The sequence below is a fragment of the Erythrolamprus reginae genome, chromosome 2 (assembly GCF_031021105.1).
Source record: "Erythrolamprus reginae isolate rEryReg1 chromosome 2, rEryReg1.hap1, whole genome shotgun sequence".
NCBI classification, from domain to species: Eukaryota; Metazoa; Chordata; class Lepidosauria; order Squamata; family Dipsadidae; genus Erythrolamprus; species Erythrolamprus reginae.
In genome coordinates this window covers 293,207,479-293,351,657 of record NC_091951.1, presented here as the reverse complement: position 1 = coordinate 293,351,657, position 144,179 = coordinate 293,207,479, and the positions used below count along the sequence as shown (strand labels likewise).

General features: G+C 39.1%; 1 protein-coding gene across 2 annotated transcripts; it reads right to left on the bottom strand.

The window, feature by feature from the left end:
- Positions 1–38,539: 38,539 nt before the first annotated feature.
- Positions 38,540–141,050, bottom strand: DTWD2 (DTW domain containing 2). Of its 2 annotated transcripts, XR_011558333.1 has the most exons (7): positions 140,618–141,050; positions 91,914–92,004; positions 85,245–85,339; positions 76,949–77,138; positions 46,142–46,270; positions 44,820–44,909; positions 39,345–39,420 (listed from the first exon to the last, which is right to left on the bottom strand). XR_011558333.1 is itself a non-coding variant. In XM_070742868.1 (6 exons), the coding sequence occupies exons 1-6, from the start codon at positions 140,782–140,784 to the stop codon at positions 39,250–39,252; spliced, it is 843 nt and encodes a 280-aa protein (XP_070598969.1). In that variant the 5' UTR covers positions 140,785–141,048; the 3' UTR covers positions 38,540–39,249. The 2 variants fall into 2 exon arrangements, 1 of the variants encoding a protein (XP_070598969.1); XM_070742868.1 differs by lacking the exon at positions 44,820–44,909 and having other exon boundaries at positions 38,540–39,420; positions 140,618–141,048.
- Positions 141,051–144,179: the final 3,129 nt, after the last annotated feature.

Genomic DNA, 144,179 nt, shown 5'->3' with positions numbered 1-144,179 from the left:
TTTATCCAAAAGGCATTTGAGGTTTCTTGCAGGTTTTTTTTTTCTTTTTGAATCCCTGGGGGTTTATTGGAACAACCAGGTGAAACATTTTAAGAAAGGCCAGAAAAACACAGAAACATAGAAGACTGACGGCAGAAAATGATGTCATGATCCATCTAGTCTGCCCTTATACTATTTTCTGTATTTTATCTTACAATAGATATATGTTTATCCCAGGCATGTTTAAATTCAGTTACTGTGGATTTACCAACCACGTCTGCTGGAAGTTTGTTCCAAGGATCTACTACTCTTTCAGTGAAATAATATTTTCTCATGTTGCTTTTGATCTTCCCCCCAACTAACTTCAGATTGTGTCCCCTTGTTCTTGTGTTCACTTTCCTATTAAAAACACTTCCCTCCTGAACGTTATTTAACCCTTTAACATATTTAAATGTTTCGATCATGTCCCCCTTTTTCCTTTTGTCCTCCAGACTATACAGATTGAGTTCATTAAGTCTTTCCAGATGCGTTTTATGCTTAAGACCTTCCACCATTCTTGTAGCCCGTCTTTGGACCCGTTCAATTTTGTCAATATCTTTTTGTAGGTGAGGTCTCCAGAACTGAACACAGTATTCCAAATGTGGTCTCACCAGCGCTCTATATAAGGGGATCACAATCTCCCTCTTCCTGCTTGTTATACCTCTTGCTATGCAACCAAGCATCCTACTTGCACTGCTCACCCAAAAGAAGTGTCAAGAAGACCTTTTGACATTACAAAGAGCCCACCAAATTTATGAAAATGCAATGTTTCTTAAATGTTAAACAAAGGGATTCTTTAGCCCCTTCAGATATTTTTAAAATACAACTTCACCTTCAGCTTTGACTTGTCAATTTTAAAAATTGATTAGCATATAAAAATTGACTGGAGGAAAAAACTGGTCCACAAAGTTGACATTTCTTTGGAACAGATTTTCCTTCATTTGCTAATTTTTATTCATAATCTTTGTTCTCTAGATGGCATCATCAGAATATCCATTTCTGGAACATGAATAGGATATTAGTGGGAGGATGTAAATAAGAGCCAAGCCAGAGGTAACTTCCAATGGGAAAGTTTTCAGACGCCATTGAAATTTTACATATACAGTAGTACCTCTAGAGCTGCTCCACATGCGAGTATTCCAAGTTACGAGCCACGACGGGAGCGAAATTTCTGTTCGACACCCGAGGTCAAATTCAGGATACGAGCCGAGCTTGGTTATCTCGGCGGGGAAAAACAAAGTCGTTCGAGATGCGAGTTGATCGACATACGAGCTCGGTTCTAGAACGAATTAAACTCGTATCTAGAGGTACTACTGTATTGATTTTCCATGGATTCTCTTTCTCAAGATGGCATTCCACCTCTCCAGAAAGAGGAAAAATAACTACAGGTAATCCTTGACTTACAGTTTGTAGTTATAACAGCACTGAAAAAGAGTGGCTTGTGATCATTTTTCCACACCGCACGTGGTGACATGATTTAAGTTTGGATGCTTGACAACTGTTTGTATTTATTATGATTGCGGTGTACTGGGGTCATGTGATCACCTTTTATGACCTTTTATCAAGTAGTCAATGGGAAAGCCAGATTTGGGCCACCACAGGAGCCTCTGACAAGAGTGTGGGCATGGCCACACACACCCTGGCCATGCCCACCTAAACAACCATGTTGCTAAAACAACTGCAGTGGCAAGAAAAAGTCATAAAATGGGGTAAAATGCACTTAATAAATGTCTCAGGTAGCAATCAAAAATTTGGGGCTCAATTACGGTCGTAAATTCAAGTATACTTGAATTTATTGTTGTTTGCAGGGGTGGGTTCCTACTGGTTCAGACCAGATTGCCCAAACCATTAGCAACCTGCTGGTGATGTTACGATGGTGTTACAGATTTGGTTCAGTCAGTGCTGGTCCATGGGCACTGCCATATTTTTTCAGTAATTTATGGTGACTTTTCTCATTTTTTAATGGCTTGTCTTCCTTAGCTGCTTGAAAAAGAACCCGCCCACCTGCTCCCGTGTTAATATTGACTTTTATTACTTCACCCGAAGTACAGTTGATCATCTCCATAGGTGTTTTGCAGGCTGATTGTAGCTACTGAGCATGCGCAGAAGCATAAAAGCGCATGTGTGTAGAACATCACGATGTGAACTGGTGGTGAGGGTAAGTGGAATCCACCCGTGATTGCTTGCCTCTATTCTCTAGTTCAGTGTTTCCCAACCTTGGCAACTTGAAGATATCTGGACTTCAACTCCCAGAATTCCCCAGCCAGCGAATGCTTCAAGTTGCCAAGGTTGGGAAACACTGCTCTAGTTAACCTTTTTCTTTATTGCCTGCCCATCTCCACAATATTGAAAGACAGATGCATTCCCTCTTTAACCTGGCTTAGCCAAGGGTTTTTTTCAGCAAATTTAGAAAATGGGCCTGTCTGCCCTTCTCTCTCCTGCTGTCTTTCATATGAAATATATAAATTACAGAAAAAACAAAATCTAGGGCAGGCACAGCTGCGCTTGCTTGCAGCAAGGATATACATTTCTTTCTGAAGGATAAGTGTAATCTTTCAAGATCTCCTCACAACAGCATATGTGTCATCCCCATACTTTCTTGTATGTAAGTGGAAAGGATCAGAGGGAGATTTGTAGGAGCCTACAAGCTAGCAGCGACTTCTCTCTTTTAGTTTTCATGAGAATAATAATCAAAGAAAAAGTTTAACAAGCTTTAGAGACAAAAAGAGACAAAAAAAGAAAAAAATATATCAGTCTTCAGTTAAAAAAGAAAGAACCTTGAAACTTGGCAAGAAGAAATATCCAGAGTGTTAAGGCATAGATACACTGTGTAGGAGTACTGAAGAAGGCAGGGTTAGGGAAAGATAGATATACAGAAAGAGGGGAAGGGAGAAAGAAGAGAACTGTCGGAAGTCTTATACACAGTGAAGGGCTACCCAATTTTTTACTGCCACACTGTGGGTGTGGCTTATACAGGACGCCCTGCATTTTTTTTCAACATCTTTCAATGCAAATTGGGTATTCTGGGGTGAAGCTTCATTTTTGCTACCCCACTGCGTTCTTCCCTCCCCGCCCAATCCGGGCAGCTGCCTACCCCTGCTTATACAGTGTGTGTAACTTCGTATGGAAATATTAACTAATTTTATAAAAATGTAAGCCTGTATGATGTCATAGGACCCATGGAAGGGAAGAAGTCTTTGCAAGTTTCTATTTAGTCGAACTTTCAGAGGCAGTGATTGCATGTGAATAAATGTTCACACATAGCCAGTGGCGGTTGCTACCTTTATAGACCACATCATAGGTCCAGTAATGAAAATGGAGCTGTGCATGCAGCTTGGGATGACCAGTGTGGGCGCGTGTGCATCCAAGCAAGATTTTGCTTCTGTGCATACGCACGAATCAAAATCTCATGAGGGGACATGCACAAGAGATTAGATTAGATTTATTGGATTTATATGCTGCTCCTCTCCGCAGACTCAGGACAGCTCACAACAATGGTGAAGAACAGTACATAGTAACAAATCTAATATTTAAAAATCTAGATTAAAGTTTTAAATTAAAAAGTCCAAAAAAGAAACCCCAATATGTAAAAAACAACACACAATCGAATCATACACAAAAACTACATCGGCAAGGGGGAGATGTTTCAATTCCCCCATGCCTGACAGCAGAGATGGGTTTTAAGAAGTTTACGAAAGGCAGGGAGGGTGGGGGCAATCCTGATCTCTGGGGGGAGCTGGTTCCAGAGGGTCAGAGCCACCACAGAGAAGGCTCTTCTCCTGGGTCCCGCCAGATGGCATTGTTTAGTTGACGGGACCCGGAAAGGCCAACTCTGGGGACCTAACCGGTCACTGGGATTCATGTGGCAGAAGGCAGTCTCGCAGATATCCTGGTCCAATGCCATGAAGGGCTTTATAGGTCATAACCAACACTTTGAATTGTGACTGGAAACTGATCGGCAGCCAATGCAGACTGTGGAGTGTTGGAGTAACATGGGCATACTTAGGGAATCCCATGATTCCTCTCGCAGTTGCATTCTGCACAATCTGAAGTTTCCGAACATTCTTCAAAGGTAGCCCCATGTAGAGAGCATTACAGTAGTTGAGCCTTGAGGTGATGAGGGCATGAGTGACTGTGAGCAGAGAAATTGCTGTGATTTTTTTTTGTTTCTGTGCATGCATAGAAGCAAAAAATTGCCAAAGTCTCACACGCGCATGTGTCCCCTCATGACATTTAGCTTCCTGCGCCTGCACAGAAGCAAAATCTCACTGGGATGCATGCGTGCATTGGTCACCCGGAGCTGTGCATGGAGTGCACCAGTAGCGATGGTAAGTAGGAACCCCCACCTGCACATAGCCATAAATCCATAAGCGATAAGAATGCATGCTGCATACTGCATTCCATCTTTCCATTTTATTCCAAATAATTTTGTTTATTAAAAGCAAAACTGTTACTTTGATCAAGTAGATGTGTTGCTTATAGAGTTACAAAAATTCATTGTTCTGATAAAGTCTGTGTTGCATCGCTACATACAGTATATACAGCATTTCATTCATGTAGCCCACATTCATAAGGAAACAAAAGGAAAAGAAAGGAATCATCTAGTACAAAGGAATTGATTAATTAATTGTAGTCACTAATATTTCTGAATATTGCTTTGATTTTGAATCCATTCTAAGTAGCAATAGCACTGAGACTTATATACCGCTTTCATAGTGCTTTGCAGCCCAAGTGTTTTACAGAGTCAGCGTATTTCCCTTAACAATCTGGGTCCTCATTTTACCGATCTCAGAAGGATGGAAGGCTGAATCAATGTTGAGCCAGTGAGGATCATGTCGCGGTTTGTGAGTAATTAAAGTCTGTTAGAACCTTAATCCCGTGGAGGCGATAGATGAAAGCCTTTAGTCATTTGTTCAAAACAAGATATCTTTTATTATAAAAATAGAAAATATAACATGTCTTGAGGGACAACATAACAAATACTTCTTACATGGTGGTGGATAGAAAAGAGAATGGAGAATGTTGAGGAATGTTGAGGAAGAAGAAGGAAGTGATGTTAGATTTGGCAGGATATTACATCATAATAGGAGGATCTTAGTAAGGCACACATACAGTTAACTCTTTAATTACTAAATGTCTCTGGGGCTGGCAATATTCAGCGTGACAGATCAAACTGCTGGCAGTCATCAGAATTAGCCTGCAATTCTGCAGTCTAACCCCTGTGACAGACGCAATGTCTTTCTTCCAAAAAATGTAGTTTATTAAATTTTATTATTTAATTTATTATTAATAATAAATCTTATTTAATTTAAACATTATTAATTGTATTTTAATTATTATTTACTTTATTTTGTTAATAACTGGTTAGAGGCAAAGCCTAAGTCAGTTAAGTAAGAATCTTAAAGTATTTAACTATCAAATGTTACTAACAGTGTGAAAGAGATTACAAATTGAACTAGATGCACTTTACCAAATTAGCTACCCACATTTTTATGAGTGTGTGTGTGTGTGTGTGTGTGTGTGTGTGTAAAGGGAGAAATAATACATGACATAAAATAATGTATATTTGAATAGATGCTTAGACTATTCTAAAATGGTAATTATTCCATTGATTTTGTTGAATTCCTTTTTTACTACAAATACTACAATTTTTTTTTTGCAATAAAAATGCTCTTGAACATATTTCAGAGATCAGCATATCTCTTCTTGGGCAAAGTGGTTTCAGATGTTAGATGGAGCAAAGTTAAGAAGTTTTTTTTAAGATAACAGCTGGAACACATTATATTTCACCAATAATTTATACAACACTTTTATATATGTAACAATGATAACATATTTCTTAAAACCATAAAATGAAATGCTTTAGCTTCAGTACATATTTGGATGCAATTCTAATGATCTGATATATACAGTATCATGGGAAATATTTCTTCAACCGGATTCATGGATGCCAAGTGTACCGGTGGTTATTGTTACGGATGTCAATGTGCCGCCTCTATGTTGGTTGAGGCAGACAGGATTCCCTTGAGTACCATTTGTTGGGGGTCAATGGAAAGGGAGGGTTTTGCCTTCTCTTTCTGCTCAAAATCCCCATGTACAATTGGTGGGGCACTACGTGATACAGAATGCTGGACTCGATGGGCTTTGGCCTGATTCAGCATGGCTCTTCTTATGTTCTTATATTCTTATAGCTATTTTTTCCTGAACATCAGAAAAAGTATTTGGACAGACTTAGCTATAGTTCCAACTGTGGCCATGCTAGATCAAACAAAGTCCAAAAATGCTTGAAAATTTCTAGAAGCCTGGAATTCTAGCAAATTAGCCATCAATAGACATATAGACATAAACGATATCTATAGACTTTGCAAAAGAGACAACAATCAACAAGCCAGAGGGGGACAAAAAAGTCAAGCACATCTCACCCAGCAGTCAGAACCCAGCTGAGTACAGGTTAAGTCCAAGATTAACATCAGACCAACAATCAAGTAAACAATACCACAATAAAAAAAAATACTGCCAAACAAGCCAACAGTAAACAGCCTAACCAAATTATCTCTAAAACCACCACCATCAATATTGAAGTAAACCCATTCTTTACTAGCCCTGCTGATGTTAATTTAGGTAATGAAATGTCTATTTAAAAAAAATCTAGAAGCACCAAAGATCCATTCGAACATAAAGATATCTGTTCTGGGCAAGTGTATTCAGAAAGGTATTTCTGGACAGGATGATGCTATATTTAGAAAATTATTTCCCTGTATAGGATTCTGGGCCATCCTTGACACGTAAATCTGTTCTGGTGAGTTCTATGGAACACTTGTGATTTTCAGCTTCATTCTCCCAAGGCAAGAACAATGTGATTGAACTATTCCTGAAGGCTCAGAGAGAAATGATTGTATATATTTTCTGGGAAATGATGTTCTATGACTGTCTAGATCAACATTGGTGAAAAATGTCTAGCTGTTTTGATAACCTGTAAGCTTTAATGGTAGGTTTAAAAAAAACCTCAAGTAGAATAATAGAATCATGGCTTGTTCAGTGAACAAACTCAAATAAAAGCAACTTACTAGGTCTTGCCTAGCCTCTCTTTGAATACATTAAATGGAACATGATCCATCAGGATTACTGGTTTTATTCCTGAAATTCTGAAGGAAATTAGAAAAGATCCTTATGTTGTCTCAAAACTTTAAATGTGTTCACCTGCCCACTTATCCATTTCCTATGTCTCATGTCACTATAGTGATGAAATCTTCCAAATGGTGATTATTCCTTGTTTGATAATCCTAATGTACTGTACCTAACTTTAGACATTTTCACTAATAACTATGAAACTATTCTCAAGCTGGAGATGTCTTCACCCTGCCCAACCCAGAGATTTGAAGAGTTATAATGAGGGCATAATTGAATGAAGTATTCAGGCTCATCCAGTAATGGGTTTCTCTTACCTTTGCTACCAGTTCAGGAATGGAAGCATGCATGCATACGTGCTTTGTGCACATGCAATGCTTCTGCATATTTGCAACACTTCTGGCCATGCACAGAGGCTTCTGTGTATGCACAGAGCATTTTTGATGATGTCTGGGTGGGTGGGCGGAGCCTCCCACCATCACCATTACTGATTCATCTGAACCGGTGCGAACCGGGAGCAATCCACCAACTGGGCTCATTCCATTACTGTAATTAATACAGGTTTTTCTAATACCTCGAAATGAGAAATATAGGATTCTGCTCTTAAGTAGAAAAAGAATCAGATGTATTGATAAGTGGAACTTGGCTCAACAATAGTACTTGTGAGAAGGATCAAGGTTTCCTGGCAGGTTGTGTGTTAAGCCTATCCCAATATCATGAGTTTTAGATTCATACATTCAGGGCATAAATGGACAGGTTTTCTGGCAAACAGGGTAGTTGTTCCTTACAAAGTATTGCTTACTTGTGACTCTAAAATAAAGCCCCCTTTGTGTTGCAAATACAGAAAAACAGGAATGCCTTTGTTCTGCCCTTCACTCAGCACTTTCCCTGAAGTCTTCTGATGTGGCCTCTTTCTCAGACCCCTTGTTGGAATTAGAGCTGATCCTGATACAAAGAAGATGAAGGGCTTGAAAGCTAAATGCCATGAAGAAGAGGGAATTTCTGACTTAAAGACATTCCAATACTTAAAAGGCTGTCACAGGAAAAGTGAATTTAATTTAATTTAATTTAATTTAATTTAATTTAATTTAATTTAATTTAATTTAATTTAATTTAATTTAATTTAATTTAATTTAATTTAATTTAATTTAATTTAATTTAATTTAATTTAATTTAATTTAATTTAATTTAATTTAATTTAATTTAATTTAATTTAATTTAATTTAATTTAATTTAATTTAATTTAATTTAATTTAATTTAATTTAATTTAATTTAATTTAATTTAATTTAATTTAATTTAATTTAATTTAATTTAATTTAATTTAATTTAATTTAATTTAATTTAATTTAATTTAATTTAATTTAATTTAATTTAATTTAATTTAATTTAATTTAATTTAATTTAATTTAATTTAATTTAATTTAATTTAATTTAATTTAATTTAATTTAATTTAATTTAATTTAATTTAATTTAATTTAATTTAATTTAATTTAATTTAATTTTATTTTAAATTTTATTTAATTTTAAATTTTTAATTTAATTTAATTTAATTTTTAATTTAATTTAATTTTTATAAATTTATTCCCTTTAATAAATGTATTCCCTTTAATAAATATTTAGACTGGATTTGGCTTTTTTATCCAACTATCATCCTCCCAGAGATTTGGCAGAGGCAGACATTATTTAATGGTTTTTAAAAGTACGGTATCTTTGCAGGATGTAAACTGATCCAAGTAAAGCTGCCTTTTCTAATGTAGCGATGATGATGATAATGGCTTTTTGTACAATAAACCAGATGTTTGGACTGGATTTCCCATTTTTTGTCTCCTATCCAGTCCTTCCCAAGATCTGGGTTGATAGGCTATTGATGTTGCTTTATGGTGTTAAAGAAACTGTTCCTGCAACATATAAGCTGTTGCAAGTAAAGCTGGCGTTTTTTTGCAATCGCTAATGATTTTTGTCAAGTGGATTGTATTCAAGTAGTGCTTTATTTGTTGTTGTTGTGTTGTTGTTGTTATTCATCTGGATCCTTGGTTAATAGTTGGATGTACAGAACACTTCAGTCTACAGCCTTAGAAAATTTATTTGGACATAATGGTGTAGGAAGGTAGCACCCACCCCTCTCCTTTAAAAATGAAATATCCTAGTAAATATTTTAAAAGGCAGAACATTATATAGAATATCTCCAGAAACATATTTTTAGGTAAGGAAAAAGACTCACACTTAGTAGCTCCCACCTTTGTCAATATGCCATCAAGAAATGCCCAAGTTCACTCATTCCCCCACACCTTTGTTAATAGCCTGAACTAGTCTTCTACATAACAATTAACAGCCATATTAGGAATTATCCAAAGTGCTTTCATTACACCACTATCCAGCAAAGGGTCAGCCAAACTTGAACTCAAAAACACAGCCTACAAAGTTGCTTCAGCATGGCACCATGGAAATCTGACAACCAATCATAGTGCATTTCTTATATAGCAGTGTTTTTCAACCAGTGTGCTGCGGCACACTAGTGTGCCGTGAAACATGGTCAAGGTGTGCCGTGGGGAAATTAAACAGGGGTCCCCAAACTACCATTCCTACCAGAATATCCCTTTTGTGTTTATCGAAACAGGCCCAGGTTTCACACTGAGTATAAATACTCTGCTGAGAGGGGCAGCATACAAATCTAAATAATAAATTTAGAAACTATATTATTATGTATAATATGTACTATGTTAGAATATCATTTTGTGTCATTTTGGTTGGTGGTGTGCCCCAGGATTTTGTAAATGTAAAAAAATGTGCCGCGGCTCAAAAAAGGTTGAAAATCACTGTTATATAGGATATCCTGAGGTGGAGCCCAACAGAAGTTCTTTAAAAAGTCAGGAACACTCAGCAATGACCCTTTTTTTCTATGGCCCCAACATCATTCTGGAAGCATGTGATCCACCTTTTTTGTATAGGAGCCCATGCCATATGTTCCTGTCCACCATTAAACCTTCTTTCCAAGTAACCTCCATGAATCCAGTGTCTTTTTCCCCACTAGGAACTGAACCCAGAAGAATATTACTTCCAACAGTGGGAAGAACTAAAGCTGGTAGGTCTGCCTAATCTTACAAGATGCCATGTTCTTTATTCTATTATAACCAGTATTTTATGTATCTGCAGCTTGTTTCTGGAAGCAATCTCCACCATAGTATTAGATTTGTCAATTGTGGAATTGATCCAAAATGACTTTATGTTGGTGAAAGGGAAAAGAGTTCAATCAATGGGGGGGGAAACCCATGTATCTGGCAAATTCCATTTAAACCCATGTTAGTAGTAAATTCATCTTGAAAAAGAAAATGATGGGATTTTATCTCACTTTGAGGGATAAAAGAAGTGGAATATTTTCTTTGGCAGCAATTGGGAATGTAAGAGTGGTGGGGAAACTGCAACCAGAATTTTAAAAGAATTGGCTCACGGATCAAAAGATGCTTACTTTAAACAGGAAGCAACCCAGGAAGCAAAGCTTGCTTTATTAACTTCCTTTTGTGGCCTTCCCACTCAGTCACACAGATCATTAAAGGATAAGCAGAATCAGAGCAGTATAGGAAAGTCATGATAAACTGCCTTGGTAGGGCAGGGGGCAAAGCCGCTACTTCCACAGAAATAGAATCTCCAGTGATAAATCTCCAAAAACAAATAGAATTAATCCTGTGTAAATGGCTACAACACAGTGTCCAAATGATGGAAGAGCATCGCTCATGGGAGGAAGAAACTCCTCTATCACAGCCTGGAGGAGTTTGGCAGCAAAGGAGATTAACCTGGTACACAGGGAAGTTTTGTTTTATGTGAGTTAGTCTGACACTGAATTACATTTGGATGATAAATCGGTCTGAAATTATGCAAATCAGCACAACTGGCCAACCTAAAACTGGCACACAAGAGCATATCAGTTACATCAGGAGGAACCATTTTCAGAATTTTATAATGAAGGTCATAGGTGTATTTAAAGAAAGATAAAACAAACAACTGCACGATAGGCAGGAGAAAAATAGCTCTAAGGCCTTGTCAGCTACCAGATAGTGGTGTAATCTAATGCCAAGCCTGGACCTAAGACTTAGCTATAAGCTAAAATGTGTCTATTTCTGTGTTTCTGTGTGTGGAAAGAGAGATTTCTTTTTATCCGCTGCAGGAATTTTAGAAGTGGAAAGCTACAGTCTAAGACAGGGGTCTCTAACCTTGGCAACTTTAGGACTTGTGGACTTTAATTCCCAGAATTCTGGGAGTTAAAGTCCACAAATTGTAAAGCTGCCAAGGTTGGAGATCCATGGTCTAAGATGTATACTGTTCTGTCGGGCTCTCTGGTAGAATCCTCCCAAAAATGCACAGGTACAAATTTCAGACACACACACATTTGAAAATTCAAAACAATGTTCTTTATAATGAAAATTCACTTAAACTAAGACCTCTTTTGTTGTAGCAAAGAGCACTCCTCTCCAAACAAACTGGTAATTTATACAAGTCCCTTATCAGTCCTGTGATACTTAGCTTGCAGCTGTGAGGCAATTCAAAGTCCTTCGTTCACAAAGTGAGACACACTTTGCTCTGGTTTAGTTTCAAAGCAGGGAAAAATCAGCACACAAAAAGTCAGTCAGTAACGCAGTCATGAAACACAATGATCAGATAATCTTCCACAATGGCCAAACCCATAGGCTGCTATTTATAGCAGCCTCACTAATTACCACAGCTCCACCCAACCACGGGTGGCCTCATTTTCGTTGATAATAATCTCTCAGTTGTTGTTGCCTATGCATCACTCTCCGCATGCGTGGCTGTATCATTAACTCTTGTTCTGAATCCAAGGAGGAGCTAGATAATTGATCTTCTTCTGAGCTGTCTGCCACACTCTCCTCCTCCCTGTCACCCATGTCCTCTTGGTCAGAGGAGCCCTCATTATCAGATTCCACCGGGGGCAAAACAGGCCTGCAGCATGTGGATGTCTCCCCCACATCCACAGTTCTCGGGGCAGGAGCTGGGCCAGAGCTAACCACAACATATACTATTTGTATCCAGGGTTGGGTTACAACCTACCTTGCTGCCGGTTCACTTCCTCCCATTCTGCATGGATGTGCCTCTTGGGTGCGCACATGCACAGTGCTGGAAAAAACTGCTTCTGCACATGCTCAGAAGAAATATAAAGTAAAAAATTAAATTCAAAAAATGTAATTCAATTTTTTTTATATAAAAAAAAGAAAGCCAAAAACAAGATGGCGACCACAGTGCCGGAAATTTAGCTTCTGTGCATGCTCAGAAGAAAAAAAATAGAAAATTAAAATATTTTTTTTAAAAAAATAAAATAAAAAGGATGGTGGCATCCACAGATTGTCACCAACCGAAACGGGTCGGTGACGTCATTGTGACGTGACCAGTGGGTTGCTATCGGTCTGGGCAAATCAGTCTGAACCAGGAGAAAACCACCCCTGCTTGTATCACCTCTCCCCTCCCTCTCTTCTCTCTCTCTTTCTCTCCCCCCAGCCTAGAAACTGCACACAAGAATCCATAAATCACATTTAAACATTGGTTGGAAAGTGAATTGCTAGTGTTTCTATTACCTTAAGGGATGCTTCATGGAAAAACTAGTGAACCATTTTAACTAATTAAAAAGAGAGACAGGACAACCTTGAAGAATGAAAACAAAACAGAACCTAACTGTAGGTAGTGCAATTTCTCTACATTTTTTAAAATAAATACATGCTGTGTTTTGAATGACAGTAAGTCTAGGAGCTTATGCGGACTGCCCTGTCACCAGAACACTAGAACTTGATGATTTGTCCTCTATTAATCCCTTCTAGCAAACTTTTCTCCTGCTGCTTTCTCTGTTGTGCCATGTCCAGTGTCTCAGTCCATTTTGGAAAGAGCACTTTAGCTGGTTTCAGACTGACCTCAGCAATTTACTGGCTGCTTCAACTGAGCCAGTGCTTGCTGTGCACCAGTAAACTGCTTATCTTTTCTCCCTGAAGTGACTGGAAAAATTGAGAAATGGTGCACTCCTAGGACATTTCTTTCACAATAAATCACAAAAAGAAAACTAGTTCCTTGGAGAAAAATGTAATAATAGTTTCAAAGAGCACACGTTTGCAGGTTATAAGCTGAGAAGCATTGAGCTGTGCTAAAAGTCCAATATGGTTTGCACATGTTTTGTGACATTAAATCAACAATGTAGCTCAATGAATACATGGATGTTCCTTTCCAGACTAGATGTTGTCTCAGTTGTTGTCAGCTCTAATAATGTATGACTCTGGGAATATTTCGAATGTTCTTACCATAAAGCATTTTCAGACAACATATCTGTGTATTTCATTATAGGGCAAACCATGCTACACTTATGCAGATGGATTTGTGTAGTCAAATAGGAAACTGAGGGGTTTCCCCCCCCCCCTGTTCTTTTCATCTACTGTATATCTCTTTCCTGGGCTATGAAAATCCAATCAGGAATGTTTCCCAATGAAAATGGATGAAACAGAAGATTAAAACATGTCAAACAATGGCATGTTGTATTTTCAACGTACAGAATTTTCCTTAATAAAAAGGAATACAGTGTTCCCTCGATTTTTGCGGGGGATGCGTTCCGAGACCGCCCGCGAAAGTCGAATTTCCGCGAAGTAGAGATGCGGAAGTAAATACACCATTTTTGGCTATGGACAGTATCACAAGCCTTCCCTTAACACTTTAAACCCCTAAATTACCATTTCCCATTCCCTTAACAACCATTTACTCACCATTATTACTGGTACTCACCATTGAATAAGACATTTAGTGATCCTGATATTTATAAACATAATTATTTTTTAACAATAATTATTTTTTTTGTTATTTATTTGCAAAAATTATTAGTTTGGCGATGACATATATGATGTCATTGGGTGGGAAAAACCATGGTATAGGAAAAAAACTGCAAAGTATTTTTTAATTAATATTTTTTTGAAAAACCATGGTATAGGCTATTTGCGAAGTTCGAACCCGCGAAAATCGAGGGAACACTGTATTTGGGGAATACATTCTGGATAGATTTTCCTTTTGATCCATTATAGCAGTGTTTTTCAACCAGTGTGCCGTGGCACACTAGTGTGCCGCGAGACATGGTCAGGTGTGCCGCGAAGCTCAGAGAGAAAGAAAGCAAGAGAGAGAGAAAGCAAGAGAGAAAGAAAGCGAGAGAGAAAGAAAGCAAGAGAGAGAGAAAGAAAGCAAAAGAAAGAAAGAGAGAGAGAGAGAACAAGAGAGAGAGAAAGAAAGCAAGAGAGAAAGAAAGCAAGATAGAGAGAGAAAGAAAGCAAAAGAGAGCAAGAGAGAGAGAGCAAGAGAGAGAAAGAAAGCAAGAGAGAGGGGGAGGGAGGGAAGGAGAGAGAGATAAAGACATAGAGGGAGGGAGGGAGGGAGAGAGAGCAAAAAAGAGAGGAAGGAAGGAAGCGAAAGAAAGAGGGATGGAGAGAGAGAGAAAGAAAGAGGAAGGGAGGGAGAAAGAAATAGAGTGAAGGGGAGGAAGAGAGAGAGAGAGAATTTTTTTGTCCAACCTTTTTTTAGCCGTCCCCCCCGCTCAATGTGCCCCAGGGTTTCGTAAATGTAAAAAATGTGCCGCGGCTCAAAAAAGGTTGAAAATCACTGCATTATAGTGTACCAAAATTATGAGTCCCATAGGAAAAAAGCTCTGCATTTAAGTGTCTATGCCAGTTCTCAATCATCCAGATCATGGTTGTCCAAAGGTGCTTTTTCAAGATGCAACTGGATTTTCTGGATTTTCCTTTGAAGACATTTTTCTTCTAATCTAAGAAGCTTCTTCAGAAGAAGCTGAAGAAACTTCTTGGATGAGAACCAAAACATCTTCAAGCGAAAAAAACCCAGAAAGTCCAATTGTCTCTTGAAAAAGCACCTTTGGACTCTGCATTTAAGATGAATCTTTTCTCTACAAAGAAAGATTAGACATGCCAAACACACACACACACACACACACACACACTATTTAAAGGTATATTATTTAGAAAACATTTGGTTCTCCTTTCAGGAAGATACACTGAGTTCTTATTTTGTTTCAGCAAGAATAAATGGAAACTGCATTGGCATCATTTTTTTTTAAAAAAGCTCATAAATAAAAACTGTAGCCAGTAACCTCAACAGAAATAATATTGCTCTCAAAAGACAAACCTGAATGTTTGGGCTTAATAAATAAACTGACTGGTTAAAACAAAATGAAATAAAAAAGAATAAATGTGGCCGCAGGTATGCTCTTCCACAAGATATTACAAATGTTAATCTTCAAAGGCTTAAAAGAAAGCCACTATAAAGCAGGCATTTCAAACAAGGGAAACTAGCTTACCTTTAAATTAATTATGAATAGTATAACCGCATTATGGAGCCAGATGCTTCTGGTTGCTTGAGTAAAAGTATGAATCCATTAAGGCACATACATTCAAGCAACTAATGAGACATTACATTTTCACTTCTGTAACAAAAATCAGAAATGAAAAAAAAGATGTAGCAAAGGTAATAGCTTCAAGGTTTTATGAAGCTCTGGAATTTGTTTTACCCACATGTTTAATACACGTGTAGCTCTACCTAAATCTAATTTGCAATAATTTTCCAGGTTTCATGTATTATTCTACTCAGAATGATCAGTGTTGAGGTAAAAAAAGATGCAATTTGGATTAATTAAAGAATCAATGCCAAATAACACAGCAGGTGTCTAATTATTATAAAACGTTTGTATGCTTCAAATTAAAATATGTAGCAGGGCTACAACATTTTAAAAAATTAGACTGAAATGCAGGCTTATGAGATTGGATTGAGATGTATCTTTTCTTTGCTACTCTCTGCAATGAGCCCTTCCCCAAATCATATATTTCCTGAGGATAAATACTGATTATTAATTTCACACAATCTCCTAGTTCATCTGAAAACAACAGGATGATTGGTCTACTGAACATCCTTATTGTATAGTATTTACATAGTATCGAAATTGTACCCCGGAGTTTTGGTACATTAGTTACAGCTTTTCAAATAGAGTACTAAACTCAAGTTTGAATTGAAAGTTCTCCATATAGCTAGCTTCAGCCATTGTTTTAAATTCTTTTAGATACTTGTGCTGGGACTTCCCTATTATATCAGGCAACCATGAATTGCTTTATCATTTTAGACTTGCATTAAAGTTTACACATATGGGTTGTAGTCTTGATAAAGAAAGGTGGAAAGTTTAGGAATAAGAAATAACAACCCAGTGGGAAGGTTATATAACTATTTGCTTAAATATATTTCCTGATTCCATCTTTCAATTAACACTTTGGGGCATTTATCTTCCATCTCCTGGAAAAACTCAATTTCAAGCAGTATCAAGGTTCTGATGCTTGAAAGGATGTCTTCACAAATGCAGTTCCTGAACTTGAACATTTATCTTGCTAAAACTCACTATTCATCAAAATGCATAGAATTTTTTTTGAAACATAGAAACTTCCATTTTGTTATTTTTGTCTACTAAGATCAAGCAGAAGATGAATTAAATAATGTAATTCAATAGTACTCCACTGGTATTTATGTATAAAGGGCGAAACTGGTTTTGTTCATTAATTTCATTATAGCATCTCTTTTTCTATTGGATAGAACCAATAAAAAGTTGGAATTAGGAAGATTTTTTTGCCCTCTAAATTTATTTTAAGAATAATACTTTATTATTCTTTATGTTCTTTGTTTCTTCTTTTTCACTAGATGATACAAATTATAGCATTAAACCTTTATTTTCATTAAAATCTGTAAATCACCCAGAGTTACTAGGACAGTGAGGTAGGCAATGACTAAATTTGATAATAAACAAACAAACAAACAATAAACAAACAAACAAACATTTTGAATAAATAATTACATGAGGTGTTAATTAAATAAAATGATGATGTTGCATTAAAATATAAAAAATGTTTGCAAATGTTTCACTACTCAACTAGTTGCTACTGAGTGTGGGGTATGTGGGGTATACCTATGTAGAGTAGCTTGTCCTGCTTTTGTGGTTTTCGCTTTGGTAATCCCTTGATTATGGTACTGTTTTCTGTTTGATCTATTGTTAATCCCTGTTTATCAGGATGTAGGCTGCTTGAAAGCATGTATTGCAGTCTTCTTGTTGCCTTCTTAGCTTGGGGTTCCCTCGGTTCGGAATCGGTGCCGGTGGTATTGACAGAGGCTTTACCTTATCTCTTGTGGTTTCCTCGTCGCCAGATGTTAGATCCAGGGAAGAATCAACTGCAGACTCTTTGAACAAGTAATGGTTCTTTTATTGGAACAGAAGTAACGGTTACAGAATGGAACGAGACAACAACAACGTCACAGCCGTGCCTGGCAGCTATATATATACCCCGGGCTGCCAGGCTGAGCCAACCAATCATTATACAGTATTTTCCCGCCCAAGGAATATGGGGTGGATACAAAACCTAACTGTCCTCTGGACACAACAGTATATAAATGTGGTTTATCTCTATATGTTTACTGACGGCTGATTCCAGATGGCCAAGTGTCCAGAAATTCCCTAGCATTTTTGGATTTAGCTTGTTCTAAAATGGACTCAATTTTCCAGTTGAAATTATGGTTAAACTTCATTTCAAACCAAAAGAAAACAAAGTATATTAAATTCTATGTTATGTTGCCTGCACCTTAGTGCCAATATATTTAAAGATTCAGGAATAAAGACTCAAGCAGCAATGTATAAAATTGAATGTACTATACTCTTGGTTTAGAATATATCCCAGATTTCCTGGTTATAATTTAGAACAAGTCATGTCCTAACAAAGCTTGTTGTGGAAGAGAACTTCTAAGAAAGTTCTTCTAAAGGAGCAGAATGAGACAGGAAGTCATACAGGAAGAGAACTTCTAAGGAAGTTATCTTCCTGTCTGACTTCCTGTCTCGTTCTGCTCCTTTGGCTTCTTTGTCGCTGTCTTCTGCTATCACAAAATTTGTGAATTTTAGAATATACCAAATAACAGTGAAGAAGAATTACTATGCCCAAACTTACAATTATCAATGAAACAACCATATATCCAACCTAAAGCCAATACAAATGATACAGTAAGTGCTTGAGTGAAATTATATACTGGGCTCTACATTTAAGTGAATCTTACTGTTTTAAAATGGGAAACTTCAACAATAAAATGATATAGTCCTTGGAGAGGGGCGGAATACAAATCCAATAGATAGAATATTTTAGTAGTTTGCAGCACATCCCACTAGATGGCTTTCCCCTTGATCACCTAAAACCAACTATAAGAATTGATGAGAATACTATCCAGTATGGCTTATTCTATGCATTATAGTAGAAACAAGATCTGAGCAAAGTGAACTGTTAGTAACTCAAATAACTTTTCAGAACAAAGAGCATTCTCAGCTTCATTGCTTTAATAAAACAAGATTAATTACATGGTTTTCTATGGCCCATCAATGTTTTAAAAACTACTTGCAAGCCATGGTCCCCCCCCCCCCCTTTGAATGGTGTTCAGTTTCAACAAAGGAGTGAATTTTGTAAGTGGCATCTCCAAAGCCCTTGGGAGATTTTAAAATTTGTACAATGTTGTGAAACATATTTTAAGTGAACCAGTGGAAGGATTCCTGATATTCTCCAGATGTTGTATCCTCCCCAGTTCAGCCAATTTAGGAAATGATTTCTCATAAAGAGGCCAATAGGGGAAGAAATTATGTTAGAAGTGTAAGTGTGTCAATAACCCAGGCAATGTATCATTCATGGTACTTAGATGATAAGAAGAAGAAATGTGTTGAACCAGTTTCCAGTCTGCACAGGAAGAGCCTGTTACCAGTAATCCATCTTTGATTAAGATTGTCATGAGAACAGTGGGATGTAGCTGTCAGATGTGTGATAATGTCACTTTTAAAACTTTAAAATAGCATTTAAAATATTAAATTGCCAGTCTTCCCTATATTAATGCAGAAGCAGTAAACAAACATTGCTCAAGCTCACTTTATATTTGCTGAATAGAAAATTTAAACGGTATGTTTGCAATTAGGTAGCCAAGTTAAAAATATATATGGGAAAGTCATTTATTGTAACAGAACTCCACTATAAAGATATTGCCTGGGGAAGATCGTCTTTTCCTAGTATAGTGGTACCTCTATTTACGAACTTAATTCGTTCCATGATCAGGTTCGTAAGTACAAAAATTCGTAAGTAAAAGCAATTTTCCCCATAGGAATCAATGAAAAAGTAGGGGGTGAAGAAAAGTTGTAAAAAGAAAAAAAAGAATTTATTGCCCTCAACTTTTCAAAAAATGAAAGCAGAATTGCTATTGAATGATATATGGAGGGAAAGGCATCCCCACAGCAGGCAATATACTTTTTACTCAAACCCCCACAAAATTTGGACTAGAATAGATATGGTGTGGGCTCCCAAAACAACAGCAGAGTACATACAAGACGTAGAAATAGATGTTAATACTTGGGCAGACCATAATCCAGTTATAGTCTATATGAGAAATATTAAAAAACATCGTAATTGGCAAATGAATAGAAATATTTTGAAAGAGAAAGAATATAAAGAATGGATTGAAAAGGAATTAAAAATATTTTTTGAAATTAATAAAAATACAGACACCACCCCTCAGAACTTGTGGGATGCAACTAAAGCATACATAAGAGGATTAACAATATCCTATACTGCAAAATATAATAAAGAAAGAAAAAGAAAATATGAACAATTAATAAACGAATTAAAACAACTAGAGTTTCTATCACAACAAAACGTGAAAAATAAAGACTTGGGGAAAAAATAAATTTAATTAAACACAAAATTAGATTACAAGAACAAAATCAGATACTGGAAAAAATAAAGAAAGCTAAGCAACAATATTTTGAACATGCCAATAAATCAGGTAGATGGTTAGCATATAAACTGAGAAAACAGAGACAATCTAAATTAATTAGACAATTAGAAGATAAAGATGGAATAATAAAATATGATCCAGAGGGAAAAGCAAATATAGTTCAAAACTTTTTAAAAGAATTGTACAAAGATGATAATATTGAAGAAGAAGCCGTATTTAAATACTTAGAGAGTGCAGAGTTACCACAAATAACAGAAGAGCAACAAGAAAAGATGGAGAGTCCAATAACAATGGAAGAACTCCTTATAGTTATTAAAAAGCAGAAAAACAACAAAGCCACGGGACCGGACGCTATCCCGGCAGAGTGGTATAAAATAGAAAATGAAGTATTAAGAAATAATATGCTCCAAATTTTTAATGAATGTAGAGTGGATGGTAAAATTCCTAAATCATGGTCGGAATCTTTGATAACTTTAATTCACAAACCAGATACACCAAAAGAAAAAATTAAAAACTATAGACCAATATCTTTATTGAATGTAGACTATAAAATTTTTATAGCAATATATGCAGATAGATTGAAAAATGTGATAAATAGCAAAATTCACTCAGACCAAAATGGTTTCCTTCCAGGTAGACAAATTAAAAATAATCTTAGAACAATTATTAATGTATTAGAGTACTATGAGCAACATTCAGACAAAACATTATCCTTAATGTTCTTAGACACTCAAAAAGCTTTTGATAACGTGAATTGGACATTTACAAAGATGCAATTAAATAAAATGAGATTCGGCCCCAAATTTGTTAATTTAATAGACGCTATTTACTCAGAACAAACGACAAAAATTATATTAAACAATGAACAATTAGAAGCGTTTAAAATAAATAAAGGAGTGCGGCAAGGATGTCCCATATCACCTCTTCTTTTCATTATGACTTTAGAAGAACTCTTAATAAAAATAAGATCAGACCCAAAGATAAAAGGTTTAACAGTTAGAAAAGAGATTTACAAAGTCCAGGCCTTTGCAGATGACTTGACTTTTATAATGGAAGATCCGTTAGTCACAGCACCAAGATTAATCCAAACAATAGAACAATATGGTAAGGTGGCAGGTTTGAAAATAAATAAAAATAAAACAAAAATTATAACTAAAAACATGAGTAAAATACAAGAAAGCAATCTAGAATGTATTACTGGAATGCAGTAGTTAAAAAAGTAAAATATTTGGGAATATGGCTAACAGCCAAAACAATAACATTAAAAAATGATAATTATATAAAATTAATTAATGAAATTAAAAAGGATCTAGAAATATGGAACAATTTAAAAATATCATTTTTGGGAAGAATTGCTACGATCAAGATGAATATCTTACCTAAGGTATTATTTTTATTTCAAGTGATCCCAATTAATCCAGGGGCCAACTTTTTTAAAAACGTAACAAATGTGGTTAAAAAAATTTTATGGCAAGGGAAAAAGGCAAGAATTAAGATAAATATGTTAGAAGACATAAAAGAGGGGGGGGGTTTGCGCTCCCAAATTGGAAATTATATTATCAGGCAGCCGCTTTAACATGGATTAAAAATTGGATAACTTTAGAGGACATGAGAACATCAATATTAGAAGGACATGACCTCATGCTTGGCTGGCATGCATTTGTGTGGTACGATAAAGATAAAAACCATTCTTACTTTAAAAGACACACGCTGAGAAAATACTTATTTGATGTCTGGAAAGACATAAAGAAAAACCACTTTTTAACAATTCCAGATTGGGTTACCCCCTTGGACGCAATAATACATCCAAATTCCATTAATGATACAAGAAATATAAGATATAAAGACTTGTTAGACAATCAAATGAAATTAAAATCTAGAATTAAACTACAAGATGAAGGGATACAAATTGATTGGTGGCATTATGCACAGATTAGATCCAGATATCAGAAAGATAGTACACTCTACATATTTAACAAAAGTAAAAACCTGTTAAGTGAGTTAATCACTAAAAACCATAACAGAGTAATTGGAAAAATATATAAATATTTGATTACCCACAAGAATATTGAATTAACATTAAAAGATAGTATGATACATTGGTGTAGAAACATAGGTAAAGAAATTGATTTAGATACATGGGAGAAAGTTTGGATGTGTAACTGGAGAATGACAAAATCAGTTTCTTTGAAAGAGAACCAAATTAAAATGTTTTATAGATGGCATCTCCCACCAAGTAGATTAGCAAAAATGTTCCCAAAGATATCACCTCTGGGCTGGAAATGTAAGAAAGAAATAGGATCCTATTACCATCAATGGTGGACATGTAATAAAGCTAAAATGTATTGGAAAATGATAGAAAAAATGACAAAAGAAATTACAAAGCAGAAAATAGATTTCACCCCGGAGTTTTGTTTGCTAGGAATTACTAACCAAAATTATAAAAAAGAAATTTTGTACTTGATTATACATATTTTTACAGCGGCAAGGATTATATACGCGCAAAACTGGAAAGGGGAAGATATCCCCAAAGAAGAGGGAGTTATTGCAAAAATATTAGACTGCGCGGAAATGGACATGATGACAAGACGCTTGAATGAACAGGAAGAAACCAAATTTTACGCAACATGGAACAATGTTTATGAATGGATAGATAAGAATAAAAAAATAAAGAAGAGTAGCAAAAAGTATAGATATTTTAGATGATTTTTCCTTATTAAGATTTATATTAGATTTAGTTTACATAGATAGAATAGAAATTTGTTTTTTCTAAAGATTTTTCTTGACTTGAAATTAATTAGAAATTTTTATATGACATTAAATTTTTTACCAGATATTTTTTGTATTAGTAGCATTGAATTAGATATTCAATTGTGTATTCCTTTTTCTGTATCTGCAATTATACTTTTGAGAAGAGCAGGGATGATACATCCCTACATTGTATGTTAAATGTTTGTAAGTTTGTTTGTCATTTTAAAGAAAATTAATAAAAACATTTGGGAATCAATGAAAAAGTGAATAATGTGTGCAAACCCATTAGGAAAATCCAAAACTTTAAGGCTTAAAAAAAACAGTGGTGAGCCGAGGAAGCGGCGGTCGAGAGGGGATTTCCCCCACCTCACTGCCAAAATATGTCCCTAGGAGCCCCGGCCATCCACATTGCCTGCCACCCCCACCTGCCCGCACACCCTTGGCCAATGGTGCCTGCCCCGCCTGTTCCAAAAGCCATGCTGAGGCCACTCAGGAGCCCCCACTGCCAGGCTGGGTTGGCAGGAAAGGGCAGGGGCCCCGGCCTCCAGCTGTCTCCCTTGCACAGCTGGGTCTGCTGGTGAGAGCTTCATTTCAACTGTTTCTTCCAAAGGTGGCCCACTGTCTTCTTTCCTGGGTGCAGAGATGACATCCCCTCCCACCGCCTCCTCTCTGCCGGGCTCTCCCCACTTGCGTCCCATCCGTGCCCCCTCCTCTAAAGGAGGTGACGGGAGATTTGACGGAACACCTAGCCGCTTTATTTCAATTCTTCCGTCCGGAAGATCCCAGGTGTTTCTTTCAGGAGACTAAAAAGAAAACATCCTTTCCCATCCTGTCAAAGAGGAAGAGAAGGCCGGGTGGAGAAAAAAAAAACCCCTTTGGCATTGCAGACTCCAAAGGAGTTTTTTGAATAAAGATAGACAATCAAAAGAATTGGAACTTTTGGGAAGGGAAGGCACCGTGTGGAAGGATGGAGTTTATTGCTGTATTTGACTTATTGTGAAGAGTCATATTAAACCACCATCCTGTGAATTGGTGCCTCCTTCTCTGTGCAGGAAAGGCTTGAGCAGAGAGGGACACCGGCTTGCCGTCCTCCATGGAGGGGTGGGGTTCATGGCACCAAAGCCTCAGGATCCGCAGTGGGGAAGAGCCCATTGAAGTTTTTGCTGCTCCCCTTTCCTTTTTCTCTTTCATCTGCTCCCCTTTCCTCCTCCTTCTTCTCCCTCTCCCCCTTCCTTCTCCTCCTCCTTCCCTTTTTTATATCCTGCCTTTATACCCTCTTCCTCCTCCTCCTCCTCTTTTTCCTTCTCCTCTCCTTCCTCTTCCTCCTTTCCCTTCTTTCCCTCCCCATTCCCCCTCCTCTTCTCTCTCTCCCTCCCTGCCGAGGGCTGAGCCAGGGTTGCTGGGCGATGCCTGGACCACACTCTGCACTCCTCGCGACAAGAGGCTCAATGTGATTCCTGCCCAAAAGCTCTCTTCTATGAGAAAAAACTTTTTTCTCTCTCACCCGAGGTCTGAGGGTTTTTTTTGGGAAGAGCCCATTAAAGTTTTGGCTGCTCCAAGGAAGGAATGAGGGAGGGAGAGAGGGAAGGAAGGCAAAATAAATATGTGAGCAAATCCAGGATGGGGGGGAGGACTTTTACTTTGACAGCAGATTCTTTCCAGCTACAAACCAAATTTAAGGGTAAGGATAAAACACCAATGTGTCTCTCCTCCTCCTCCGGAGCCATCGCCTCTGGAACACACAGGGACCATCCCATTTGCACAAACTGGAGCCTCAATTCAAGCCCTTTGCCAACCTCCTCTCCAAACAAATTGCCCCCCCCAAAAAACTGTCAAAGTAAAAGTCCCCCCCGTCCTGGATTTGCTCATGTATTTATTTTGCCTTTCTTCCTTCCCTCCTTCCCTCCCTCCCTCCCTTCCTTGGAGCAGTTGAATCTTTAATGGGCTCTTCCCAAAAAACCCCCCTCAGACCTCGAGTTCGAGGGAGACGGGCAAGGCAGCCTGGTGGAAAGGCAGCAGCTCCGGGCTCTCCTTCCTGTCCAAGAGCCGAATGTTCTGCCCTTCCCCACACCCAGCTTTGGCCCACCAGTGCTTCTGGCAGGTAGGGGTGGTGGGCAATGGATGGCCAGGGCTCTCAGGGACACATTTTTGCAGCGAAATGGGGGAAATCTCCTCTCAACTGCCGCTTCCTCTGCTCACCTCCGAGTGGAGCAATCGGCATACAAGAGGGGAAACTGGCAGAGAAATGGGGCAGCTGCAGAGAGCTCCTTGGATGCAACCTTTGCCTTCATGACGGTAGCAGAAGGGATGGGGGGGGTGGAGACCCTGCATGGCAAAGCCTGGCTCTAGTTCCCTTGTAATCCCCAGAGCCTGCAAACTTAAAAGTGCTTGTTTTGGCCGCTGCTAGCTAAAATTTGTAAGTAGAAACTGGTTCGGAAGTAGAGGCAAAAAAATCTTAAAACACCAGGTCCGTATCTTGAAAAGTTCATCAGTAGAGGCGTTCATAAGTAGAGGTACCACTGTATCTCTATTTTGAAGTTCCCTTATTTGGTGAAAGCAAAACAGGAAAATGCAAAGTTTTTCCTCTTTCCTGAAATCAGCATAGCGGACAAAATAATTTCTGCTGGAACATTATCCCTTCAATCCACTTAATATCCACTTAAGAGACAGCAGCTTTGGATGATACAAGAAAAAGTCAGAGGTGCTTGCTCCTTCCATCGTTTAACGGCTTTACATCTTCAGTCTTTTAGCTCTTGGCTTTTCTCCCATAAGAGCCTTGCTTTCCAAGCGACAGAACAAATATCATTAACTACAAATCCTATGACTCTAGGGGTGAGTGAGCACAGTGTTCGTCCCTTGATGTCTTTGGTTAACACACTAACACCAAAGCCAGGAAAAATGTTTAAGATTACAGTATATAGCATTCTTTTCTACCTGGAGCTATTTACATAAGGGCAGCGCCGGACTTACCCGGCAGGCAGGCTTTGCTGGAGGGACCGGGAGACACGGTCCCTCATGGCGGCCGCCATTTTGGATCCCGGGCGAAGTCTCGCGATGCGAGACTTCGCTCGGGAGATCAGGGCCTGATTGGCCAAGGCCCTGATTGGTCCGGGCGGGGCCTGCTTGCCCTATATAAGGGCGAGCAGGCCCGGGGCTCTTCCTTTTCGCCCGGACCGAGCTACTGAGCAGACACCCGCCCGCCCTCCACTATTTTACAGTGTGCTTCGGGGTCGCCCTTAGGGGGCCGAATGGGAATTTTTTGCAGTTCTGCCTCTTAGCTGAACTGTTTTTTCGCCCATTCCACACTGGGGTGATGGATGTGCGGTTAGGGGGTGCTTGCATTAATTAGGTTAATTGGCTTACCTTTGGTCATTTGGGTAGGCAGGTTAGGGGCGGAAAATTGGGTGGTTTAGCAACCGCGCGTTCTCCCTTGGGCATCTTTGGGGATGATTGACAGGTTCTCCGCAAGCTCATGGAGGGAGTTTCTGCCTGAGCAGCTGGGGGGAACCTGTCTTTGGGTCCTACACCTTTAATTCCCCGATTCGGGTTAGCCGGTGGGACCCCCCTCATGCACTGCATGGCAGAAAAGGTCACAGGTGACGGCCTGGCCCTCACCTGGACCTTGCATCGAGATACGCCCATGAGTTGCCCAGGAATGTTTGCTGGCATACGTCATTTCCGCCCCGGAAGTATTTGTTTGACCCTGCAGGTCCAGTTCCGGGTCATAGTTGTTTATGCTAATTTATGCAAAAGTATTTGAATAAATTATGCAAATTTATGTTAATAAAAATGACCCAATTTTAAATCCAGCTCTGGTGTCCGTGTCGTTACTCCGTCTCTCCAGCAAAGGCATGTTCACTTACATAAACTCAATTAAAATAATTCAGGAGAAAAGCAAACATACATCTTCCTATCATCTCCTGTTATCCTGCCTCAACTTGTTTGTTCTTATTTGCAGGACATAAAGATAAGACTTTTTTGCTCCTCAGCGAGGTTTACCATTCCTGGTAGTGTTATATGGATGCATGAAGTCCTAGAAAATGATCTTGACCCAAACCGTTTATATTATGGATATGGAGCCAATGAATCCCAATAAGTTGGGCCCATACTAACTGTGCCCACTGATTGTTTTGCAAAAATACAGTTTCTCTATATCCAGTCTATGTAAACCAAATGATCAACTAGAATGCAGTAGTTTCATATGAGAAAAACACGTTCCTCTTACATCCTGTTGCATTTTCAAGCAGAATCTTAGTTTGCTTATTTTGTTCAAATCAGAATTATTCACCAAACTTTGTAAATAAAGCTTATTGTGGGTTTAAACTCCAAATGATGGTCTTTTTGGGTTCAGACAATATAATAAATTTAAAAGTCACACATGAAGAGGATATAAAAGGAAGATATGGCTCTTCGGGCACACATTTGGAGGTGCAACTGCAGTCCCAAAACAGTGATGAATCAGGTAGATTACATTTATAATTAGCAGTTTTATTTTTAAATCTTTCTTACTGATATTTCATAAGCTGCATGGAGTCTTTGAAAATGCAGCAGCGTGAAAGTTGAAAAGTTGAGTCGTCATCTTGTTAATAAAGCCCTTTTTTTGTCTTGGTCATCTTGAAAAAACGAGCCCATAATATTAATGCAACACAATGCTCCAAGACAGCATTTTCTTATTGTTCAGCACTTCTATATTATTTATATAGGGATTTTATTTTATTTTTTAATGTGATTGGTCTGGAGATTTTAGAAGCCAATAGAGGATTGGCAACCAAGACTATTAGAAATGTGTTCATTTGAACTACATTTCTAAACAGCCTGAAAACAAAAATGTATTAGTATATTATGAAAAGCAATTTTCTGGAACAAGGAAACCATTAAATCAACTGCAGCTAATTCGTTCTGTAGAGCACTTTTGCAGCTCAGCACTTTGGTCAGAATACTAGTATCTCTCATAGTTTTTTCTAAAATGATGATGTTCCTTGCTAGAAATTATGTTAGGTTATAGGAGTTTTGAAAAGAAGAACAAAGTCCTTGACCTTCTTCTGAATTTTGTAATTTGAGTTGACTCTTATTCTTAGTATTCAGGAAAAAAAGTTCATCAAGAATTGTTTCTGCATGAACTCAAATGTTAAACATGCCCATTTTCTTCACATTTTCCAGACATGCTAATGAAAATTACAGACAGTAAAAGCTATGACATGTTTCACACTAGCCTAATATGTGCTTTTCATCTTCATTCCCAGTTATAGACATTAAGTCCATGTACCTAAAATGGTAACGTGCAATTATGGCTTTAATAACTAATTCTAAGTTCACTATCTAATTTAGCAAATGATAGGCAGATACAGTTCTCTTCTGACCTGGGTAGCATGGACTTTTAACTAAAAACAAAAATCCTGTACAGTAGTCCAAGGTAAGAAATAACAGACAGTACAATGAATTAATGAGGGTCAATAGAACAGGTGGCAGCAGTTGATCAATTGCAAGAATTCAGCCAAACTTCTGCTAAAGTAACTAGTCCTGCTTTTTGTCAGTGTAATCAACTGAGCCTAGTAACCTGATAAAATTGATTGGATTTCCATGACCTTGAGGTGCCTCAGAATTTAAAACTTAATATCTTCTCACCAAAAGACAGGCATCTAATTAGTCTGTCTCAAACCTAATGGATATTCAGGAAAGTGAAATTCCATCCAGCCGTTACATACCTTTTTGCTTTGAAGAAGGCACACAGGCAGATTTTGCAGCAACTCTGCTGGGTGTGAGAAAGTCATGGAGGAGACGTTTTCCATTTGTGAGCAGGAAGCACTAAATTACAATATAATCCCAGAAGACTTTATTATTTATGACTCTCTTTCTTCTCCCCTCCCATAAAAAATAAACTCCTGTCAATTTTACTTTTTATCCTGTAGCAAGATAAAAGTCTTGGTTATTCTTTTTTTTTAAAAAAAATGGAACATAAAAATGCTGGCCACTAGTCTTTAACAGACAATATTAAGTAGGTAATTGGAGACCACAAGCGTTATTCTCATCAATGCTTTTCTCCAAGGCTATTTGATAGGATGAGAAGAATGTAGAAGGGAATGGTATGCTTTATAAAATTATGATAAACAGTTGAAAAGGAATAACTTTAAATGAGAAAGAGGCATTTAATATGCCATTCCTCTATCACAGTGTTTCTCAAATAGTGAGGTGGGCTTCCCTGGGGGAAGGGGCATGGAGCAATACCAGGGGGCATATGTGACCTCAGGGAATATGCATGGTCTCTCTCAATTGATTGTCCTAACTGAAAACAGGCTCCACTGAGTTCTGTGGGACTTACTCCCAGGTGGTGGATAGTGCAATCTTACCCAGCTAATAGTTTGCTTGTAGCTTATAATAAGTAAAATAATAAATATTAAAACTGAAATCCCAATGGGGCCCAGATTGGAGAGTTGGGGGGCATGCAAAATGTTTTCTTCTTCCGGGGATGCAGGGGGGTGTAACATAAAATAATTGAGAAGCACTGCTCTAACAGGTTATACAGTAACGCATGTTCTTGTTTGTGATTAAAGTTTAGAATCTACAGATATAATGATTAAATATAATAATTAAAGCTATCTAAGATTTTGTGAAACATTAAATTTAAAAGACATGACCAACTGCATGGAAACATTTTAATGATTCTTACATTTTAATTATCAGCTTGAAGTTAGAACATTATTTAATTCAGGTATGTAGCTTGCAAATTGATTATGTGCTATCAAGCTGGTGTTGACTCTTAGTGACCACCTAGATGGATTTTTTTCCATGGCTGCAAATTGATGGGGCTATAAATCATGGTAAAAGGCTGCGAAAGTTACTATTGTACACTTGGTCTCTTCAGACTCAGCCTGCATTCTTCTCATTTTTCTCCAGAGTTTTTCATAGTAAAACTTTGCTTGCTTCAAACACGAAAATAGTTATAATGTGCCTTGTTTCTGATCTTGCACAGCTTGTGAATCAAACCATTGTTCCATTAACAGTGATTCCATTATAGCTTGTAGTACAAATATGTAGGAAACAATTTGCAAAGAATTTAAATATTATAACAGATTTGCAAGGGAGATCTTCTAGTCCAATTTTTGTTATTTTGCTACAATATATTAGTGCATTTTAACTTCCCCAAACATTTTCTCAGGTGCTGCCATAACCTTGCAACTCTCAGAGGCCAAAATAAGAAAGTAGAATTCCTTGATAGCAAAAAGACAAACGGTCCCTGACTTATGGCTTACTGTATAATACCATGCTATGAATCCAGCACTGGGTTCTAGAAAATGTGGGGGGGGGGGGTTCCTTTAGCAGTTACTCTTTATCACAAAAGTTCACTTACTTCAATATCTCAGGTATTTAAATATGTGCCAAATCTTAAAGTAGGCAGGGAGTCTGTCTATATTTCATCTTCTGCTTCACTGAAATGAACAGCAGTTTTCCTAAATCTTTCAGAAGTAGTATTTCTCAGTAGCTGAAATATGGAGGGACAGTGAGTAGACTTTTGCTTATCAGCTATGCATTCAATTTTACAAACACTCTGGACTGCCGTGATGTATTTGCAACAGGGCCGCCAATAGACCGATATTACTGGGAGTGGCATCACGGGCCCGGCCAAATTGGAAAATGGGGGGGGGGGGGCGGCGCCCGCCAAAAACTCTCCAACCCCGATTGAGACAAACTCTGCCTCTGCGGAGCTTCTCCGACCGCGGCCCGCACCTTCTTCCCACCCCCGCGAGGAAAGAAGGCAGGGAGGCCCGATGGCAGCCGCGGAAGGAAGAATGACCACGGGGTTGGCTCGGCCCTCCGGAAGCCAAGCCGTGCTGCTGGGGAAGTGGAATTGGGGAAGCCGGAGAGGGCTGAGCCCGGCCGGCTTCTCCGCCGGCCTTGTGTCCCCCCGAGGATTGCAAGGGCAAGAGAGCCGCGCCTTTCGGCCTCTGGAAGTGCTGGGCCGGGGGTTGGGGGGCCATGAACACCGCCCGCCGCCCGGAGCCAATGGCTTCTTTTGGGCTTACTCGAATTCCTGCTGCTGGCGCTGGGAGCAGGTAAGCGCGCACGGGTGGCTGGGTGGGAAGGGCGAGGCGCGAGGATATCCCCTTTCTAAACCCATCGACCCCCGGCGGGGTCTGTTCACGAAACGGCCATAATAGTACGTTTAGTATAAGGAAGGACACAGCAAAGGATATGTAGGAGGTGAAGGGGGGGCAAAAAAGCTCCCTTCTCTTTTCTGCCCGTCGCAGCAGAAAGACACAAAGGTGATGTGGCACTGGGTGGGAAAAGGGGGGGAAGGAAGGAGATGGGGGGCGCTCTCTAGCAGCGGCAAGCCCACAAAGTACCCCAGATTCGCCCCCTTGTTCTTCTCCCAACATTGGCTCCCGAGCCTGCCAGTCACCTTGGGTCCCGCCCCGCTGTTACTCCTGATCTTAATTAGGATTTAAAAAAACAAATAACAGGGCTGAAAAATATCAAACCGCGGGAAGGAGGACGGGAAAGGCAAGCGCCAGAGATGGATGGAAAGGAGTCCATGTAGATCGAGAAGGCTGAGTAAGAATCACCATTGGGTTGAAAAAGCTGCTCCTCCTCCAAAGGTGCAACCGAGACACGTGTGTGTGTGTGTGTGTGTGTGGTGTGGTGCGAGGTCAGCCCTCGGAGGCGGCTGCTGGTGCCAGGCCGGATCTCCGTGGTTTGTTTGCCAGCTTTAACCAGGAGAGATCTCTGCCATCTTCGCAGGAAAGATGGGAGGGAGGGCGGGCTCGTTCCCTTCCAAAAGGTGGTTGTATGTCCGAAGTGCGGAGGCGGCGCTGAATAGAGAGCCTGCGTGGCGCCCCCCCAAAAAAAGTCCCGTCCTGCGGGGGGGGGGAATGTTGGGAGGCTACAGAATTGAGCTTCGTTCCTTTGATGTCATATTGGCACCGTGCATTCCGTGGGGCGCCTTTAAACGTCCCTTTTTAATACCACCACCAGTAAGGAAGATTTTTAAAAAATGATCTGAAACGTAATTTTGTATAAGCCGTATAAGAGAACAAATCTTTGAGGGGGAGGCAAGTGGAGAAGCGGAGAGAGAGAGAAGTGGCCAAAAGAAAGAAAAGGGAAAGAGAGGGAGGGAAAGAGAAATTGAGAGGAAGGAGGGAGGGGAGGGAGGGAGAGAAGGAAGGAAGAGAAAGGAGGGTAGAAAGAGAGTGAGAGAGAGAGAGGAGATAAAGGAAGAGGAGAGATAGAAAGGAAGAGAGAGAAAGAAAGAGGGATAGAGAGTGAGAGATGCTCAGTGAGCCTTTCTTTGAAGTTGCCTTTCTTTCTTTCTTTCTCTTGCTCTTTCATTCTTTTTTCTTTCTCTTCCTTTCTTTCTTTCTCTTGCTTTCTCTCCTTCCTTCCTTCCATTTCTTTCATTCCCCCTCTATTTTTATTTCTTTCACTCTTTCTTTCTCTTTCTTTCTTGCTCTTTTTCTTTCTCTTTTACCTTCCCTTCCTCTATTTCTTCTTTTCTTTCTCCTTCCTACCTTCTTCCCTCCCTCCCTTCCTTCAGTCCTTCCTCTCTTACTCTCCCCTTTCATAAGTTTCCTTGCTTCCTTCCTCTGTTCCTGTCCCTTCTCCCTCTTTCTTTCTTTCTTTCCTTCCTTTCCTCCATTTCTTGCTTTCCTTCTCCTTCCTCCCTTCTTTCCTCCCTCATTCCCTTCTTTCACTCCTTCCTCTCTTACTCTCCCCTTTCACACCTTTCCTTGCTTCCTTTGCACCCTTCCTCTGTTCCTGTCCCTTCCCTCTTCCCTTCCTTCCTTCCCACCCTCCGTCCATTCATTCACCCATTCCTCTCTTGATCGCCCCTTTTACCATTCCTTCCTTCCTCTCTCCCTCCCTCCCTCCTTCCTTCATAGCTTGCCCTCACCTTTCTTCCCTTCCTTCCAGATGGGAGTGCCCCCTCAAAACACCCGCCTGACTGCTGGTACCCTGCTTTTTCTCTCCCCTCGTCCTTTCCAGCTCCTCGCCGGTGGCTGCCGGGTGTGGGATCCCCCTCCCCTCTCCCCTCGCTAGAAAGCACATGGTTTTGTCAACAAGGCCTCTTCCAAGAAGGGAGAAGTGCCAAGGAGCCGTAAATAAGCCTCGCTCCGCCTGACCGATGCCAGGAGGATCTTTCTTTCCCTTGTCGCTCCTGCTTCTTTCTTTCTCCTGGACGAGTCCACACAATCGGCTTAACCCAGTTCCTGAAATAGCCTATGGCAGTGCTTCCCAACCTTGACAACTTGAAGATATCTGGACTTCAACTCCCAGAATTCCCCAGCCAGCGTTTGCTGGCTGGGGAATTCTGGGAGTTGAAGTCCAGATATCTTCAAGTTGCCAAGGTTGGGAAACACTGGCCTATGGGACCGCCTCGCTTGGCGTGAAGCGGGAAATGATCCCCGGGGGATGGAGTGGCTTGGCGACTTAAAATAGTTTTAAAATGGCGGGGGGGCCCCAGACACTTAGGCTGTATGGGGCCCCAAAATTCCTGATGGTGGCCCTGATTTGCAATGTTGGAAACATGATTGCTCCTTGATAAATATCAGCATTTCCTGCTAAGGTCAATAAATAAAGCCAGTATTGAATGGATTGATTTAATTTATTTATTAGATTGGTATGCCGCCCCTCCCCGAAACTCAGGGCTGGATGGAAAAAAAATATCTTAAGGAAGCAAAAACAAAATAATAATAATAATAATAATAAGAAGAAGAAGTAGAAGAAGAAGTAGAAGAAGAAGTAGAAGAAGTAGTAGTACTTGGTGGTACTTGGCACGTTGTGGTACTTGGCACGCTGGGCGCAGTGCCAAAGGATCTCAGCGGACATTTGAAAACCATCGGAATTGACAAACTCTCCATCTGTCAATTGCAAAAGGCTGCTTTACTGGGATCGGCAAACATAATTCGCCGCTACATCACGCAGTCCTAGGTGCTTGGGAAGCGCCCGACTGGTGATGAAATATGAAATCCAGCATAGTGATCTCATTTGCTGTGTTGTATTGAAATAATAATAATAATAATAATAATAATAATAATAATAATAATAATAATAATAATCTGATTTGAACTTTAATTCTTCATTCACAGATACCAACTCTCAACCCTACTTGCATATATCAGAAACTGGATTGGTAATCTTTCTTACACAAAATTTCTGTTCTGCTTGTCTCCCATAGCAGAACCATCCAATCCATGTCTTTAGAGAAGTAAAGAAGCAATTGGATAGTCCAAGTGTGAGGTAAAGAGGTTTTTATTAAACTACTGACTGCCAAATATGGAAATTACCCTATAAAGATTTGCTTTGTTGCTCTCTATTCATGTCAAGTTACCACTTGCTACCACTACATGTTAAGTAAGTGCACTCCCCTGAATTCCTTTTTAGAGCAAGTTACTTAAAATAGATGTAATAGGTAGCATGCCAAAGTGCTTTTTAAGAATGTACACTAACTGTGCCTCCACTTTTCTTTTGAGACCAAACCAATTAAAATTTAAAATTGAGCATTAGTTCTTATCATGCATTTTACATAGTTGTTTTGATTCCAACATGACTTCACATTGGAATTCCCGGGTCATTCAGCATTTGCTTTTGCCTTTCCTGCATAATGCATTAGATATTTTCAGGTAGAAATCAGCAATGCTAAGAATAACTATCCTGCAGGAAAAAATTGCAAACCTATTTTGTGTCCTAACTCTTTAATCGGTGACGATACTTTTCTTCTGTTTAAAACACATAGCCACACATACATGCAAGAGGCATTTATTTATTTTCCACAAATCAGAAGACACTCTCTGAATCTGTGTGAAGAATAGTCTCTTTTCAAATGTTCCTGACAAAACAGTTTTGCTAAAATAAGAGGCTATTATTATTACAGTATATGATTCTTATTAGATTCTTATTAGATGAACTTCAATTTGAACTTGATGTTTAATACTCCGAACTCTAATTCTTGTCTGCATAGGAACTGGGCAATGCTACAGCAGGGATTTAATAAGACAGACTGGCACACAAGACCAGTTTTATTACAGGAAAAGTGCAGAAGATTTTTTTATTTATATATATACATATATATATATATGATACATGATATATATAAATGGCCCTGGGTTGGGCCGAGAGGCAAAAAAGGAGCTGTGATGTTCCTTCAATATACCAGGGTGATTCGACACAAAATGTAACCCTTCCCTGGTACAGAGCTGAAGGGATTGGATACTGTAGCCTAGAGGATAATTCTCTGCCTTACAAGGCAAAGGTTGCAGGTTCAAGTCCCAGTGGGTATGGCTAGCTGATGAGGCTAAAATAAGGCCGATATAGATCTATCCGTCTCCCTTAATTTTCAAATTCAGCTTAAACATGTGACATATATATATATATATATACACATACAGAATATAGTTGTCAGCTATGAATAAATTAACTTCCTTGAAATGGCCCTGAGTTGGGCCTAGAGGCAAAAAGGAGCTGTTCCTTCAATATACCAGGGTGATCCGACATTTTTTAAAAAAAAAACATATAGCCCCTCCCTGGTACAGAGCTGAAGGGAGCAGGTCTGGTGGCTCAGCTGTTAAATCTCTGCCTTACAAAGCAGAAGCTGCCGGATCAAATCATATATATATATATATGTTGTGGTTAGCTCTGGCCCAGCTCCTGCCCCAAGGACTGTGGAGGTGGGGGAAACATCAAAATGTCACAGGCCTGTTTTGCTGCCGACAGAGTCGGCCAGTGAATTATCCTCTGAAGAAGGAAGTGTCAGAGAGAGATGGAAAAGGGGAAGTATAGACTGCTCAAAAAAATAAAGGCAACACTTAAACAACACAATATAACTCCAAGTAACTTTTGTGAAATCAAAACATTCACTTAGGAAGCAACACTGATTGACAATTTCACATGCTGTATACGTGCACAGGCTATATACGTGCACATTCAACTTTGTACAGAACAAAATATTCAATGGAAATATTTCATTCATTCTGATCTAGAATGTGTTATTTGATTGTTTCCTTTATTTTTTTGAGCAGTGTGTGTGTGTGTGTGTTCATTCTTATAGATTTTCATGGGTATAGGTATGTATGTTTTGGTGTATTTGAGTCTTTTCCCATGTAAGATCGAGAGTGTCTTTGCGACATTCCTCACACCCCACCACTATTTATAGAAAAACGGCAGCTCCAATCACACTTTATTAGCAGCAGCGCGAAGCTCAAAACACCAGCCTGAAGATGACAAATGTGATCTCATTGAATCTTACACAGGAAAAAACCAAACACACCCAAACTTATGTACATATGTATGTATGTATGTATGTATGTATGTATGTATGTATATTCTTGAATGTAATTTAGCGACATACATTAATGATTTATCAAGATGGAAATAATATTAGCAACTTTTCCACAATTTATTTTGCTCTTTAAAAGATTGAAAACAAAGTGTAATATGGAACCTTGAAAACACAAATCAATGCAACTTGCATTTTACCTCTACTAACCTAAATTCTGAATTTGCTTTTAGTGGCAGCTCAATATAGGAAGTATCACAGCTGTATTCCATGTATTAGTAATATGTTAAACACATTATTAAAAGTGTGTTAAAAAGATCCAATATCTTCAATAAGATCAGCTGGTCTAAGTATTTTTGTGCTTCATATTCGTCTACATGAACCAAAACCTTCAGACAAAATGCATGCAAATCTACCCACTGATTTTCAAAATATTAAAGTATGATCAATGTCATTGGTTAGTCCCTACAGTGTTAGGATTTCTAATATTTCGGGAACAGTAAATACATTTTAATTTCTGGAAACATTCCATGATTTTTCTTTAAGAAATGCAAATTGATTTGGCCATTCCATGCCATGCTTACTTTTTTCAAGAGATTATTTCCATTATTCAGCAGGTCTCCCCCCCCTCCTCCCCAGACAGATAGGCAAAGTTGCAAGTACTAGATTGCACCTACCATAATTTTTAATTTCTTGCAATGCTTACATATTGGAACCAGTAATATTCTTGTAAATAAATTTGAAATTGAAAATTTGTACTTTGAAGCAGCCCATATTTGCCTCTAAGTTTTAAAAAAGTATAAATCAAAATCAGTTGAAATTAGGACTTGACAATGCCAATGGAAGCATCTGTGAACATGGGGATTACACTGGTGACCTAGAGTTTCAACTGCAGAAATATTTAATATAACATAAATATTTGCTAACCTTGTGAATAGACTGCTTGGAAGTTGATTGGTGGTGCCAATCGTTCATCTATTGTAAAAGAGCTTTCGGTTACATCTCACAAGTCTGGAAAAAAATTGACTGGAACTTACAAAATTCTGAGGTTCCAAGATGCTTATTAGTTTGCTCATTTCTATAGTACCAAATGTCCTCCTCCTTTAAGAAATTTAAATATTCTTACGGAAAAAAAGCCTTAATGATAATGAAGAAAAATGTCAGGATAAAATAATGTATGCCGTATTCAGTCTGATACAGTATAAGGCAAAGTAAATGGTACCATTCTCATCAATACAAACAATGCCTAATTTTTATTTACTTATTTAATTACTGTATTGTTTGCCAAACATGTACAAAATAACAAGTATAGGTATGAACAGAAACATGAATAAAGGAAGTAAATACAGATAAATGGGGACAGTAAGACAGGGATGATAAGCACGTTGGTGCACTTATAAATGCCCCCCTTATGGACCTCTTAAAAATGGGGCGAGGTCCATGGTAGACAGTTTGAGATTAAAGCTGTGAGAGTTTGAGGTTGTAACAACGGAGTCGAGTAGAGCATTCAAGGCATTGACCACTCTGTTGCCATATTTGGATTTTCTACAATCAAGTTTGAAGTGGTTTGCCTTGCGTTTGTATCATTTGCCCATGTATTATTGTGGTTGAAGCTGAAGATGTTGTTGACAGGCAAGATTATTATTATTTATTAGATTTGTATGCTGCCCCTCTCCATAGACTTGTATTGTAGCAGACAATTTTGTATACTATGCTTTGATCGGAACACATGCGGCACAGTTCCAGATTGTCCAAGTCCAAAGTTTCAAGCCCAGTGGCATAGAGAATTCTACTGTGAGTAGAGAAGTAGAGTACTCTTCTTGTGAAATACCCCTGAACATGCTCAATCGTGTTATTGTGTTACAATATACAGTGTGAGTTCCAGGCAGATGAGCTGTATTCAAGAATTGGTCTGGCAAAGGTTTTGTATGCCCTAGTTAGCAATACAATGTTACCAGAGAAGCTGCTTCACTAAATTGGTTAACAACCCTTAATGCCTTTCTGGCAATGCTGTTACAGTGACCTCTGGGGCTTAGATCATTTGAAATGAGTACTCCTGGGTCCTTGACAAAGTGAGAGCAGTCTACAAGATCATTTCTGACCAACTTGTATTTGACGTTCTGATTTTTATTGTCAATGTGTTGGACAGAGCATTTATTAGTTGAAATTTGGAATTGCCAATTGTATGACCATTCTGATACATAGTCAAGGTTACTTTGTAGGGCAGAATTGTCAGTGGTGTTAAATAATTTTACATTATTGGCAAAGAGGGCGCAGCTGCTTTTAATATGATCACATAGGTCATTGATGTAAAATATGAAGAACATGGGCCCTAAAACACTGCTTTGGGGGAATTATCCTAGTAGCTTCCCAGTTATGTTTTGTGTAGGTCTCTATACAGTAGACATGTCCTCTGTACAAATTAGCAGTTTTTACTTGAAATTTATAATTTCAGAAATATTGATTTCATTTCTTTTTAGACAAACTACATGGATAGATACTATACTATATATTAATATATAATACTGACTCGAGGCATTATTTTTCATCTTCTTAATCTTTAATTTATGTTACAGTAGCTCTTAAATTGGATAAAAATAGATTAGTCATATAAAAATATAATCTTTTGACATAAACACAGTACTGTACTACCAAGAAAAAGTAGAATGTAACTCCCATAATAAAATATGTGCTTTCATGCCATGCCCTGTTTGCAATCTCACAGAAAGAGGAGTGTATCTCATACTCTTCATTTACTTGTTGTTTTAAGATTGGAATGTCTATTTTTTTTTTGCCAGGCTTTAACAAACAGGAAAACCTAGTTCCCAAAACACACTTATTTCAAAATAGATTTCTTAACTGTTGAAAAAACAGGAATTCTGGATTCTTATGTCTACTAGGATTTTCATGACGTAAGTACCAATATCCATCTACCATATCAATATTAATATTATATATCTCTACTTTAGTAAGAAATTAAAGGAAAAACATTCAAATTATGGTTTAAGTCAAAACAAAATACTTAATAAAATGTATGTTCCTTCTTGCTTCAGCTTCATCATTATTATGAAAAATTCAGGCAGAAATTCGAAAAGGCATTTTGCCTTTGTATCAGTCTTGAATTCTGGGCAGGGAGCCACGTGAATGTGTTTCATTTTAGAATATTTTTATTTGGATCAAATCCATAATTAACCCCACTTCATTAGTTAAAAAGGAATACAAATCTTTAATAATAAATCTATATGACATCCCTAAATTTTAACATTATTCACTAAAAGTTCCATTCTCCTGAGCTTGCGTTTATTTTTTGGCATTGGTTTATCATATAAACCATTTTTAAGAAGATGCTCCTTGCTGTGATGGACTTGGGCACCATGCTGGATTTGGAAAGCACAAAGAGCTTGAAGAGGACGAAGTACAGTCTGGTTAGAAAGAGAGAGAGAGAGAGAGAAAAAGAAAAGTTAGAGCTAGACATAAATTACCTAGGCCTTTAATTTCAATGAAGTAAAATAAATACCTTACTTCTAAGCATATTTACTTGGAAGTGATATTAATCTATAAATAAATTTGCTTGAGGCTGTAGAATATGTCCCTATTCTGTTTTTTTAAGCTAGTGAAGCAATTTCAAGCATAACTTTAAAAACAGTTACAATCTCAGTTTTACACTTCTCTATGTTGGTTTACATGCTGAACTGCTTAGTACTATGTCATTGAGTTTAGCTTCCAATACTATTTCTTGCTAAATAAACTAGAAATAGTAAATTAATATAAAACATTTATATAAGATGTTTTGGGGCAAACAATCTATTGTATACAAAATGTTTTACATTACTACGATTCCATAATGTTAATTATAGGAATGATATTTTTGATGACACAATCTTAAATCCTAAAAGTACAAAATTGTACAGAATTTAAATAGGACTAGACTTCCCTGAGCAAAATGCCTGATGACATATTATTACATCATGTAGTTTACTTGACAATAATGTTGAAGCTTTTTGTCACTGCATTCAGGGATTTTGTTTGATTAACCAAGATAATTTTGTGTTCCTTTTTGCAGTGTAATTTTCCAGTTGTGTGCTAGTTACCTTCAATTACCCACTTCTTTAGTAAAAGAAACAAACCAAAAAACCTGACCAATATCATTATTTAATAATGATTATATTTAGCATCATTTTAATTGAAAGTATGAAAAGTAATCTGCAGAACTTTACTCACGATGACCAATGTAGTTTCTTACCTAAAAGGCAGGTGACAGATATCAAAAATATAATTTGGAACACCATAATGAAAAACAAGATGTCTTGATCTTTATTGATGTGAGGAAAGCATTTGACAATTTGAATTTGACTTTTCTATTTAATTTAGGAAAACATGAAATTTAGAGAAAATGTTATTAAATGGGTGAAATCAATATATACTACACAAACAGAACAAATTACAGTCAATGGCAAACTGGTCCTCTAGCATTCAAAAATGGACAACTCAAGGCTCTCTATTTCTGTCACTGCTGTTCATTTTAGTTCTTGAAGTTCTTAACAGATAGCAATAGTACTCAGACTTAAATACTGCTTCACAGTGCTTTACAGCCAACTTGAAGCAGTTTGCGGAGTCAGCATATTGCGCCCGACAATCTGGGTCCTTATTTTCCCAACTACAGAAGAATAGAAGTTTGAGTCAACATTGAGCTGGTGAGGATTGAACTACTGGCAGTCAGCAGAATTAGCCTGCAATACCACATTCTTACCACTGCGCCACCACAGCTCAAACATATAACAATATGAAAAAGTTGATAAAGATTATAGAGTGGTTTGATAAGAGGAAAAAGTAAAATATTTGGGTATTACCACAATTAATATGAATTATATATTATTTCAAAATAATTACATAAATGTATGGAATGAAATTAGGAGAAGAAAACAGGATTAGGATTGCCTTTTTTAAAATTATATTTTGCAGCCTGCTGCTTGGTTTGGATGAAAAAACGAATGTTGCTGAGAAAAAAATAATGTAAGAATTAGAACAATATAATCCAATATTTGGTTTGCATTAGTTTTTATGTCTTTGCAAAGTTAAAATTAATGTAGATGTAAAAAAAACCATATTAATAATATGGAATAAATACAAATGGCTATGCCCGAAAATACCTCATTGCTTTCAATATAGGAAGCATTTTATAGAAAAGAAACAGTAGAAAAAAGAGTACTGCTTAAGATATCAAGATTTATCAGTACAGGAAAATGGAAAAATTAAATTAATGCCATGAGAACAATTGAATTAATTTTCAAAGGTTTTCATCTGCACATTTAAAAGAAAGATTTAATATAGATGAAATATTACTGGAAATGAGCAATATAAAATGAAATTTGAACTGAATTATATAGAAATGATGAACTTGTGACTGTAAAAATGTATAAAGCTTCATTAAAATTTGAATGGAAGAGAAGCAGGTTAAAGATTGCATGATAAAATGGGCAATTCATTTTCATTATAATATGCAGACAAGTAAATGAGAATGTGGATGAATGGGACAAAATTCATATTATGCTATAGTTTAAGAAATATTTTTTATGAAAGGATGTACCTTTTTATGTACATCATTTTATGTGCCTGCAGTCCCCATGGTATGATGGGAATAATGCAAGGAAGATGTACTTTTATATAAGACTCCAGAAAAAATATATAAAAGACATATAAAGATACTTCAGATCTATGTTGGAAATGTGAAGAACAGGAAGTGAACAAGCGGGACTTATGAAAAAGCCAAAAATATACAAATACATACATTTGGATGCAAATAATTTTAAAGATTACTATTGGGAAAAAATCAGAACCTTTTTTATTAGGATTTATGGATATGGAATCAGAAAAGATTTATGAAAGATTGATTTTATATATAGTGACTGCAACAAGTTTATCATCTGCACAAGGATGGAGAAATACCGACATACCCATCATAGAGGAATGGAGAGTGAAAATGGCAAAAATGGCAGAAATAATCCCTTTGGTTAGGAACAAACTAATAAATACTTCTATAAAAGACTAGAAAACCTTTATGAATTTTTTGCTGAAAATAGAGAAAAGTGAAATGAAAATTTCTGGATTTCATTATTGAAAAAGAATACATTGTTCCCTCAATTTCCGCGGGGGATGCGTTCCGAGACTGCCCGCGAAAGTTGAATTTCCGCGAAGTAGAGATGCGGAAGTAAATACACTATTTTTGGCTATGAACAGTTTCACAAGCCTTCCCTTAAGACTTTAAGTCCCTAAATTGCAATTTCCCATTCCCTTAGCAACCATTTAGATTATTACTCACCATGTTTATTTATTAAAGTTTATTAAAAAAAATATTTATTAAAGGCAGACGAAAGTTTGACAATGACATATGACATCACCAGGCGGGAAAAACCGTGGTATAGGGAAAAACCCCGCAAAGTATTTTTTAATTAATATATTTGAAAAACCGCGGTATAGACTTTTTGCAAAGTTCGAACCCGCGAAAATCGAGGGAACACTGTAGAGAGTTTGAAGGAATTTTTGAGAGAAGTAGATCAATTAGTTTATTTACAACTGTTGGAACGAGGCTCTTTTCTTTTTTTGAATCCTGTCTTTACATAATTTGTTTTTATTTCTCTGTTTTTCCTTGACACTATTTTTTTTCCTATTTTTCTTAATCCTTTTCTATTTATTGTAAATTTTAATTTATCTTTTATGCATAAAAATAATTTACCTTAAAAATTTCTCTAAAAGTCTATTACCCATTTTCATTTTTATTACTTTAAAAAAAAAAATAACAAATCCCTCCCCCAGATCTCATTATCAAAATTATTTTCTTATAAAATATTTGTTTTTAAGCAGCTGACGATTGCATTATTACTTCAGTAGACTTTAAGTACTAATTGAGAGACTTCACAGAGATAGAAATCAATCTAGTCCTTTACCACCACATAACAATTTTTTATTTTTAATTATTCATTAAATTGATATTCTGATTTTCATTGAAGTGGTCAAGGAGGTCATGGCGAATGTTGTATCCTGTTATCTTTGTCCTTGGCCCAAAGTCATCCAGTGAAATTCTGTGGATTTTCATATTCTGTGTCCAATATCTGTACACAGTGTGATACTCATTCTCTACACTTCTATAACTTTTCTAGTTTCATTATGACATAATAGATACATCTTCCAAAAAAACATGGCTACATGATAAGCCTATGTTTTTCAGTATATTGCCTATATTTTAATGTATTTTAAAAAGCTTTTTCAGCCTATTTAATCATTTGCAATAAGAAATAAGCTCTAAGTTAAAAATAATCTTTTGCAGAATTTCTTAAGAAGCTGACAGCCATTTCAAGTAACATGTCTAAAAGGCAAAGTGCATAGAAAGCATTTTAGTATTTTGACAGAGTCTTCCATCACAAAGCAGTGGGATCTCTCACAAACCAAAGGTTAATGACTTATTGTTCTTCTTTGATCTAGTAAAATAAGCTTAACCTCTAGGGATGCCATGTGTCAAATTCTTATAATGGGATTTGGCAGTTTTAAGCTGTTAAGTAGATAGAAAGAATTCCTATTGCAAAAGTTTTGAGATACTATACACTTTTTATCTCATAATATCTACATATGAGAATGGGGTTACAGATACATTTTAATCTTCATGATGATTACCAAGTTTTTTTTAGGTCATTTTGAAAAATAATTTGTGAAGCAATTATTTTGCATGTAGGACTATTAATCACTTGACTGAAATAAGATAATAAGCATTCTACAATGACAGCAAATGCAAATTTGGTTAACAGGGCAGACTGAAAAATAGATGCAGGGGTAGCAGGAGGCAAAAGTAGAACTGTCAATAATTCCAAATCATACACACAACCCAGTCCTCACATTTTATATCCTCTAAAGTATTCCATGTACTATTTTTCATGATTATGTGTGATATGGGGATTTTAATAACAATATTTTTAAAATCAATTTGAAGTCAAAACAAGATCACTCCATTGTCAGTTGCCTCACCAATTGCCTGAAAACCAATTTAATCTTTAAAGAGAGTATGGGGGTCATCAGGGAGACAAAATAATATGGGATTTGAGATGCATTTTTTAATTTAGGAAAGGTTAATCAGATGTTATTGGAAAGGTGGTGATAAGTGACAGAATTATTCAGCAGTTTTCCATCCTAGCCAATACCTATTCTTTCTACCTTCTTTCTCTTCTTGACAACAATATTATCTATTGTTTCTAAAAGGCTTACCATACTAAACATCTTTCTCATTATCAAGAATCCTCTACTATTCTTTGAAAAGACAACTATAGACTTTCAGGATAGTCAATGTTGCTTTTACTCAAAACTTAGTGTGGCTATGTGAAGGAACAAATATCCCAAGCTACATGTGGTAAGTAAATTGCAACTCCATCAAATATTCAAAAATATTCCAAAGCTCACATATTAATTCTCTTATATCATGGTAAAAGAAGACTACATTTTTATTTTCTTCCTTTTTAAAAATTGCTCCTCACAAATTCCCTTTGCAGATATTTGATGAGAGGACTAGTTTCTAAGACTTGTCATAATTGTTGATGAAGCAGCAGTTACATAAGTAACTGCAGTCACAGCTTTGAGTTAGGAGAGGGATTAATGACATTAAAATAACAGAGAGACAAAAAAATATGAAAGAAAGAGGTGGCTAAAAAGTAAAAGAAGCACAGAAGGACACTGTAATTTCAAATACAATTTTGGGAAGTCTCGATAAGTGAGAGGGACATATTTCTGAATAAAGAAACAAAATTAGGTTGTTGTCACATGGCTGCAAATCTTATACCTGCTTTCTTTCTCTCCTTCCTCTTATATCTGCTCGACTGGAGATTCATTCAGCTGCAGAAATCTGCCAACCTTAAACTAAAGCTGTAGGCTACATAGAGAAAAAAAATGCACTTCTGCTAAACTAAACTTGGTAATGTCCCACATATATATGATCAAATGATAGCTATGCAATGTCAATGGAGCAATAGCTTATTTTTAACATATATTTCTATATTTATTCAAACCTGCATAACCATATTATATGAATTAAAAGGTGAAAATTCAAGCTTCCTCAAGTTATAATGGCAACTGGGATGCAAATTTCCAGTGCTAAGCAATGCAGTTGTAAAGTTGGACATCACATGGTTGTATCGCTTATTGATGGCAATCTTACCCATCACGGTTACTATTATGTCAAGACACGTGGAGTCTTAAGGGGAAAGTGATGTTGGTTTCAAATATGGGAGTGCCATGGACTGGCGGTGGGAAGCAGTATGAGGAGCAGCACAGGCTGGAGGGGTCTGGGAAATCTCATGAGCAGAGGGGTGCTGCTGCTGGAAGTGACTTATTGGAGTGACCTGCAAACTTCCCCATTGATTTAGCTTGCGAGAAGCCAGCAGGGGAGGTTATAAAGGCAACCATGTGACTATATATCCCTATAATGTAGCTGTGAGTTGAGTTCCCAATTGCCCAGATCACAATCATGTGACTGTGGGAGTGTTGCAATGTTTGTTTATTCAGAAACCGGTTATCACTGGTTTCTGAATGAACTTGATAACTTGATCACTAGGATCAAGTTATCAGCATAACTTGATCCAGTGCCACCATAACTTTGAAAATTGCTGGAAAAGATGCAAACAAATTTATGCAACAAAAGCAACAAATCAAGTGACTTATTAATCTCATATGCTTGGTATAAAGACACATCATTGACTCTTTCTTTGAGTCAATTGTAACACACACAGCCTACAACCATTTAGCTAACAAAATGGCAGTGAAAATCAAGGAAATTGATTTTATGTACTTTGTGCCATAGTGGACAAACAGGAACCAATGTTGAAAAAAAGGTTTTCTAGAATGTCTATCAAAGAAGTGAGATGAAGCGTAAGAAAAAGAGTGGCAAATTTAATGTAAGAATACTGTAGGTGGGGTAGGAAAAATTAACCCAGGAGAATGACATTTATTCCTGCCAGCTTTTCTAAACTTAATGTATTACAGCTCTTAATTAGAAAAGTTTAAGAAAAGAGGGAGTGAAAAATTTGAACCGTGGCCAGTTTTTAATAAGCATAGCTTGCATTTGGTTATTTCATTAGTGGTATACATGACTTTAAAATTACCTACCTCTTTAATTGCCTCATTTTTTTCCACAATGGCTATGGCAATAGCTGCACATTCAAGGGTGGACAAACATGCATTTGTGGGTTGGGTACGAATTATGTACTGACTTGAAAAGCTGGTTTTCAGTTGTACCTGAAAATAGTAATTTCAGATTTAAAAAATACATCATTAAAATACATTGTGCTCTCTGTTTCTAATTTTTTCCCCTTTAATTCTATAAGATTTTAGTTTTTAGTAATAACTATTGGCATAGATTGTAATGATACATGTTGTATTGAATACAAGGATTTGTAATATATTAATAATATTTTTATATTTATTAAAAATAAGGAAAACAGCCTGTAATGCTTTTACCACCAACGCAAAAAATAAACCTAAAATAGGAATGCATTAGCATAATAATGTCTGCACTGATACACATAAAAAGAGACTATAGTTCAAACCGCTACACCAAGCAGTGGTGGAATGAAATTGAACAAATTGGAAGGTGGGGAAAGTAAAGTGATTTCTGCTTATTGCCTTCGTATCAAGAGACTCTTACAGCCATAAAAATATTTTGACTGTGCAGTGCTCCAGAATGCAGTACCAGCATTACAGGTGAAATATTTTTTTCGTAATCATCAATTTCAATTATAGCTGTTACATAGTATACTTTTACAAATGAGCCAGCAGAATGTTGAATGTTTAGCCTGCTCACACTACATTTTTACAGCTAGGTAGTAAGATATATAAAAGTAACAGCTTATTCTGAGAACAAAATACTTTACTTTAGCCAAATGGAACAGAATGTCAATCTTTATATTTATCTTACACAGGAGCTTCTTGCCTAATGAGTCATTAAACATTACACTTGCTATTATATTATGCTCAACAGTTCATTGTACAGTATCAAATATGTCTACCCAATGACAGCTATGCGTGAAAGACATTTTAACAGCTCATTACTTATCTAAAGAGAGATGTAGTCCCCTCCTTAATCATCTTTCATTGTAATTTGAAACAAAGTCATCAAGAGTTTAAATTTCACAATTGAATAGTCCTTCTTTACAAAGTTTTCACTAAGATCAAAGAAACATTACCCAACTAAAACACAATATTTATTTATTTATTTATTGGATTTGTATGCGGCCCCTCTCCGGAGACTCGGGGCGGCTAACAGCTACAATAAAACAGTGTACAATAGTAATCTGATATTAGAAATGATTAAAAATCCATTAATATAAAAACCAAACATACATACATACATACCATGCATAGAATTGTAAAGGCCTAGGGGGAAAGAGGATCTCAATTCTCCCATGCCTGGCGACAGAGGTGGGTTTTAAGTTGCTTACGAAAGGCAAGGAGGGTGGGGGCAGTTCTAATCTCTGGGGGGAGTTGGTTCCAGAAGGCCGGGGCCGCCACAGAGAAGGCTCTTCCCCTGGGTCCCGCCAGGCGACATTGCTTAGTTGACGGGACCCGGAGAAGATCCATTGTGTGGGACCTAACTGGTCGCTGGGATTCGTGCAGCAGAAGGCGGTCCCTGAGGTAATCTGGTCCGGTGCCATGAAGGGCTTTATAGGTCATAACCAACACTCTGAATTGTGACCGGAAACTGATCGGCAACCAATGCAGACTGCGGAGTGTTGGTGTAACATGGGCATATTTGGGCATACGTATACATGTGAATACAAATGACAGCATCAACCCCTTGACTATTATTAAATAAACATATTCATAACATAATATTTATATTTCGTAGTCTTCTATATTCCCAGCATGATCAACATACTGTCAGGCTCTTCTTTACAAATATGATGTGGAATTGCAAAAGGGGGCACTAGGGCCCTTCCTGTTCTGACCTGGGCTTCCTGATAAATAATAAAGCACAAACGGAATCCCCAAAACCTCTTTTTATTTTAACAGCTGTGAATTATGCTCATTCTCAGCGATAATAAATTCCAAACATTGTTAATGAGTCTGTCAGAAGTCTTTTGGAAGAAGGTTAATATCACCAACCATTATCTCTCTTGACATGCTGCCAAAGACTTAATTGGCATGGAGCTTTGGAAGGCCAAACAGAAACATGGGCTCAGAACTGAAATGCTGAGAGACAAATTGAACAAAGTTGCTTCTTGCAATGAGCACATCAATTTGCTCCACTTAATATAGCCTATGGGAGGGGGCAATTATCTCTTGAACCTTACTCCTGAGTAGTCTTTTTCCTCAATAACTGTTCTTGTGTTCTGACAGCTCTGTGCATGAGTACATTGGGGACAGGCTCTCCTGTTCCCCTGCCACACTCATGTCAGCCTCTGGAAGCTGTGGAGTCAGCACAGACATCCCAGATGGGTTGGGCTGGATCTCTACCTCTGGCACTGAGCCTTCTCCAGATTCCAGTCCTGGCCCATGTTCTTCCCCAGCCTCCTCACTGTCCAACTCTGCTGCCAGCTCCGCCTCTATGTATTCGGCAGCGGCAGCAGCAGCAGCAGCTGCCCCTCTCTTCCTGAGTTGACACAAAGGGGACCGTGACTGGCGGGAAGCTGCCCGCAAAGCATGCAGAATCACAAAAAGGGGCACTATGGCGATATCTCTCATGTGCCCCAGCATTCCTTTTTGCGGTTCCACATCATTTGTGGACAGCTCAGTATCAGCCACAGTGCCCTTCATGTTGGAGTGAAACACCACATTTCTGTTCAAGGTAGTAGTCGCCCCCTGCCCCTTCAGGCTGGAGCTCGCACCTGCCATGCTGAGGCAAAGAGCCATGGGGAACGGGTGTGTGTGATAGCTGGAGTGCAGGAGTAAAGAAAGAAGGGAGAGAGGAAAGAGAGAAACAAATCAGAGAGAGAGAGAAGGGGGAGGGACAGAGAAATGAGAACTGGAGGGAGAGAATAAGATAGAGGAAAGAGAGAAGCAAATAAAAGAGAGAAAAGGGGAAAGGGAAAGTAAGAGAGAAATGAGGGAGAGCTGGAGGGAGAGAATGAGAGAAGAAAAAGAAACAAATGAGAGAAAGAGAGAAGGGGGAGAGAAATGAGAGCGCTGGAGGGAGAGAATGAGAGAAAGAAATGAGAGAGAGAGAGAAGGGGAGAAGAAGAGGAACAGAGAAACGAGAAAGTTGGAGAAAGACAATGAGAGAGAGGGAAACAAATGAGAGAGAGATGAAAGAGAAAGAATGAAAAAGAGAGAGGGAAAGGAAAGCAAAAAACAAATGAGAGAGAGAGAAAGAGAGAAATGAGAGAGAGAAAAGGGGAGAAAAAGAGTGAGAGGGAGAGACCCATTTCCCACAGAATAAACTATGAGCTGCAAAACCTAGGTGTGGATTTGACTGGATGGGAGTGATGTTGAGTTCGCCATGTCCACCCAGGTTTTGTGGCTCCCGGTGTTTTCTTTTCTGTGGAAAATGGGTCCAAATGGCTCTTTTGAGTATTTAAATTTGCAGACCCAGCCCTAGTCCATCAACTCTTGTAAGTCTAAAAGCAAGATCCTCAAACTGATAACACAAAAGCAGAAAGCAAAACTTTAAAGTAATATATCACACTAAATTATTCATACATTATTTTAATGTTTTATCTATGCATGCGATTATAACTACACATCACAAGGAGAATATACGGGGGGGAAACCTAAACTGGCAAAATACAAGCAAATATTCTTTATCTAGTTTGGGAGTATATTTTGCTATTTTAATTACATGAACTACTACCTTTGGAGATATAAAAATCACATCTGTGTTTAGAAGAAACTATATGTAGCTCAGGATTGAGCTGTGGAGTCCTTGGTGTTCTCTGAGTTCAGCTGGTTGCTTACAGACCATTGTTATAAAATGGGTAACATCTACAACTCTAGCACTAAAGAGGCTACAGAGTCTGGTATCAGTACGTCTACAAATAAACAACCAAGCTCAGAGACCAATAAAGACTTTACATTTGTAATTATATTACTTTAAAAAGATGTCTCTTTACGTGAAAACAACCCATTAAGATATGTTTTTATACTGTATGTTTTTTGTTTTGTTTTAAATTGTTGTAAATTTCTCAGACATATATTTGAAATGGGACACTGTTTTGATTAAAATCATAAATTACTCCATAAAAAATTACACTCAGTAAATATATAAATAACAGCTGATGCATTAAGATTGTGCACCTCTAATTTTATTTTTCATCATAACAGAGTTGTACAATATATCCTGTTAAAATTTTAATAGATTTATTAAAACTAATAAAATAAATAAAATGGACAGTACATTAGTAGTATTGAAATGGAGTACAAAAATAGAGAAATGAAAGGAATCCCAGACTGTACAGAAAATATTTTTGCTTTTTCATTGAGCTGGTATGAAATAATAAATAGTATTCCTACCCTATATGTAGTCCAAATCATTAAAAAAAAGAGCTATGCACAGCAAAAATATCCACTTGCTGCTGAATAAAATCCCATCAGTTACTTCCTTGATGGAAAAAGAAATGCACAGCTAAACTGTCAGCTCACTTTTGAAAATTACATCAAGAATATAAATAAATTAGTCAATTGAAACATACTGGCTTTAATTTAAAGTGACATTTTAAGAGCTTCATGTTTTTATATTCTATAGGGAATATATGCCATGCAACTGTAAGAAACAGATAGTCAGAAAAAGTAAATTGATGTCATAAAACTTTTGTTTTTTATGTTCTTATGCATGCATATGCCTATGTAACCTTGCTACCACTGAATGATATATTTACAGAAATGTTAGAGTGCATTTCAATGACCACAAAGAAAGCTTTTATTAAATTACAATTTTAACTTTGCCATAAATACATTTCCCCATGGTTTATGATTGTTGTTCTCAAAGTAAAAAGGCTATTTTTTTCTTATCTTATTAAATGTATGGATAGACGCTGGCAGGTAGAGAAAGTGCTGGTTTAGTGTTTGGCACACTCCAAAGATCAAGTAAAATCATTCTGCTCCAAAATTATGTTGCTGGATGTCTTTGAAAAACAAAATGTTATGTTCCTATATACAGTATAGATATATATAGTGTGGTTATCCACAAATTATGCATGTGACACACCTGTAAAAATATGCATATTTTTACAAATTTGGGTTTTGTAATGATATCCAGACCAAGACAAAATAAGTGTTTAAGTGTACATGATGCACTTACTTTTAACTCATTTTAAATATAATTTTTATTTTTCTTATTTTGTCAAGAAATTTAATTACAATAGTAAAAACTAGCGCAAAAGTAGAGAAAGAAGAGAACAGAAATAAATAATAAATAATACAGGAAAAATAAGTAATATAAAAAAGTGACTTCCTACCTTCATCACAAAAATTATAAACAAATTTAATAATTCTTCACTACCTATAAGATTAAACAGAAACCTCTTCATCCCATATCCCATATCCCTATCTATCAGCAAAAACATCTTTTCGATCCTGGTTCTCCAAAATCTGTAGAATGGGTTGCCAGAACATTAGAAAAAAAGTCTTATTTTAGCTTTGATCAAATAAACCAACTTTATATTCTTTCCTTTTATAGTTTAGTCTTTAGTTCAATGAAATATTGTTGTTAGACTGATTTCTTTTCAAATCTTCTTTATCTTATTGCACTTTATAGCTCTAGTTATTAGCAGAAGCTATTTTTAAAAAATGACAAAAAGCCACATAAAATACATAAATACCCACACAAACAAGTAGAAATAATTAAAATTACTTATATCCTGTTAGTGGTTTACATCTACATATACCAGGTATTTTATAACCTTCTGTATTTTGTCATAAGCTCATTTATATGCCCAATTTAAATTCCCTGAGAATCATGAGTACTGGATTTGGGATGCATTCTATAAGTGCTCATTTGACATACTCAAATGGGCAATTATATAATGTCTTATAATCAGAGATGGGATTCAGCAGGTTCTGACCAGTTCTGGAGAACTGGTAGTGGAAATTTTGAGTAGTTCAGAGAACTGATAAATACCACCTTTGGCCCCAGTTCCATCTATTCTCTGCCTCCTGAGTCCCAGCTGATTGGAAGGAAATTGAGATTTTGCAGTAACCTTCCCCTGGGGTCGGGAGGGAATGGAGATTTTACAGTGTCCATTCCGTGGAGTGGGGTGGGAGTGGAGGTTTTACAGTATCATTCCCTTGCCACACCCACCAAGTCACGCCCAAGCCATACCCACAGAATCAGTAAAAAAACATTGACTCCCACCACTGTTTACTATACAGCATTTCACCTTTAAAGGTTATGGGAATTAGAGTTTTTAACAGCATAGAGATGTTATAGCATATGTGAATAGCGGCCCCTCTTTTTTAAAAAAATTTGATCTTACACTTTTTGCCAATGCTATAAGAAATTACAAATTTAATTTAATTTAATTTAATTTAATTTAATTTAATTTAATTTAATTTAATTTATTTGTATGCCACCTAAGTCCCGAAGGACTCTGGGTGGCTTATAACAGGATATAGAAAATACATTTTAAAACATCATAAAATATTTTTAAAAAACAGTTTAAAAATCATATACTGTACATACTTATCATTCAGGCCAGACCTCGCAAATTACAAGATCAATGGCCCCAAGCCTGCTGGAAAAGCCAGGTCTTCAATGCTTTCTGGAAGGTCAATAGAGTGGGGCAGTCCAGATCTTAGGGGATAGTTGGTTCCAGAGATTTGGGGAAGCCACAGAAAAGGCCCTTCCCCGCGGATCTGCCAGCCAACACGGTTTAGCTGAGGGACCTGGAAAAAAACAACTATGTGGGTTCAGACTATCTTTGGGACCACCTCTTCTGTACACCTTCCAGCGACCGATAAGAGTCCACAGGGTCGGCCTTTTCTGGCTCCTGTCAACTAAGCAATGCCGGTTGTGTGGGGTGGGCTCTCTGGAACCATCTACCTCCCAAGATCCATACTGCCCCTACCCTACTGGCCTTCTGGAAAGCCTTAAAGACCTGGCTCTGCTGACAGGCCTGGGGCCACAGATCAGATGGTTTGTCTTCTGGATCTGGCCACAGAAGGGATGTATGATTTTATTAAATGGGTTTTAAATTGTTTTAAAATTATTAAAATTTGCACCTTGAGAGTTGGGCGGCTTATACGTTTAATTAATAATAAACAAATAAATCTTACCGGTCACTGGGAACTATGAGATAGAAAGCAGTCTAAAAATAAAACCATTAATGTTGTTATAACAGTGAGAGATACATAAGATATTGCTTTATGTATCATATATTTTTAACTATAGCTGAGACAGGGAATTGGGGAAAAACAGAACAGAAAAGGATAACTTGGCAAACCACATCGATGTTGTTGCCAAGAAAACAAGCATATGAAGCCTCTGTAGCCACCAAGAACCAAGTTTGACTCTAAGGGTTTATTTTAAAGACCAGATTATTGTATTGTGTGACTTTCCCTCTAGGGCAGAGGTTCTCAACCTGTAGGTCGGGACCCCTTTGGGGGTCGAACGAATGTTTCACATGGGTTGCCTAAGACCATAGAAAAAGACAAAAGGAACTAAAGCTTCTATTCACCTTGGAACATATTTTTACAATCTAACCAATCAAGCGTTTACAGTGGAGGTGACTCTCTGACCTTCCTGCCAATCAGCTTAAAGCTCTGTTGGGAGAATTGGTGCTAGACTTATGGTTGGGGGTCACCACAACATGAGGAACTGTGTGAAGGGGTCGCGGAATTTGAAAGGTTGAGAACCACTGCTCTAGGGCATGCTGAATTTTCTAGAATAGGCTATTTAAGTCTTGCAATTTCAATAGTTATATAAAATAAGAGAAAAGAATAGCACTTTCACAATTTCCATGTGGAAAACTAGACTCTCACTATTCTGTCAATAATTTAGTCTGCATATTTCTGGGACACGAACTACCATTCAAACTGTCTCATTTTAAGACATTTGCAAATTTTAACTTGTAAAATGCTAATTTTAACATTGCTATTAGAAAAGAATGAAGAATAACTGTTGTACTTGAGAATGTTAAAATACCAAGATAGTAAAATAAACATTTAAGTCCCTGTACAAAAACAGAGGAGATAGATCTTGAAAAGACTTGTATTACCTTTTTATTCTGTATATAGTTCTGAAATGAATGTCAGGCAACCGATCAATATTTTATGCAGTGCTATTCTTTTAATAATTAATGGAAAAGTGCTGCAAGAAAATGTACGCACTGAGCAGAATAAGGATCTCAAAACTGTGCCACAAAGTGAAGAAAGAAATGTTATTATGTACATTGCAAATACCGTTTAAATTAAATTAACTGTAAATATCAAACACTCTGAGACAAAAGCAATTTGTCTCTTCACTGAAGTGTTTGGAAGGAATTCCCAACATTTTTATTTATTTTATTTATTTGCTAATGGCACTGGATATCACCTGAACTATGCAAGAAAAAAGATCATGCAAAAACACATATAAACACATATAAATACCCTGTAAGACCAATCAATAACAATTTGAAAGGGTCAGAGTACAAATTAAAGATATAATTACATATTTTAATTGAAATAAAACAATTGGAAAAGAAAAAAAAGTATTTAACGAAGATTGATTTAAAAATTTATAATAATATACAGTGATCCTTTGATTTTCGCGGGTTCAAACTTTGCGAAACGGCTATACCACGGTTTTTCAAAAAATATTAATTAAAAAATACTCCGTTTTTTCCCTATACCATGGTTTTTCCCACCCGATGACGTCATACGTCATCACCAAGAGTCACTTCTCTCTCTCTTTCTCTTTCTTTCCTGTCATTCTCTGCTTCAATCATTTTCTCATTTCTCTTTTTTCTCCCTTTTTCTATCATTTTTCTCTCTCTCTCTACCTTCCACTCTCCCCCCCTCTTGCTCTCTCTCTCTTTCTCCCTCTCTGTGAGAACGCCTGCCCCCACCTCTCCTGCAGCCCCCTCGCTGATAGCTGGGACGAAAGTGCTCTTGGCTAAGGGACTGTGAGAGGGGCGAGGCAGGCATTCTCAAAGTGCTCAGAGCGGCTACCGGCCGAATGAGGAGGATGAGAAGCCGTAGCCGCCAGCGCTGCTGCAGGAGGACCGTGTCCGAAGAAAGCCGGTGAGAGGGGTGGATCGGGCGGGCGGGCGGTAGCGGCGAGGGGGACGGAGGCGCTGGGGGGGCGGGGCAGCCGACATTCAAAGCAATCTTTGCCGGCCTCCGCACTTTCGTCGCTCCCTGCCCTAATTTCAAGCCCAGCTCCTTGCGCTGCCTTGAAAAAGGGTGCGTGGGGGTAGTTTTTGGCTGTCCATAGCCAAAAATGGTGTTTTTACTTCCGCACCGCTACTTCAGAAAATCGACTTTCGCGGGAGGTCTTGGAACATAACCCCCGCGAAAATCGAGGGAACACTGTATTGTAAGCCTGAAGAACAAACTTGATGACAGCAAAGGTGAAATCCAGGAGAGAACCTCAATTTACAGGCTAGAAATAGATAAAATGGTGAGGAGTGCTCCATAGTCTGTTGTCGTAAACCATATGAGTTGGCTGGCTGGAATTTAGGTTAGTTTAAGCCTAGCTATGCTGCAAAAAAGTCTCTTGCTTATTACTCTCAGAAACAGTTGCGGGACCTAGAATTTTAAAAAAAATTGTGAAATGAATAGTTCTGTTCAGAATTTCAATTTTTACCTAACCTTCTTTACAATTTCCTATTTTATATTTAAATGGGCATTTCACCAAATTCAGTTGTTACAAAATGTTTTCAATCTTTACAGAATTATTTTTCCCTCAGGGTAATTTCATTTAAATTTTATAAAATATAAAATATGAGATGGTATCAACTGTAACTTCACAGTTTTGCAAGCTGATTGAATATTAATCAATTTTGAGTCATATTTAGTAGACTTAATATTCAATAAAATCATTATTATGCAATCTACCACAAACCCAAAAGGGAATTATGGGACAAACTGCAAGAAGTTCAACATGGAATATCAGCAAAGGATATAATAATACCTGCAGTGATGAAAATGGAAAAAAATGGATAAACCTAGAATAAAGCATTTGGAATGGCTGTCAATCCACATAAAATGTAAGTTCAAGTGAAATGCAGTCCAGGAAGACACGAGAGTTTCAAGAATACATAGTAGAACAGGCCATTTGTGTTAAACGCTCCTACAAAATTATGAGTGGTTGTACCAGCAAGGTGGACATGAAATAAAATATAAGGAATGCTTTTAATATGTTTAAATTCTGAGAAAATAAACTTGAAGAGTAGTGAAAAGTGAAAAGATGCTGTAAAACAAGTGCAAAAAATATTCTCAGGTAATTATTTATTTTAGGTTTTTATACGTTGTTGGCCCCATACTCATTCACAACAGTTTAATACATATAGGATTCACAAAACCTTCCCCAAACCCAAAAATAATACAATCCTTGTATTAGTGATTCCCATATTTTTCAATATTTTACCTCATGGAAGAATTCTATATGAATCAACCTGTAGGAGAGGTTTCTATACAAATGTTCAAAATTAAGTGTTTCACAAGAGAGATGCACAACCTGAAAAACAATGTAATCTCTTTTGATCTCATTTTGGAAGAGTTTCAAAGGGTAAAATAATGTAGCTTTTAATAAAAGGTATCATGATAAGCAGGAAAAAAATGAATGAAAGCCTTGGGCAACAAGAAGGATGCATGATAACTGAATACATATTTTCAGCATAAAGAAAGGATGAGGAAAAATGTCTCAATAAACAAAGGAAAACAAGAGCTTTTGAAATAAGATGAAAGAAATTACAAGATAACTTGCAGCCAATGAACATTTTAAGGAGTAATCGAAAAATAGATCCGATAGAAGCAAAGTAAAGACATATAAAAATATATATATGCCGAATCCTTTAAATGACAAATGTTCGTTGAAACAGAATAGATTTAGGAACTTTTTCTCCAAGAAAGTTGGGTACAATAGGCAATAAACACTCTTTGATAGAGGAAAAACAGCAGGCACAAATGACATTCAGACTGAACTACATAAAACTTCAGAAGAAATAGTTATTAAAAACTCTTATGTCAAAATTATAGAATAAAATTTTCTGGCCTAGAAGTTGGAAAAAAATAGTGTATATATCAACTTCAGGAAAACAGAAATAAAAGAGAATGCGTAAATTAATAGTTGCACTAATTCCTTATGCAAGTATTTTACTTCCCAATTAGAACTCTGCTAAACGAACAGGAAGATTTCAAAAGAGACTGCTGAATATAAAATTTATATAGATAATACAAAATAGATAAGAGCAAGAGCAAGAAGGAGGGAGGGAGTTGCTTTTGCATTATTTAATATATAGGAAAGCCTCTCATTACATAGATTTTGCCAGTATTGAGAATATTTTAAAGCTAATAGGCTGCCCTAATACCAATTATTCCATCCAGAATCTTTACAGTGAACAAAATATTAACACAAGAACAAGATTTGGAGAAACAGGGTGATTTGGAATATGGAAGGTCACAAGAATGTACAGTATATTGTCTTTACATCTGTTTAATTTATATAGTAAATTTATTATCAGAATGGCAGAGTTAGCAGAAATGGCACCAAAAAACAGAGGCATTCTGAAGATTAAACTACAGATAAATGCTCTACTTGGGGCTACCCTTGAAGAAGGTTCGGAGACTTCAACTTGTCCAGCATGCAGCTGAGCGAGCTGTGATGGATGTACCTAGATATACCCATATTAGACCAACACTCCGTGAGCTGTACTGGCTGCCGATTGGTCTCTAAAGGCAACTCAAGGTGTTGGTTATTACCTATAAAGCTCTACATGGCTTAGCAGTAGATTATTTACAGGACCGCCTTCTGCCTCATATGTCCCATTGACCAATTATGTTGCACAGAGTCACCCTACTCTGGGTCCCATTTGCCAAACAATACCGGCTGGCGGTACCATGGGTGAGAGCCTTCTCTGTTGCGGCCCCGGTCCTCTGGAACCAGCTCCCCCCAGAGATTCATACCGCCTCCACTCTCCTCGCCTTCCGAAAAGCACTGAAAACACATTTATGTCAGCAGGCCTGGGGCCGCTGAGTGATAGCTCTCTGTTCTGGCTACTAGTATGTTTGGGTGATGACTGTGTGTTGTTTTATTGGGTTTTAATCTTTCTATCTGTTATTGTTTTATGTATTGGTGCATTTTAACTTTTGTAATAATTTTACTGTTGTAAGCCGCCCTGAGCCCGCTAGGAGAAGGGCAGCCTATAAATTCAATAAATAAATAAATAAATAACGACAGAGATGGCAAAGATCAGGTTACATTACTACTGACTGAGAAGAAGATGCTATGCTGTTCTGTTTCCTTGGACTGAGGAACAGCTAAAGGTGGAGCATATGCTGGAAATAAAAATAAAATTAGTCCTGTAGATGTCTCTAATAACATACGTAGACTAAGGTGTGGAGATGAGGACATTTCATTTACAACAATAATCAGAATTGTTAAAGTACAAACATACTGTATATGTTTGTGAAATCTGGACTCTGGAAAAAAAAGTGAGACAAAAAAGGTTGGTTCCTTTGAATCTGGAGGCCACTACTGTTCTGGTTAGCTCTGGCCCAGCTCCTGCCCCAAGGAATGTGGAGGTGGATGTGGGGGAGACATCCACATGCCTGTTTTGCTCCCAGTAGAATCTGACGACGAAGACTCCTCTGACCAAGGAAGCATGAGTGACAGGGAAGAGGGGAGTTTTGCAGACAGCCCAGGAGGAGATCAGTCATCTGTATCATCCCTGGATTCTGAACAAGAATTAATGACACATCCACGCATGCGTAGAGTAATGCATAGGAGACAACAACTGAAGGATTATTACAAGAGAAAATGAGGCCACCTGTGGTTGGGTGGGGCTGCTGTAATTAGTGCTACAGATAAAAGTGCAACCTGGTGTTTTAGCCTCATGGCAGTTTATCTGATTCATTGTTTCATCAAGATCATGGTTTTTGTGCTGTTCAAGATTGTGTGTGGACTCTCTGGACTTTAGAATTGGACTCAATTTCCCAGTTATTGTGTGAGCAATTGGATTGCATTTAACCTGTGCCTTGTGTGTACCAGAAAATCCCTTTGACATTTAAAAAGGGAGCTGTTTTTATTTTTCTGTTTATAAAAACTTTGGGTTTTCCTTTCATCGTGTGATGTGTGTCTTCCTGGACTAATTATCCTGTAATTACGGGTGGTTGAAACAAGTTGGCAGAACAACTAGTAAGAATAACCTAGACAAAAAGAAAAATTAATCAATGAGGATAAATAAAATATTATACATTGTATAGCAAATAGATAGAACCCTTGCCTAGAGAGCTCGGTCAGGCCACCCTCCACCCTTACCCACGCCCCGGGTCATCGAAAATTGCCAAGGAAACAACTGTGTACGTATCATATCTGGCAGCTTCCCCTTCTCTTGGGCTAGGCCCGAGGAGGGAAAGGCCCTAGGAAAAGCACTTTTTTGGCAATTTTTCACTTGGACCCAAGACCCTTCTTTCCAAATGTCTTAAAGTTGCCAAATCCCTTAAAATCTGGATTCTTTCTAGGTGAAGCAGTGGGTGGAAGCGAGCAGCGGCCCAAGGAAGGAGACATCCTGTTACCAGAAACAAGACTGCTTGTGCATATGCACGGAAGTACAAACCCTCGCTGAAACACATGTGCACGAGCATCACCATGCGAGATTTGCTACCTGCATAGGTGCAAGAAGCAAAATTCCTCTTGAACACGTGCTCATGCGCACAGCCGCAGAGCTGCGCACAATTAGGTGTACCGGTAGGAACCCACTACTGAGCACCTTTAGGTATATTTAACTAATAGCCAGGAAAACGACAATTTATAGCTGCTCTCGGAAAATCATTTTGAGTTTTGTGAAGGAAAAATTAATTCAGTGACAGCATGAAGAGATAAAATCTTTGCCTACAGAGGAGAAAAGGGTAGAAAAATAAATAAAGCTGATAAAATGTGACACTTGGAAGTGAAGATGTTGCAGATTTTCCCAAGTATTTATGGCAGTGTTAGTAATAAATGGAAAAAATTGAGAATACTCACATTCAAGCAATGGAAACTTTGAATTTGTATAGAAGTCTATGTTTTCTATATATAAACAATTTTGCAGAGACCGTATGAATATGAATGAAATGGAGGGAAATAATAAAGAAATAAACTCTCTAATTCTGTTGCATTTAATATTACAGTGAAGGATCATGAAAAAAGCTATGGTACTATGTGATACACACACAGAATCTAATTAGAGTCAACTTTATTTCAGATAGAATAGACTTGAAACAGAAATAGAAAAGGCCAAAAGATAATATGCATAGCTTTGTGCATAGGCCTCTTGTAATGTTGCCTGTCCTTATAAGTTAAGTTTTCAATCTTGATAGCAAGGTGAGGATTTTCTGGGAAGAAAACAAAAACACTTTTCCTTCTGAATACTAATACATTGAGAAAAATAAAAATTGTTGGGGAGTATATATTATTTGGATTATGCAGTTCACCCGTGCCTTGACTTGGTAAGCCCGCATCAGGTATTTTCTGGGGAATGAGTTGCGCTATATGCAGAGTTGCGCTATATGCTATTTTACTACCACACTGTGGGCGCGGCTTATGCAGGACGCCCTGCATTTTCTTTCAACATCTGTCAGTGCAAACTGGGGGCTCTGGGGTGGAGCTCCATTTTTGCTGCGTTCCCTCCTGTCCAGGCAGCAGCCCACCCCTGGCTATATGGAATGATAATGCAGTTTATTATTGGAGAATGACAATAACACAATTTGCTTTGTATATGCATTAATGGTAAACTCTGTAAACTCAATCCTAGCTAAAAGCTGATTTAGGGTTGTCATATCTGGGCTGCATAAATCCATATAACAATTAGATAGGATAGGCAACAACCATGCTGCCATTTAGTAATCAGCTTTTCTTTTTTGCAATTCAGGTATAGCAGCTCTAGGTGATCAAATACTATATTAGTAACATTACTTCCATCCTTGCGAGGTGGGTAAAATGAGGACCCAGATTGCGGGACCGCCTTCTGCCGCACGAATCCCAGCGACCAATTAGGTCCCACAGAGTTGGCCTTCTCCAGGTCCCGTCAACTAAACAATGTTGTTTGGCGGGACCCAGGGGAAGAGCCTTCTCTGTGGCGGCCCTGGCCCTCTGGAACCAACTCCCCCCAGAGATTAGAATAGCCCCCACCCTTCTTACCTTTCGCAAGCTTCTTAAAACCCACCTCTGTCGTCAGGCATGGAGGAATTAAGATATTCTTTCCCCCTAGGCTTCCACAATTTATGTATGGTACGTTTGTATGTATGATTGGTTTTAAAATAAGGGTTTTTAGCTTCTTTAGTATTGGATTGTCACATGTTGTTTTTACCACTGTTGTTAGCCGCCCCGAGTCTACGGAGAGGGGCGGCATACAAATCCAATAAAATGAAATAAATGAAATGAAATGAAGTGGGGGTAATAGGCTGGCTCTGTTAAACAGTGCTATTGCTAACATGTTGTGAGCCGCCCTGAGTCTGAGGAGAAGGGTGGCATAAAAATTGAATAAATAAATAAATAAGCTGTTGGTTGTTATGATAAATCCATGATGTCACTTAGCTTTAAGGCTAACATATTTTAAATAAGAGGGTTTAGGTACGTCAGCTTGATTAATAAATGACATACAAAATATATAGTTTTAATGAACTATTTACTAATTGCCTGTTTACAGTAATTTTACTGGCTGCCTAAATACTTAGCTAATTGAAGATTGTTTTTTCAAAATATCCTGACTGAAACAAAGTCCCAGGATATTTTGGGCTGTACAGATGATAACTACTTAAGTATATTGCCCATTCAGCTGCTTTAGTGTAAATAAACTAAATTGGTAACTGGAAATGCTGACAACCTAGTCACCTAATCATACACTCAAATTAAATCTGGACAAGATATTGTATGCTGCTGGAATTCACAATTTTCAAGTTCTGACAATGAAATAATTATGAAGATTGGGTTGTCACGGTTCCAAAAAGATCCAAAGGTAAAACAGAGTCCGAGTCAAAGTATTCCTCTAAGTCCCAATTTGTTCTCAGAGCCATGTTGGCACATCTGGGTGAAATCCGAATCTGAAGTACCCAGAGTTTTATCACCCAGTTGAAAGCTCAATCCCTCACATCCATAAGTTCATCACATTTTTCCGATCTCCCAATGGAGAATCCACCTAGAGAGAAAGGATAACCTTGGCTTTCTGGAAAGGAGTTTGTTATGACTACATACTAATTACCTCATATTATCCCCCCTCCCTTTTCCCCACAATAGAAAATGTAGGATAGAATTACATATAGTGTGGCAGGCCAAAGACTCCAAATAAAATGGCTTCGGACTAACAGCAGCATAGTGAACTTTAGCGTGCTTCACATTGGGGGAGTCCATTACAACATGGAGTCACAATACAACCTTGTCCCATTTTCCCCTAGCAACAGGATGCAGTTTACAGCTCTGAACCCAAAGCAGCGGGAGGCGAGGGCTCCCTTGAACCAAATGTAAACCAAAGGCAAACATAGGGCTGCTTCGCTCCAGCACTAAGGCTCTGGCCATCGCCTCACCATGCCCCCGTCCCTGCAGTTCTTCAACACAGCACAGCAGGCGTGAGCTCCAGCCCCAAGCGACAAGAGGTAAAGGCTGCCTTGAGCTCAAATGTTGTACAAAGGCATTTACAGGGCCCCTTCACTCCTGCAATAAGGCTCCAGCAACCCTCCTCCTCCTCTTCCCACTCCTCCTCTCGCAACTCCCTTGCTGGCTGTTGGTGAGGCTGGGAGGATGCATAAAAGTGAGAAGAACCTCCTCAAGTGAGCGGCTGGGCTTGGCAAAAACACAGAAAAGGCACACATGGGGGGGGCACTCTCTTGAAGAGGGTTCCCCCATTTGTGCATACCCTCCCAAACCACCATAGTAAGCCAGGTAAGGAGAAAGAGGGTCGCTCTCACTAGGTTTCCGAGAGACAAGAGACAGAGATACAGAGAGAGAGAGAGGGAGAGAGAGAGATTTAATTGAAAAGCATCCCCGTGCATGTTTTAAAGCTATAGCACCCAGCTGCAGACCCATCCCCCTTTCTGTCATCCCCTTCTCCTGGATCACATTGCCACCTTGCCATCCCTGCCAATAGCGAGGCTGGCCAGTGTCTCAGGGCTGAGAGCAGGTTACACATCTCCCCAAGCGACCGAGGCACACCCAGCACCAACAAGGGCTGGAAGAAACTCCAGCAAGAATGAGGCGCCAGAGAATCATTGTCCTTACCTTCTCAGGCTAGACAAGGAGTGACTGGAAGGCGAGAGCAAGGGGCAGGGCCAGTCAGTGATGGGATCACCTGACTGGAAGTCACAGCAGAGGGCCCAAAGAGCTGTATGCGACTCTGGAGCCGCAGGTTGCAGACCTCTGAACTAGGCAATGGCAAACCACTTCAGGAAATCTTATGAAGAAAACTGCAGGGACTTGTCCAGGCAGTTGTCAGAGTCAGTACTGACTTGAAGGCACAATGAACAAAAGCAACTTGGGGTTTAATTAAGATATGATCCCACCTCCTGCTCTCCCTGATACAGTTGCTAAATAAATACATGGATCATTAGCAGAGAATGCCTATAGTGTGAGAGAGGGCCCAGACCCATCTGCCCCATGCCTTCCCCACCCACTGAGATAATCCATGCTCCACTTACTGCCCCACTGGGCCATTGCAGGCCTCTTTTCCTTACCGAACCCCTGCATAATCTGTCACATATCATGCACTTACATTTTGGAGATCTTCAGAGCATCCAAGCTTTTCTGCAGTACCGTGCAGACTATATTAGATATGCAAAAAGGGGTAGTTCACCCAGGGACCCATGCTGCAGCCTCATGGAAGTAGCCATTATTTTGGCAGGACCAGAAAGAATTGTGGCCATGCTGAAAATAGTGTTCATTTCTAGAAGGCAACCATGCAGTCCAGGGATGTGTGGCCTGCCCTTCTTCCCCAACACGAAGACTGTAGATCTTCAAAAGGTAAATGTATGATTGATTGACTGACTGACTGACTGACTGACTGACTGACTGACTGACTGACTTACTTACTTACTTACTTACTTACTGTTAGAGTTGAAAGGGACCATGCAGGTAATCAAATCCAACCCCCTGCCTGAGCAGGAATCCTAAAGCACCCCAGCCAAATGGCAGTCCAATCTCCTCTTGAAAGTGTCCAGAGTTGGGGAGTTCACAACCTCCGCAGGCAGGTTGTTCCACTGGTTGATCTCTCTGACCATCAGGAAGTTCTTCCTTACTTTTAGGTTGAATCTCTCCTTGGTCAGCTTCCAGCCATTGTTCCTCATCCAGCCCTCTGGTGCTCTGGAGAACAGAGTGGCTCTCTCCTCTCTGTGGCAACCCCTCATATACCTGTATACAGCTATCATGTCCTCTCTGCCCCTCCTTTTCTCTAGGCTATCCATGCCCAGTTCCTGCAATCTCTATTCGTAAGTCTTGGTTTCAAGTCCCCTAATCATGATGTATGATGGGATTGTGAGGAATAGGCTCAAGACCTGCTGGGACCTGGAGAATGGGTGTGATGGAGGGGATAGAGCCAGGGGAATGTTGTAGTGCAGTTGGTCCTAAGGGTGAATGAACATGTGGGAATTGTGGTACCCATAGCTTCAAAATGAGTTGTAAATAGTTATGTTTGTCATACACTAAGTTAATGGTCATTAAGGAGTAATACCTGTACTGGAGGTATAGATAGGAAGTACCTCAGTTGCTGGAATTTCTATTTAGTGAAAATATCATAGCTTCATTTAGTTGATAGAAGCAACATGGAATAAAATGCACACACCAAGAGATTATTTCCCCATTCTTTATCTTCTGAGAGAACAATTTATATACCATGGTCTGTTGCATCCATTTGCACTATAAATTGGAATGAATAATTTGGGTATTTGAATAGCAGCTGCGAAAAGAAAAGAACTTTCAATTCCTGGAATGTTGTTTGCTTTTGAGTTAAGACCTTTCTTTAAATTGTCATCCAGAAATGCCCTCAGGTTTAAAGTAGAGAGTAAACATGGGATGCTGCCTCTTAACTGTAATTTGGACTCCTGGCTTCAAATTGATAGTACAGTAACATGTCTCATGAGGAGGCAACACAGTTGCTTCCTTGTCCTCAAATACAAATACAAAGTTTTAAGTGTTTTTCTGACAATAAAGATGAGTCAATGAGTTCAACAGGCATAGAGCAACAATGTCAGTGAAAGAATTTCATTTCTCATTTGCAAGGCCCCATGCAAATGAGAAGTAACATGCACTGCTAAAAATTCTATGTAATTCTTACTTTGGATTGCAAAGTTAAGAGTATATTGTAACATAGGACCACTTGCAGCACTTGCCCATCAAATGTTTCCACAAGTGTCCTAACTTTTGTATTGTGCTGTCTGTCATCTATTAAATTGGCTGGGTTCCCCAACTCTATAAATTATGTCTCCAAGGCTCAGTTTGAACAAAGAATAACAGGAATGTATGTCCTGTTGTTGGCTGTTTGAGGCCTTCTTAAGGCCTGAGGTCTGAGACTCATGGCAAGCTCTTGGGGGTCAGACCCTATGAAGTTTCCTAAAGCCAGAACCTTCAAGCAAATTGAACTTGCTGTACGCACGAATCCCAGCTACCAGTTAGGTCTCACAGAGTTGGCCTTCTCTGGGTCCCGTCAACTAAACAATGTTGTTTGGCGGGACCCAGGGGAAGAGCCTTCTCTGTGGCGGCCCCGACCCTTTGGAACCAACTCCCCCCAGATATCAGAGTTGCCCCCACCCTCCTTGCCTTTTGTAAGCTCCTTAAAACCCACCTCTGTCATCAGGCATGGGGGAATTGAGACTTTCCCTTCCCCCTAGGCTTATAAAATTTATCCATGGTATGTCTGTATGTATGATTGCTTTCTTAAATTGGGGTTTTTAAATTAACTTAAATATTAGATTTGTTTATATTGTCTTATTATTGTTGTTAGCCGTCCTGAGTCTATGGAGAGGGGCGGCATACAAATCTGATAAATAAATAAATAAATAAATACATAAATAAACAAACAAACAAATAAACAAATAAATAAATAAATAAATAAACAAACAGCTGGGGATCCAGTTTCTGCATTTTGCAGTTGATCCAGAGGCATGAACTTTAGTAACACAATATAGTGCTGGAGGGATTGACAACACAAACCATTTCTTATAAATCTAAATAAATAAATTTCTATGTTGGGTAGAGGAATCTCTTTATTGTTTCAACAGAGGCTAGGAAATCTTCTTCCCTTGCCATTCTTCCATGCTTCAACACTTCCAGAGGCTATCAATTAGTTCACAACGTTGAAATAGCTTGCCTAAAAATTCTCTGGGTTACCTTGTCTCGCCAACTCATCATTCACCTTTTAAAAAACAGGTCAGAGACAAATCATTCTACCCATCCCCCTGGTAAATAATTACATATCAAATTTATATGCATGAAATCTAGAGCGTTCCTGTTTTAGCTTGTGAACTTGATGGTCCATTGCTCTTTTGGATAGATCATGAAATGCACTTCAAGATCTTTGCATGGAATCCTAGCAATTCTCTAGTATGGAATCTTTGCCTTTATTAATTTCAATGTTTTTTTCAAGGAAGTTTGGAAACAAACAATGCAAATTACAGTATATACTGTACCCTCACTGCAGAAGGCTATGGAAATGGCAGAGGTATCAGTGGTATCCCCATTTCGATCTGTGCTTTCATGAATAAAACAGACTCTCTTCTATCTTCCTGAACATACTATGGTTTATTAAAATCTTCGATTTCTACACCAAGCCTCTGGGCTTTTCTTCATCCTTCTCCTTGCCAGCTTTTCTTTTTAGTTAGCCACTTTATTATTGCCTGATACAGTCTAGCTCAAGAGCATTATCTGTTTCTTTTAGAAATGTTTTGTCAGGTACGAGGTACTGTTATACTATACTAATCTAAACTTTCAGTAAATGATAAGCATGAATGAACTATTTACTAATTGGCTGATTACAGTAATTTAACTGGCTGCCTAAATACTTAGCTAATTGAAGATTGTTGTTCAAAATATCCTGACTGAAACAAAGTCCCAGCATATTTTGGGCTGTACAGATGATAACTACTTAAGTATGTTGCCGAGTCAGCTGCTTTAGTATAAATAAACTAAATTGGTATCTGGAAATGCTGACAACCTAGTCACAGGTACAAATTCACAGGTACAAATTTCAGACACACACACGTTTGAAAATTCAAAACAATGTTCTTTATAATGAAAATTCACTTAAACCAAGCCCTCTTTTGGTATAGCAAAGAGCACTTGTCTCCAAACAAACTGGTAATTTGTACAAGTCCCTTATCAGTTCTGTGATACTTAGCTTGCAGCTGTGAGGCAATTCACAGTCATTCTTCTTTCACAAAGTGAAACACACTTTGCTCTGGTTTAGTTTCAAAGTGGGGGAAAAATCAGCACACAAAAGGTCAAAGTCAGTAAAGCAGTCACGAAACACAACGATCAGATAATCCTCCACAATGGCCAAACCCACAGGCTGCTCTTTATAGCAGCCTCACTAATTACCATAGCCCCACCCAACCACAGGTGGCCTCATTTTATTTGATAATAATCTCTCAGTTGTTGCTGCCTATGCATCTGGCTGTATCATTATCTCTTGTTCTGAATCCAAGGAGGAGCTAGATAATTGATCTCCTTCTGAGCTGTCTGCCACACTCTCCTCCTCCCTGTCACTCATGTCTTCTTGGTCAGAGGAGCCTTCATCAGCAGATTCCACCGGGGCCAAAATAGGCCTGCAGCATGTGGATGTCTCCCCCACATCCACAGTCCTTGGGGCAGGAGCTGGGCCAGAGCTAACCACAACAGCAACCAAAATGTTGGACTCAACTGTGGTCATAAGTTCCTTCCTTCCTTCCTTCCTTCCTTCCTTTCCTTCCTCTTTCTTCCTTTCCTTCCTTTTCTTCTTTCCTTTTCTTTCCCCTCCCCTCATTTCCCCTTATTCTTTCCTTCCCTTTCCTTTCTCCTCCTTTCATTTCCTTATTTCCTTTCTTTTCTCCTCTCTTCCCTTCTGCTGATGCTACTATGGGGCTGACATTGAGAGCAGCAGCAGTTTTGGCCACCAGGACTAAAAGGCAAGAAATGGCAAACGGATGCCCGGGGCTGCTGCACATGCTCACCGCATCTCACGCAGCCCTCTTGTGGTACGGACTCGGTTCCTACCTCATGTGCAGTCCAGGGCAAACAAGCGGCGACTTGGGGCCAGTTCGGGGACATGCCAGCTGGCCATCGTTGTCTGTTCAGCAAACCACAGACGGCCATTGGGAAAATTTCAGTTCTGGTTAAAACCATATTTTTTTCTTTTGGAACTGATGAATAAATAATTTTAAAAAGTTGTGGAATACCGTTTTTATATATGATAACTGGAACAAGATTAATGCCTATATAAAGATGGACAGATTTGGCAATATTGTACCTACAGTGGAAGAATATCTACATTTACTGATGATTGAGAATCTCTTATCAACTTTCTTCAATAAAAAGAAAGAAACTATTGTGGCCCATTCATAGCAATGGGTCCAGAGGACCCAGAGGCACTGGTAGCATAGTACAGGCAGCCTTTGTTCCTGATACCCGAGCCTAAGAGTGAAGAGGACGTGGTGTCAGAGGCTGAAGAGAAACCAGGGCCTTCTGCACTTCCTGAGATGAGTGACTCAGGAGGAGAGGAGACTCTTTTTGATGCTAGGACTTGCAGGGCCTATAAGAGTCAAAAGTGGTTACCCAGGAAGAGGCTTCCTCATGAGTAGCACTGCTGGCTACTATGCCACGCCCTCAGGCTATTTAAGGCTGAATCACGTGATGCTTTGGTGCAGAGGACAATGCTTTTTCATTCCAAACTCTTGCTGTATACAGTGGTACCTCAAGATACGAACCCCTCGTCTTACGAACAACTCGTGATACGAACCCGGGGTTCAGAAAAATTTTGCCTCTTCTTACGAACTTTTTTCGAGTTACGAACCGGCGTTCGGAGACTGCTGGGAAGCCGCGCGGCTGTTTTAAAAGGTAACAGCCGGGCGGCGGGGCTTCCCAGAAGCCTCCCGAACGCCGGTTCGTAACTTGAACAAAGTTCGTAAGAAGAGGCAAAATTTTGCTGAACCCCGGGTTCGGTTCGGGGGGGTGCTGGCAAGCCCCCCAGGCCGGCTGCGACCTTTTAAAACACCCACGCCGCTTCGCAGCTGTCTCCCGAAGCTGAACGCTAAAGCCGAACTTCCGAACGCTAAAGCCGAACTTCTGCGTTCGGCTTCGGGAGACAGCTGCGAAGCGGCGCGGCTCTTTTAAAAGGTCGCAGCCGGCCTGGGGGGCTTGCCAGCACCCCCCGAACCCCAAACCAGGGTTCGGGGGGTGCTGGGAAGCCCCCCAGGCCGGCTGTCACCTTTTAAAACAGCCGCGCGGCTTCCCAGCAGTCACCGAAAGCCGTTTTTTTGCGGGGGGGGTTTTGGTTGCACGGATTAATTGACTTTACATTGTTTCCTATGGGAAACAATGTTTCGTCTTACGAACCTTTCGTCTTACGAACCTCCTCCTTGCACCAATAAGTTCGTATCATGAGGTATTACTGTATATTGTCTTCGGCTTGTGATTTTAAAAGAACCACATTCCGCATTCATTAGCTCCGGGCTTCCAGCAAACCTCTGTAAGTCTATGATAAGGAACTCTGCTTCAATCTAGTAATTATTATTGTGTTTGTCTATTCCTGGGAATCTGGCCAGCAGCTAAGACATTATTAGCAGCATGATGAAGACTTTATTAGATTTTACTTTATTTACTTTATTTTAGAAGAGACTCAAACGACTCTTATTTGTACTAAACTTTTAGTATTAAATCCGGTGATGTGGATCTTATTTTGGGGTGGCTCGACACTGGGACAAACAAGAAACTTTATGATTTGGTAATTAGAAAGGACAGAACATAAAAAGAAAAGAATTGTGATATAACCCTTTAGAGAGAGAGAGATTAAAATATAATGAAGATGGCAGTTGATATTTATACGGAAATATTAAAAATTCAAAAGGGTTCACAACTTTAACATCTCTCAAACACGGAGAAAAATATGAGTTGGTAAATCTAAATAAAAGTTATCAGATTAACAGGGAGTAAACATTCTCGTTGCTGTACAGTTTGCTTCACATTAGCTGGGATCAAATATTTGTTTATTAACAGAATGGAGAATATTTTAATAAAAATAATACTGACCTTTCATAAATGTTCAGCTTTAGAGTACATCTAATTAAAGAATTAAAGAATTGGGGTTTTTTGCATTTATTAACTCTGAAAAAATTTATCCCTATAAAATGAATGGATATGAAATGTCTGTAAAGGTCACCAAATATTTTCTATAGGAGCACTTCTTTTCCTGTCTCTTTTGATTGCTAAAATGTCAAGAAGTTAGTTTTAACCTACATTTTCTCATACAACAGCAATTATTTCCAAACATAGGCCCAATAAAGTGAAAAGATATTTTCATAGTCCTTTTTGTCTATATCTTTCTGCTGCTGATACAATAATCTCCTCATGACTTATACAAATCTCTTTTGTGCATTATCTCCCACATATATGGTCAGAATTAAACCAATAAATAAATAAATAAATAAATGAATGAATGAATGAATGAATGAATGAGGGAGGGAGAGAGAGAGAAAGAGAAAGAAAGAAAGAAAGAAAGAAAGAAAGAAAATCACCAAATTCTCTTATAAAGGCACTTATAATTGCTCTTATACCGTAATAGCAATTAAAGAAACAAAATGCACCATGCCAGCATCTTTATACTTTGCAAATAGAAACTATAATTATTCAGGAAGAGATAAAATATGACATCATGATATTAACGACAAAAGATTTGCTTAATGCATAAATATTAATTTTAAGCAACAAGTTGTCCTGGTTGTCACAAAGGTGCTTTTTCAAGAGGCAACTGAACCTTCTGGAAAGTCCAGTTTCCCCTTGAAAAAGTACCTTTGGAAGTTTGATGTTATTATCTTATTCAACTGTACCACAGGGAGTCACAAGCCAATGCCTTTTCTTTCTTTCCTCCCTTTTTTTCTACACTTTTCACTTCCCTTTTCCCTCCTCTATTTTTCCTACTATTTTCTTTTGCATTTTGTATTTTATACTATAAACTAATAAAAAATAAAATAAAATTGAGTCTAGTCGCCTGGTGACTTCACTTACAATTGCAATGACTATGTATAAGAAATGATGTCAGAGAAAGGATCAGGGCAACGTTTTGTCCCTAAAAGATGTACAGTGTTCACTCGATTTTCGCGGGTTCAAACTTCGCAAAATGTCTATACCACAGTTTTTCAAAAATATTAATTAAAAAATACTTTGCAGGTTTTTTCCCTATACCACGTTTTTTCCCGCCCGATGACGTCATATGTCATTGCCAAACTTTCGTCTGCCTTTAATAATTTTTTTTTTTAATAAACTTTAATAACTAAACATGGTTAGTAATAATCTAAACGGTTGCTAAGGGAATGGAAAATTGCAATTTAGGGGTTTAAAGTGTTAAGGGAAGGCTTGTGATACTGTTCATAGCCAAAAATAGAGTATTTACTTCCGCATCTCTACTTCGCGGAAATTCGACTTTCGCGGCCAGTCTCAGAACGCATCCCCTGCGAAAATCGAGGGAACACTGTATATGTTTTGTTTTAAAAATAAAAACCCCAAATCAGCACTCATAAACAAACAATGGAATAATAAAAAGTCAGGCTCAAAAGGAAATTATTGCTTCTACTACAGATACAAAAATGATCTATTGTAGAATCAAATAATAAAGTCTGCTATTTATAATAGCTCCAGCATTTAAATCTTGTCTCTTTCTCCTGCCCTTAGATGGCCATGGATTTTTTGCTGCTTGTTTCTCGGGCTTGGATATGGAGGTCAGCACCACGTTTTGATGAAAATCTTGTCTCATCTCAAGCTCTTGCTCCTGCCTTGATAGCTTTGACCATGAACATAGAAAACAAAATATAAATCATCTGTGAACTCATGAACTCACTTTCTTTGCTTAGCAGAAGTATACATTGAAGTTTTGTTTTAAAAGGCATTCATGCTAGAAATAGATGATTGCAAGTCTTTTTTTAAAGTCTATTTTACAAAAATATTTTTGAAAATTAGAAATCTGAGAACTGCCTTTTAACTATCATTAAGGAAATCCCAAATGCATCTGCACTGAATTTAATGTCTCTGAATTCATTTCCATAAAAATATATTTAGCATTTTTGCATGTTTCCTTCCACTCTTATTTGATTTTAAAGATTTGAATAAAGTTAATGAAGATTTAATGAAGAAGAAATCTGCTTGCACGGAGCGCCCTTCACCAACTACTGCACCCTCCCGAAGGTGCCCCCGAAGCTGCCGAAGCTGGGGAGAGGCGGCCCCTGTCTGGCCCCCACAGCTGTTTGCCCGAGCCACTTTTCAGCTTGCTGGGAAGGCTCATCAGCCAATGCCCGCCAGTCTCTTGCAGGGAGATAGGCTCAGGAATTCGGCATCTGGTGCCCTCTGCTCCGAATGCCTGGCCCCATCCCCGGGGCCGAGCCACCGGCCTCAAACCCAGAAAGGCCACTGCCGCCGCTCAACTCCCCCCCATGCAACATTTAGTGTATAAGATGCACCCAGTTTTGATACACTTTTTTGTGGTATAAAAGGTGTGTCTCATACACCAAAAAATACAGGTAGTTTATAAACAGGTAATTCCCTAGAAAAAATAAGAATTACCAATTGGATCTTATTATTATAATACTCTAGTCAAGGACAAACACAGTATGTGCATATGTGGATTCCTATTTACCTCGCTGATGGTTTGCTTCCTCCCACACCATATGGACGCACAATAGCAAAAAATCCAAACAAAATTTTTTTAAAGGCAAAAATAATATGGTGACTGCATGCACAGTACTGGAAATTCAGCTTCTGCTCATGCTCAGAAAAAGAATAATTTTTAAAACATTGGGTGAAAAAAACCTTTTGGAAAAATTTCAAAAAAAATATGGCGGCGCCCACAGATCGGCATCAACTGAACTGGGTGAATAACATCCTTGTGATATAACCAGCAAGTCATTAACGATTTGCCCGAACTGGTCCGAACCAGGAGTAACTTATCCCTGGTGTAGATGTGTATACACACACATTCACAGACAAAATAGTACAATAATATGAATAATTATTATAGTGCTATAATACATATTTTGAATTAAAAGAAATAAGAGACATGAAAGATGCTCTTTAAATGTATTGGCTGTTCAGACTAAAAAAACACCAATAACTTTTACTGCCAATAGCAAATTATTTCTTTTTCCATATAAATTGTATTTTAAAAATATAATTATTGAGATCTTTGCAAATGATTCATATTTCTGTTTTCATTATTTAATGTAGAATAGAATGAATAGAATAGAATTTTTATTGGCCAAGTGTGATTGGACACACAAGGAATTTGTCTTGGTGCATATGCTCTCAGCGTACATAAAATAAGATATACATTTGTCAAGAATCATGTGGTACAACACTTAATGATTGTCATAGGGGTCAAATAAGCAATGAAGAAGCAATATTAATAAAAATCTTAGGATATAAGCAACAAGTTACAGTCATACAGTCACCATGGGAGGAAATGGGTGATAGGAATGATGAGAAAAATTTCTAATTTTTCAGATACTGGTACATAATAGTGATTAAAGAAATTTATAGACAAAGAAAGATTATATTTGATGGTAATGTTTTGCTATATATTGAGATGGCTAAATTTCTACTATTTCAGGTTAAGAGATGTTTACATAATCATGAAAGAGCTTCCTTATCAATGAGCCAGGGGCACAACCTTTCTGAACAATTCAAGTCCTTCTGGGCAGTTGTTTTTGGTAGTATTTAAAATTCAGATTTGAGCATGAAAAGCAACAAAGAAATTTGCTTATCTTCCTGCATGCCAATCTTTTCAAAGATTACTATGGTCCTAAATTAGTTGTATTAGTGGATTACTGAACAAAAACTCAAATAAGAATGACCCAACCGCATTGTTGTGAAGCTACTGTTCCTTAATATTTCTCTCATTTGTTCATTCTATGGTCTTTCTTTCAGGCATTTATGGCAGCACTCTCTTTATCCAGTTTTCTCCATAACAACTCTGCAGAATAATTTGGGCTGAAAGACAGTGATTAGACCAAATCATCCAATGGACCTTTTGCTGAGAATGGAAACTAAAGATAAGTCAGTCATCTAAGTTTGAGTGCCAAACTTGAAGTACAACGATTCTCCTATGGCCAGCAACAAGAAATCCAATAACTTATTACATATCACAAATTTACTTTACTTTGCACCAGTATTTCTAATATGTAAGAAGCCTCCATACTCATTTTGGAAACAAAGAGGAATTAATGTTTTTTTTTTAAAGACACACATTCTAAAAAGGATGTTACTATAGTTTCAAGGACTAATTAATTCTATTCCCTTTAGTGTGTTCCTAACAGAAGATAAGAATACAGGGCAAATATCAATCCTGAACTAGAAGTATTATTTGTAATTTGGATAATGACTTGATTTTTCTTAAGACAATATGAATTAGAATTCTTGAAGAGTCAAAATATGACTGAAGTAAGTAATGACAATTCTTATTCTTATGACACTCATTAGTTTGAAGAACATAATGAAAATCTAAAATTGTCACATGTATCAGCCAAAATGCAATACCACAATCTGGTACAACATTATTAAAAAAAAGTAAAAATTAATCCTGTCACGCAATATCATTCCAATAAAGGCTCTTTGCTGAAGACATTAAATTGTTATTACGATATCACAGTAGGACTACTGTCTTCATATCAATCATGAAATACATTTACGAAAGGGCAAATTATGCTCTTTTCTAAAAGAGCAATTCAAATAGCAAAAGTGCTAGCAGCTTTCATCTGCCATCAAGTGTAAAATGTGCACATCTAAACTTACAATGATCAAGACTATCGCCTTTCTTTGCCATGTAAATAAATTAGCTGGTTATATTTTTCTTCAGTTAACTGTCACCACTATTTATATGTTATTTCCATTGCTAGAGCAGTGATTCTCAATTATTTTCTGTTATGCCACACACCAGAAAGAAGTAAACACTTTGGGGGGGGGGGATTCTCCGATCTGGGCCCCAATGGAATTTTAGTATTAATAATTATTATTTTACTTATTATGAGCTGCAAGCAAACTATTGGCTGGGGAAGACTGCTCTACCCACTTACCTGGGAGTAAGTCACACTGAATTCAGTAGACCCTATTTCCTGTTAGGCAGGCATAGGCTACCATGGTTAGAGCCGTCTTTTGACATGGGGTCAGGCCAGCTTAATCAAGGCAATGTTTTGGGGTCATCGGCCTAACCTATAAGCACCACCTTATTGTATGGTGGTTGAATTGTATGGAAGGAAGCTTTAGGGTGTTGTTCGAAGCTTTGTCCAGCTGCAGAAGATGCTCCTCCTTGTCCAGCAGCAGGTTTGCCATGCTGTTCATAGCTACTGTGGCACTCCTGAGAACAAGAACCTACGCAGCTGCCCTGCCTGGTTTGGCCGCCTTCTTTTCTGGACTCGGAGCAGTGTGCAACTGTGAAAATACTCGACAGGGACCACACATGTTCCCGGGGGGTCACACGTGCCCCCTGGCATTTCTCCACCCACACCCAAGGGGTGCGCCCCACTATTTGAGAAGGATTGTCCTAGAGATAAGCTAATAAGAAAACATAAATGTTCTGCCGGCGTGTCCCCAAAGCCCGTAATTACAGGGTAATTAGTCCCAAACAGACACACGCCACACCATAGAAGGAAAACCAAAAGTCTTTATCAGCAGAAAAGCAGAAAAAACTCCCTTTTAAAATGTCAAAGGGATTTTCTGGTACACACAAGGCACAGGTTAAATGCAATCCAAGTTCTCACCCAGTAACTGGGAAATTGAGTCCAATTCCAAAGCCCAGAAAGTCCACACACAGACTTGAACATGGAAACAGCAAACCACGATCTTGACGAAACTATGAATTACATAAACTTCCACGAGGCTAAACCAGCACTCTGCTCTTTTTAGCTGTAGCACTAATTACAGCAGCCCCACCCAACCACATGTGGCCTCACGTATCTCCTGTAATAATCCCTCAGGGGTTCTCTCCTATGCATCACTCTACGCATGCGTGGGTCTGTCATAAGTTCTTGTTCAGAATCCAGGGATGATAAGGATGATTGATCCTTCTGGGCTGTCTGCCAAACTCCCCTCTTCCCTGTCACTCACGCTTCCTTGGTCAGAGGAGACTTCGTCGGGAGATTCTATCGGGAGCAAAACAGGCCTGTGGCATATGGATGTTACCCCCACATCCACCTCCACATTCCTTGGAGCAGGAGCTGGGCCAGAGCTAACCACAACAATAAATCTATCCTAATTCACATAAGCCAATTCAGATAATGCTTTATTACTATCCCAGAGTGAAAAAAGTGCATGATCAAGCCTATAATCATATATTTATGCATATGGTATCTAAATATCATACACACTTTAAGTTTCTCATGGATACAGAAGTTGGTCTGTAAATAGAACTAGTCTTTTTTCAATTAAAAAAAGTTCATTTGGGGTAACTGAGATAAAGACAGCTCATCTATCTGAGGAATGGGCAGTTGTACCAAAAATATGTACCGGTATTTAAACAAATATCTATGTTTCATTTTTTAAAAACCTCGAAGCAAAGCATATTAAACTGCTATGAACCTTTAAAATGTGTGCAAAGAATTGCTCCAACACGGAACTTTAACTGTAATCATAAGAATTCTCAATCTTACCTGCTTAGGCATTTGAAAAAGTGGGTTCTTTAAAAATATATCTTTTGCTTGACTCCATGTTCCATCAATGATTATGATCGTATAGGAATCAGTGGAACTCAAATCCATTTCTTCTAAATTTGTTGCTCCAGCTCCAGGATACAGTATTAAGGTACTTGAACTTCTGCATATAGACGCTAATTCAGGATATCTAAAAACATTTAAAATATAGTTTTAATAATTTTAAGTCAAGTAAAAATAACTAATCATTCTTTTCTAAAATAGATAACCAAAATATTGATCTTCTAATCATGAAATATTATGCCAGTTAGGAATAATGTTTTTAAAATTAAAAATAAAGATATACACAAATTAAATTTGACTCCTGATGATTACCTGAACATATTAATGCACTTTTCTTGTAATCATTTGGGAATAATTTAGCACTATTTTCTTTACCTTTCCACTGTATATACACTTTCTAATGTATATACCCTTCATGCCATTGTAAAGTAAGCAATTTAATTGAAAGCACAGAAAATGACCAAAAAATAGTAAATAACAAATAAAGCCACGAGGGACAAAAAAAGAAAAATAGTTAAAATTAGTTCCTAGAAACTCATTTGATATATTTCTTCATGTTTTTTCTTCATTCTTGTCTCATTTGTTTCCTTTTCTTCCATATCCATTTTTTCTCAAAATCAATTCAAAGCACCATCCAAACAGCTATCTCTTTCGCATACAAAATCAGTCATATCCTCTGAAACCATGAAATAAATAATGTCTGTAAAGATATTTATTTGTTCATATGAATCAATTTATGGTTGAACCCATTTATTCAAATATCTCTATTTCTAATGTATTAACCAAAAAGTCCACATTCTCACTCATTCCCGAATTTCTGAGGGACCTAATACTTTCTCCATATTTGCATTTTTTTAAAGCAGTATTACATCTGAAGAACTAATTGAAGTTTCACTATTATGGATTACACTGAGCAAATAGGCCATAAGACCAAAGTACAGTAATGTGACATTTTTGGGGAGCAGTGGGAAATTGCTGTAAACCTCAGCTACATAAATGTTAAATGTAATAACATTGGACTTCACTCAAATTATTATAGATCTATGCAAAGTTGAATTATCAAGTATTGCCAGTATATTTGTATTATATTTAATAAAAGATTATGGATGGTTTTTGTATTTTTGTACCTTCCTTGCCTTTCGTAAACTTCTTAAGACCCATCTCTGCCGTCAGGCATGGGGGAATTGAGACATCTCCCCTGGCCTATATATTTTATGCATGGTATGTTTGTGTGTATGTTTTATTTTTAAATACATTTTTTTTTAGTTTTTTAATTATTAGATTTGTTACTCAATATTGTTTTTATTATTGCTGTGAGCCTCCCTGAGTCTACAGAGAGGGGTGGCATACAAATCTAATAAATAATAATAATAATAATAAATAATAATAATAATAATAATAATAATTTATTCAACACTCATTTTATTTTTAATGTAATTATCACAATTTGTACTTTCAACACTTCTATTTTTCTCATATTTCACTGTTCACTTTTTGTTTTTCTCTACATTCATGCTTGAATACAATTGTCAACTGAGAATAACATAGGCGGCAGAAAAAGACATGGTCCATCTAGTCTGCCCTTATACTATTTTCTGTATTTTATCTTAGGATGGATATATGTTTATCCCAGGCATGTTTAAATTCAGTTACTGTGGATTTATCTACCACATCTGCTGGAGGTTTGTTCCAATGATCTACTACTCTTTCAGTAAAATAATATTTTCTCATGTTGCTTTTGATCTTTCCCCCAACTAACTTCAGATTGTGCCCCTTGTTCTTGTGTTCACTTTCCTATTAAAAACACTTCCCTCCTGGACCTTATTTAACCCTTTAACATATTTAAATGTTTCGATCATGTCCCCCCTTTTCCTTCTGTCCTCCAGACTATACAGATTGAGTTCATGAAGTCTTTCCTGATACGTTTTATGCTTAAGACCTTCCACCATTCTTGTAGCCTGTCTTTGGACCCGTTCAATTTTGTCAATATCTTTTTGTAGGTGAGATAACCTTCCGGCATCATATGAAGCTGACTGATTTGTGTTCACAAAACCTTTATCATGAAGACTGATTTGTGTTCACAAAACCTTTATCATGAAGAATATGTTATTGTTTTGAAGGTCTACAAGACTCACTGTAGTTTTTACTTTTGCTGCCATAGATTCATATAGGTATCCCTCTGTTTAAGTGAAATCAGTATAGTTTTTTTAAAGGAAATTTTAATTACAAATTTAAAAAGGAAGTTAAATTAGGATTAAAGACATATCCTATACAGAGAGAGCTGACAATACTACACAGACTCTTTTAGATCAATTTCTTGGAAAGCTATATCTAAGAGAAACTCAACTGGGTACTGAGATAATAAAACATATAACAGATGTGCCAACTGCCATTTACCTAGTGACCTATTGTTACTAATTGCTTTTAAGAATCCAGCAGATGGTCCTTTTCTTATTAATTTTTTCACTGAGCATGAGAGCCTCTGCAACAAGCCTTCTGTTCCTCAGAGGCTATTTGAGTCTGCACCTATTGCTTGCTTCTGCTTGGCCATATCTCCCCATGAGAGTCAATTACCACATGTAAGCACCACACGCTTTATAAGCACATTTATTCAGCAATGAGATAAAAAGGAGGAATAATAAATAAATTAGTAGAAGACTGCAGAAAAGCAATTGCGGAAAAAACGATTATTGACAACCTGCCTTCCAGTGAGGACCTATATACCTGCACGAGACAAAAAAGAGGGCTGTGAAAATATTTACTGATCCTTCATATCCTGGACATAAATTGTTTCAACACCCTCCCTCAAAATAATACTATAGAGCACTCCACACAGAACAACTAGAAAACAAGAACAGTTTTCCCCCAATGCCATCACTCTGCTAAACAAATACTGTAGTTCCCTTACCCCTGTCAAACTATTCACTAAGGCTGCATTCCTATTGCTATTAATCTTCTCATTGTTCCTATCACCCGTCTCCTCCGATTTTTGACTGTAAAATTTATTTATTTATTTATTAGATTTGTATGCTGCCCCTCTCCAAAGACTTTCCGAAGATTGTAACTTGTTGCTTATATCCTTACGATTTATAATAATATTGATTGTTTCCTGATTGCTTATTTGTACCCTATGATAATCATTAAGTGTTGTACCACATGATTCTTGATAAATGTATGCTGTATTTTCTTTTATATACACTGAGACCATGCACCAATGACAGATTCCCAACCACACTTGACCAATAAAGAATCCTATTCTATTCTATTCTATTAATGTTAAGTACTAATTTATACTAATATAGCCCACTTCAACTCTTTCAAAAAGAAAATTTATATCCAGGGAGTGAATAAGAAAATAATTAAAAAAAAAAGAAAATGCCAAAAAAGAAACAAGAGCACAGCACATAGAAGTGTGAGCAGTATTTCATTATAAAACAAAAGTGTATTAGTTTGTTGTTGTTGTTTTAAAATATATCTTTTCTTTTTATTGTTTCATTTTGGAAGTTACAATGGATTTCATTATTTATATATCTGTAATTTATTTATAGAAATAATATATTTTTTAAAAAAAATACTTTATTGGTTTATATAAAAGGAGGTAAAACAGGGGAGAAGGGGGATGGGAGTACAAAAAAGAGAGATGGGAGGGGAATGGGGTAAACAGTGTTGTTATATCACAGCTTATATATATTATTGTTTACACATTCCAAGTATTTGTCCATATGTAAGTATTTCGTATTCAGTATTCTTATTTGAATAATCTTATAGCTGTAATATTTGATAATCCAACAATAACAGGAAAAGAAAAGGGGTAGAAAAGGAAAGAATGGAAAAAGGAGAGAAGAAAGAGAGGAGAGAGAGAGAGAGAGAAAGGGGAAGTTATACCTGCAAGCAAGCAGGCGTTTGTATTGTGACGGCTTAATTTAATTGTGTTTGTAATTTTTGTTAGTGGAACTTAATCATAGATTGTAATATTAGTAGTTTTCTAGTAATTATCAAGTGGATGGAACTCAGACAGGGATTGTATTGATTTTGGTCCGATTTTTTATTTATAAAAAAATAAAATAAAAATAAAAATAAAAGTGTATTACGGTAGTTTTAATGGATCAGTATTAATGATTCCCAATATAGCATTAAATACAAATGCATGTCATAGTCGCAACATATATCATATGATGATGATGTTGATAATAATGTAAATTAATACATCTATCTATCTATCTATCTGTCTGTCTGTCTGTCAGTCCATCCATCCGTCCATCCATGCTTTACCAAAAAGAAAATAATTTTAGAATCTCCATAAAGATAATTACTCCACTAAAATGACTTTTTAAAATTTGTTGATAGTATTTATTTTAGAATAAGTTCTACATTATCTTTTCCTCGAATGAAACAATAATTATGCTGAAAGATCGGGTTGCAAAATTAATTATAAACCTAAAAGAAAATAAATTCTCAAACAGGAGCTTTCATTATTTGAAACAGTATTCAAAATAAATAATAGAACAGATATTTACTTGTTGGTTATTACACAAAGTCATACTTTATTTATGGCACACATTAAATCAAATATGACAGTACAAAGGTAATATAGAAAAAAAACATAGCAGTTTTTGAATATAGTAATGTTTACTTTAATAGATTTCTGCAAAGATATATTCAGCAAAAGCATACAAGTTATTGAGCCAAAAATCTGGTCTCTGGATACATTTTCTGTTGATAAACATAAACTAGAATTGAGGTACTTTTTATTTCATTTTCCTGGTATTTTAAAAAATACCTAATTTTTCTAGTAGCAGCACATTTATTATCTCAACCCCATGCACATAGGTGCTTTATCCTTAAACATGTCATAATTCAGGAAGACAAAAAGTCAAAAATGGTAATTCTCTCTTTAGTTATTGACTAGGAATTATGAGTAACTGAATTAAAGTAGCAAAAATCTAGAGTATTACTGTGATTACCATATTTTTCAGAGTATAAGGTACACCTTTGGGAAGGAAAATGGGGGAAAGATTCTGCTTATCAGATATTCATCTGGCTAGCATCCTTAATCTGGTCAGCTTCAACACATTATTTTATCCCCTGGTTAGGGCTTAAAAAACCTTATTTGGAGAGAGTAACAGTGAAAGAGCCTGCAAGGTAACAGCTGGGAAGATCGTTAGAACCTAGTTAGGGCTGGAAAAAAAAGCTTCGAAAAAAGCTACATTCAGAGTATAAGACACACCCAATTTTCAGGTTCTTTTAGGGAAGAAAAAGGTGTGTTTAATCTCAGGGGGGGAAAAGTATAATATCAAGAAATGAAATAAAATTTTAAAAAGTGAAAAGACCACATTATCATGAATGTAGATTTGGTGGCTGGGATGGATGATCATCAAAAATCCAGAAATGGGGGTTAGTATATGCTGACTAAAAGTTAAAAAATTACATATCCTCAGCTATGAAAAGTCTATTGAGGGGGGGGGACCCTAAAAAATATCTAGTGAGAATAACTGATAGATTCTTGTGTAGCGAGTTGCTTAAGATAAATCCTGCTTGATCAGGAAACACTCCAGTAGTCTTGAATTTACTTCATTCAGTAGCCAACCCGAGACTCAGAAATCTATCTATCTATCTATCTATCTATCTATCTATCTATCTATCTATCTATCTATCTATCTATCCATCCATCCATCCATCCATCCATCCATCCATCCATCCATCCATATTACACTTATAGACTCTGTGGGTCCTTATTGGTTGCTGGAAGGTATGTGGCAGGAAGTGGTTCCAAAGATAGTCTGGTCCTAAGCCAGATCCAAGAAATGTTCAAATAGGACATGATACAATATTATCTTCAAACTTAGATTGCAGCAAGAGATGCATAAAGATATACTGCCTGTTATAAGAAGAAAAAGTAATGAGTATATGAAACGCTGTCAGTTAAGAGCATGAGATAGCCTGGAGAAATGATTAATGCAAATTACTATTTATTTATTCCCAACTACATGCATCAAACTTCTAGAAAGAAAAAGACAAGTTTCTTCAGTCTTTCATAGATGATTTTGCAGAATAAAGAATAAATATGATATAAAATGTAAAGATTAGAATGTTACAAATGGCACATGATTAATAGGAAACCAGCATTAATACAATTGCTGAATTCAATAGAATAGAAATATTGAAGAGAAATAATATGAGATTAACTTGGATTTATTGGAAATGAACTAAATAAAAACCATGCTAAAATAATTCATAACATAAAGATGAGAGGCAGGTTCTTCCCAGTTCATACTGGTTCTATAGAACCGGTAGTAAACTGGTGGTGATGTCTTGGAGCTGGGTCTGTTGGTGCTAGTACGTTGACACCACTATCTCTCTCTTTTTTGCTATTTTTCCTGGTTTTTGCTGCCATGCATGCACAGAAGCTGAGTTTTCATCACTGCACATGTTTGGCCTTCTTCCCCCTTATTTTTTGCTGGCTTTTGCTTCTGCGCATGCTCGCCCTGCCTCATGTTCACCACATGCATCCTCAGAACTGCCTCCTCCTGCCTACATACAGGTAAGCATTTGCGCTAGCCTACCCTCCCACCCCACCAGGGCAGCATCTCCCAAAGGCTATGGGGATGGGGAGGCAGAGGGCAGCCCGGCAACCTTCACGTGGTAGTTAGCAGTGTCCTGCTCCTGACCAGCTTCTCCCAAAGGCTGCTGGGACGAGGTGGCAGAGGACAGCCTAGCAACCTTTGTGCGGTGGTTAGAAGGCTCCTGCCCTGGCCAGCATCTCCCAAAGTCTGCAGGGATGGGCAGGAAAGGTCAGATGAAAAAAGTCCATGGGACTTTTGGGTGACTGCTGCCTACCTCTACCTCGAATCCCACGGACCTGCCACTTTGTTCCTTCTCCCAATACTGCTGCTCTAATGAGAGGGGGGGAGGAAAGAGAGAGAGGAACACTGCATGAGAGAGAGAAAGAAAGAGAGGGAGAAAGAAGTGTGTGTGTGTGTGTGTGTGTGTGTGTGTGAGGGAGGGAGGGAGAGGGGGGAACTGTGTATGTGTGAGAGAGAAAGACAAAGAAAGAAAGAGAAAGAGAAAGAAAGGAAAAGAAAGGAGAGAGAGAGAAAAAAAAGAAAAAACAGGAAGAGAGAAAGTGAGAAAGAAAGAAAGAAAGTGAGAAAGAAAGAAAGAAAAAGGAAGGCGGGAGGGAGGGAGAAAAAGAGGGGGGGGAAACCCTCTGTCCTATTATTTTAAATTGTTACATTATTTATCATGTGTTAATCATGATCACTGTCCCTACACCTAACGTGATTTTATTGCCTTTCTTTTGCCCAAGGCTACCACATATACTTCAGGGATTTACATACATTTAATCTCTAAGTTCAGAACATAAATAGACTTGCAAAAGTCTAGTTTAATATGCTACTCCTGATATGTGATGTTTTGTATACAGAGAAAGAAGCACTCTTGTGATCTTTGACTTTATTTCCTCACTATATTGGTTCTCAATGTCAGGACGCTTCTCCTTAGTTTTAGGTTGCTTTTCTCTTTGTTCAGTTTCCATCCATTACTTCTTGTTTTGCCTTCTGATGTTTTAGAAAATACATTGCCATCCCTTCTTTCCGGCAGCCCCTTAAAAACCTGTTGCCTATCATATTCTTGGGCAAAACATGTGGGCCATTTCCTCCTTTAAGTGGTCCATGAAATTACATCTATAGTATGTAGATAATAAAGGGGGGGGGGGAAATGAACAACATTTTTACAGAACCATAGATACAGAACTATATGTAGTTTTTACAGAACTATAGAGGCTGGCTGTGCCAAGGAATGGTTGGAGGAGAGGGTCCAGGCGAGGAACCCCTTGATGCTAGTAACATTGAATTGACCACAGCCATCCAGTCACATGACCATCAAGCCTTGCCCTAGTCAAATGACCTTGAAACCACACCCACAATCACATCACCATCTAGCCACACCCACAAACCAAGTCATGCCAACAAAACTGGCAGAAAAAAAATTAGAACTGAACCCCTGGTAAATATAATTAGGAAGTGGAAAGATAAGAAAGGTATATTTTGAAGACACAGAAATTATCATAATTTATAACTTTACATTGTTGTTTAAGCATTTTGTGATGTTAAAGTTTTTAAGGTTCATTCTAATATGTGCACAATAAAACACTGAACTACAAATCTAAAATAATATTGCTTTACCATTTTTCTCAAAGAAAATATTTAAAACTTGTTTTAATAGTGATATTCACCTGTCTTCATAGAAGCGCCGTCCAATCAAAACTTTACATTTGTCTTCAGGAAGACAAGCAGTTAGAAGAGGTACTGTTCGTAACACTCTACTTTCCTGCAATTAAAATTGAATATAACATATGATTTAATATTGTAATCGTTTTCCATTTAGAAACATAAGAGAATGCCTAAGTAAAACATGCACATAAACAAAGCACTGGTTGTGAATGAACAATATAATTATATACTGAATTAAAAGTCACAGTGCCTTTTGATACCATCAACCATTTTGGGTTCACTTGGGGAGTTGGGTATGTGTGGCACAGTTCTATGCTGGTTGAATTCCTTTTTCTGAGATTGGTCAAAATCTATGTTGATAAGGAGCACGAGGTCCAGCTCTCATCCCCTGTTTTGCCAGGGCTTATATTCTCCACTCCACTCCTTTTTAATATCTACATAAACCACTGAGCAAGATCATCTCTCACCATGGGGTGCAGTATCACCGGGATGCTGATGACACCCAGTTATACATCTCCATCCCAGATGAAGTGAATGATGCTGTGGGTGTTCTTTTATAGTGCTTGGTAGCTGTGAAGGCCTGGATTCAACTGAATTTAAATTGAACCCTGATAAAGGAGAGGCTGTGGTAAGATGATCCTTGGCATACAGGAATTTATCACACTTGGTCTTGAAAAGTGTTCTACAATACCCCCCCCCCCCCCCCCAACAGACTTGTGGAATAATATGGGTCCTCCTAGACTCACAAAGGACAGTCTATGTATAAGGCAGTCTTGGCTAGGAGGGCCTTTCCTCAATGTTGTGTACCAGTTATATCTTTCCTAGATAGGGAGACTCTCTACTCAGTCATCTGCTCTCTGGACTACTGCAATATGCTCCACCAGGGTCTACCTTTGAAAAGTATACAAAAGCTTCAGCTGGTTAAAAAAAATGTGGCAGCATGGACTATCTTGGATGCCCCCAAAATGGTTCATGCTACACTTGTGCTACACGAGGTGTATTGGGTATCAGTCTGCTTTCAAATCCAATTCAAGGTGTTGGTTCTGACTTTTAAAGACTATCTGACATAGGGCCAGGTTACCTATGAAACTATCTTTATCCCATTACATCATCCTGTTTTACTAGCCCAGTGAGGGAAGATATGTGCTGCATTCCATCAGCCAAAGAATTCAATCTGACAGGGTCAAGCAAGAGAGCTGTCTCTGCCATTGCCTCCACCCTATGGAAAACACTTCCTCTGAAGGTGAGGAGGGCCTCCACCACTCCACAAATACCAAATATTTTTAATACCTTTGGCATTGATATACTAAATTGAACATTCCTGGTCATAGAAAAAATAAGAAATGAAATGAAAAAAGTAATGCTTATTTGTTTATTTTGCTCACAAAAGTCCCTCCCCCCGGCTGTGTGCAATTTTTTCACTTTATATATATTTTTAGGCTCCAAATCCCAAATATTTTTTAAAAACTTAGGCATTGGAATATTAAATTGAACATTCCTGATCACAACCAAATGAAAATTAAAAAATTGATGCTTGTTTATTTCGCTCAGAAAAGCCCCCCCCCCCATGCCTGTGTGCAGTTTTTTCAGTTTATATTTTTTTTAGGCTCCAAATCCCTAATATGTTTTATACCTTTGGCATTGATACACTAAATTGAACATTCCTGATCATAAAAAATATATAAATAAACTGAAAATATTGATGCTTATTTGTTTATTTTGCTCAGAAAAGACCCATCACCCCGACCTGGCTGTGTGCAATTATTTTCACTTTATATATAGATTAGGCTGAGAATATCCTTTTGCAAAGTAAGTACATGATACCCAGACAACTAATTTTATGAAAGAAATCCATTTTACTAAAAACAAGGATGTAAGTTTGAATTTACAGCATAATCTATATAGTTTTATAACAGTTTTTATGCTTTCAATATTTTATTGTACAGACCCAAAATCCCACACTAAGAGAGATGAGTAGTTCTTAAATATGATAAATAAATGAATAAACAAACAAATGACTATCATGGTAGGTGGCAATGGGTACACCACAAGGAGATCTGAAGGATCAAGTTGGGTATAGATCTTCCTGCAGAGCACCCAACTATATAGTGGTAAAAATAGATAGTAACCTGATGGTGCATAATGATAATCATTTGATTATCATTTGACAGCATCCAGTATTTGGGAAAGCTGTGTATAAAATTAGAAGTTGATAAGATACATAAATGTATTTTTCTTGTGCTTTTAAAATTTATGAAATGTTCTGTCTGGGTTTTCCCAGACCTCAACACCAACTGAAAAAACAGCCAGACACTCTGGTAAAAGCCAAAAGTATTTTATAGCTGGAAAAAATAAGCACAAAGGAAAACCTGTCTTCACAACAGACAGGCTATAATACGTTACAGCAGGGTCCTGATGTCCAGTCAATACCATAAGCTTCTTGCTGGCACACCCCCCCAAGGTTTCAATAGTCCAAGGCACAAACCAGGATTGTAAGCCACCAAAGTTCACAGACAGGTCTCACGAATCTCCAAGATAAAACTCCACAAGCCAGGAAGGGTGGGTCCGCCTTTTATCCTTTCCCAAGAGCACCACACCCAAACCCAGCTGTGACCTCTAATGCTGGAAATACTTAGCCAATTGAGTCCGTCTCTGATTAGCTCTCCTTTGTCGCATATCTATGATGTCTTGAGCATTTTCCCCTAAGGAATCCAGGCTGCTTGCTGGGGAGAGCTCCCCCTGGTGGGACTCTGGCTGTCCTTCTTCTCCAGCCTGGGATTCCTCTTCCTCGTCAGTCTGCACCTCCTGTTCCTCAGCCTCTCCCTCTGAGCTGGAAACCGACAGAAGGTCAGCCATTCCCGGAGGGGTCCCAGACTGAACCACAACATGAAATAATGCAGAATTTTGATGAGATATGTCTCGTAGTGTGACGGAGACTGGATGTAGAGCATTCCATAAATCCAGTTTTCAAAATGAAGCAAAGTAGGCCAATTCTGTCCATGGTGTACCAGTAGAATTGTTTTTTAGCATAAAACAACCTATCTTTCTCTAGGTATATTATTTATATTATTTCCAGCATGTGTACCTATGGTACTTAAAAGCAAAACCTGAATGCTCGCTCCATCCCTGGGTTTTTAATTGTTGAAATACAGGAACAACCAATGTAAGGAATTTTGATAAAATGAACACCTGGCCATTAAAAGAAAAGTATAACTATTTAAAATAAAGCAGAATTATCAAAAACAACCTCACAGATATATGCGGCTCTTTCAGAAAAAGAGCTTTTCCATTTCAATTACCATCTAATTAGCACTTGTCATTTCCAATTAATAGTTAAAGACAGAACTGTCAGCCTGTCAGTATTCCATCAATAATTCATACTCTCAGGTCTATGATTGGGTACACACCCCTTCTTACTTATATACCGTACATTTGTTAGCATCTCCCTCCCTTCCACTGTCAACGTTTCAGTGCTTATCAAAGTGGCAAATATCTGCTACCTTCCACAAGCCTAATGTTATGTGTTGGCAATGCTGCATTTGGCTTTCTTTTTCTAATTATGCCCGTTTGCTGCTAGGAGCTGGAAGCTGGGCAAGCCAAAAATCCTTTCCAGTAAGAGATCAGATTGTCCTTTCATGCACAGGCAGCTATATCTCACTATTTCTGAAACATCTTGCAGTGCCTTGAAAGCATTTCCTTGTCCTTGGATATAAAGCTAGTGACAGAGGAATACAATGGAACTGTTTGCAATTAGGATGTCATTTGATCAATGAGGGCTGTTCTCATCCCATTACTGGGACAATAACTTTGGTTCAAATTCCTGCTTCAGTAAGTTAGAAAAGATTTGCTTACAAATCTTAGCACACTAATTTAGCTTGTTTAGGCTATCAGGATCACGACAGACATCCCTCTGTGATATACATGACTAAGATGGACATTTTCCAATAATTCTAGTATTAATAAATTATCCTACTTATTCTAAGTATAATGCTTATACATTTTATTATGTAAATAATTGTTTTTTTGGGGAAACTGAATTAATTATTAGTAGCAAGCAAGCATGGTCCCTCATTCTTAATTTTTATCTACTTGCTCCCTTTGTTGAAACATTCATTTCAGAATTCTTCAGGGTATTTTTCCAAATTAGTGTCCATTACAAATTGTGTCCATTACAAAGAACTTAATATCCTTATAAATCCAATGGATTCTGAATGAATGAATGGCATCTGCTAGCAGATCACAGCAAATCTGAGTATATCTAATTACTGATACTAAAACAGTCAACATATACATACTTTATATATTTGCACTTTAAAATTAGGTTTGATGTGCCATGTTTATTTCTATGCTTTCCTCTGAAATTGCCTTTATTAAAAAAAATACATGAAAGTAAATAAATCAAATACAATACAAAGTCGGTGTATAGTTTAATTTTGTTGGATCTGTCAGACAAAACTCCAGATTAATTAGATAAATTAAATAACAATCTCTTTTAGTCAAACCTATATATATGAGTAAAATATTTTAAGACAGAAAGAAGAAAATATACGAAATACTCCTACTACCATGCTTAGCAATTAACCTGACCATGAATATTAGGGCACACGATAGCTTAGCAGTTAACCTCACCTGGAGCGTTGACAGCCCATTCCAAGTTTGAGACTAGAATGCTGCGCAATGGGGTAAACTCCAATTACATGCCTTAACTCCTATCCATCTATAAGTTTAAAAGCATGTAAATGTGAGTAAATAAATAGATATTGTTTTGGAAGGAAGGTTGCTGTGTTCCATGCCCCTTGGCATATAGTTATGCTGGCCATATGATTACAAATGTCAATTTGGACAATTTTGACTCCCTCGGCTAAGAAATAGAGTTGAGCATCATTCCCCTAGACTTGGATACAACTAGACATGGGAAATCTTTATCTTCACCTTACCATGAAAAGTACCATCGCCAAGTAGTGCTATGGCTTCAGCCTTGCAGCTCTTCAACATCAGCAACAGAAATGGAAATAGAGCTGAACTGACAGAATAACAATTCTGCCAATGGTCAGCTCCTAATTTGCATTGGCATTGCTCTATCAGAATGTATACTTAACAGATTAAAAAAGCAAAATGAAGCTTGTAGAGTTGTAGACTATGCCATCAAGGGCTCCATAGTTTCTATCACGTACAAACAAAATTGGTAGGATTTTATACCAGGATAAAATCCATAAACAACTAATTCATTTTCCATTGGACCAAAATAAAGGTTCAAAAATAAAAATGTTGCTATTATATAAATGTTCATTAAGTGCAATTAAAGAATTTGAAACATGAAGCAATTTAATGTTAAAAGAGCATTCCTACAGGATCATTGTAGTACGCTTTTCACAGTAACCAACTATATGCCTCTAAGTGTTTGAAACCAGATGGACGCATAGCTCTCCCACTATAATTCCTCTTCAACTGAGATTGGAAGCGACGTCTCCTGAATGTAGGAACATTCAATAATCTTACAGCTTGCTCACCCAATATATAAACTCTACAGAGGCAAAATATAAGTCAAGGTGAGCAAAGAGCCAAATAGGCTATATCTCTCCAGCCTTGTGTAATAAATATGCCTAGTGTTGATCTGGAGTTTGCTAGTGAATTGGGTAGGGAGCAGGGGGCTGCAGATTTACAGGAAATAATGCCAGCTATGTTGTATTTCTCATCAATTTTGTAGGATTGGGAAAACAAAACCAGTACTATACCATTGTATTACACACAATACCCAAAGACCATATTCTTGCTGACTAAATAAAATATATTTTTATTGCAAAAACCAGTCCTTTGGATGTGCAACATATATCAAATTTGCCACTTCTGCATAGAAGTGTATCAATGATACACTATCAATATCTATTAGTAAATTTCCCTCTAGTTCTTGTCTTCCTGCATTGAAACAACTTCAGTTGTGCTGGAGAGCGACTACATATCACAATGTTGATAATCAGAATAAAAGAGTTGGAAGGGACTTTGGAGGTCTTGTAGTCCAACCCCTTGCTCAAGCAGGAAATCATATACCATTTCAGATACAGTGATACCTTGTCTTGCAAACTTAATTGGTTCCGGGACGAGGTTCTTAAGGTGAAAAGTTTGTAAGACGAAACAAAGTTTCCCATAGGAATCAATGGGAAAGTGATTAATGCGTGCAAGCCCAAATTTCACCCCTTTTGCCAGCCGAAGCGCCCGTTTTTGCGCTGCTGGGATTCCCATGAGACTCCCCTCGCTGGGAAACCCCACCTCTGGACTTCCGTTGCCAGCGAAGCGCTCGTTTTTGCGATGCTGGGATTCCCCTGCTGGGGATTTGATTTGTAAGGGTAAAATGATATAGAGAATAAATGATACAGTTATAGTTTTAGCTATGTTAAGTATTTTCCTCTAATTTGTTTTACCTATTATTTCTTTATTATTTCAGTTCACATTTTGCATGTTATTACTAATTTCCATTATATGTATTTTCAATTGATTATATGTTTTCAAGTATGTATTATGTATATATAGCATAAATCAGAGGGTTACAGGAAATTTTAAAAAATAAAGGAAAGGAGTTAGTTTTACTAATAAAATTTGTCCTGGTTTAGTTTTCACTTGCATCATCCTTTTTGCTGATAAACAAACAGTTTTCTTCCATTAACATTACTCACCTCTGCTGGATGCTGGATAATGTACAAACAAGTAGAGACTTTCAAAGGATGAACTGGCAAGAATGGGCACAGGCACACCTTTTGAGGACGACTATATTTAAAAAGAAAGAAAAGCAAAATAGTTAAGAAAGTGTTATGCAATTTTATTTTATTATATCATAATAATTCACATTTTTCCCTGAATCACAGAACATTTATTTAGGAAATGAATAGGGGAACATTAAAAACATTAAATAACAAATTAGAAATATGGGAATTAAATTTATTTTATTTATTTATTTATTATTTAGATTTGTATGCCGTCCCTCTCCGCAGACTCGGGGCGGCTCACAGTAAGACACAACAATTCACAACAAATCCAAATAACTTTAAAATATTTAAAAAGAACTCCATTTTTCTAACAAACACACACACACAAACATACCATGCATAAATTGTACATGCTCGGGGGAGGTGTTTCAGTTCCCCCATGCCTGACGACAAAGGTGGGTTTTAAGGAGTTTACAGAAGGCAGGGAGAGTAGGGGCAGTTCTAATCTTTGGGAGGAGTTGGTTCCAGAGAGTCGGGGCCACCACAGAGAAGGCTCTTCCCCTGGGGCCTGCCAACCGACATTGTTTAGTTGACGGGACCCGGAGAAGGCCCACTCTGTGGGACCTAATCGGTCGCTGGGATTCGTGCGGTAGGAGGCGGTCTCGGAGATATCCTGGTCCAGTGCCATGAAGGGCTTTAAAGGTCTTAACCAACACTTTGAATTGTGACCGGAAATTGATCGGCAGCCAATGCAGACTGCGAAGTGATGGTGAAACATGGCCATACCTAGTAAGCCCATGACCGCTCTCGCAGCTGCATTCTGCACGATCTGAAGTTTCCGAACACTTTTCAAAGGTAGCCCCATGTAGAGAGCATTACAGTAGTCGAACCTCGAGGTGATGAGGGCATGAGTGACTGTGAGCAATGAGTCCCGGTCCAGATAGGGCCGCAACTGGTGCACCAGGCGAACCTGGGCAAACGCCCCCCTCGCCACAGCTGAAAGATGGTTCTCTAATGTGAGCTGTGGATCGAGGAGGACGCCCAAGTTGCAGACCCTCTCCAAGGGGGTCAATAATCCCCCCCCAGGGTAATGGACGGACAGATGGGATTGTCCTTGGGAGGCAAAACCCACAGTCACTCCGTCTTATCCGGGTTGAGTTTGAGTCTGTTGACACCCATCCAGGCCCCAACAGCCTCCAGACACCAGCACATCACTTCCACTGCTTCGTTGACTGGACATGCAGTCCTTATTATACAGGCAGTCCTTAAATTACGATCAAAATTGAGCCCAAAATTTCTGTTGCTAAAAGAGTCATCTGTTAAGTGAGTTTTGCCCCATTTTATAACCTTTTTTCCCATAGTTATTAAGTGAATTACTGATGTCGTTAAATTAGTAACACAGTTGTTTCGTGAATCTGACTTCCCCGTTGGCTTTGCTTATCTGAAGGTCGCGAAAGGTGATCACATGACCATGTGACACTGCAGCCATCATAAATATGAGACAGTTGCCAAGTGCTCGTTTTTTGATCATGTGGCCATGGAGATGATGCAAAGATTATAAGTGTAAAAAACTGTCATAAGTCATTTTTTTCAGTGCTTTTGAAACTTCAAATGGTTACTAAATGAACTGTTGTAAGTCGAGGGCTACTACACTTTAATATTATAGTCTCTGTAACACAGAAATAATAATCAATTCCAAAAGTATAATAATGGATATTTAATTGCCTAAAACAGTATGTTTTAAATATGTATATATTGATAGTCCTCTCTTGTTCAGAAGCTATGAAGATGCTGGACAAATGGTATTGGACAAATGGGTCCTCAAATTTCTGACTGTTGCAGTATTGCTACGGTTATATAATCATGCTCAACAACCAGGTTACCATTACAATCATTGCAACATCCTAAGAATGTTTTTTTAAGCTGCTGAGATGAAGAGGGAAGTTATTTTTATTTTTCCTTTCTTTTTTGTTCACACACTTGGTGACACCTGATGAAGTGGACAAGGCCATTGGAGCTGTGAGCTCCGCCACCTGTTTACTGGATCCATGTCCCTCTTGGTTGGTTTCGGCCAGTCGAGAGGTGACACGGAGCTGGGCCCAGGAGATTGTCAACGCCTCCTTGGGGAGGGGGTCCTTTCCGGCCCTTTATAAGGAGGCACTTGTGCGCCCCCTCCTCAAGAAGCCTTCCCTGGACCCAGCCGTGCTTAATAACCACCATCCAGTCTCCAACCTTCCCTTTATGGGGAAGGTTGTCAAGAAGGTGGTGGCGCTCCAACTCCAGCGGTCCTTGGAAGAAGCCGATTATCTAGGTCCTTAGCAGTCTGGATTCAGGCCCGGCTACAGCACGGAAACTGCTTTGGTCGCGTTGATGGATGATCTCTGGCGGGCCCGGGACAGGGGCTTGTCCTCTGTCCTGGTGCTTCTTGACCTCTCAGCGGCTTTCGATACCATCGACCATGGTATCCTTCTGCGCCGGCTGGAGGGGTTGGGAGTGAGAGGCACTGTCCTTCAGTGGTTCTCCTCCTTCCTCTCCGGTCGGTCGCCGTCGGTGTTAGTGGGGGAGTCAGAGGTCGACCTCTAGGTTTCTCCCTTGTTGGGTGCCTCAGGGGTCGGTCCTCTCCCCCCTGCTATTTAATATCTACATGAAACCGCTGGGTGAGATCATCCAAGGGCATGGAGTGAGGTATCATCAATATGCCGATGATACTCAGCTATACATCTCCACCCCATGTCCAGTCAGCGAAGCAGTGGAAGTGATGTGCCGGTGCCTGGAGGCTGTTGGGGCCTGGATGGGTGTCAACAAACTCAAACTCAACCCAGACAAGACGGAGTGGCTGTGGGTCTTGCCTCCCAAGGACAATTCCATCTGTCCGTCCATCACCCTGGGGGGAGAATCATTGACCCCCTCAGAGAGGGTTCGCAACTTGGGCGTCCTCCTCGATCCACAGCTCACATTAGAGAAACATCTTTCAGCTGTGGCGAGGGGGGCATTTGCCCAGGTTCGCCTGGTGCATCAGTTGCGACCCTATCTGGACCGGGAGTCACTGCTCACAGTCACTCATGCCCTCATCACCTCGAGGCTCGACTACTGTAACGCTCTCTACATGGGGCTACCTTTGAAAAGTGTTCGGAAACTTCATATCGTGCAGAACGCAGCCGCAAGAGCAATCATGGGCTTCCCTAAATATGCCCATGTCACACCAACACTCCGTAGTCTGCATTGGTTGCCGATCAGTTTCCGGTCACAATTCAAAGTGTTGGTTATCACCTATAAAGCCCTTCATGGCACCGGACCAGATTACCTCAGGGACTGCCTTCTGCCGCACGAATCCCAGCGGCCAGTTAGGTCCCACATAGTGGGTCTTCTCCGGGTCCCGTCAACTAAACAATGCCGCTTGGCGGGACCCAGGAGAATAGGCGTTGATTGCTTACCTGAACACCTCTTCTCCTGCAGTGAGCGGGTACAGCAGTCATGTGGGTTGTTGCTCATGTCCAATCCGGTGGAACTGAGCCTTGTATTAAAAAAGCCTGCTGGATCCGCCCCTTCCCAGAATTCGCGAATCCGTAGACTTAGGCTCAGATGTGAAGGCTCAAGTATGTTCAACTCTCGTGAGTTAGAAGAAAGTTAGGTTATAGGAGATATGAAAAAAGACACATAAAGGGAGGGAAGTGACTGCTGTACCCGCTCACCGCACGAGAAGAGGCATTCAGGTAAGCAATCAACGCCTATTCTCCGTGCTAAAGGAGCGGGTCCAGCAGTCACGTGGGACATACCCAATAGATAGGTCCCTAGGGTGGGTTAAGACTGCCATCGTGATAAATAACGGATTGGAGAACCCTTCTACCGAAGGCAGCATCCGCTGAGGCGTATGTATCTATCTTGTAGTGTCTGATAAAGGAATTTGGCGAGGCCCAAGTGGCTGCTTTGCATATTTCTTCCAACGGGGCTTGAGTCGCCCAAGCAGCAGAAGTGGCAGCACTTCTGGTGGAGTGCGCTGTAATATTCTTTGGAATGGAGAGGGAGGCTGACTCATAGGCCTTAGAGATGGTCCCTCTGATCCAACGGCCTATTACCGTTGAAGACACTCTGGAACCCATGGATCTGGGATGATAGGCCACGAAGAGTGCTTCAGATCGCCGAATGTGTCCTGTGCGTTGAATATAAATTTTCAGCGCTCTAGTAAGGTCCAGAGTGTGCCATCTAATTGCCAGGGGATGGTCCCGTTGGAGACAGAAGGAAGGTAAGACAATGTCCTGGGATCTGTGGAACATGGAACCGACCTTGGGTAGGAAGGTGGGGTCCAGACGTAGAACCACTTTGTCCCGATGGAACTGGCAGAGGTCCTGTCTGATTGAGAGAGCAGCCAACTCAGAGATGCGTCGGGCGGATGTAATCGCCACAAGGAATGCTACCTTGAAAGATAGGTACCTGAGAGACGCTGATTTCAGGGGTTCATAGGGTGCCTGAGTAAGGGAGTGGAGAACCCGTGGCAAATCCCAGGAAGGATATCTGTGGACCTTAGAAGGCCTGAGGTTGGCCATACCTCTGAGAAATTCTTGGATTTCCGGAAAGGAACGGAGAGGCTGTCTGCGAGGCCCTGCCAAGACAGTAGAAATGGCTGCCAAGTGCTGACGGATAGTGCTGGTAGATAGGCCTTGATGGAATCCTTTCATGAGGAAGGAAATTATCCTGTGAATGGGAAGACACAGGGGAGATAAACCCTCCTGCGAACACCACTGATGAAACTTGGACCATGTATGGTCGTATATCCGATTGGTAGATCCTCTTCTGGCTTTCAGGATGATCTCCACTGTATCCGGATCGTACCCTCGCAGGTCTAGGTCTCTCCGGATAATAGCCAGGCGGTGAGGTGGAACCACTCCGGGTCTGGATGGAAGGAGGCCCCCTGCCGCAACATATCCTCCGAAACGGGGAGTCGCCAGGGGTCCTGAACGGACAGCTGTTGGAGGTCCGCGAACCAGGGTCGGCGAGGCCAGTGGGGGGCGATCAGGATTACTCGAGCCCTCTCTAGGATGATCTTGTGGATCACGTCCGGGAGAATTGGAATTGGAGGGAAGGCATAAAGTAGACCCGGAGGCCAGGGACTCCTGAGAGCATTGATTGCCTCTGCTCCCGGAGCTGGAAACCTGGAGATGAAGCGAGGGAGCTGGGCATTGGCTTCGGTCGCAAACAGATCCAGCACTGGATGGCCGAACCTGAGGCAGATTTGGTGGAACAGTGCCTGATGGAGATTCCACTCTCCTGGATCTATGGTCGCTCGCGAGAGCCAGTCCACTTGGACGTTGAGGCTCCCCGAGATGTGATCGGCTAGAAGCGACTGGAGATGTTTCTCCGCCCAAAGGCCTAACTTTAGGGCCTCCCTCATGAGAGCCTTGGATCTTGTGCCTCCCTGTCTGCAAATGTGGCTTTTGGTGGCTATGTTGTCGGTCAAAATCAGAACATGTTGGTTGGAGATGTGAGGAATGAATTGTTTTAGAGCTAGGGACACGGCTCTCAATTCTAGCCAATTGATGGGCCTGGAGGCTTCCTCCGGTGACCAAGTGCCCTGGGCTATCAGCCCTTGGGCGTGGGCTCCCCATCCCAGTAGACTGGCATCTGTGGTGACAACAAACTGGTCTGGGCACCTGAAGGGAGAGCCTTTGTCCATGGCTGGAGATATCCACCATTTGAGGGATCTGCGAACTGCCGGCGGAATGGGAATGCGACGTGTCGAGTTGCTGTGCCCCAATCTCTGGAAAGGTAACAGAAGCCACTGTAGTTCCCTGGCATGGAGACGGGCCCAGGGGATAATGCCAATGCATGACACCATCTTTCCCAGAAGAGAAGAGAGGGTGACTATGGAGACCGATTGGTGGGGTAGAATACGTGAAATCAGGTCCCCTATGCTCTGTTTTCTCTCAGGAGAGAGAAATACCTGGGATATCTCTGAATTAATGATGGATCCCAGATGTAGAATGGAAGTGGATGGCTGAAGATGACTCTTACCAAAATTTATGGAAAAACCATGGTTCTGTAGAACTGACATGGTGACAGAAAGGTCTGCAGCCACTCCATCTCTAGAATTCCCATGAATTAAAATGTCATCTAAATAACATAAAATATGAATGGGCGTGGCCCGGATATGAGCCGCCAGGGATCCCAAGAGCTTGGTAAAGACTCTTGGGGCCGAGGAAAGCCCAAAAGGCATAGCCCTATACTGAAAATGTCTGCCCTGGAAGGCAAAACGTAAGAATTTTCTATGGCCTTTGGCAATAGGAATATGGAGGTAGGCTTCTGTGAGATCCAAGGAGACCATGAAATCCCCTGGATGAAGGGCGGCTAAAATGGATGTCAAGGAATGCATCTTGAATTTTCTATATCTGATGAAGAGGTTCAGATTTTTGAGGTCCAGAATGGCTCTCCAACCTCCAGAGGTCTTAGGGACCATAAAAAGGATGGAGTAAAAACCCCGGCCTCTCTGGCCGGAAGGGACTGATTGAATGGCTTTGATGGATAATAAGTGAGAGATAGCCTCCTCCATCCGGATACGAGATGAGGAAGACCTGGGGGAGGGGCAGGAAATAAAACGTTTAGGGGGGGGAGAAATAAACTGTAAACGGAGACCCTTTTCAACGGTGTAAATGACCCAGGGATCCTTGGAAGAACGGCGCCATGAGAAGGAGAAACGGGCAAGGCGACCGCCTATGGGAAAAGAAGGTGAGTTACCATCTAGGCTTCTTTGAAGCCCTGTTAGAAGAGGCTCCTCTTTGGTAACGGAAGCCTCTACCCCTGGAGTTCCTAGCTTGGGAACGAAAGCGCGGGGAATACTGACCTGGATTCCTTTGAAAGGTAGCCCCTTGCTCCTGCTGACGCCCTGGGCGACGAAAGGACTGCGTTTTGGTGGCCTTCTTGATGGTTGGGCCCAAAACTTTTTTCTTGTCTGTGGTTTCAGAGAGAAGGGGGTCCAGTAGGTCTCCGAAGAGGAGATCGCGTTTCAATGGACCCATGGCTAATTGCCACTTTTGTCGTACTCCTGCCTGCCAAGGGCGAAGCCATAGAAGTCTTCTGGCCGTCGTGGAGGCCGCTATTGACCTGGCTGCAAATCTGGAGGATTGTAGTGTAGCATCTGCCACATATTGGGCGGCAGCAAAGATCTTGTTGAAGTCCTGTTGACCCCTTAGGTCATCGGGGGGAAGATGCTGCTGGAGTTGACGAAGCCACAGGAGCATAGCTCTGGAGAAGAAGGATGCGGCTGCGGCACTTTTAATAGCCCAGGAGTCAGCGGTGAACCCTCTCTTGAGCATTTGCTCAAGTCGCTTATCTTCTGGGCGAAGCACCTCCTCTGCTTCACCAGGCATGGCTGCAGCAGAGTGGAGGGTTTTGATCGGTTCATCGGGTTTAGGACAGGATAGGAGCCCTTCGTATGAAGGAGAGAGCTTGTATAATTTCTTGTCTTTGGTAGTGGGGTTAAGGCCAGAGGCTGGATGTTCCCACTGCTTAAGCAAGGCATCCTTAAACAGTTTCGGCATAGGAATTACCTCGTTATCTTCCTGTTCTTCTGTGAAGTAGGGTAAGTTCTCCTCCGGGGGATCAGTGGAGGGAGTAGCCTGCTTTTCCTGGCCAGCTAGACCTGTGGACACTCTTGCTTTGAGAAGAAGAGATTTGAAAAGTTGAGAAGGGAAAATAGTAGCTGGGGTTGGGATCTTAATTTGAGATTCCTCGTCCTCTGAGAGACCTTGAAAGGGATCGTCATCCTCCTCTAGATATTCGTCCTCATTCTCTTCCTGGGAAGAATCTGAGTCCTCATTGATTGGAGCTCTAAAGGTTGAAGGAGAGCTCAAGGGATGGGAGGAACGTAGAGGTGGGTGAGACAAAGAGGGTACATTGATAGCTGAGAGTTTAGCATCAATGGCCTTAGATAAGACAGAAAAAATAGATTGAAACTCTGGTGGTAGAGTAGAGATATCAGCAGGAATGGCAGAAGAGTCCCTGAAGGCCTGAGAGGTTTCTGGCTGAGGGGAATCTTCCATTATATCTGGTTCCTCTGGACCTAAGCCCCATAGGTTAGGTTGGGGTCTGTTTAGGTTTGGCTCATCCAGAGATAACACAGTGACACCAGAAAGAGGCAGGTTAGGAGCCTCTGGGGGGTCAGGGGTAATGTGCACTTGGGCCTGCACTTTCAAACGTTTTGCTGATTTATCGTGTATTTTCTGGAGGGCTAGGTCCCTTCTCTTTTCAGCCCTGGTGGACTTGGCCAAAGGGTGGTCTCTAGAAGAAGAGGAGGCAGATGCCTGGGGGATACTAGTAATCTCATCGCCTGTAGGCCTAGCCTCTCTGGGACCTTTTGTTGTGCCTCTCTTGGGAAAAGAAGCCATAGTCTGAAAATTAACAGAAAACCAGACTTGAACCAAAGTTCTTTGGGGGGAGAAGTTCTTTTAAAAAGCTTTCCCAAGAGGAATGGGATCCTGGTCCTAGGTCTAGGAGCTGCTGCGACTTAAGGGCAATCTGGGCGAGACCAGAGTTCGTGTCCTCAAATGCAGCGTGGCTGGCCTCCCTAAACTTAAATAAGTAACCAAGGCACACTGGTTGGAGGCGTAGCCGGTGGATAATTTAGCCTGAGAGACTCAAAGCCCACTCCAGGATCCCAGCGGTGGACTGAAAAGCACTAAACGACTGGCTGGAGGCCAAAACCGAAAGTGCGCAATTAAGGGGTGCGAAGGCCTTCGCGCCAAATAAACCGCTCTGTTAAAACTAATAGGAGCGATCAGCTAAGTCCAGGAGACTGACAAGAGAACTTGAAAGGCGTCTCACACCGCAGGAGGTAATAGCCCTTTAGATAATAACAAAAGCTTGCTTAACAGACCTCCAGGCCGAGAGGATTGCAAAGAAGAAATCCAGTCCGGCAGCAGCTAGCGGCGAGGAAAAAAAACCGCAGGGGGCCGAGCTGCAGGCTTCTCCCCTGTGGGAAGCCTAGCCGGCTACGTACGGCTGGCTAAACTATAAGCAAGCTAAATGAAAGAAATAATTTTCTTACTGTTCTAGTAGAGAAGAAGTGGAAGGGAAGGTGTTAATAGTTGAACGAGCCTTTCACATACTGCTGGATGCAGAACTGAGCGAATTCTGGGAAGGGGCGGATCCAGCAGGCTTTTTTAATACAAGGCTCAGTTCCACCGGATTGGACATGAGCAACAACCCACGTGACTGCTGGACCCGCTCCTTTAGCACGGAGAAGAGCCTTCTCTGTGGCGGCCCCGGCCCTCTGGAACCAACTCCCCCCCAGAGATTAGAATTGCCCCCACCCTCCTTGCCTTTCGTAAGCTACTTAAAACCCACCTCTGCCGCCAGGCATGGGGGAATTAAGACTTTTTTCTCCCCCTAGGCCGTTACAACTGTATACATGGTATGTTTGTATGTATGTTTGGTTTTTATATATTAAGGGGTTTTAATTTGCTTTTAGTATTGGATTTTATTGTATATTTTCATAATTGTTGTTAGCCGCCCCGAGTTTTCGGAGAGGGGCGGCATATAAATCCAATAAAACTTGAAACTTGAAACCTCTCCCACCCCCCCTTTTTAAATTTCCTTTTTCTGGGAGGACGGGTAGTTTGCGTTGGGTTTTATCCTTTATACTTTTTGCAGTTGTTATTGGTTTACCTAATTCTTTAAAAAGTAGATCCCATGTCAATTAGTCACTAAGATCAAGAATGCCCTTGCCAGTCAAGGAGAACTGCAGAGCATCTGTGTTCACTGTAACACATGGTATGCCCGTGGATTGACCAGATGCCCCAGCTCCTGTTCCTCATCCCTGACTGTGAATGCAGCAGCTCCTGATTATTTCTGGCTGGATCAGCCTTATATGCCTGAATGCCTATGACTTCCTCAGGCTGAAGTCCCTCCAGCACTCCCAGCAGAGGTTCCCTCATGCCAGAATCCTCTGAGGCAGAGAATTAAGCACTTCATTCTTTATTACCAATAGTACGGTAATAAAATAACTGTTGCGTTCTTGGTGCTTTCTGAGCTTGGTTGTTTTTTTATGAAAGATTTATTTGTTTATTTATAAGTTAGTTAGTTAGTTAGTTAGTTAGTTAGTTAGTTAGTTAGTTAGTTAGTTAGTTAGTTAGTTAGTTAATCCAATACACAATGAAGGTAATAGAGGACACCTTCAAGGAAATGGAATTAGGGAAAGAATAGAAGAGAGAATATAGGATAAAATAAATCGATGAGAGAATAGAAGAAAGATATAGGGATAGAAGATATATGGGATATAGGAGAGAAAATAGGACAGGGGTCGGAAAGCACTCTAGTGCACTTATGCATGCCAGCATTACATTATGCACATCCCTAGCATTATCAGGCTAGGAAACATCATCAGTGCAAAAGAGATTATAGGTTATTGGCCGTTTATTTATACAGTAGCTTGCCCTGCTGGTAAGGCTGTGGCTTTCTCCTTCGTGGTTCCTTGATTAGGAAACTATTTCATCTTGATTTTTACCTAGTGCTGTTTCCTACTTCTCTGGGTATTGGCTATTGGAAGAAGTGTATTGTATTCCCTTCTTAGGCTTTCTCCAGCAGCCAGCACCAGATATAAGCATGGATCTGATCATAAAGGAGGCGCGCGCACACACACACACACACACATGAAAGAAAAAAGACGCTTTGCCTCACACCCACTCCAAAATAAAATTAATTAATTCATGGGCATAACTGGCATCAAGAAAGAAAGACCCAGCACAATAGCTCTAAGAGCCCTCTGGCTCAGCTTGGCTTTGCATTTCAAATCAGCCCCTCATTCAGGCACTCAAGCATCGGTATATTGATTTTTTATTTCTCTGACAGGAGATTACCAGATCATCTGAATTAATGCAATTGGAATAAAAGAAGGCCAGTATTATAAAAATCCTAATTTGCAGGGATCTGTACAAACTCTTAATGGCAATGTCTATGAAACTATTTTATTGTTCCTTCAAAAGAAACACACAGAAATAATAGAAATTACAGAAAAATAAATAACAGTTAAGGCTTGAACTTCCAACTTTATACTCTTTCACAAGTTCAAGAGGGTGACTGATGATTGGGGTTTTTTTCTCCAAGAGATGATAATGGATGGGGGAGGGGGAATAGTCTGGGGTATTTAGCCTGGGAAAATATTAACAGGGTATTACTATCCTGAAACAGCCTTGCATTAAATTTTGCCAGGCCAGAAACAATTTTTAACCTTACTACTAAGGCATGATAACAATATGCCATAGATGTAGCACAATTTATGCCAATGAACTTTCCTTTGGATTCAAGGATGATAGATAAACACACTAGCATGAAAGTGATTTGCTTTTAAACAGCCAAATATGTATTTTTACGGCAAGTTTTCCCTTGTTGACACCAAGCCTGACATCACTAATTCACTTTACATGACGTTAAATATCTCCAAAACAGCTGTCACACTGTCATGATTTTCAATCCCAACAAAAATCTGAATTCATGGAACATAAGAACTGAATAATTCAGATTTTGGGATGTCACTGAAGCTTAGGTAGGAACAAAATGGGCAAAGAAATACCTTCATGTATAAGGGACTTAAAATAGCAATATTTTTAACAGGTTAATAGCCATACTCAATAGAGTAAGGGAAAACTTTGTTTTGTTTGAGCTGCTACATTATAGCTGTGATTTACCGCCACAATTGAGCCTGTTCTGTTGCTCAGCAAGACAGCCATTAAGTGAGTTTGCCCATTTTACAACATTCTTGCCACAGTTGTTAAGTAAAGCCCTGCTATTTATTTTATTTTATTATTTATTTATTTATTTATTTAATTTGATTTGATTTGTATGCCACCCCTCTCTGTAGACTCGGAGTTGTCAAGTTAGTAGCATGGTTGCTAAGTGAATTTGGCTGCCCCACTGACTCTGCTTTTTAGAAGATCACAAAAGATCATAAATACATGCCAGTTGCCGAGCATCTGAATTTAGACCATGTGACCATGCAGATGCTGCAGCAGTTGTAAGTGTGAAAAATGGTCATAAGTCACCTTTTTCAGTGCCATTGTAACTTTGAATGGTCACTAAACAAATGCTTTTAAGGTAAGGACTACCTGTAATTATGTCCACACTATAAAGCCTTAGTTAGACCACACTTGTATCGCATCCAGTTTTGGTCACCACACTATAAAAAAGATGTTGAGACTCTAAAAAAAATACAGAGTAGATCATCAGGATTTTAGAGATACTTGGTTGGAACATGGCCAAAAAAAGATTGGGAACCACTGGTGTAGGATCTCCTGCTTGAACGGGGAATTGGACTAGATGACCACAAGGTCTGTAAGATCTGTAATCTGTAACACTACAGACTCCTTTGATTCTAAGGCTGAAGGAGACAACCTAGCAGATTCCAGTCTGTAGTTCAAGAAATCTGAAAATTTTTACGGTTGGCTAGAAATTAGAAAGAACAAACAGACTTTGAAATGATTGCTGATGAAAGTATTGTATAAAATAACAATATAACATAACTACTTATACACATAATAATTTTAGACTGATATCACAGGAATCAAAGATGTGAATATGTATATACAGTCATACCTCGTCTTACGAACCTAATTGGTTCCAGGGTGAGGTTCGTAAGACGAAAGGTTCGTAAGACGAAACATTGTTTCCCATAGGAAACAATGTAAAGTCAATTAATCTGTGAAACCCCAAAAAAACCCCGCAAAAAAACGGCGTTTGGCGACTGCTGGGAAGCCGCGCGGCTATTTTAAAAGGTGACAGCCGGGATGGGGGGCTTCCCAGCAACCTCCCGAACCCCAAACCCGGAAGTTCGGCAAAAGTTCGGGGTTCGGGAGGTTGCTGGGAAGCCCCCCAGGCCGGCTGTCACCTTTTAAAACAGCCGCGCGGCTTTCCAGCAGCTTCCCGAAGCCGAACTTCCGCGTTCGGCGACTGCTGGGAAGCCGCGCGGCTGTTTTAAAAGGTGACAGCCGGCCTGGGGGGCTTCCCAGCAACCTCCCGAACCCCGAACCCGGAAGTTCGGCAAAAGTTCGGGGTTCGGGAGGTTGCTGGGAAGCCCCCCAGGCCGGCTGTCACCTTTTAAAACAGCCGCGCAGCTTCCTAGCAGCTTCCCGAAGCCGAACGCCAAACCCGAACTTCCGCGTTCGGTGTTCAGCGACTGCTGGGAAGCCACGCGGCTGTTTTAAAAGGTGACAACCGGCCTGGGGGGCTTCCCAGCAACCTCCCGAACCCCGAACCCGGAAGTTCGGCAAAAGTTTGGGGTTCGGGAGGTTGCTGGGAAGCCCCCCAGCCCGGCTGTCACCTTTTAAAACAGCCGCGCGGCTTCCCAGCAGCTTCCCGAAGCCGAATGCCAAACCCGAACTTCCGCGTTCGGCGTTCGGAGACTGCTGGGAAGCCACACGGCTGTTTTAAAAGGTGACAGCCGGGCTGGGGGGCTTCCCAGCAACCTCCCGAACCGAACCCGGGGTTCAGAAAAATTTTGCCTCTTCTTACGAACTTTTTTCGAGTTACGAACCAGCATTCGGGAGGCTGCTGGGAAGCCCCGCCGCCCGGCTGTCACCTTTTAAAACAGCCACGCGGCTTCCCAGCAGTCTCCGAACGCTGGTTTGTAACTCGAAAAAAGTTCATAAGAAGAGGCAAAATTTTTCTGAACTCTGGGTTCGTATCACGAGTTGTTCGTAAGACGAGGGGTTCGTATCTTGAGGTACCACTGTACTTTTTTAATGTTTTAAAATTCTAATAAAATATTTTTTAAAAAAGAAAAAAAAAGAAGCCCATCAGCCACCTGTAATTGATGAGTCTGGCTCCGTGGCCACTGATTCTGATAGTAAGATGTCAGGGCCTGTCCTTGGAAGAGTACCAAGTCCTAAATTATACTACCATGAAAAGCTATTGGCACAGCTCCTCAAGAAAAGGAAGTATTCATTCATCTATGAAACAAAGCCAAGAACTTAGATTACGTAACAGTTTCTACCCTCCAAACTGTTTCTACCCTCCAAACTGGAAATAATTCTCTTGCTTCCTGATCTGTGCTCCTGTGAAAGCCTACTTTAAATTCCCCAGGCTTTTTTGCCGTGCAATTGGACCTTCAGTTTGGACTGCCTTCTGTGAAATTCTTTTGTGCTTGACCCAAGGATGATCTTGGACTTCTCTCACCATTCCTGCCTCTAAACTTCTCAAGGCTAACAGCTTGCAGCACTGGCATTATTTATGAAAGCAAGCAACCTCTCTCTGAACAGTCTTTGCTACTTTCTGTCTAAACTGCTGCCCTTTAGCTCTGGCTCAAATATTGGTGGAAGATTTACAGCATGCTAAAAAAAGTTCTGAGACTTATAATTCCCTTGCTTTCTGTTTGCAGCAGTCTACAACTTTTGTAGGACATATAGTATTAGTTAGAAATGTTCTGAATAAGGCATATATCCTTGAATTTGGGACAAAATCACTAAAAACAGCCCTTGGGACTAATTCTGGGAATCTCATTTGATTATTCATCTAGTAACATCACTGTAGAGTTACCACTAATATTAACATAATTAGAGAAGCATGGAAATAGAAGCTAAACCTATTCTATACTTATTCTGGGATTCTCTCTCTCTCTTTCCTTCTTTAATATTAAACATTTCCAAAATAAATATTTATGTTGCTTGAAAATACTTGAAGCAATTACATATTTTTGCTTCAAATCAGATAGAGCAACAGTATTATTTGTTATCTTTGTGTGTATGTGTACGTATACACATGTGTGTGTGTTTTCATATTTTCTTTTTTTTTTTCAATTTTTTTTTATTATTTTTCATAAAAAGACAAACAAATACAAACAAACAATGAACATAAAGTGGGGGTGTATTTCCCCCGCTTCTTATGAAAGTATAAATTCAAATATAGAAAAAGAATACATATGTGTTAACTATTATAAAAAAAAAAGAAGAAAAGATTAATAAGTTTGGGTTGAAGTTTACAAATCTTAATGTGGGTATTAAGGTTAGTATAACATAGTTACCAGAAAGGAAAGATACCTTTAATATAATCCTAATTACTATAATAAAATAGTGTTAAACCTTCAATCTAAACAGTAAGACTAAATTCAACTATTATACTTCAAAAATCTTAATATATTGTTTATACTTATACATACATAGCTATATCATAATCATCAAAAAATCCTTTTAAACTAATATTACTATTGTTATCATCTAGATAAAAACTAATACAGAATAAAGAGAAAGAAAAAACAACCACTAAAAATATATCTTATTTTTTCTTATCTATCCATTTGTAAACGTTATTCCATGTTTCATAAAATTTAGTATCCTCTTGATCGTTTAATCTTCTTGTCATCATATCCATTTCAGCGCAATCTAATATCTTAGCTATAACCTCTTCTTCCTTGGGGATTTCCTCCCCTTTCCAGTTTTGCGCATATATTATTCTAGCCGCGGTTAATATATGTATGATTAAATAAAAAATTTCTTTCTTATAGATCTGGGTTGTAACACCTAATAGATAAAATTCCGGGGTATTATCTATATCTTGTTTTATTATTTCTTTTAATATTTTTTCAATCATCTTCCAATATAGTTTTGCTTTGCTACATGTCCACCATTGATGATAGTAAGTTCCTATTTCCTTCTTACATTTCCAACATATTGGGGATGTTTTAGGAAACATTTTTGCTATCCTATTTGGTGGGAGATGCCATCTATAGAACATTTTGATTTGGTTTTCTTTTAAGGAAACTGATTTAGTCATTTTCCAATTATTAATCCAGACTTTCTCCCAAGTGTCTATATCTATTTCCTTACCAATATTTCTACACCATCTTATCATAGTATCTTTTAGAGTCAACTCTATATTTTTATGAGCAATAAGTAGTTTATATATTTTCCCTATCATTTTTGTAGAGTTAGTGGTTATTAAGGTAGTTAAAGAATTCTTACTTTTATTAAAAATGTAAAGAGTTTTATCCTTCTGATATCTAGATCGGATCTGGGCATAGTGCCACCAATCTATTATTATCCCTTCTTCTTGTAGTTCAATTCTAGATTTAAGCTTCATCTGATCATTTAATAGTTCTTTATATCTATGAGTCATTTTCTTGTCCTTTATAGACTTTGGATGCGTTATTGCTTCTAAGGGGGCTAACCAATCTGGGATGCTTAAGAAATGATTCTTCTTTATATCTTTCCATACTTCTAGTAAGTATTTCCTTAATGTATGCCTTTTAAAGTATGAATGGTTTTTGTCCTTATCATACCATAAAAATGCGTGCCATCCAAGCATTAAATCATGTCCTTCTAGTTCGAGTGTTCTTTTATTATCTAAGATTATCCAATCTCTAAGCCATGTTAGTGCGGCGGCATGATAGTATAATTTCCAATTTGGAAGGCCAAATCCTCCTCTTTCTTTGATATCTTCTAAGCAATTCATTTTTATCCTTGCTTTTTTACCTTGCCATATAAATTTTTTAACTAAGTTGGTTAAAGTTTTTAAAAAGATACCCCCTGGGTTTATTGGTATTGTCTGAAAAAGAAATAAGACCTTGGGTAAAATATTCATCTTAATTGTTGCAATTCTTCCTAAGAAAGATATTTTCAAATTGTTCCAGGTTGCTAAGTCTTTTTTAATTTCTGCTAACAATTTCATATAATTATCATTTTTTAATGTTATTGTTTTCGCTGTTAAATTTATTCCTAAATATTTTACCTTTTTTACAGTCTTTATTCCAGAAATAGTTTCTAATTTAGTTTCTAGTGTTTTGTTCATATTTTTAGTCAAGTAATGTGTTTTGTTTTTGTTTATCTTTAAACCTGCTACGTTTCCATATTGTTCAATGGTTTGTAATAAAGTAGGAACTGTTGTAGTCGGTTCATCAATTATAAACATTAGATCATCTGCAAAGGCCTGGAGTTTATAGATTTCATCTCCTACGGTTAAACCTTTTATTCTGGGGTCCGCTCTTATTTTAATTAATAAGGTTTCAAGGGTCATAATAAATAACAATGGTGATATAGGACATCCTTGGCGAACTCCCTAATTTATATCAAGTATTGGTAATTGACTATTATTCAATATTATATTCGTTGTTTGTTTTGAATATATGGTATCTATTAGATTAACAAATTTTGGGCCAAATCTCATTTTATTTAATTGCATTTTTATAAATATCCAATTAACGTTGTCGAAGGCTTTTTGAGCATCCAAAAACATTAAAGATGCCATCTTATCTGGGTGTTGTTCATAGTACTCTAGTATATTTATTACAGTTCTAATATTATTTTTAATTTGTCTCCCTGGAAGAAACCCATTTTGGTCTTGGTGTATTATTCCATTTATAACTCCTTTGAGTCTCTCTGCATAAATGGCAATAAAAATCTTATAGTCTACATTTAATAGTGATATAGGCCTATAATTTTTAATTTTTTCTGGTTCTGTACCCTGTTTATGTATTAAGGTTGTCAGTGATTCTGACCAAGATTTAGGAATTTTTCCATCAAGTCTACAGAAATTAAAAGTTTCTAACATATGATTTCTTATTGTTTCATTATCTATCTTGTACCATTCTGCAGGTATGGCATCTGGGCCTGTGGCCTTGTTGCTTTTCTGTTTTTTAATTGTTATTAGGAGTTCCTCCATTGTTATTGGTCCATCCATGGTAGCCTGTTGATCTTCTGTTATTTGTGGTAAATTTGAAGCCTCTAAATAATTAAAAACTTCATCTTCAATGACATGATCTTTAGCATATAATTCCTTGTAAAAATTATACACAATGTCTGCCTTACCTTCTGTATCGAATTTTATTTTACCATCTTTATCTTCTAATTTTTGGATTAATTTTGAATGACTCTGTTTTCTAAGTTTATACGCTAGCCATCTGCCAGGTTTATTTGCATATTCAAAATATTGTTGCTTTGCTCTTTTAATCTTTTCAGTTAGTTGGTTTTGTTCTATAACTCTAATTTTATGTTTAATTACGTTTATTTCTGTCTTTAGATCTCTATTCTTAGTATGTTGCTGCGATAAGGATTCTAATTGTTTTAATTCGTTTGTTAATTGTAAATACTCTAATTTCTTTTCCTTATTGTATTTTGCTGTATAAGATATTGTTAAACCTCTTATGTACGCTTTAACTGTATCCCATAAGTTCTGTGGAGTAGTATCTGATGTTTTATTAATTTCAAAAAATATTTTTAATTCCTTTTCAATCCAATCCTTATATTTCTTGTCGTTTAATATATACCTGTTCATCCGCCAATTGTTCTGTTTATTATTCATCGTCATATAGACCACTATTGGATTATGATCGGCCCATGTATTAACGTCTATCTCGACTTCTCTTATTTGCTCTGCCACTGTTTTTGGTGCCCATAACATGTCAATTCTCGTCCAAATTTTGTGAGGATTGGAATAAAAGGTAAATTGCCTTTTGAGAGGGTGTCTTTCCCTCCAAATATCGCTTAATAATAGTTCCGCTTTCATTTTTTGAAAAGTACTGGGTAGCAAGTTTCTTCTTGTTTTTTTGCCTTTTCCCCTTTTTTTATTACCTCCCCCTCCTGAGTGGTCTAATTGTCTATTCGCGATAGCATTAAAGTCACCTATTATCAATAGATTATCAATAGCTAAATCTGTTATTATTTGGTGTAAATTTTTATAGAATGTCATTGGGTCTTCATTGGGGGCATAAATAGAAACAACCACTAGAGGTCTGGGTTCAATGTCTACTTGTACAATCAATATCCTACCCTCTTTATCCTTATATATTTGTTTGGAATTTATAGAATTCTTGACATACATCACTACACCTCTTTTTTTTTGGTCTGCTAATGCAGCATACATTTTTCCAATTTTGGGATTCAACAGTAATTTTTGGTTATCTTTTTTAATATGAACTTCTTGTAGTATTGCAATCTGAACATTTTGGTTTCTGATTTTGGAAAAAATTTGCTTCCTTTTTCTTGGTTCGTTAAGTCCATTAACATTTACGGAAAAGATTTTCAAGTCTTTATTCGTTGTCATTTAATAGGTTTTTTGGTTTCTCGCTGAGGTTGAACTCTTCTAGAGCCTTGGTCCTGCTCTATTACTTGGGCAGTTGCCCCCAGGTTTTCTTCTTGCTGAATTAGTGATTTTTCCCCTGGTTGCTGTTGAGCTGGTTGTAATTGGACCACTAGTTGCTTACTTGCATGGTCGGAGTGGCCCAAACCACTCTGTTCAAGAAAGAACATAGCTTGATCTACGTTTTCCAGTTTGTACCTTGTAGAGCGCCATGTCAGAGAAAGTCCTTGTGGAATAAGCCAACGGTAAGTGATATTTTCTTTAATCAAGATTTTGGTTAAAAAGTGGTAATCTCTTCTGTTTTCTCTGACACTTCTTGGAACTTGTTTTAATATCTTTATTTCTACTCCATGTCGTTGAGGCGGGGAGTTTCTTGAATAATGAAGTATCTCATCTCGCAACGCCTTTCTTGTGAATTTAATATGTATCTCTCTTGGGAGGTTGTGTCGACGGATATAGCTATTCGAAATTCGGTATACTTCATCGATTTCTTTCTGTAAAGCCATGGGGTCCTCTTGAAGTATACCTCCAATGATTTCCGCCATAGTCGTTTTTAAGTCTTCATCTTTTTCCTCTTTTATATTCTGAAATCGAAGTCCGTACGAAGCTCGTTGCATCTCCAGCTGGATGATAGATTCATCATATCTTTTGTATCTTTCATCAGCTCTCCCTTCAAGATACTCCATTCTTTTCTCATTTTTGTCAGCTTGCTCTTCAACTTTTTTAACTCGGTCATCACTTTCTTGAAGAGTTTGTTGAATCTGCTTTATCTGATCTTTCATCTCGCCCATATCAGCTTTCATTTGAGCCATCTCCACTTTAAATTCTGCCAAGTCAGCTTTTATGGCTTCTCTTTGTTGTGTTGCCTCCTCCTTTATGGCTTCTCTTTGTTGTGTTGCCTCCTCCTTTATGGCCTCTCTTTGTTGAGTGGCATCTTCTTGTGATTTGACCATAAAGTCCTTCAAAGCATTCAAAGTCTCATGAATAGTTGCAATATTGGACTGCATTGTTTTGTCTTTGTCTTTGTCTTTGGTGGACATGGTTAGCACTTGATGCGAAGGAGAAGAATGCGGTGACACTTGTGGAGATAGAGTAGTTGGTGTTGTTTGTTTCTTTGTTGTTTTAACAAAAGTTGAGGTGTGGGACATTATCAAATTAGAATCCACTATTTCAAATTTTAAGGTTAGTTTCAATTTTATATATAGTGAAAAGGAAAAGAAATTACTATAAATTCCAAATCTATTCAATATATTTTGTTTCCCTTATAATATGACTATACCAATTCAATAACAATTCAATTCATAACAAAGTTCAAAAGAAGAAGAGAAAAAAGAAATATTATTGTTTAGTGCCACAGGGAAGAAAAAACAAGTATTAGCCTTTTCAAGTAAAAGGAGGACAGAAAATGAAAGAAGAGAAGGAATATCAACTGTATATAGAAGACAAAAGAAAGAGAAGAAAAAAAAAAGTTTTTTGGAAGAAAAGACTTTAGGAGGAGGGAAGAAAAAAAGAAAAGGGGGAAAAGTGAAGTAAAAAGAATTGTTCAAAAAGAAAAAGAAGGAGGGTGGTATTTTAGTTCAACTATTTAGAATAGAGCAGGAACCCAAGGTTTTAACAATGCATATAGTTCAAACCAAACTTCTTCTAGTAATAAAAATGTAAGGAAGAAAGTCAAAGAAAAATCAGGGAAAAAACCAGATAATTATTCAAAGACACAATAACAGTATTGTATACTTTAGTTCTTCTTATAAATCCTGTAATTTTGCTATGAAGTAGAAATGAAGATCCAAATCTCAAAGGGTAAAGTTATATTTGATTTCAATTCAAAATTCAAGGAGTAAAGCAATTCCAAAGCTTGCTTGTGTTCAAGATGGAGTCAGTTTATTTTCCAAATTCAAGACAGGAGCAAAGAACAAAGAAAGAGATCCCAAGATGGAGTCAAGTTAATTTTCGTGCAGCAGGCAGATGTTAAACCAAAGAGTTCTCAGCAAATAATCCAAAAGGTGTCAGCAATAATCCAAAAGATGTCAGCAAATAGTCCAAAAGGCTCAGCAAGTATTCCAAATAGGTTAATCCAACAATAAGTAATCCAAGAAAAAAGTAATTTCAATCTCTTCTAAGTTCCATTTAATTCATGATTATTAAGTTATTCATGTTGTGAAAATAGGCAGCAAGAAAGAAAAAAAAAAAGGCAGCAAGACTGTGTTCCTCCGCTTCAGAAATTAAGTCCAGAAGATTATGATTTTAAAAGTCTATCAAGAACAGATTCTGTTCATCACTAGAAATTTTCTTTAGCAGTTAAAATTTTCTAAATAGTCATATCAAATTTAAACTATTTTGTTAAAGCATAAAGTCAGAAAATTATTTTGTAGATTCCCAAGCTCACGTTCAAAATGGAAAAGTAAAAGTGAAGAAAAAAAAATTAGGTCCGGCTGTTATTTGCGGATGGGTTTAAACAAGAAAAAACTTTCACTTTCGCCCTGGAAAAAAAAAACTTTTACTTAAAAGTTTTACGATCTTCTGACTTAAAAATGAAACAGAATGAAGATTTTTACCTTAAGTCCTTTCTCTGCTATATTCTTTTTCTATATAGATGTAGATATTTTTACTTTCCCTTCTTTGCTTTTATTCTTCCCGCTGAGTGAGGGGAGAAAGCGCTGGCCGGTCCTCTTAAGCAAAGAGGAACGGTTCTCCCGTCTCCGAAGCTGCGGGGCGAACCGCTGCCTCTGGAGTCCTGGCGATGGGTCCTCGGGCAGAGGAGAGCCCCCTGTTCATGGATCGGGCCATCCGGGCCCGATCCGATCGCAATTGCGACCTTCGGAGGGGGTAGAAGAGATTCGCCTGGCAGAGCCCTGCCAGACACGTCTCGCCGCGATCTCCACCAAACTGTTTTCATATTTTCAAAGAGGTATCTTTATTTAAAATGGTTTTAATGTTAAATAAAAATTAATTTTAAATAATTATTTTAAATAAAACAATACATTATATAGCCTCTTTGAGAACATGAAGAATTAAACACACCCACACAATTCATTTTGAATCACAAAGAAAGGGAATTGGGCCTTTATTATGTAGGTCCTCAACAGTCTGGATTCAGGCCCGACTACAGCACGGAAACTGCTTTGGTCGCATTGATGGATGATGTCTGGCGGGCCCGGGACAGGGACTTGTCCTCTGTCCTGGTGCTCCTTGACCTCTCAGCGGCTTTCGATACCATCGACCATGGTATCCTTCTGCGCCGGCTGGACGGGTTGGGAGTGGGAGGCACTGTTCTTCAGTGGTTCTCCTCCTACCTCTCCGGTCGGTCGCAGTCGGTGTTAGTGGGGGGGTCAGACGTCGACCTCTAGGTCTCTCCCTTATGGGGTGCCTCAGGGGTCAGTCCTCCCCCCCCCTGCTATTTAATATCTACATGAAACCGCTGGGTGAGATCATCCAAGGGCATGGGGTGTGGTATCATCAATACGCTGATGATACCCAGTTATACATCTCCACTCCATGTCCAGTCAACGAAGCAGTGGAAGTGATGTGCCGGTGCCTAGAGGCTGTTGGGGCCTGGATGGGTGTCAACAAACTCAAACTCAACCCAGACAAGACGGAGTGGCTCTGGGTTTTGCCTCCCAAGGACAATTCTATCTGTCCGTCCATTACCCTGGGGGGGAATTATTGACCCCCTCAGAGAGGGTCCACAACTTGGGCATCCTCCTCGATCCACAGCTCACATTAGAGAAACATCTTTCAGTTGTGGCGAGGGGGGCGTTCGCCCAGGTTCGCCTGGTGCGCCAGTTGCGGCCCTATTTGGACTGGGAGTCATTGCTCACAGTCACCCATGCCCTTATCACCTCGAGGCTCGACTACTCTACATGGGGCTACCTTTGAAAAGTGTTCGGAAACTTCAGATCATGCAGAATGCAGCTGCGAGAGCAATTATGGGCTTCTCTAAGTATGCCCATATTACTCCAACACTCCGCAGTCTGCATTGGTTGCCGATCAGTTTCTGGTCACAATTCAAAGTGTTGGTTATGACCTATAAAGCCCTTCATGGCACCAGACCAGAATATCTTTGGGACCGCCTTCTGCTGCACGAATCCCAGCGACCGGTTAGGTCCCACAGAATCGGCCTTCTTCAGGTCCCGTCGACTAAACAATGTCATCTGGCGGGACCCAGGGGAAGAGCCTTCTCTGTGGTGGCTCCGACCCTCTGGAACCAGCTCCCCCCTGAGATTAGGATTGCCCCCACCCTCCTTGCCTTTCGTAAACTCCTTAAAACCCACCTCTGTCGTCAGGCATGGGGGAACTGAAACATCTCCCCCTTGCCCATGTTGTTTTGGTGTTTGATTGATTGTGTGCTTGTTTTTATATATATTGGGGTTGTTTTATGAATTTCTTAACTTAAAACTGTAATTGGATTGGTGGGTATTGGATGTGTCACTATGTACTGTTTTTACCATTGTTGTGAGCCGCCCCGAGTCTGCGGAGAGGGGCGGCATATAAATCCAATAAATCTAATCTAATCTAATCTTTATCTCAAATAATCAAATAATCAAATTTCACTTTGAAAGTTTCCTGGCTTTTAATTGCCAAAGATAAGACTGCCATTGTGAACTGGAAGTTGCTTCAGACTGACTCTGGTCTGCAATTGAATTCTCTCAGCTTAGGTGTCAAGCTATGCTGGCTAGGAATTCTGAGATTTCATGAATTACATCTTAGTTTGGTTGAATGAAGGCTTGATTAGTCCTTTGTAGATTATAAGGGGAAAAAATTAATATATGCTAGATGCCAATTCTATTAAACTTATCAGTTGCCAAGCCAATTCTTCCATGCCAAAAAGCTGCCTTTGTTTTCTATTTGATTTGATTTTTTAAAAACTCTTCTTTCTACCCCTGGAGATTCAGTAAATTAAGCTACAAGAAAATAAGAGGATTCATTTTGAATGTAGTTTTTATCTTTGGAAGGGGACTCCTTTCTCTTTCTAGTTTGCTTCTAAATCCCAGAAAAAGTGTGAAGAGAATCCTAATCAGCTGTTTATAATCCCTGCCAATACTATCTTAAGGGAAACACCCTGGAAACAGCTCTGCATGCATGTAATCATATTCATATTTACTTAGTACGTCCAAATGGTTCAATGGAACCTATTCAAAAATCAACATAATTGAAATACAAAATCAGTGAGTTTTCTTAAAAAGCAATTATTAATTTATTCAAAAACACTAATTAGACACAATTCTATTTTATACTTGCATTGTTAGTATGTGAAATTAAACAAATTCACATAGTATCACCATGATTTTTTGTGTTCAATGAAATAAACAGTTTCCCCATTTTAACCTTTAGAGATTTTTAAAAACTTTTTAATACTGCAATTCCACTTCTGTCTCTAAAATGAAAGAATTTTAATGTCTTCCAAAATTACAATTATCTTGTTTTATTTATGTTTATGTACAGTAAGTGGACTGGTTAGTTTGGGAATAAGGTATTTTAGATATACCTATATTTTTATTTGTTTGTTTATTTGTTTGTTTATTTGTTTATTTATTTATTTATTTATTTGTTTATTTGTTTGTTTTTTTGTTTGTTTATTTGTTTGTTTATTAATCCAATTTTATGCCACCCAACTCCCGAGGGACTCTGGGCATCTCACAACCAAAAAAAAGTAAAACATACAATGTGATATTAAATCCCCTTAAAAACAATCTAAAATAATTTAAAACCAACAATTAAAAACAGTTAAAACCATTCATGTCATTAATGGCTGGATCCCGATGGTACACCATTGTTGTGATTCAGCCTGAGGCTGCTCAGGGACCAGCTGTGTCTCTGCTGGCTCCATGCCCGGAGGAGGATGACAGCGCAGAGGAGGGGGCTGAACAGTCAGACCGGGGAGAGGAAAATCAGGAATGGGATGAAGGCGAACAGCATGAGAGCCCCGGGGGGGGGGGGCTCTCCCCAGCCAGTGGCTTGGAGTCATTAGGTGATGACGCACAAGCTGTCATTGACATGAGACAGCAACGTTCAGAGCAACGAAAGGAGCAGTTAAAGAGATATTTTCACCATTGAAGTAGAAACAGCTGGGTTTGGGTGTGGTACTCATCAGCAGGGTTTAAAAGGCAGGCAAGCCCTTTAAGCCATGTGGAGTGTTATCAGCTTGGCGTGGCGTTATCCTGTCTTGTTTCTCGGTGTCTCTGTTCCTGGCTTGTGGCCCAGCAACTTTGGAAGATCCGTGGGAGGTATAGGTCTGCTATCTACAGCCTTGGCTTGGCAGCAAGAATTCTGTATTGCTGCATGGACTTTTGGCCTTCGTGAATATATCTGAAGATACAGCATTTTCCTGTTTGTAAGGACATTTTCTGTTACCTGTGTTTTTCTTGAATTTTATAAAACTGCCTTTGCCTTTTACCAGTGTGTCTGGATTCTCTTTTTGGGTTGGTATTGGCTTCTGGAGTGACCCAGACAGAACAACCATCAGATCAACGTCCCCAAGCCTGCCTAAAAAGCCAGGTCTTTACAGCTTTCTAGAAGGCCAGTAGAGTTTCTAGGAGAAAGACCCAGAAGTGCAGGTATTCTATTCTGTTTGAGAGAAATTATACTAAAGGTCTATTGCTGGAAGCTCCTCTGAGTGGAATATCTACTTTTAATTCATTATGATTAGAACTCAGACAGTTGAGAATATGAAAAAGTAAATGCCAGAGATGCTTTGAAGGAGACTTTGGATCCAGTGGAGGGCTGCTACCAGAACAGCTAATTGTGCGCAGCTCCATGGCTCTGGAACACAACTGTGGGATCGAGCACAATTATGTGCAGGTAGCAAAACTGCACACAGGGATGCAGGTGCAGAAAGCATAATTGCGTTTGATGGCGCACTCATGTTCCAGAGCTGCAGAGCTGTGCACAATTAGTCGTTCTGGCAGCAGCCCATCTCTGCTTGGATCTATTTACAAGAAAGAACATTGTAAATGCCTGGAAGACGAAGAATTCCTTCTTTCTCATGGGAAAAGAATAAAAGGACAAAAAGGGACATAGATTATACAACTTGGGACAAGGTTGAGTAGATACATTAAAAAGAAAAGGTTATGGCAGTTTGCCTCTGTTTTTCCACACTCAAGGATAGGCCCACCCATATGTAACAGAATTATGTGTGTGACAATGGTGGGCTGTTTGGGTGTGACCGGCTCAGTTTTGTAAAGACTAAATCTGATGCATTGGCAAGATTCCATAACTAGAAAAAGTCATTGCATAAACATGATGGCCTCTGGATGGGCAAAGAAAGAGGTGGTTTCCTTCTTTGAAATGGGTCCATGTGGATTTCAAGCGTGGAAGGGCTAGGCAAACGAAGTGGTTATTGTCACATGAAAGATTTTGGTGGCAACAAGAGATGCTCATTGGGAAAGACTGACACGTAATTCTGGAGCCACCCAAGTCGTACTTGTGTGTGCCTTACAAGTGCTGGGGGGGGGGGGAGCTCAGCATACCGCCCGCATCATTTATAACGCGTTCGGATCTCCCATGAACGGCATTTCTGCTGGAAGCCTCCTTGTGCTGCACAGCTGATGGAGCTATTAGGAGCTTGCAGACAAGTGGCTCTTGCATTGTTTGCCGGTAGCTCCCCTCTGTCCCCCCCTTTCCTATCAGCCAAGTGGCAACATGAGTGCTTGATGCACTCGCCTGACACTGTTCTATAGACCAGTGTTTCCCAACCTTGGCAACTTGAAGATATTTGGACTTCAATTCCCAGAATTCCCCAGCCAGTGAATGCTGGCTGGGGAATTCTGGGAGTTGAAGTCCAGGTATCTTCAAGTTGCCAAGGTTGGGAAACACTGCTATAGACAGCCAGGCATGAGTCCCAACTATGAAATTGGGTGCTAAAGACAAGTGTAGACTTTTATTGCTACACTATCCTCTTGAGGTATAGCAGTAGCCCTCTTCAGGCACCTCAACTGTATAACCAGGGTAGCAGAAGTTACCCAGTCAGTCCAGGTGGATACAATACTTGATGCTAATATAGACTAACAAAAGAGAACCAGGATTGATACACTATCCATAACTTATGTCAAACAGGTCGATCAAAACTGTAATAAAACACAGCCCTAAAACATGGCTTGAAACCCAGTAGAAAAGTGTTTTTCAAGCTTGCCAATTTTATGATCTGTTAGAAAATATAACTGAACTGCAAATGGGAAAACTGCAAACTGAAATAATGATCTGAAAAATCATATGGACATATTTTGAAAGGTTTACTGCTCCATATAAAGAACAGCCCTGAGAAAATGAGGGGCATGATGGGAAGTGGGGAAGAATTGTAGGCCATATGGTGCTGAGACATTAATAATAGAGGCTGAAGAGAAATGGAATGAAGGGAAGGTTAGCTCCTGGGAAAATCTGGAAGAGTGACACACGGATATGTGAAGCTAGGAGTTATTGAGAAAGGCAGGAAAACTGGGGCAAACCATGTTAGCATTGCCTTTTTCACTTTATAAACTTATTGCAGAATACTTTCAGTTTTTCTTGTGGCTGAATCCCTAAAACATTTCTCATTTTCTTTCAGTCAAATTGCTCTCATTCTGAAATAGCTTATGTTAGCCCACTAGGTAGACCAGAAATCTACGAGACGGATTAAACTACAGTGGTAACTCCACTTAAGAACTTAATTCATTCCGTGACCAGGTTCTTAAGAAGAAGCAATTTTCCCCATAGGAATCAATGTAAAAGCAAATAATGCACGCAAACCCATTAGGAAAGAAATAAAAGCTCGGAATTTGGGTGGGAGGAGGAGAAGGAAGAAGAGGAGGAGGAGACTCACTGCCGAAGGAAGAAGGTGAGATGAGGGGAATCAAAACTTTAAGGCTTTTAAAAAGAAGAAGGACTCTGAGGCAGCGAGGAGGAGCACATGCCTCTAATACTTCCAGCATGAGGCTGCCTCCCATACAATGGCTGCTGCTGTTGCTACCTGCTGCCTCTTCCTTCCCATGCTGAAGGGCTCCCCTCTCCTCTCCTCTCCCTCGCTTTGTAGCCGGCGCCTTTCCTTCGCTGTGGTGACTCCTCGGCTGTCTAGAGCGAAGAGAGCATTTCTTTTATCTGGGCGCTGGCAGAGATTTATTCCCTCTCCAAGCGCCCAGAGAAAGAAAAATGCTTTGTTTACTCTGGATTGCCAAAGGCTCCTTAAGCGCCACCAAAAGGCTACTCTGGCAGCCCAGAAAAGCCCTAGATGGCTGGGATTAAAGGGGGAATGGCAGGAAATTGGCCGGGCCTTCGTGCCGCTCTCAAATTTCCTGGGAAATTTTTCTGGGCTCGGGTTCTTAAGTAGAAAATAGTTCTCAAGAAGAGGCAAAAAAATCGTGAACACCCAGTTCTGATCTAGAAAACTTCTTAAGTAGAGGCATTCTTAAGTAGAGGTACCACTGTGTTTTTATTGAGATTAGCTATAACAGAAACTTGCAAAATTGGTTGTAATGTATGTACCGTATTTTCCAAAATATAAGATGCACCTTTTTTAAAAATTCAGGTGCGTCTTATACTCTGAATGTAACTTCCCCCCCCCCCCCAGCCCTAACTAGGTGCTAACACAAGGTTCGACAAACCCAGGCGCCTGGTCGCCAGTGGCGCCTAGAAAATGTTGTCTGGCGCCTAGAGCTGCCTGGGCAGGGCGCTGCGGTGCCTCTGACCTCTCCGCTCCTGCCCGATGCCGGGGTTTCTGGCGCTCTCCTGCTGGGTCCCAAAGAAGGCAGGCAGGAAGGAGAGCTCCATTCTTCGCGCCTTTTTCCCGCCTTCCTTCTTTGGAGCCCAGCAGGAGAGCGCCAGAAACCGCGGCATCGAGCAGGAACCGGGAGGTCGGAGGCACCGGCACGGCAGCGCCCGCCCAGCTGAAGGTTCCTTGTCGGCACTGGCGGTGGGAGCGGGGGGGGGGGCCGCGGCTGCAGCGGCACAGGCAGTCGCGGGGAGATGGCGGGGGGAGCGGGGGGCGGCTAAAGCGGCCCCGGGCACCGTTCCCTGTACGCTTTTCCAGGGGCGCGCAGGGAGCCGCGGCCACCCGCCCGCCTACCGGATTTCCCTCCGCGCGGCTGGGGAGGTGGATTCGCCGCCCCCGCCAGCCCGATCTCCCTCCAGTGGCTGGTGACGTAGTTCTCCCGCCCTCGCCAGCCTGATCTCCCTCCGTGGGGGGGTGGGGGGCGACGAACCGACGACCGGGGGCTGTCCGTCCGTGTTGGGTGGTGCAGGGCAGGCACAGGCAGCCCCAGGGGAGAACAAGGGAGGGAGAGAAAGGAAAGAGAGAGTAAGGGAGGGAGAGAAAATTGAATGAAGGAGGGAGAGAAAGAAAGAGTAAGAAGCAGAAAGGATAGAGAAAAAGGAAGAGAAAGGGAGGGGGAGAAAGGAAAGAGGGAGGAAGGGGGGGAGAGAAAATTGAATGAAGGAGGGAGAGAAAGAAAGAGTAAGAAGTAGAAAGGATAGAGAAAAAGGAAGAGAAAGGGAGGGAGAGAAAGGAAAGAGGGAGGAAGGGGGGGAGAGAAAATTGAATGAAGGAGGGAGAGAAAGAAAGAGTAAGAAGTAGAAAGGATAGAGAAAAAGGAAGAGAAAGGGAGGGAGAGAAAGGAAAGAGAGAGAAAGGGAGAGAAAGGGAGGGAGAGAAAATTGAATGAAGGAGGGAGAGAAAGAAAGAGTAAGAAGTAGAAAGGATAGAGAAAAAGGAAGAGAAAGGGAGGGGGAGAAAGGAAAGAGGGAGGATGGGGGAGAGAAAGAAGATATGAAGGAGGGAGAAAAAGAAAGAGAGATAGGAAGGAAAGAGGGAGAGAAAGGAATGAGAGAGAAAGGGAGGGAGAGAAAGGGAATGAAAGAGGGAGAAGGGGTGAGAGATAGAAAGGATAGACAGAAAGGGAGAGAAAGGAAAGAGAGAAAGGGAGGGAGAGGAAGGAAAGAGATGAGAGAGGAAGGAGGAGACAGAGGGGGTGAAAGCGATGTCAGGTGGAGACTCTGCAAAAAACCAAGTTTGCTTAAAAAAAATTCTGGCTCCTAAATTTTTTGGCTGGCTCCTAGATTCTGAACAACTTTGTCGACCCCTGTGCTAACAATCTTCCCAGCTCTTACTTTGCAGGCTCTTCCCAGCTCTTACTTAGGGCTTGGAAAACATTCTTTCCAAGCCCTAAGTCTTTGGGTTTTTTTTTTCATTGCTCTACTTGTTCTGAATAAGTTTCTTTGCAGCCTTAACTAGGTGCTAACGATGTTCCCAGTTCTTAGCAGCTTGCAAGCTCTTTCATTGTTACTCTCTCTGAAAAAGGGTTTTTCTTAAGCCCTAACCAGGGGATAAAATAATGTGCTGAATCTGACCAGATTAAGGATGCTAGTGAGATGAATATCTGGTAGGCAGATTCCCGCCTCTATTTTCCTCCCCAAAACCTAAGGAGCGTCTTATACTCCGGTGCATCTTATACTCTGAAAAATACGGTACCTCTTCCTCTATTGTACAGTTCAGTGAATTTAGTGAATTTACTTCAGTGATTATCGGAGCCACTTCTGAATATTTTATTTTTTTATGTATTAAATGTATAAGCCGTCCATCTCACTGTCTAAGAAACTCTGGGAGGCTGAACGTTATTTTGCTCTTCTAGACTTAAGAGGTTTTCTAGCCTCTTTTGCCTAGTTAATAGTTTCTGCATAGTTCCATCAACACCATGTTCCTTATTTGCCAAAATGTAGCAGAAATTACAATGGATGATGGTTTATTTTTGACACATTTCATATACCAAATTCAGCACTTGTTTTGTGCACAATCCTGCATAGATAGACTCATTTGAAAATATTCTGATTTTTTAAAAAAAAGAATATAAAGCTTTATGTTTGACTTTTATTGTTTCTGATGCAATATTCTCTATTGCTTTATATAACACAAAATATATAAATTGCAAATCTAATGAGTTTGAATACATTAGTTGTGACAACTATAAAAATAAATAAATAAAACATTAACAATTTTTATAAAATGTACAAATGAAACAGAATAAAGTGTCTGCAAAATTTGAAAGCACAAAAATACATTACAGAAGTACACCACTGCCCTCTTCAGTTCAATCTAATATATATTTAATTTTCATACAACTTACTATCTTTGAAAGTTATTTATAGGTTTTAATAAAAATGCAAGAGTTTAAAGCACAGTTCAAAACAATGATTCAAACTAAAATTCATAAATTTTGTGATCTACACATCCAGAGAGAAAGATGGATCAGGGGAATGAAATGACCTAACTTTTTTACATTGTCAATGAAGGCTTGCAATATTCCAGTTGAAATAAATTCTAGGGATTTATTATTTAGAGCTACAAAAATCTGAACAGTCACTATTTTTGCTCCCATCAAATGCTAATGTAGCTATTTGAAGCAACATTTACACACACACACACACACACCATACTGTTTTCTCAGATTAAATGATAGAGAGCAGAAATGATTAAAAACATCTTTACTGTTTTTTGCATGTGCCTATTCCTTTTTATCTGAAAGTTCTAATTCAGATCAATGATACTGAATATGATTCAGCCAATTCATTTTTCCTTTCGCCATGTTGATTTTTCCACATTCACACTTGTGGCATTCCATGTTCCAATTGTAATTGTCTTAGCAGCTTTCAATTTTATTTTCCTGCAATACCACATAGGAAAAGTTTTAATTTATGTTATACAATACCATTAATATTCTGAAAGCTCCTTAGCTCATACCCACAACCCTGATATGGTGAGAAACGGTTTATCACATCTACTCCACACTTGATGTAGCGCGTTGTGTTACTGCCCCTTCAGAGCTGAATAAGGTGTACTTTACAATACAGTACTCTCCAAGACAACTCCAACCACAGAGGTCCGTAAGAATAGAATAGAATTTTTTATTGGCCAAGTGTGATTGCACATGCAAGGAATTTGTCCTTGATGCATATGCATATGCTCTCATAAGCATAAGGCTCAACTTAAGCCATTGATATGTCAGTTTAGCCTTCATTATACTTGTATAATATAACACACATGATATATCCTTTGATTTGGGTATGTCTAAATGTTAATGAAGCTACTGCTGCTTGGCTTCTTGGCATAAGCCCAGCCACTGAACTTCCTGGTGTGTTTGCATCACCTTTCAGATCTCAAGCCTTTTTTCACATCTCAATCTGAAGATATAAGGAGGGAGACTTAATAGAAGTTCCATAATATCTCTTCTTGCATACAAAAGAAAACTTTTAAAAATATATTATTTTGATATAAATGTAAAATAGATGAGAAAATTGTAAACCATGGCATACAAGTCTATACAGTATTTAGATTTATCAAAATAATCTAAAAGAGTACTGGGTCTAATCTGTAAATCGATAAAAATAATCTTTCTGTAATTTATTTCTGCAATTATTATTTCAAAGTGTAATCCTGAGAGCAAAATACTATGTTTGACTTTAATTAAATAATACTTCATTTATACAGTTTTTTCAGGAACGAGTTTGGTGCAGTAGTAAGCCGCTAGATTAGGAACACAAAATGGTTATTTCTAGTCCTGCTTTATTCACAAAGCCAACTGTATGGCCTTGATCCACTCTTCCTCAGTCCTAGAAAGGGAGCAATGGCAAACCACTTCTAAACTCTTTCTGAGAAAACTTCAGGGACTGGTCCAAGCAGTCTAGTGGTTAAGGCACCTGGCCAAAAAGAGAAGACAGTGCATTCCAGTCCTGGTTTAGGTATGAAAGCCAGCTGGATAACACTGGGGAAGTCATTTTCCCTAAGCCCATCAAGTCAGAATTCAGCAATAACTGATTGGTCAATTCCTATCACAATCAATGGACCAACACTCCATTGTGGACTCTGAACTTGCAGGAAAACATAAGAAGAATATATAAAAATATTCATAAATGTATATTATTTAAATACATTTATATTTTTTAAGCCATTGAAAAGCTGGCATTTCATTTATTATATTGCATATACACTATTGGAAAGCAAAATGCTAATGGTTTGTTTTTCTAAACCAGGTCATCCTTCAAATTAAAATTTCCTATTGTTAATATGGATTCTGACATTATTCTACAATATCAGCCTATGCGGAAATACAGTTTTCTCAATTGCACATAAAATGCAAGCCTTGGGGCAAGACTGCAGTTAAGATAATTACAGAAGACAAAGCTGATCTGAAGGGTAGTAACATTAATTAAGAAGATTTATCAGTTATGCGGTCAAAGGCTTTTGTTCTCATCAGCCAACAGATTTGGTTTTCCATCGTTTTTTAAATGCCAAAAGAGACAACTATTCTTTGAGGCATAGTGTGAATTGTCCTGAAAAGATCGCAACACATCATGTAATAATTAATCTCTAATAATGTCTTCAAAGTAGAACAACACACTACTTCACTAAAAGTCAGGTGTAAAACGCTAGTGAAGCTACCACAAACAATGGCATGAGTACAAAATTTTTCAGAAAGGTAGCTTTAATAACAATTATTGTATTATTTAATTAAAATAACAAGAAATGCTCAACGGTTTTAATAATTAAAATACCCTTTATAAATTGGCTAATTACTAAGCATACTTTAAAATCAACTGATATCTGAAATCTACTTTTATTGACGCTGCTGTGCAAACTTTCTTCTCAATATTTCCTTCAAGTTCCATTTCTAAAAGAAGTTTGCAATTCTAAATACAGCATCAAGGAATCAGTTCCAGTGAAGAAAGGGGGATTTATTTCTGAATAAATAGGATTGCAGTGTATGAAATAGGGCTTAAGATAGGACAATGACATCACTGGAGCAGGTAAAAACTTTGTCACACTTAAATAGTATATAACTTATACTGCCATTCAGTCTAGAAAAACTAAAGAACTACCTGAAATTCAGTGAAAGTAGAACTATATGTCCAATTGTAACCAGTATCATGGATTTAGAATGTAAAATTTTAAAAACCCTCTTAATAATATTCACTTTCTCTTGTATGCAAACATCCCCTTTATATATACCATACTACTTATCTTAATGTTAGACATTTTCCTTGCATATAATATTAATAATTACATGTTATGACGAAAGCACAGGAAAATCAAAACTGAAATTGTGTGTAAATATAAGGTTGAAAATGTAAATTTAGGAAACCAGATAGGCAGAGTTCACTGGAATTAGTGACATCCCTCAAATGTATTCATATTTTAAGATAAGCCATGCTGTAGTTTGTTCAATTAATAGCAATAGCACTTAGCACTTATATACCGCTGCGTAGTGCTTTTATGGCCTTCTCTAATCTGTTTTACAAAGTCAGCATATTGGTCCCAACAACTTGGGTCCTCATTTTACCCACCTCGGAAGGATGGAAGGCTGAGTCAATTTTGAGCCGGTGAGATTTGAACTGCTGAATTGCAACTAGTTGTCAGCTAAACTAGCCTGCAGTACAGCACCTCTAACTACTGCGCCACTTTGGCTCTTGATGTAAAGTTGTGTACAAACATTGTGATTTGTCAATTATCATCACAGAATAGAATAGAATAAATAGAATAGAATTATTTATCGGCCAAGTGTGATTGGACACACAAGGAATTTGTCTTGGTGCATATGCTCTCAATCCATCAAACTGCATTTTTCATTAACTCATAATTGAACAAATCATTAAGATAATAAGTAATCTAAGTCCTAAATGAAAATAGGCGTTGATTGCTTACCTGAACGCCTCTTCTCGTACGGTGAGTGGGTACAGCAGTCACATGGGTTGCTCCTGTCCAATCCGTTGGAACTGAGCCTAGTATTAAAAAAGACTGCTGGATCCGCCCCTTCCCCAGAATTCGCGAATCCATAGACTAGGCTCAGTAGTGAAGCTCTTTAATGTTCAACTCTCATGTGTTATAAGAAAATAGAATAGAAGGTAAAGAAGACCACACATAGGGAGGGAAGTGACTGCTGTACCCACTCACCGTACGAGAAGAGGCGTTCAGGTAAGCAATCAACGCCTATTCTCCGTACTGAAGGAGTGGGTCCAGCAGTCACATGGGACATACCCAAGAGATAGGTCCCTAGGGTGGGAGTACATTGCTATCGTGAGAGATAACGGATTGGAGTACTCTACTGCCGAAGGCAGCGTCCGCTGATGCGTACGAATCGATTTTGTAGTGCCTTATGAAGAAATTTGGCGAGGCCCAAGTGGCTGCTTTGCAGACTTCTTCCAACGGAGCCTGAGTCGCCCAAGCGGCAGATGTGGCAGCACTTCTGGTGGAATGCGCTGTAATATTCCTTGGAATGGAAAGGGGAGCTGTCTCGTAGGCCTTAGAGATGGTCCCTCTGATCCAACGACCTATTACTGTAGAAGACACTCTGGATCCCAAGGATCTGGGATGGTAGGCTATGAAGAGTGCTTCAGATCTCCGGATGGATCTTGTGCGTTGGATATAAACCTTTAGCGCTCTAGTGAGATCCAGAGTGTGCCATCTAGTTGCCAGGGGATGCTCTCGTTGGAGGCAGAAGGAAGGTAATATGATATCCTGAGATCTGTGAAACATGGAACTAACCTTTGGTAGAAAGGTGGGGTCCAGTCGCAGAACCACTTTATCCTGGTGAAAAACTGGCAAAGGTCCTGTCTGATAGAAAGGGCTGCCAGCTCAGATATGCGTCGGGCGGATGTAATCGCCACCAGGAATGCTACCTTAAAGGATAGGTACCTGAGGGACGCAGAATTCAGGGGTTCGTAAGGTGCCTGAGTAAGAGAGTGGAGAACCCGTGGCAAGTCCCAGGTAGGATATCTGTGGATTTTAGAAGGCCTGAGGATGGCCACTCCTCTTAGAAATTCTTGGATTTCTGGAAAAGAGCGGAGGGGCTGCCTGCGAGGCCCCGCCAAGACGGAAGAAATGGCGGCCAGGTGTCGGCGGATGGTGCTGAAAAACCCTCCTGCGAGCACCACTGATGGAATTTGGACCAAGTATGGTCGTAGATCCGGTTGGTAGACCCTCTTCTAGACTTCAGGATGATTTCCACTGTGTCCGGGTCATACCCTCGCAGGTCTAAGTCCCTCCGGATAATAGCCAGGCGGTGAGGTGGAACCACTCTGGGTCCGGGTGGAAGGAGGCCCCCTGTCGCAACATATCCTCCGAAACGGGGAGTCGCCAGGGGTCCTGGACGGACAGTTGTTGGAGGTCCGCGAACCAGGGCCTGCGAGGCCAGTGAGGGGCAATCAGAATTACTCGGGCCTTCTCCAGGAGGATTTTGTTGATCACGTCTGGCAGAATTGGAATTGGAGGGAAGGCATACAATAGACCTGGAGGCCAAGGGCTCCTGAGAGCATTGATTGCCTCTGCTCCCGGAGACGGGAACCTGGAGATGAAGCGAGGGAGCTGGGCATTGGCTTTGGTCGCAAATAGATCCAACACTGGATGGCCGAACCTGAGGCAGATCTGGTGGAACAGTGACTGATGGAGATTCCACTCGCCTGGATCTAAGGTCACTCGCGAGAGCCAGTCCGCTTGGACATTGAGGCTCCCCGAGATGTGGTCGGCTAGAAGCGACTGGAGAGTTTTCTCTGCCCAAAGGCCTAACTTCGGGCCTCCCTCATGAGGGCCTTGGATCTTGTGCCTCCCTGTCTGCAAATATGGCCTTTGGTGACTATATTGTCGGTGAGAATCAGCACATGTTGGTTGGAGATGTGAGAGTGGAATTGTTTTAGAGCTAGAGACACGGCTCTTAATTCTAGCCAATTGATGGGCCTGGAAGCCTCCTCCGGTGCCCATGTGCCCTGAGCTAAAAGACCCTGGGCGTGGGCTCCCCAGCCCGAGAGGCTGGTATCTGTGGTGACTACAAACTGGTCGGGGCACCGGAAGGGAGATCCCTTGTCTAGGGCTGGAGAAGTCCACCACTTGAGGGATCTGCGAACCGTCGGTGGGATGGTGATGCGACGATTCGAGTTGCTGTGGCCCGATCTCTGGAAGGGTAATAGGAGCCACTGTAGTTCCCTGGCGTGAAGACGGACCCAGGGAACAATACCAATACATGACACCATTTTACCCAAAAGGGAAGATAGGGTGGCAATGGAGGTAGATTGCTGGGGCAGGATGCGAGCAATGAGATCCAAAAAGCTGCGTTTTCTCTCAGTGGAGAGGAAAACCTGGGATATCTCGGAATTAATGATAGTTCCCAGATGCAGAATGGAAGTGGATGGATCAAGGTGGCTCTTTTTAAGATTTATGGAGAAACCATGATTCTGTAGAACCGACATGGTAAAACAGAGGTCTGCAGCCCCACCAGATCTGGAATTTCCATGAATTAAAATGTCATCTAAATAACATAAAATATGAAAGGGAGAGGCCCGGATATGAGCTGCCAAGGATCCCAAGAGTTTAGTGAAGACTCTGGGAGCTGAGGAGAGCCCAAATGGCATAGCCCTATACTGAAAAAGCCTGCCTTGAAGGGCAAAGCGCAGAAAATTCCTATGGACCTTGGCAATGGGAATATGGAGGTAGGCCTCCGTGAGATCCAGAGACCCCATAAAGTCTCCCTGATGTAGAGCTGCTAAAATGGAAGATAAGGAATGCATTTTGAATTTCCTATATTTTATGAACCGGTTCAAATTCTTTAGATCTAAGGTGGCTCTCCAGCCTCCAGAGGTCTTAGGGACCATGAAGAGGATGGAATGGAAGCCTAAACCTCTCTGGAGAGAGGGGACCGGTTGAAAAGCTCTAATAGTCAACAAATGAGAAATAGCCTCCTCCATTCGGATACGAGATGGAGTGGAACTGGGAGAAGGACAAGAAATAAAACGGTTAGGGGGAGGTGAAATGAACTCTAACCTTAGGCCCCTTTCCACAGTGTCAATGACCCAGGGGTCCTTACAAGAACGGTGCCAGTCGGAAGAGAACCAGGCTAGGCGACCGCCTATGGGAAAGGAGGAAAACTTACCATCTGGCTCTTTTGGAAGCCCTGGTAGAAGAGGATCCTCTCTGATAATGGGAACCTCTGCCCCTGGTGGTTCTAGATTGGGATCGAAACCGAGGGGAATACTGACCTGGATTCCTTTGAAATGCGAAGCTCTGATCCTGTTGACGCCCTGTGCGCCGAAAGGGCTGCGGTTTAGGGGCCTTCTTGGTGGTAGGTCCGAAGACCTTTTTCTTGTCTGTGGTCTCCGTAAGGAGAGGGTCCAGAAGGTCTCCGAAGAGGAGGTTACGTTTCAGCGGACCCATGGCTAACTGCCACTTCTGTCTTACTCCCGCCTGCCAAGGGCGGAGCCATAGAAGTCTTCTGGCCGTTGTGGAGGCTGCTACTGACCTGGCTGCAAATCTGGAAGATTGGAGGGAAGCATCTGCTACATATCGGGGAGCTGCGAAGATATTGTTGAAATCCTGTTGACCCCGTAAGTCATCTGGCGGCAGGTGTGGTTGGAGCTGACGAAGCCACAAGAGCACAGCTCTGGAAAAGAAGGATGCCGCTGCAGCACTCTTAATGGCCCATGAGTCTGCAAGGAGACTCCTTTTGAGCATTTGCTCAAGTCGTTTGTCCTCTGGCCGGAGGACCTCCTTTGCTTCGCCCGGTATGGCAGAAGTCGAGTGGAGTGTCTTCACTGGTTCATCTGGCTTGGGACATGTTAGGAGTTCCTCATAGGAGGAGAAGAGCTTGTAGAGTTTCTTGTCCTTGGGAGTGGGAGTAAGGCCAACGGTTGGGTGGTCCCACTGTTTAAGCAAAGCATCCTTAAACAACTTGGGCATAGGTATTACCTCATTGTCTTCCTGTTCTTCCATGAAATAAGGAAGATTTTCCTCCGGAGGGTCTGAGGAAGAAGTAGCCTGTTTTTCTTGCCCGGCTAGCCCCGTGGATACTCTAGCTTTAAACAGGAGAGATTTGAAAAGCTGCGAAGGAAGGATAGCAGCTGGGGCTGGAATCTTAATCTGAGATTCCTCATCTTCCGACAGACGCTGAAATGGGTCATCATCCTCTTCTGCGTCCCCATCCTCATCCTCTTCCTGAGAGGAGTCAGAGACCTCCATGGCTGGGGCTCTGTAGGAAGGAGAAGAACTCACGGGACGGGAGGAGCGTGGTGGGGGATGAGACAGAGAAGGCACATTGAAAGATGAGAGTTTAGCGTCAATGGTGTTAGTCAGAATAGTCAAGATAGACTGAAACTCCGGAGGCAAGGAAGAAATATCAGCCGGAAAAGCCGGAGGATCCCTGAGGGCCTGAGCAGGTTCTGGCTGGGAGGAATCCTCGGTAATATCTGGCTCCTCTGGACCTAAACCCCATAGGTTAGGTTGGGGTGGATTTAGGTTTGGCTCATCCAGGGATAGCACAGGAACCCCAGAAAGAGGCAGGTTAGAGGCCTCCGGGGGGGTTGGATTGATATGCACTTGGGCCTGCACCTTAAAAAGTTTGGCTGATTTATCATGTATTTTTTGTAGGGCTGGGTCCCTTCTCTTCTCAGCCCTGGTGGGCTTGGCTAAGGAATGGGTGCCTGAGGAAGAGGAGGAAGAGGCCTGGGGAACTTCAGTAGAATTACCAGTAGGCCTAACCTCTTTGGGACCTTTAGTTGTGCCTCTCTTGGGAAAAGTAGCCATAGTCTGACAATTAACAGAAGACAAGGCTGAGCCAATAACTGAATTATAAGGAGAAGATTTCAAGGACTTCCCAAGAGGAATGGATCCTGCTTCGAGGCCTCGAAGCTGCTGAAACGTGAGGACAATCTGGGCAAACCCAGAGTTCGTGCCCCCAAATCCAGCGGGGCCAGCCTCCCTAAACTTTGTAATTAAGTAAACCAAGGCACTCTGGTTGGAGGCTTAGCCGGTGGAGAATTTAGCCTGGGACCCCCAAGGCCCGCTCCCGGATCCACGCGGTGGACTGAGGCCTACGCGGCTGGCAGAAGGCCAACACGAGAGGCCTAGATTTTTTAAAAAAGGGCGCGAAGGCCTTCGCGCCGAAAAGATCGCTGCTGAGAATTTCTTAAGGGAAAAGCGATCGACTAAGTCCAGGAGACTAGAAGGCGTCTCACTCCGCAGGAGGTATTTTATAAGCCCTTAAATATTTATATACAATAAATAATCAATATTTCAATGGATAAATACTTGCACTAGGACCTCCAGGCCAAAGGATTAGAAGAATCCACAAGCGGCCGCAGGAATCGTAACCGGCAAAACCGCCGGGGGAAAACGAAACCGCAACTTCTCCCAAGGAAATAAAGCCAAGCCGCGTTTTTTTCTTTTTCTTTTTTTTTTTTTTTCTTTTAAACGGCTGGCGCAATTAGTGCAAGTAATTAAATAAAGACAATAAATCTTACTACTTTTTGAAGGAAAGATCGAAGGGAAGGTGTTAGAATGTTGAACGAGCTATCACAATACAACCGCAGGATATGCGAACTGAGCGAATTCTGGGGAAGGGGCGGATCCAGCAGTCTTTTTTAATACTAGGCTCAGTTCCAACGGATTGGACAGGAGCAACCCATGTGACTGCTGGACCCACTCCTTCAGTACGGAGAATTATAAAACAAATGATTTTATATCTGCTCCAGTACCTCTTGTTTATGAAATTATGAAATGAAAAATGGCTGTGCTAGTACTGTACTTCCAATTAATGGAAAATTTCCTAATCATTTGACTATCTGAAACACATACTCCCAAAATACTAATTTCTTTTTCTTGTATTTTCTACTTCTTCTTTCTATTTTCTTTTCTTTATATTTAGTTTGCTTTAGATTCTAGTCTTATAAACAACATTTACACACACACATATTTTGACCAACAGACCTAATGGCTTGACGTTCACCAAGGTCAAATGATAGAAAGGAGAAATCATTGCTAATGAAAGAATATCTCCGAGTGACAGAAAAAAGAATAGCTTGTTTGTGCCCTCTATGGAGTGATCAAATATAAGATCTGCTGAAGAAGTTACAAACCTTTTGCTTAAAAACATGCTTGAAAACAATTTTCTAAAAGCAGAGACTTCTGTTCATAAAGATGATGACTGCAACTTAATTGCTGCCCTATTCCCACAATAAGCCAATACACAACCAGTTGTAGCTACTGAGTGAATTCAGTAGTTCTTTCAGCTATTCATTTTGATTACCTACTTCAATCTGTTTTCACAGAAGAGCTTTCAGTGGAAATACATGACTTTGTAGTGTACAATCTAATTCCTCCTGTCTTTGATTGCAATGTCCTTTCAGAGGTACTGACATCTCCACAGATAATTGCCTAACCTGCTTGACTGATTTTCCCTGTGTTTACAGAGCATCTCCTTTATCTTGTGGAACACTGCTAGAAGAGTGACTAGGAGGACTCATGTACAATTTTTATTGTATGAAGCATTTTTGAGGCACTGAGGGAACTGAATATTGTAGTTTGAACAAGTTTGAATAATGCTTTCCCTGCACGATGTCATAGGACCGTTGAATTCTACTGATGTTCAAGAAGAGATTATTAATATGCTCTTTCATGCTCACTGAGCATTGGTGGAACTTTGAAGCATGAATACTTTATTTTGCTACTGATTTATTTATATCTATCCCCAGAATGCCTGATTTTGCAGATTAAAGAATTAATGGTATGAATTTAAGTTATATATTGCCAGCTAGATATAATTATATTTATTTGCATAAGGAATTATAAGCATGATCTAAATCAAGAATGGGAATGAATGATTTAGTGATGCATCCTCACCCTTTCCAGATAATAAAAGCACTCCAATATAGCAATGTAAGATATGTATGGTAATGTATAGCAATGTATTCCTTTAGAAACTGGCCAGTTACCATCTGATAATGCTGTCAAATTGGCCATTTTCTAAATGATTCTGTGTAAAATAGCTAACATTTTGGTATGGATCTAAATATTTGTTATTTCACTTTATATTGATTCCTTATATCCTAGTTAGCACTCAATCAGTAATTTTTATTATGTAACTGACAGAATTTTATTCAGTTTCATGACCAAAATTACAAGGGACAAGGTAAAAATTTATTTAAAATACTAAAGTACTTAAAGTATTTAAAAGTACTAAAATAAATTCTACAAATTAGAACAAACCTAAATAATATAGCTGCAGGTGATATAATCCTTGCACAAATATACAGTATTTACTTATAATTAAATATGCTGAAATGTTTAAAATCTAAATTAATCAATTATTTAAATCATTAAAATACTAAGATGCTAAAGCACTAAGTGACTAACACTTCAGAAACATAAAAACACCAAAATATCACAATCAATCCAATGCTACAAACACAGATTTAAGATTAAAATTTCATGTGATTAAAACACAATTCTTCAATTTTATTGACTTTTTTCCTATCTAAATTTTCACCTCACCTTCTGCATCCATAAAGTATCTGCCTGGCTTCCCAATTATATTTGCCATAAAATTTTAGAATAGTTTATGTAAACATCTGAAACCTATATTTTTTAATATTAGGAGAACTATAATGAATTTCAGGTATTAGTATAAAAGAGGCAGGTACAAAAATTATGGGCAAGAGTTATTAATATGTTGCACACATGGACAGAGTCTTTCAAGAAGTGGATTGTATTTATACCTTGTTCTTAAGAACCCCTGCAGGAAGTTTGTAAAATGAACAGTTCACTCACTCTTTTTCAAAGTATGACGGAGCATCCACATTTACTTCAAAATGTTATGATTAGCTATAAAGTTGACTTAAAAATACTTGTAATAATGCAGTGCTCACTGAATGACTATCATCTGAGTTAAGTTATTTTGTGATGGTTCCAAATATTTTCAAATTCCATATGATAGGTTAACAGTATCCACCACATTAGCCTGGTTAATTATGTCATATGTTTTTTTAGCTGCGGCTTGTTTGTTTGTTTGACTTCTATGCTGCCCAATCCCATGGGACTCAGGGCGGCTTACAACAATACAAAAATACAATACAATATTCTGATGAAACCATTTCAATTTTTCAAAGGCTATCTATGGTAGGCTACTTTGCCCTAATTTCTAACACTTTCACTAATAAATAAGTAAGTAAGTAAGTAAGTAAATAAATAAATAAGTAAATAAGTAATCAATCAATCAATCAATTAATCAATCCATATTCTTAAAACCAAAGTGTATACTACCTGAACAGTTTACCCAGCTGAATTGGATTCCCCAACTTAATATTCTTATTAATTGCTGACCCTTGAGCTTATATATTATTTAAAACTTCTTGCCAATCTTCCACAAAGTTCCAAATGCTTCATAAAAGTTTTTTAAAAAACAGAAGGAATATCAAGAATAAAACAGGAGAAGGAGGAAAAGCAACATAACATTAAGACATTTTTAATATTACATGTAAAAACCCAAGGTCTTCCTAAAATAAAAGGACAATTATTTTAATGGCAAGGATTTCCTTTAGAAAGGAATTCTAGTTATTTGGCTGAGTTTCCAGAAAGTATTGTTCTGGTCCGATCAAAAAGTACAGTATATCACAGGTCATGTTCATATTTGGGGGAGTCTCTGGTGATTTCAATTGATGGGTAGCTCTGTATGAGAAAAGGGGATATCTAAAATATTGCAATATTTAATCATTGAAGAATTTAAAATTCTTTACGGTGATCTAAATTATGCAGGAAAATGAATGGCTGTTCAGTTGTTTCAGTATACTATGTTCCCTAAATGCAAGCTGTGAACAAAGGTACACCCACATAACTCCATCACTCTGCGAGCTGCACCGGCCTGCAATTGGTCTCTGGATACAATTTAAGATTTTGGTTATCACCTATAAAGCACTACACGGCTTAGGACCAGATTATTTACAGGGCCACCTTCTGCCTCATACTTCCTAGTAGCCAATTAGAGCCCGAAGGTTTGGCCTTATCTGGGACCGTCAACCAAACAGTGTCAATTGGCAAGACGGCAGGGGAGGGCCTTCTCTGTGGCAGCTCCGGCTCTATGGAACCAACTATCCCAGGAGATCCGCACCACCCCCACCCTCCTAGCCTTCTGGAAGGCCTTAAAAACATGGCACTGCCAGCAGGCCTGGGACCATTGAACTAAAGTATTCTATTCCAGCCTAGAAATGGGATTTTTGTATTGGGATTTTAATTGTAGTATATTGTTTTATTTATGTACGCCGCCCAGAATCCCTTAGGAGTGGTAAGCTTATAAATCCAATAAAGTAAGTAAGCAAGCAAGCAAGCAAGCAAGCAAGCAAGCAAGTACGTACGTACATACATACACACACACACACACACACACACATACATACATACAAAAATACATACATACAAAATTGTGATTTCCGAATACTATCAAATTTAAAGGTTGTTAGCCTTCTATTGATAAAATCTTAGTTTATAGGGACCTAATACAATGAATACAATAGAAAGAAATGATTGTGCTATTTAAAATGATTGCATGATTTATGTTTAAGTGTTTTGAAATACTATTTTCCCCAACAAGAGTTTTCCCTATTTTACTGAGATTATGGTTTTATGCTTTCTTTCACTTGAATATTATTACAGTTGCATTACTGTACTATAACCTAGTTTCAGCAGGTTTCAATTAGGGAGTAAAAATGGAGCCACTGAGAAACAAACTGAAATGATTAATATGTGCAAAATAACTCTGACATTTGCAAAAATATAAAGCAGCAATGGAATGCTGAGCATTGAAGTAATAGAACATCAATTCCTGGTTGGGTGGCATCTTGAATGCCATGTACTGCAGCATTTTAAAATGAAACATGGTTGCCTTGTGGACTTTCTATAGAAGATCAATAACTGCCTCTTTCCTCCATTTTTAATTCTCCAGTCTCATTCTCAGAAATAGTCTTATAGATCCTTATCAAACAAGTGTTTACAAGCACATTTGCCCAGTCATTCTATAGGCAGGTGCAATTTTGATTTGATATGCACCTATATTCATTAGTTTGCACCAAATTTTAAGCTATTTATAGTACTGAAAAGGGTATAATAAAATATCTCTCGGTATTTAAATGAATTTAGCAAACACTCTTGAATTATGAATATTTATCAATGTGTACAATATATGCAAAAGAAAGAAAAATGAATACAAAATTTTGTTCAGGTATACAACTGTTCACTAGATGGCACTACCGAATCATCAAGGCATACTATATATACAATAGCTATTACATGTCTTTCAGTATAATATTGACGCCAATCTTGATTCAAGTGAAAATGTAATTACTGCAGGAAAAGCACTATGATCAAGCTAAGTAAAGTTATTACATTTGTTTTGAATAAGAACCATACAATGTAAATACAGAATAGATTACAGGTATTTCTCGATTTACAACAGTTCATTTAATGACTGTTCAAAGTTACAACGGCACTGAATAAAGTGATTTATGATCATTTTTCACAATTACAACCATTCCGGCAACCATTCACATGATCAAAATTCAGATGCTTGGCAACTGACTCATATTTATGACAGTTGCATGTCTAGGAATTATGTGAACCCCTTTTGCGACATTCAGACAATCAGTAAATGGGGAAACAAGATTCACTTAACAACCGTGTTATAAAATTTAAGAACTGCAGTGATTCATTTAACAAATGTGGCAAAAAAAAATCATAACATGGGGCAAAACTAACTTAACAAATTTGTCACTTAGCTTAACTTAGCTTAACTTTGAAGCTCAATTATGGTTGTACATTGAAGATTGCCTGTATAATAAAACAAGTGGACAGAAATAATTCCATAATGTATGCTTTTCATTTTGATTAAACTAAAGTGAACTTATATGCAAAGTGTCATATTTAATGAGTCCATGTATGTGTATCATTTTGCACATATTTATACTCAGAAGTCATATACCGTAATTTACCAATCCATTTTCTTCTAAGCTTTCAGAACACATAAACACTGTTGCGTGTTGAAAATGCCATTCTGTACATGGTTTTACATGGCTTCATATACTACCCCATGTGCCAGAAATCATCTACCTACCAATCACTAACACACTGATTCCTGTAACCTTTAACTGGGTGAAACAGTGCAGCACAGGTCACAAAGTTTTCAATTATGTTACATCAAATGACCTAACTGACAGAATGTGTCCAAAATCAAGAACCATGACTCCAATAGAATTGAAATTTGGCAAAATTTATAAAACAATTTTATACAAAGTTTTCATAAAGTATTTTATGAAATACAAAATGTCATAAAAATTTGCTGTGATCTATGTTATATGGGCTATTTTCAATGTAGATACATCTCTGACCTTTTCAAACTTTTAAAAAAGCAACACTTTACACACACACACACACACACACACACACATATAAACAAAATAGAATTCTTTATTGATTGGACACACAAGGAATTTGTCTTTGGTGCATATGATCTCAGAATTATCAAAAGCTGTGTACTCTCACCACTTACATACTCTCTATACAGTATACCAATGACTGCATCTCAAACCATCTATTAAATTACTTAAGTTTGCAGATGATACAACAGTGATTGGTCTCATTCAAGACAACGATGAAATCATACACAGATGGGAGGGTGAACAATTAGCCTCATGGTGCGACAGAAACAATCTGGAATGAACATACTCAAAACTGTAGAAATGGTGGTAGACTTTAGGAGGAACTCTCCAATTCTACCACCTTTTACATTACTAGACAACACAGTATCAACAGTAGAGACTTCAAATTTCTAGGCTCTATCATCTCTCAATACCTACAATGCTCACCTAACATCAAAAATGTCATCAAAAAAGGACAACAAAGAATGTTCTTTCTGTGCCAAGTCAGGAAACTCAAACTGCCCAAGGAGCTTCTACAGAGCAATCATTGAATCTGTTATCTGCACCTGTCTGGTTTGGTTCTGCAACTTAACAGGACAGACACAGACTTCAGAGGATAATCAGAACTGCAGAAAAAACAATTACTGCCAACCTGCCTTCCATTGAGGGCAGTGAAAATATTTACTGACCCCTCGCATCCTGGACATAAATTGTTTCAACTCCTACCCTCAAAATAACATTCAAGAACACTGCACATCAAGACAACTAGACACAAGAATTGTTTTTCCCTGAGGTCATTATTCTACTAAACAAATAATTCCCTCAACACTGTCAAACCATTTATTAAGTCTGCACTACTATTAATCTTCTCATCATTCCCATCACCCATCTCCTCCCACTTATGACTTTAACCTGTTGGTTATATCTTTACAACTTATATTAACATTGTTTCCTGGTAGCTTATTTGTACTTTATGACAATCATTAAGTGTTGTACCTCATGATTCTTAACCTCATTTAAATTATATTTTGTTATATTAACACTACGCATATTTCCAGATAGTTACCATTCTTTTCTCTTTTTGGGGGTATAAGAATTTTTATTTTCTCCACCATGAAATAAAACAATATATAGTTATAAACACAACAACAATGCTTAAAATCTTTCATATACAAACTTTTATTTTCTCCTTACTCGCTCCATGGAGGGCCTTATCGCTCCCCATATAAAATTTTCTGTTAATTTTATATATTATTAGCAATTCTTAAAATTCTAAATTAAAATTTATTTAAGTTGAGATATGCATGTTTACCTTCATAAAACAGAAGTTCTTTCTTCAAAAATAAATGACAGTTCTTTAATCTGGACTGTAAAAACAGTCATGCTTAAAATCACATGGCTCAGCATAATGAGCGAAAACATTCTGACATTATGCTACACCATGTGAGTTTGACTGTGTTTACCTCCTGAAACAATCAGTGGCTTATAACACATAATGGATGAGTTTATACTAGACTTAGAATGATGTACAGTAAAGCTTTAGGCAATTTTTGTGGGAGATGAATTTTTATGGAGTCAATAGTGCCACCAAGCTCAATATTCCTTGCCATACACACTGACAGATAAACTTAATAAGAAAATAAATTATCTGATTTCTCTCTTTCTCTGCACTCAAATGCTTCCATAGCTATGCGTTTACATGATAAAATGAATAAATGAAGTAACTATAAAACCTCCTTCAAATTGAGCTCCTCTTCTGGTAACTTCACCATCCAATTTCTGTCTTTTTCTAGTTTGTTTATTTATTTTTAGCATAAGAAAATAGTCCAAAAATATGGGATTTCCTGGTATTCTCACATACACTACCTGATTCTCCTTCGTTTTTCACTATCAACCAGCTGTCAACTGAGATTGACAAACCACAATCTAATCGATCAAGTTAAGCCTAGAGGAGCCTCCCAGTTGTTTCTTTAAGGTTTAATGCCTCCTGCAAATCTACTTCAACTTACTTCGAAAAGCTCTTCCGAAAAGAAGAATCCAAGCAAATAGGCCAAGGCAAACATTCCTTGGTTCGTTCAAACAAAGGCGGGTGTCAAAAGTCCTTCTGGGAGGACTCTAAGGCAAGGATGCTGTATTTTGGAATAAAGCCAACAACCCGTGTGATTAAGCTACTGTTTAGAGGGGGATGTGACCAATTACGTGGAGGACTGCGGTTAACTTGGGCATGGTATGCACCTGAAGTGAGAACAAAGCCCTGAGAAATAGCCTGAGAAGCTTGTTTGCAAAGGCAGTAAAAATAAATAAATAAAATAAAATAAACAGAGGCCGGGCCGGATGCATTGCGACCTCTTAGCCAGCAGAGGGCGGGAAACACCGAGGGGGGGGGGGAATTCAGCGACACGTGACGGTCCACTGAGCAGGCGGCTTAGTTCCTAACATCCACTCACCCGCAGCGGCCGCATTCGGGTCTCCGCATGCTGAGCTCCACGGGCAGCTCCCAGAGACCTTCGCAGCGCTCTTCGCTTTCCTCAGTTGTATTCTCAAGCGCGGGAGTTGTAAGCTGCTGCTGCTCTGCGTTTTCCGACGCGTCAACCGACCCCGGCGCCTTGTCCATGGCTGCCGCGAAGAGTTAACTCCAGAACGCGCTCGGCTTTATGTGCAAAACAACGGGCCAGCTGTAATCCTTCGGGTCTGCAGGCAGAGCCTTGAAATCCTTAAGCAGCCAAAACGGCAGCCTAGTCCACCTCCGTTTGCTGATGTGCGTCTCTAAGGACACGTGAAGAAAGACCGGCTCCGAAACCGAAGAAGCCCGAAAGGCAAAGCTTGGACACGTGGTTAGGATGTCCACCTCCCCCTTTCTTGGCATTCACAACAGATTAAAAAAAGAAGCGGGTTTCCATTGGCCGCAAGAGGGCACCGCTGGAAAGGGTTTCGTTAGTTTCGTGTGACGTGGTAGAGTGCGGGCGTGGTTGAGTATTTGTTTAGTATCGAAAAGTTTTATTTGCCAATGCTCCACGCAGTTAGAAGGGTTTAATTCCAGGGAAGCGTGTTTAGAGATAAGAGTGATGTTTAGAAACCAGCCTTGTAAGGTTACAATTAATATTGTTTCCTCATTGCTTATTTGACCCCTATGATAATCATTAAGTGTTTGTACCTTGACAAATGTATGTTTTTCTTTTATGTACAATGAGAACATATGTTGCAATGTCCTGCCTGTCAAAGACTACTTCAGCTTCAACCACAACAACACAAGAGCACACAACAGATTCAAGCTTAACATTAACCGCTCCAAACTTGACTGTAAAAAATATGACTTTAGTAATCGGGTTGTTGGAACTCTTTACCGGACTCGGTAGTATCATCCCCTAACTCCCAACATTTTACCCTTACTATCCACGCTTGACCTCTCCAGATTCCTAAGAGGTCAGTAAGGGGTGTACATAAGCGCACTAGAGTGCCTTCCGTCCCCTGTCCTATAGTCTCTCCTATATCTCGTATTTCTTCTCTACTATATCCTCTATAACCTTCATTGTGTATTATTGTGTATTGGACAAAATAAATAAATAATAAAAATATCATATGCACCAAAGACAAATTCCTTGTGTGTCCAATCATACTTGGCCAATAAAGATTTCCTTTCTTTTTCTTTCTTTCTTCCTTCCTTTCTTCCTTCCCTCCCTCCCTTCCTTCTATCTATCTATCTATTTATTTATTACAGGAGCCCTATTGAACTTATCTTCCCAATTTACTTTCAGATCTAGGATGTTACTCAGGGCTGGTTTACTCGAGCAATTGTTTAAACTGAATAGCAGGACCCTAAAGTGGATTACCGAATGTTCAGTTTCACAGCATGTAAAAGTAAAATGCTGGCTGGTTTGTGATGACTGGGACAACTAGGACTTACTACTCCACAAACTCTCAATCACTGGGTAGATGCCAACAGGTTTACTGTATGCCAGGCTTGAGAAAGCTATATTAACACTATGTAAATGAAGCTTGAATATTATGCATGTTTATGGGACGATAAAAATGATTTGCCAAGTAGCATAAGATGTACTTTTGATATAAAGAGCAAATAACACCTGTATACATCATCTTAATGTATGTTTTTTTTAAAAAAGTGTTAGCTTATTTTTATTTTTTATTTATTTGTTTTGACAATTACTTATTGGAGGTATACAACAGTGTTTATATACATGATAGTAAGAGAGAAACATTAGAGCGGGACGGAAGGTACACTGGTGCACTTATGCGCGCTCCTTACTATAGCACAAGTCCAGTGATGGGCTACAAGCCAGAACGCTAAATTGCGCTCACCACCACGGCTCGTACGTTCTTGCGGGACCAGCGTGATTTTGATGCTACACCTGTTGAGGTAGCAAAATTGTGCACGAAGCTGCAGGTAAAACCTCGTCGAAACACGGGCGCAATTTTGCTACCTCCACAGGTGCAGCAGCAAAATCGCACTGGTCCAGCAGGAACTTAAGAGCACAATTTAGCATTCTGGCTCTTAGCCCATCGCTGCACAAGTCTCAGAAATTTGCATCCATCTGAAGGTATGGCAGGTGGATGCTAAAGTCATTCTTCCATTCTCCAAAGCTCATTTTGTACAGGAACTCCAAAGCATTGAACTGTCATATCTAAACTCCACAGTTATGTAGAAGTCCTGAAATCTAACACAACTATGTTAAATTATAATTGCATACGGTCATGATGTACATTTCATCACTTCCATTACACTGCACAACATATTTTCAATGCTATTCTAGGGATGAAAAAGCATAACTTAATTGTGTATATACATAAATGTCCTTTTCTGAAGCTCCCTAAATAGAACCCAACATGCACAGTACAAAATTTCTAGATTTATTTCACTAAATAAATTTGGAGTTACACACATCACTAAACAAATATGTGGTTTTCTTTTTATGCCATGGGAAGATATGGTGAGGTGACCCAAACTATGACTTTTTAACCAAGGTTTATGACTTAGAACTGTTGTGAAGCAAGCCAACTGGGTATATTCCTTAAAGTTAAAACCATGGGTTACATTGTGGTGTAAATATAGCCTTTTAGTAGACAACTGCGTAAAAGTGAGGCAAGTTTACTATCTAAAATTGTAACCATAGTTGTAATATTGTAGTTGCTTACTATTGATATGTGAATCCCAAGAGCTCGGTGAATCACATTTAGGATGTATTTGCAGCCTAAAAGATCAAAAACTACAAACCATATCTACCAGTTTCATCACTATATAGACCAGCTTTTATCAACTTGATAGTCTCTGAATATGTCAGACATCAGCTCATGTAATTATCAGCTAAAGTAGTTTATTAGTTCGGAAAAATGGAAAGCCCACACATACAATACTATCTATATAAATAAAAATGTAAATGTTTGTTCAAAACCTTAAATCTCTGGAAGTGCTTCAATTGCTTTGAGATTTTTAATACACTGCATTCAAATATGCACATGTTTTATTACCTATATTATATAGATGTCACACCTGTGAAAGGTAAAAAACATGCAGGTGCTTGGACCTGCTAGGACCACTGATTGCTTATTGCATTCAGATACGCGCCTGCACACGGATTGCTTCTCACATGGACAATTAAGTTGCATGTTCTAGTCCACAAACTAGACTGAGCCACAACAATGTGTGGGCAGGTACAGCTGGTTCTACATAAAATGAGAAAGCATTTCAATTTTATTTTAGCATTTGCAATACATTTGATTTTTTTATCCCACCTTTGTTTATAAACAAGATGAATATATCCAATACTGCTTCCCCGTTTTCCCCACAATAACCCTGAGATGGGTTAGGTTGAAAGTCCAGTCAATAACTAAACACAAACGTACAACACCGCTGAGAATCCAACTAGTTCTCATCTATTGTATGTACTATTTATTATTGTAAGCCGCTCTGAGTTCCATTGGGACCGGACGGCATTGAAGTCAAATTTTTTTTCCTAGTATGGTAGACTTCATATAACCCATTGCCAACCTCAA

What these genes read in the sequence shown, in the direction of transcription:
- DTWD2 (XM_070742868.1), bottom strand. Translation starts at nt 140,784, where the DNA reads ATGGACAAGGCGCCGGGGTCGGTTGACGCGTCGGAAAACGCAGAGCAG. An exon ending in CGGCGCTTCTATGAAGACAG is followed by an intron (nt 77,139 to 85,244) that starts GTGAATATCACT and finishes AAATGTTTTTAG; the next exon opens with ATATCCTGAATTAGCGTCTA. An exon ending in AAAATGAGGCAATTAAAGAG is followed by an intron (nt 39,421 to 46,141) that starts GTAGGTAATTTT and finishes CTTTCTAACCAG; the next exon opens with ACTGTACTTCGTCCTCTTCA.